General features: G+C 32.5%; 14 protein-coding genes and 1 pseudogene across 17 annotated transcripts; 9 read left to right on the forward strand and 6 right to left on the reverse strand.

Moving 5' to 3' along the window:
* Window positions 1–8,065: 8,065 nt before the first annotated feature.
* On the reverse strand, window positions 8,066–9,854 carry LOC123897975 (probable WRKY transcription factor 65). The gene is made up of 3 exons (XM_045948812.1): window positions 9,428–9,854; window positions 9,171–9,299; window positions 8,066–8,768 (listed from the first exon to the last, which is right to left on the reverse strand). Exons 1-3 carry the CDS (start codon window positions 9,460–9,462, stop codon window positions 8,276–8,278), a joined length of 657 nt encoding a protein of 218 aa, XP_045804768.1. The 5' UTR covers window positions 9,463–9,854; the 3' UTR covers window positions 8,066–8,275.
* A 5,676-nt stretch (window positions 9,855–15,530) lies between these two features.
* On the forward strand, window positions 15,531–17,892 carry LOC123898742. The gene has a single exon (XM_045949754.1). It carries the CDS (start codon window positions 16,304–16,306, stop codon window positions 16,979–16,981), a length of 678 nt encoding a protein of 225 aa, XP_045805710.1. The 5' UTR covers window positions 15,531–16,303; the 3' UTR covers window positions 16,982–17,892.
* A 6,969-nt stretch (window positions 17,893–24,861) lies between these two features.
* On the forward strand, window positions 24,862–25,789 carry LOC123899991. Its single transcript, XM_045951269.1, has one exon. The coding sequence runs from the start codon at window positions 25,035–25,037 to the stop codon at window positions 25,710–25,712; it is 678 nt and encodes a 225-aa protein (XP_045807225.1). The 5' UTR covers window positions 24,862–25,034; the 3' UTR covers window positions 25,713–25,789.
* A 2,980-nt stretch (window positions 25,790–28,769) lies between these two features.
* On the reverse strand, window positions 28,770–31,518 carry LOC123898530 (pentatricopeptide repeat-containing protein At3g62470, mitochondrial-like). Its single transcript, XM_045949514.1, has 2 exons — window positions 29,160–31,518; window positions 28,770–29,039 (listed from the first exon to the last, which is right to left on the reverse strand). Exons 1-2 carry the CDS (start codon window positions 31,081–31,083, stop codon window positions 28,954–28,956), a joined length of 2,010 nt encoding a protein of 669 aa, XP_045805470.1. The 5' UTR covers window positions 31,084–31,518; the 3' UTR covers window positions 28,770–28,953.
* A 2,240-nt stretch (window positions 31,519–33,758) lies between these two features.
* Window positions 33,759–35,467, forward strand: LOC123898355 (ethylene-responsive transcription factor ERN2-like). Its single transcript, XM_045949293.1, has one exon. The coding sequence runs from the start codon at window positions 34,217–34,219 to the stop codon at window positions 35,201–35,203; it is 987 nt and encodes a 328-aa protein (XP_045805249.1). The 5' UTR covers window positions 33,759–34,216; the 3' UTR covers window positions 35,204–35,467.
* Window positions 35,468–39,214: 3,747 nt separating this feature from the next.
* Window positions 39,215–42,689, reverse strand: LOC123899573. The gene is made up of 3 exons (XM_045950738.1): window positions 42,422–42,689; window positions 41,966–42,058; window positions 39,215–39,640 (listed from the first exon to the last, which is right to left on the reverse strand). The coding sequence occupies exons 1-3, from the start codon at window positions 42,543–42,545 to the stop codon at window positions 39,549–39,551; spliced, it is 309 nt and encodes a 102-aa protein (XP_045806694.1). The 5' UTR covers window positions 42,546–42,689; the 3' UTR covers window positions 39,215–39,548.
* Window positions 42,690–43,207: 518 nt separating this feature from the next.
* LOC123899572 (WAT1-related protein At3g30340-like) lies at window positions 43,208–46,848 on the forward strand. Its single transcript, XM_045950737.1, has 6 exons — window positions 43,208–43,672; window positions 44,020–44,082; window positions 44,221–44,337; window positions 44,737–45,130; window positions 45,518–45,669; window positions 46,319–46,848. Exons 1-6 carry the CDS (start codon window positions 43,491–43,493, stop codon window positions 46,494–46,496), a joined length of 1,086 nt encoding a protein of 361 aa, XP_045806693.1. The 5' UTR covers window positions 43,208–43,490; the 3' UTR covers window positions 46,497–46,848.
* A 2,384-nt stretch (window positions 46,849–49,232) lies between these two features.
* Window positions 49,233–54,843, forward strand: LOC123897338 (target of rapamycin complex subunit LST8). 2 transcript variants are annotated; one of them, XM_045947940.1, is made up of 11 exons: window positions 49,233–49,459; window positions 49,594–49,760; window positions 50,664–50,765; window positions 50,851–50,963; window positions 51,061–51,130; window positions 51,473–51,550; window positions 52,029–52,145; window positions 52,231–52,325; window positions 53,581–53,660; window positions 53,763–53,822; window positions 54,473–54,843. In XM_045947940.1, exons 2-11 carry the CDS (start codon window positions 49,653–49,655, stop codon window positions 54,598–54,600), a joined length of 951 nt encoding a protein of 316 aa, XP_045803896.1. In that variant the 5' UTR covers window positions 49,233–49,459; window positions 49,594–49,652; the 3' UTR covers window positions 54,601–54,843. The 2 variants fall into 2 exon arrangements, with proteins under 2 accessions (XP_045803896.1, XP_045803895.1); XM_045947939.1 differs by having other exon boundaries at window positions 49,285–49,459; window positions 49,581–49,760.
* An 89-nt stretch (window positions 54,844–54,932) lies between these two features.
* LOC123897339 lies at window positions 54,933–55,702 on the reverse strand. Its single transcript, XM_045947941.1, has one exon. It carries the CDS (start codon window positions 55,637–55,639, stop codon window positions 55,157–55,159), a length of 483 nt encoding a protein of 160 aa, XP_045803897.1. The 5' UTR covers window positions 55,640–55,702; the 3' UTR covers window positions 54,933–55,156.
* Window positions 55,703–60,788: 5,086 nt separating this feature from the next.
* LOC123898153 lies at window positions 60,789–61,282 on the forward strand. Its single transcript, XM_045949045.1, has one exon. The coding sequence runs from the start codon at window positions 60,875–60,877 to the stop codon at window positions 61,049–61,051; it is 177 nt and encodes a 58-aa protein (XP_045805001.1). The 5' UTR covers window positions 60,789–60,874; the 3' UTR covers window positions 61,052–61,282.
* Window positions 61,283–68,159: 6,877 nt separating this feature from the next.
* LOC123897821 lies at window positions 68,160–75,274 on the forward strand. 2 transcript variants are annotated; one of them, XM_045948609.1, is made up of 6 exons: window positions 68,160–68,458; window positions 71,056–71,568; window positions 73,068–74,152; window positions 74,283–74,450; window positions 74,538–74,711; window positions 74,876–75,274. In XM_045948609.1, exons 2-6 carry the CDS (start codon window positions 71,169–71,171, stop codon window positions 74,888–74,890), a joined length of 1,842 nt encoding a protein of 613 aa, XP_045804565.1. In that variant the 5' UTR covers window positions 68,160–68,458; window positions 71,056–71,168; the 3' UTR covers window positions 74,891–75,274. The 2 variants fall into 2 exon arrangements, with proteins under 2 accessions (XP_045804565.1, XP_045804564.1); XM_045948608.1 differs by having other exon boundaries at window positions 68,233–68,458; window positions 74,532–74,711.
* Window positions 68,635–70,174, reverse strand: LOC123896367 (annotated as a pseudogene).
* Window positions 75,275–76,408: 1,134 nt separating the features above from the next.
* LOC123899652 (cellulose synthase A catalytic subunit 8 [UDP-forming]) lies at window positions 76,409–81,501 on the forward strand. Its single transcript, XM_045950838.1, has 13 exons — window positions 76,409–76,921; window positions 77,081–77,157; window positions 77,441–77,492; window positions 77,580–77,730; window positions 77,878–78,153; window positions 78,267–78,612; window positions 78,715–78,852; window positions 79,056–79,181; window positions 79,268–79,480; window positions 79,584–79,818; window positions 79,917–80,116; window positions 80,217–80,570; window positions 80,665–81,501. Exons 1-13 carry the CDS (start codon window positions 76,744–76,746, stop codon window positions 81,250–81,252), a joined length of 2,934 nt encoding a protein of 977 aa, XP_045806794.1. The 5' UTR covers window positions 76,409–76,743; the 3' UTR covers window positions 81,253–81,501.
* A 1,295-nt stretch (window positions 81,502–82,796) lies between these two features.
* Window positions 82,797–84,387, forward strand: LOC123895637 (receptor-like protein 51). The gene has a single exon (XM_045946096.1). The coding sequence runs from the start codon at window positions 82,983–82,985 to the stop codon at window positions 84,288–84,290; it is 1,308 nt and encodes a 435-aa protein (XP_045802052.1). The 5' UTR covers window positions 82,797–82,982; the 3' UTR covers window positions 84,291–84,387.
* Window positions 84,388–86,490: 2,103 nt separating this feature from the next.
* On the reverse strand, window positions 86,491–98,831 carry LOC123895636 (probable LRR receptor-like serine/threonine-protein kinase At3g47570). 2 transcript variants are annotated; one of them, XM_045946094.1, is made up of 5 exons: window positions 98,108–98,831; window positions 92,384–92,743; window positions 90,350–90,568; window positions 87,173–89,152; window positions 86,491–87,058 (listed from the first exon to the last, which is right to left on the reverse strand). In XM_045946094.1, the coding sequence occupies exons 1-5, from the start codon at window positions 98,817–98,819 to the stop codon at window positions 86,739–86,741; spliced, it is 3,591 nt and encodes a 1,196-aa protein (XP_045802050.1). In that variant the 5' UTR covers window positions 98,820–98,831; the 3' UTR covers window positions 86,491–86,738. The 2 variants fall into 2 exon arrangements, with proteins under 2 accessions (XP_045802050.1, XP_045802051.1); XM_045946095.1 differs by lacking the exon at window positions 90,350–90,568.
* Window positions 98,832–105,729: the final 6,898 nt, after the last annotated feature.

Below are 105,729 nucleotides of genomic sequence, written 5' to 3' on the forward strand. Positions count from 1 at the left end.
AGACAGGCACGCCCAGGCGCCAGGAGAGGCCTAGAAAGGCCTGTAAACACTGACTTGACACGCCCCAGCGCAGAGAACCGGCGCGGCGCGCCCATAGATGGCCAGAAAAGCCTGTGGATTCTGTCGTGCTGCGCGCAGCGCAGACTGGATGGCGCGCGGCGCAGACACGAGTTAAGGGAAAAAGAAAAGCAAAAATTTAATCATTCTTCTTCTTCCTCATACTTCACCACCGCCAAACCCTTCTTCTTCTTCTCCACCCATCACCAAACTTCCATTAACACCCAAAAACAACTCACAAAATCTCTAACCCAACACGTATACACCACCAATTAACCTTAAACACTTTCAAATTCCATCAATCCAACCACAAATCCACAAAATTCCTTAAAAACCCTAACCCCCAAAACAAAAAAATTTCTTCCTAAATCACTACACCCACACGAAATTACCACTATAAACCATCTCAAAACTCTTCAAAACCTTAAACCCACACCATAACCAAGCCTTCAACCAACCCAAAACCTCAAGAACTCACAAAATTCCAATTTTCCAACCACCCAAAACCCTTACTCGAAAATTTCAATTCCACCCTCTAAACCACATTCAACCTTAACATGGGGAGGTCCAATACTGGGAAGAAGAAGGTGACACAACATGAGGAAGAACCAAGAGCAAGGAAGAAGAGTAATAGAGGAAAATCCATGGATGAAGGAGGCAACTCTCAACAACAACAACAATTGTCCTATGCAGAAATATTTCGAGCCAACAACCCTCAGGACACGGCATGGAGTGATTTGTTCTATCGGGAGGATCGAAAGACCAGGTATAATCAAATACAATCTTTTGGTTTCACTCAGGAAAAAGGGTTTAGTGATGAGATGAAGGCAGTTCCGGCAATTTATAATGAACTACATAGAAGGAATTGGCTGAAATTTAATAATTTGATGCTTAAGGATAATGTGATTGGGAATGCACAATTAGTTCGGGAATTTTATGCTAATGCTAGGAAAGAGTCTTTTGATGTACACACTGATAAGGCTTATGTTAGAGGTGTTATGGTCGACTTCTCTGCTTTGGCTATAAATGAGTTTTTAGAAGCTAGCATTCCGGCAAGGTGTATTTATGAAAATGAATCAATTACCTTTGCGCAATGGCCTGAAGTACGACGACGAGAAATAAGAGATTTCGTGGGTCGACCGGGAACTCCATGGATGAAGTATAGTGGAGGAGAGTTCCCATCCAAGATTGATTTGCAACATTTCCGGCCAGTCGCTCGTGCTTGGGCTGAGTTTGTTGTGCACAATGTGGCACCTGTGTCTAATTCTTCAGAGTTTCAGGTAGAGAATGCGATGATAGTAATGACGATCATGAAGAAATGGGACATTAACTTGGGCCAGTTGTTAAATAAGAGCATAAGAAAAATTGCTAACCATGGGCAGGCAATTTTCCGTCCAGCACATTGCAATCTCATTACGGCTTTATGCCAACACAATCATGTTCCTGAAATTGAGTTGGATACACGTTTCAAGCCTATCAGGGGAATGACCTTGCGGTACTTTAATGGCTTGGACAATGGTCCCGTTGTTGTGAGAGCAAGGGAAGGTCCTGAAGAGCTGCGAGAAGGGGAAGATGAGGAGATGGCGGAAATCGACCGTTATGAGAGTGGCGAGCATCCAACTCAGCAACAACCACAAGAGATGCCTAGCCATCCTTATACCGAAGACGATGTTTCGGCTTTGATGTTACAGCTGGCTATTGGTCGTGCAGTCGACGTGCCTCACACTTACTATGGTGATCAGTCTGCTATTTACCAGGAGGCCAGGGCAAGGGAGGCGAATTTCAGACCACCTCCCTTGTACCCTCGATACGGCACTTTGGCACGTCTACAGGCGCAACATGCAATTGAGAATGCCCAGAGAGCAGCCAGACAGTTGGATGAGGTAGAGAGATGGCCACAAGATTATGCTGCATATCAGGAGAGAAGTATGTTTGATGAGGCGGACCTGGGCCTCGGAGATCGACGTGATGGGAGCGGATCGTCCCATCCGCATTGACTCTATGGTATTACTTAATCCCTTCAACTTGAATTCGTTTTTGTCTTTTATGAATGCTTGTGTCTGTTTGAAAGCTTGCGCACTTCAGAATAGTTTGTTTAAATGTCATTAAGGATCATCTGTGTTACCATCCATGCGATATGATTTGTGAGTCTCTGTGTTAATTGCTTGTTATATTTTATGATAATTAGAAAAATTGAGGAAGTTTCTCAAACATTGACCACTCGATAATCCGGCCTAGCCGTGAGTTTTCGAGCCCAAACACATAACTTTTTCTTGTTATGAGAGATTCCACAACTTAGTTAATTCTCTAGAACTTGCTTTTGTTCTCTTAATTGATTGATTGCTCTGAATTTCACACTGAGGCACGTTGTTTGGTACCTTGAGCCTTGTTGAAGCCACCTTTAAAAATGTTATATCCTTCGTTAACCCCATTTGAGCCGAATGAAAAATTTTGTTTGTTTGACAACCCAAGTGTTGAAACTATAAAAAAAAAAAAAAGATGATTTTCTTGGAGTTAGATCATAACTTATGACTCGAGCACATTGCTCATCATTAAGTTTGGGGTTGCTTTTGGTACTAGCAACTGATGAAGTTTGGGGTGGGGTACTAGAGAACCAAAAAGAAAAATATTTTGAAAATATAGTGAAAAAAAAAAAAAGAAAAAAAAAATGACACCAAGAGAGAATGTAAATGAATCTCTTCAAAAAAAAAAAAGAAGAAATGAAAAAGGTTCTCTGGTATAACAATGCTTGATTTTTGGGGAAGATGTTTGACTAAATATCCAATCATGTGAATAGGTGATCTTTAAAACTCCAAGTTTTTCTGCTTACCATCAAAAAAATATCCACCCTAAAAACCTAAGCCCCGTCATAACCCTCAAGTCCTCTAAAGGTGTGAATTTTTATGCATGTTGATCGATTGTTAGAATGTTTGCAAGCATATGGTAGAATGGCTATGTATGTGTTGATTGAGTGAATTTAACAATGCAAACAGGAGAGAATGTGAGGGAGTGAAGTGATTATTGTTTGGTCAATATTTGTGAGAAGTTCTTGATTTTTCCAATGTTCATTTGTGTGCGAGTACATTGATAATAGGGATGATCTTTGAAATGTTGCATGTGTATGATTGACTTGACTGATTCTGATGTATTTGAATTAAGCTGTAAAGATAGTGCCAGGTTTTCCGATGGATGAAGGTATTCCTTGAGGACAAGGAAAAGTTCAAGTTTGGGGTTGTGATGACTTCACGTCATTACTATGTTTTAACCACATTTTAGGGCATTTCTAGATAGCATTTAGTATGTTTTTATGCAAGAATAAAGAGGAAAAGAATCATGACAAGAATGCTCGGAACACAAGGATTTGAGGCCAAAAAGTGAAGGAATAGAAGTGTACTGCGCCTAGACCAAGGAAGCATCACGCGCCGCGCCCAGAAGCTGCTAGAAGTGTCTGTAGATTCTGCCAAGCTGGCGCGCCGCGCAGAAACGATGCTAGAAGTGTCTGTAGATTCTGTTAGTCTGCGCGGCGCGCAGACGGGCTGGCGCGGGGCGCCGGTACGCAGATTACACCATATATATACTTTTTCTGTTCAGAATTAGGGTTGGACAGTTTTTGACGGCGACAGAGGCACTTTTGAGATCAAGATCAGAGCACGAATTTCTTCATTGTTCTTCATTGTAATGAATTCTTTCACTCTAATTATTGTTGTTTCTATGATTATGAGTAACTAAACTCTATGATTGGATCCTAGGGGATTCTAGTTATTATTGTCTTGAACCATGAATTTCATATGATGTTTTAATATAATTACGAAGTTAGTTTCATTCTTTTATCTCTTGTTCTTAATGCTTTATACAACGTCGCGAATTGTTTGATGATTATAATTGTTTGTTTACTAAGACATTAGAAACGAATTGATTGACCTAGAGATAATTGTACAATTAACTTATTCTTTAGACATATAGGTTTGTTAATTGTGAATTCAAGGATTAAAGGGAAACAAACCTCAATTGATTATAGGTTATCCTAAGACATTAGGGATTGATAATGAATTGAGAGGACTATGTACCAAGACATTGGACATAGTTATTTATTTTAATCGAATCATGGAACTAAGTTTGTAATTTGTTAATACGCATGAGATATCCGAGACAATAGTGATCAGATGAACCGAAAAGATCCAATCGCCTTCGCATCTTGAAAGAAAACCTTATTTTCTTGTCATTTACTTTCTCAAGTCTGAAATCTGAACACTTCCCCCTATTTTATTTTATTGCAAATTACTTTTATATGATCCAATTTACTCGTATTTGATTCGGAACAATCCCTGTGGATACGATAATTATATACTTACTTTGATACTTCATCAAACGATTTAATATTAGCATTATTGACCCGTGTAATATATATATATATATATATATATATATATATATATATATATATATATATATATATATATATATATATATATATATATATATATATATATTACACGGGTCAGGGCTGTCCCAGACCAAGTGCAGGATGTGCATGCTATGGAGTTGGGCCTCAAATTTTTTGGGGCCCATTTGTCCAATTTTTTGGGCCAAATTTACTAACTTAGATATTATATATTTGCTAATGTCGTTTTAAGACATAAATTAGGAGTGGCCAAGTGGTGTTGTCAACGGTGTGTTTTTATGAACCTCAAGGTCACTCAATCAAATCTTGTGTATGTTAACTTTTTGCAGGTTCCTCACTTGTAACAAATGCACTAAACATTACAATATATATATATTTTACATAGTCCTTATAATTTTAAAAAATATTGTTTTTTTTTTTTTAAATGAACTTTTATTAAGAGTATACTTTTAAAATTACAACCGGGCCTCCAAATTGCTTGGACCGGCCCCGGTGTAATTTAATCTCTCCCTTATATATATTGTTGTCCTCCGCCGAATATCTAAGGATCTAATTAGCCCACTTCAAGATTCCATCTTCTTCTCGAATCTCAGCGAATAAAAACATCTCCGCATGTGACGTCCAATTCAGGTTTTAATGACCTTGATTCTCTCCTGACATTGATGGTAATCTTGCCTCCCCTTCATCAATGATCCAAGCTCACGCCATACCTATAAATACCCGATCCTCTAAAGAATTCACGTTAGACCTCTCACTTCACACACTTTATTGACTTGAGCGTCAGAATATTTACGGATACTACCATTAACAATTTTGACTTTGACGATTAGTCAATTTTTTTTTTACTTTGACGTGACGTGTTGGTCGCCATTTATTGTGTTCTATATCTATCTTAATCTCTAATAATAGAAGACAAATTAACTATTTTGAAAGATATTTTATAATTTGAAGATGCATGTTTTCAAAATTTGCAAAAGTTAAAGACTATCCGGTGATATTTCCCGTTTGGTGCACAGGATAAGAGACATGATAAGATAACTGTATCATATCTTGTTTCAGTCCAGTGTTTGGTGACACAGCAGGATATGATAAGTTAATCCTGTAGCTTATCATATCTTGTCCCTCTAGTTAAAATTCTTATCCTGAATTTGAGCTGGGTTACCAGCAGGATAATTTTTTTTTTTACTGATTTATTCTATAAATATATTTTAAAATAAAAAAATGAAAATTAATAAAATATAAATAATAAAATAATTTGATAGTAAATTAATAATAAAATAATTTGATAGTAAATTAATAATAAAATAATTAAATTTTAAATATTCATGTGATTTTCTCACAAGGGTAATTTTGTAATTTACATAATCTAAAAAGCTCAAAATTATACTAAAATTACAATATTTTAAAGTAAACTAATTATTAAAAAAGGGGTTTTCTAACTTAGACCCTAGTTAGGTCTAAGTTAGCAAGGTGCACCTTTTCAATTGGACCAAAATACCCATTCTTTTTAATTAATTAACCAAAATACCCATTAATAGACGCGGATCCAGTGTCGCGTGCGTACCGAAGGACCATGGTTACAGACCGTTGATTTCCATCAGACAGCCAAGATCTGATCTCATCAAGACTGTCTGATCAATCCGACAGCCCAGATCATCCTGATCCATCAGATTCCAGCGCGTGCGCCACACTGGATTACACCCTGGAGAGAGAAAAATTGGCTTTTTAAAAGTAGGACACGTGTCACACAATGGTTGGCTGGACGTGATTTTTGTTCATTTAATACTTTGAACTCAATTATTTCGTTGTAAATTAATTTTTTATTTTTTATTTTTTATACCAAAATTCATAATTTTTTTTTTCTACAAATAGAGACTTGGTTCGTTTGATTTGGACACCGAAAAAAAAATGCAATTTTTCACTACCTTAATCTCATTTTTTGTCTACTAAATACGTTACTTGTGTGTTGTAATTTAACACACACCACTCAACCAACTCATTGAAACCATTATACCAGGAAAATAGTAGATAATATTCTGGAACTTTTGGTATATTTTATGAAATTTTTGGAGACCTGAAACTATTTTTAGTTAATTAAATGAGATAAAACGGTAATTAAAAACTAATGTTTGCTTCTGAAACCATTTTACTGGTAGAATGGTTGCACATAGTTGTATTCTGAAACCATTTTACTGGTAGAATGGTTTCAATGTGTAATTTATTAATTGTGTTTGCTTCTGAAACCATTTATCTGGTACAATGGTTTCAGAGAGTTGTAATCTGAAACCATTTTGTTGGTAGAATGGTTTCAGTAAGTTGATTATTAGTTATTTGCTTCTGAAACCATTTAGCTTGTAGAATGGTTGCACATAGTTGTACTCTGAAACTATTTTACTGGTAGAATCGTTTCAGTGAGTAATTTATTAATTGTGTTTGCTTCTGAAACCATTTAGCTGGTAGAATGATTTCAGAGATTTGTACTCTGAAACCATTTTCCTGGTAGAATGGTTTCAGTGAGTTGATGTAAGGGAGTGAAAAATGAGATTAAGGTAGTGAAAAATTGGGTTTTTTTTTCTGTGTCCAAATCAAACGAACCAAGTCTCTATTTGTAGAGAAAAAAAAATTATGAATTTTGGTATAAAAAAAAAATAAAAAATTAATTTACAACGAAATAATTGAGTTCAAAGTATTAAATGGAAAAAAATCACGCCCAGCCAATCAGACAGCGACACGTGTCCTGCTTTTAAAAAGTAGATTCTTCTCTCTCCAGGGTGTAATCCAGTGTGGTGCACGCGCTGGAATCTGATGGATTCGGATGATCTGGGCTGTCTGATTGATCAGACAGTCTTGATGAGATCAGATCTTGGCTGTCTGATGGAAATCAACGGTCTGTAACCATGGTCCTGCGGTACGCGCGCGACACTGGATCCGCGTCCATGGTAATTTGGTTAATTAATTAAAAAGAATGGGTATTTTGGTCCAACTGAAAAGATGCACTTTGCTAATTTAGACCCAACTGGGTCTAAATTAGCAGCCCCCATTAAAAAATTATAAAATATGGATATTAATTTAAATTTTATAAGAAATTAAATATAATTATTTTTCAATGGTATTTTTATTATTTAGGTATGAGATATATCATATATTTATTTAGCTCACCGAACATGTATATATCATTGGGTTATTTATTTGATCATGATTCATATAAAAAATTAAACTTTATTATTTTCTCATGTTTTTTATTTAAAACTATATAAAGTTATTTGATTACTTATTTATATTTTTTATTTAAAAAATTCAAAGTATTACAAAATAATTTTAAAAAAATAACAATTGATTTACAAGGGTATTTTTGTCATTTAAATATTTTATATATCTTATCATATTATTATGAGCAAATATATATTAAAAACATGATATAATAGTTATCATATTTGAGGATAACTGTTATCTTGCTGATATCATATCATATCTTTATCCTATTTTATATCATATCATATCACTATCCTATCATGCGCACCAAATAGACTCGGTTTAAGAAACAAACTTCACTATTCATTTTAGAAATATATCTATAGAAGGTATAAAACTTTGCAATGCCAGCTATTGAATCAACATCCAAATTAATTAACTTAATCACTTATTAGGATAATGTGGTTTGATAATAATTACAAGCACGTGGGGACAGAATCTCTCAACTGCATATATCCACTTGTACTATTTTTCTTTCTTCCCATCCAAACTAAACCCAACAAACCCGGAAAAAAAACTAATTGTAAAAGTAACGGTGTAACAACGAAACCGTTACGACACGTGTCACAAGGAGCAATTTGCCTCAACAAGTGGTCCCACACTAACATCACCGGCACCGCCGTCGCTACTCCTCCTCCCTCTCCAAAACACCGGCGAACACTCCGGCAACTCACCGAGATCCGCGAATAACGACATCTCCTCTTCTCCCAACATCGAAACTTCCGCCTCCGAGAAAACCGGACATTCCAGACCCGCCGGTGACGCGATCGCATCCACTTCTCCCAACCATCCGCCTAACTCATCCGTAGGGGAGATCAACGGCTCCTCACCAAGATCCGTAAACCTTTCCTCCGGTTCTGTTTCTGGTTCTTGTTCTGATTCGGAGTCTTTGTTTGATGCGGCGGCGTTGCTTGTGTTGCGGTAGTTTCTAGGTGCCGGCACGGCGTGGTTGTGATCGGAAGTGTATGTTACAAGAAGCACCGTGGGGTCCACATGGTTCCTTTCTACTTGTTTTCTCGCTGGGCAACTCTTTGAACTGCTACATCTATAGTATCCTCTGTTCCAAATTTCACCATATAGTAAATTATTTTTAATCACTTAATTCATTGATTCATAAACTAAAAATTAAATTATATGCATGGTATATCTCATAATTCACATCTCTGCATATTATCAAAATTTCATGCAGTTCTACGGTCAAATTACACTCTTAGTTATTTAGTATTCAAAATTGCATGCAGTTCTATGGTAAGATTTTTTTATAGTAAAATTGCATGCAATTTTGATTGAGTGAAATTCGGATCTATAATATTACTGTATCTATTGGGACTTTGAAATGAAAAGACAATTTTACAATTTTTTTTTTTTTTTTTATACAAAATTGAAAAGCTTTTTATTTTGCAAAATTGATTTTTATGTTTCTAATTTCATTATGTAAGGGGATGGGAATTATCATTACCTTGGATAAGGGGAACCTTTGATGGGTTTTTGACCGTATTTTCTCCATGCCCATGAATCGGACGGTGGAGTATTAGTCCCTTCCACATCCTTCATTGGAATTTCTACTACTCTTTTCTTTATACCACGCCTAATCATACACATGTTTACATTTTATTAATTAACATGCAAAATTATTTTCTATAGTTCAAAGCTTGGTATGATTTTGCATCAAAGTATATATAAAACTATATTAATATAGATGGAAATGAAATTTACCTTTTAGCTGATGAAGAGAGTGATGATCTTTCCATGTCAAAGTATAGTGAATTTAGCAATGCTTTATTCACTCTCACAATCACATATAAGCTTGTAAAACCCACTGTCAATTTCGTATTAGTGAATAATATTGACCCTTAATCACACTTAGAAGGTGTCGGTGGTATAAAGAAAAAATGATATTGATAATAGTGGATATGGCTATGGCTATGGCTATGGCTAGTTGAGCATAGAAAGAGTTATGTTATGCTCAATTTCTCAAAAAGAAAGAGAAGAAAAATAAATAAGGATGTGATTTGAAGATGATTATGATTAAAGATTATTGAATGGATCAATTATCACTGCATCATTTGTTTATTAGGGGAACGTCCGGTTGAGTAGCGCATCTTATGGAACCTTATGACAAATTATTTAATTTAAAGTACATGTCATATGAAAGCAACCTTATGGTTTAATAATTTGTTATTTTATGTGAAAATATCTGTAAGGATAAGCCCACTGATTAAAGTCTACTCTCTTTTTGTCATCACTTGAGCATTCTTCCAATTAGAGATTAGTTTAATTTTGCATTCGTTTGATTGTATCTTTATTTTATGTTTCTTGTATTTGATTTTTCTTGGGTACTTTATAATAATGAAACGGCCATCTAGAAGAGTGATACAAAGTATATAAATATCAATCATATCGTGCCTCATCATGAAGAGATTCTTTTCGTTTTGAGTATAAATCTCACCTTTCTTACTCACGTGCCTTACCTTTATTTACAATTGATCATTTCATAAGTAAAAGATTTTACTTGATCCACTAGTTGTAAACATTGTAAAAAAGATTAAAAGAAAAAGGAATAATTTCTATTGATTAATAAATTTCATCAAAACGTTCGATAGTTTAAAAGAATTCGAATTTAATTTTTAGATAAATAATTTTTATCAGATTTTATTTATTTATTAGTGATATATATTACTAAGATTCTTTTCGTTTTTTTTTATTTTCTTTCCATTTAAATAAGTGATTTCACATAAATTAAGTTTTTTAGTTTTGTTTTTCTTGTTTTGTGATTTCGTCGTCTGAGTGCGGCGCTTTGTTGGTGGTCGTCATTGTTACGGCGTTTGTTTGTCCGTCTTGTTGCGGTGTTCGTTTGGTTCATTTTGAAAGGTAGATTTCAATCAATTGCAGATTCGATCAATGATTTGGGCATCATCGTTGCAGATCCGGAAGCATGGACATTCTGGTGACTTTTATCATATTATATTATTTGTAGGCATATTGCAATTGCCGTTGTATGCTATTAACATGGATGCTGTGAGATTGTTTGCAGTTTCATCCTTTTTGTTTTTAGCTATGTTGAATTTGTATTTGCATGTGATGTACTGTATCAATTATTGGAATGAATGAATATCCTTATTTTGAGTCAAAAAAAGAAAAAAAGAAAAGACATGTTTTTTTTTTGTGAGTGAAATTTTTAGTGGAGACGTAATTTGTTTGTGCATGAGGAGAAAAATATGAATGATTTGGTGACTTTATTAACGTCAATCCAATTATCAACCGCAAATGACGAATGAAGATGTCACCATGTTATTGGTGGAGTGTTTTCGATAAATTCTTGCTATTGATATTTATTTGGTACTATCCGCCCACCTATCTCTTTGGATCCCTTTGGGAAAATTGTGAAAAAGTTTGGCTCATCAAAAGTCATAGTATTTTCTTGACAACTTTTTCGACGTCGATTACCAACTAGGAAAAATCTCTACAAAAGGGGTTGTCTAGGTGTTGGTCGAAATACAAATTGTGTGTGGTGTCCGGATGTGGTGGAGAGTGAGAGACATCTTTTTGGGGAATGCCCTTTTGCTAGTATAGAATTTTTAATTGGTTCGGCTTGACCTCAGTGGCGTCTCTTGTGACCTCTTTGCGTTGTTACAATCATTTTGTTTTGGCAATACAAATGAAAAACGACTCAAGGGGTAAGCACCACCGGGTGTGAAGTCTACATCGTGAAAAAAGTTTGGATTAGGCGGAGGAGGGCGGTGGCGGATGGTGATAAACGGTGGGTAAGTTAGAGAGAAGGGAGAGAACTGTTATTTAATTTAAAGCAAACAACCTTTTGAATAATCAACAATTAGATCATATAAAACTATAAGCTAATATAATTTACCTTGTCTAAATTTGAATACATTGAGATCCACCTTCCATAATCTAAATTAAGTATCTCAACATTTGTAAACCCTTCAAATTCATTTGCAATACTATCAACTGGACACACAAAATTGTTCAAACAAAACCATTAGCACCACAAAAACATAAACCTCACCTTTAAACTGTACTTGAGAAGTGTATAAGCCATCATAAGTCATAGGTTGCAAAGATTTTGTTGAATTCTCAGATTGAAATGTTTGGATAATTTTCTTCTCCAAATATTTATATTTTCAAACTTTGTATAATGATTTTTGACATGTCTTCATCTTGCATAACATAAATGAAAAGGTCAATATATAGAGAACATATACTTATGAAACATAGTTAAAATATACAAGAATCCTGTATGGTCTAGTTCAAATCTAAAATGTTTATTAGCAAAGTAGTTCTCTGGAATTACTTTTCCAAATTTATCTTCGAACAATGGATGACACTGAAGTCGGACACGAACATTTACCTTAAACATGTATAACATGAGAAGATTAATAATGAATAACTTTACATGAATCATGATCATCGTTATTTGAACCATATGAATTATATAGTTGAATTTATATATATAGCTAGACAACAATTAACATTTTGTAACCAAAAAAATAGAACAATTAACACTTATAAAATAAAATTAATAGTTAATCTCTTTTCCAAAAGACTAACCAAAGAGCTGGTTTAGATAAACATTCTTTCATTGTAATCCTTGTGCATCCAAATATAACCCCACCAAGTTGATGCTTCTTCAAACTCCTACCACATAGAGACCCACTCACTAATTTTTGGGAGATGGAGAAACTCTTTTTGGCATAAAATTTTTTGTTTTCTTTTCCGTCCTCATCCTAGCACAAGTGAAGAAAATTTATTTTATCACACAATTTATTACAACATGAGAGCATAATCAATATGCTTAAACCAATTCAAATAATGATAAAAAAAAAAGTTTAAAACATTAAAGATAAAATCCACATATTTTAATCTTTTCTGACATTTCTGACATTGTAAAGCCGAAGTATTCGGACATATGATTGAATATTAGGAAAATAAATTTAGTGTGCTTGAATTTGTAACCCAGACAAAAATTAATTTTTTTTACAATAAGACAAAAATTGATTTTAAATAACATTTGAAGTAAAAAAATACAAATTTAAATTTTAGATTAGAATAAAGTTAAATGTCAAAAATAACATTTGAAGTAAAAAAAAAAATACAAATTTTAATTTTAGATTAGAATTAATTTTAGAGAGAAAATTAATTTTAATCAAAATTAAGAAAACTTTTTTTTTTTTTTTTTACAAAAAATTAAGCAAACATGTTCAAATTAATTTTACGTATTTGAAATCACTCTTAAGTCTGTCTACGTTTAAACCATGCACACTCAATTGAATAACACAATTGAAAAATCAGAACATTAAGTAACTTTACACAAATTCTCCATCCGTCCCATTTTATAAAAACTGTTTTGACTAAATTTACTATTCATTTATCTTGCTTTAACTATATTTTTTTTAATAATATATATAAGTGTAAATATTAGCATATAAGATCTTGTTTGATTTGTTTCGATGAGTATTTTCAAAATATATATCAAGTTTTTATAATTTTTACTAATAGAGAATTAAAGATATTATTGATCAAAATTGTGCATCGGTGTGAGAGAATTTCCAAAATATACTTGAAAAGGAGTGATGGTTAAATTGAAACAAAATGTCTTTTGGTTTAGTCTTGAAACCTTTTGAGAAAAAGAGTAAATCATAACATTGTTTCATATAACATTGCATGATATCTTTCAAGGATTGATTCCCTTCATCAAATGATGAGTTTCTCTATAAATGGAGATACTCGTGAGACAGAAGAACATCATCAAGCACAATCAGAAATTCATGAGATTGATGAGTCAGAAATTCTGTCAAAAATATATTCTAAGTCATTTCTTCTTTTCTCTAGTGCACAATAGTTGAATTAATGAGGATTTTGGATATTAGCAATAACAACCTCTATGGAACCATACCTCAAACGATTTCCAGCTTGTCATCACTTGAAGAAATTTATTTAGCTAGTAACTTGTTTTCATGTATGTGGTTGAGTTTGTTTTTTTTATTCATGGACAACAATTTCGCTTTTCCTTCTCATAATTTCGCTGTAAACATAAGTTGTGATACCAGAGGGAGATTCAAATGATTTTATTGTGAGTTTCTTTTTATTAATTAACATTCATAGGTTTCCTGATTTCAACTTATAATTTTTCCTAATTTCAACTTATAGAAGTTACCAGTTATGGTTGGTGAGATTCCTATTCGCTATACAAGGAAAATACGCATTAATTCACCACCTACGCCTCCAATTGAGGTACATAATTTGAATTTATGTTGAATTCTTATGTTTGTTGAGTTGAATTACTATGATAGTGGAACCAATGTTTTGATATTACACAAGTCAACCAATGTTTTGTTCACACAATGTTGTAACAATCGGTTCTTCATTTGTGTTTTTATTCAATTTTGCTCAATTTCAATTGGAGTTATTGCATGATTGCAATTACTTGTATGAAATCTCTTCAAAACATCTTATGCATATTCCTTTTTAGATAGGCCCACTAGGCTATACCAGACTGACCTATTTGACACTTCTAAGTAAAAGACCTAGTACTAATAATTATTGCATAATTAATTTTTTTTCTTTCTTTTTTCTCGATAATTTTTACTCCCTCCAATCCTATATATAAGAAAATGTTTTTTGAACGGATCAAACACCAATTAAAACCATCAAACATTGATTCAACACATGATCACATAAAAGTAAAAATAATAATTCGAGAAACAAAAACGAAGTATAAAAACTTTGCATAATTAGAGAAACAAATAAATATGATAATAAAAAGGGAAAAAAGAATTGAGATAGAAAAAATACATGCAGAAAGTTTTGAAAGTTTTTGTAAAAGAAATGCTAACAAATTAAGGAAATCCAACACAAAGAGCTAAATGTGAAGAAATAAATATTTATATAGCACGAATTGCACATACCTTTCTACTAATATGAAGCATGTCCTAATTTTTACATGTTTTCAACTTTTCAACCTCATCGTTTGTGCATGTGATCACATTTTGTGAGTTTATCAATTGTGTGAGCTTAAAAAGAAATTTAAAAAATAACCACGCAGTGACACATTACTTTTGCTCTTTGATATGATTAATAACATTTTAGGAATAAATAAAGGAAATAGTTTGCATGATATTTTTACTCGACATGGATTTGTCATTTCCATGTGGTTATAACAAGAAGTCTTTATTATCATGAGTTAATATATAGGATAGGTTCCCATGCAATATTAACTGTTATGGATGACCTTTTTATAATAAAATAATCAACAATATATATGAAAGATATAGGTGTAAATATAAACAAAATATATACATGCATGTATAATTAAACAGTTAGGTTGATGCGTTTAATTAGCTTCACTTAAAACTAATCGTTTAGAGTAAAACACAAGAAAAAAAAAACTAATCATCTAGAAGAAATAATGTTCGAATTTTAATTGAAAGGAGTTGAGATCCGCTCAATTTTCAATCATTTTCATTTCTTCCATTACCAAAATTTTTAAATATTTTTGGGTGAATAAAAAGTATTTGGACCTACTCACACTCTCATCTTTTGCAACAAAAAGAAAAACCTCACTCCCAATAAATATAATTTCTATGTAAATTGCAGCTATTGCCGACCACAGTATAACATATATAGAGTTTCAATGTTACTCATAACAGAAATAGACTTTCAATTTTGTGTAGTTTGGAAGCAACTATCAATAATTATTTTTTGTTACTATTAGGAAATTAGTTTCCATATGAAAGCTTTGGTTTAATGACCAAACCAACAAAGAAAGAGATGCAACGAAGCAATGTCAACATCTAAGTGAACAAAAAAAGATTGGCAATAGTATTGTTGACATTAACTAGTCTCCAACCTCATCTTAATTAAATTAGTAACATCCTAATTCTTTGTTTTACCACACATAACCTTTGATTTTGCATCTTCATAAAGCCACCGTGGAAAAGTAATGTTTCTTAATTAGTTGAAAAATTCAAACACTGCACAACAAAATTGAATACTAAAAAAGAAATGACCTAAAATCCAAAACTTGTGAATGATTGGTTGAGATCTTCATGTGATTTTAACTTTCATAAAGGACAATATAGTCATGAAGTATATTATGTAATGATTCAAAAATTGGACCGGAGATTGAACTGGTCGAGCAACTTCTGGCTCATGGTTTAATTAGTTCAATCAATTAAATCATGACAAAAAAGTTTAATAAAAATATTTAGTTGAACCAACCTTGGTTCAATCGGAATCGAACTGCAACTAGTTCGATTTTCATTTCACCGATCAAACTGTCTAAGTTTGGTTCAATTTTTTTTTTTCATAAGTTCGCTCTATTATTAATCTACTCGAGTCTTGTCACACACTAAACGTAGATATTTCATCATACCGAGATTCAAACATTAATTCAGCATATTGTAGGAGTCTAGCACATTAGGCTAGACCTAGACCCAATCTGGTTGGTTATGGTTTGAATTTTAAAACATTGGTATTAAATATCTTCATATATTTTATCTACCATGCCTCGTCAATTAATGTGTGTTTATACAATTCAAAAAGTTCAGCTGGTTTTCTCAAAGCAAAAAACCATTCATGGAAGCAGATGAAATCTTGAAGCTCTTTGATACTTGTTGGTTTGGCCATCAAAATTCTTCAACATCAACAAGTTCTCATGAAAACCAACATCATCAAATTAACGAAGAATCGTCAAAGCTTTCGCGAATCCAATCCAATCACACAAGGTCCATGAGTGACCAGTTGAACATGGCAAGTTTCAAACATGATTCTCTGTCTCCAAACTCTGTCTTTTTTCAACCAAATCTTCAAACAATCCTCTCAGGTATAGATGTCACAGATTACACAGAAGCTGAAAAGCAAGCACAGTTGCAACTTCATGTTTTGCCTAAGAAGAACATCATAAGAAATGGAAGGAGAAGAAGAGAAAGCAAGAGTTTATCAGACCTTGAGTTTGAGGAAGTAAAAGGGTTCATGGATCTTGGTTTTGTTTTCTCAGAGGAAGATAAAGATACAAACTTGGTTACAATCATACCTGGTTTGCAAAGGTTAGGAAAGAATGGTGAGGAGGAAGAAAAAGAAGAGGATTGTTCTGCAATTCAAAGACCTTACCTTTCTGAAGCATGGGAGATTCAAGATAGGAGAAAGGAAGAGAAGCCTTTGATGAAATGGAAAATTTCTGCTCCTATCAATGAAGTTGATATGAAATATAGTCTCAAGTGTTGGGCTCACACTGTTGCTTCTGCTGTAAAATGATGAAGTTCATGATTCAAGCTTTTCTGCTTTGATTGTATCTTTGAGATTTTATTTGATATTTGGCTCCCTCTTTTCATTTCCTACTATTTTTTAGTTGTTCTATTTTTATTTTGATGTTTGTTGGTAATTCACATTCCACAAACTTGCAAATATTGTAATTTTGGACTAAAAGGATGGGAATCTCACTCAACTTTTTGTATCTATTAGTTCAATCTGTAGGTTTTTGACAGTTTCTGCTGCATGAGAAATAGAAACTGGAAAACATGAATAAGTTGGATTGGGAATAGTTGAGGGAGAGGGCTGCAGGAAACCATATGACTACGTTTGGTCGATGAGGTGATGTATCACGTCGTGGACTTGCATCTCTCGGAGATGTATATGAGTGAAATTGAAGAGTCAGGTATATGTCGAAGTCCCTAACGAACAAATTGTATATGTGGCTAAGGTTCTACGAGCTGAAGATGATGTAGAAGGGTTTCGACGATATATATGCAACATGTCAATACTTTCAATCTAGTTATCAAAGATTTACTGAAGATTAATGACGAGGATAAAGCAATAACAATGTTGTGTTCCTTGCCTAATTCCTATGAACACTTGGGGACCCCTCTTACATATGGGAAAGACACTGTCAAATTGGAAGACATCATGTCTTCAATTATGTGTTAATGTCAAAGAAACCATAATGCAGTGGAAGGATCTCGAGGTGAAGGCATGCATGTAATGGGGAGTCAAGAGCATAGGAGGATGGAGTGCAAACGGGTTTTTGCGAGAAAGAGATCGAAGTTGAATACCAGAAGCAGAAAAACTGTTTAGTGCTACAACTGTAATGAGATCAGGAATTATAAGAGGGACTATCCAAACAAGGTGTTGGTAATGTTTCATCAAGCAATTACACAATATTTGAATTAGTATTACTAATCGTATACTAGACGCCATTGTCCGCGTGAATACTTGATTTTCTCGTGTGATTAAACACCGAAAAAGCCAGACAAACTAACAGTAGCAGCTCTGACAGATTAGCAAAAACAACCTGTGAACACCAAATTAACGAGTCAAACAGTCTCCCGGATCCCATGACCACTCGTAGAATAGACACGGAGGCAAATTTAGTCTGCTTAAGCCCCACTTCCACGAAGTCACCTTTATCGCGTCTAACACTGCTTATAAGTTCTTATCCTCATCTTCAAAAATTATACTGTTCCGCATCTTCCAAATTACCCAAATAGTCGTATGCCAAATTAACCAATACCCCTTCCTTATCTTCCTATTACGAGCTGCACCACACAAAAACTCATAACATTCTACTACTAACATAATGATATAGGCAGATACTTATTGTAACCAAGTTAACAAAAAGTTAAACACCAGCATTTGAGGCCTAAATTAATATAGAAAGTACAGATATTATAAACGCCTGTTATAATTATAAAATTTATAAAATTGGCAGATACATCAGTTAACAGCCAGAGGGCCGAGGCCTAGTCTAACTTCATATATTTTTCATTCACCATTCACAATCTAAAGCTTTTAGACTGACATTAGCTTGATACACAGATTTCAAGCCATGATTAAAATCTAATTGGACTAACAAAAATTGAAGTAATTAGAGAAATTGAGGATGTACTATGGGAACTTTTTTCCTGGCAAAAGATGGAAAACTTTTTTTTGCAGAAAATATTCGAAACTTTTTTTCAAATAAAATATCGGAACGTTTTTCTCGAAAAAAGATAGGAAACTTTTTTTTTTCAGAAAAAACTCTGGAATTGGTTTTCAAAGTAGTTCAATTCAAAACTGAATTAAATGGTTCAGTTTAAAATATGGTTGAGTGCGGTTCGAACTACGGTAAGTTAATTGAATCTTTGAACACGACTATTTCACGCGGGAAAGAAAACTGCCTTTCAGTTAACTTCTTCATTTATCGGATCAATCAAATTCATCAAATTAAGCCACGTGTCCAACCATTGATTTGTATAAGAAAAAACAAAATAAACCTAAATAAATCAGAAATTTTATATTTATAAATCTTAGATATTTATCCTATTAGTTCTCTAAATCCTAATCCACTTAAACCAATGAAATTTCTTCATTTAGCCATGTCATCCACTGACAATGTCACATCATTTCTCCTTACATTATTGTCATATTGATCAACTTTTCATATACCTACATTTATATGTATAATGATGCATTAATATATCAAAAAAAAAAAGTCCAATTATATTAAAAAAAAACTGCCCGATTATATGTTTATTTAAGAAAAAAAACATATGGCCTAATGGAAGCAAATAGTCACTATAATGATTGAATATATCTAATCAAAAAGAAATAAAATAGTCATTAAATCATCATATTTTGATAAACAATTGTTTAAACAATTGTCACTAAATCATCATATTTTGTTTAAATTCTATAATATATTGTTTCTTTATTATGTATTGAGAATTCTATTATCATGATGTCATACTGAATGTGAACGATAATGAAAAAAAAAGTTTTTCGTTGAAGGATATGAGGATGTGACTTCTTGATCAATATTAGGTGATATACTAGCTATTGGTCTGTTCATTTTTCATTTGGGGCGTCGAATACGGTAAATCATTTACACACTATCTGTTAAAAACTTGAAACCCTCTCTTAATTATATACTCTTAAAACCTCGAAACTCTCTCTTTCATATACACACTTTTTGTTAATTCTAATAATTATTTTGACACAATTATTAGTTTGATTATTATTATTAATTATTATTATTATTTTAATAATATTTATTGTTTCAATTTTTCCAGGTTATAATATAAAATAACGCATCACACCCGTGCATCGCACGGGTAAGGGTCTAGTATTATAAAGAAGCATAATTTTTTTGAAAATACATAAAAGTTAGATTTAAAATAGGGACTAAAAATTGTGATAGAAAATATTTGGAAATTAAAAATTATTTTTGGAATTTTTTATAATGACAAAAAATACAATTCAAAATATTTTTTTTGGGAATAAAAACTTATTTACCCTTTTATATATATTTTCATTTATGGTTAGTTTCAATATAAACTCTTGGTTATTACTTTTGCCAATTATTTTGCTTTCACTACTATATATTATTCAAGGTTGTCAAAACCGGACCGGCCAATCGGGCCGGGAATTGGGCATGTATCCGGTCCGGTCAGGCCTAAAAACCGAGGAGCAAAGGAACCGGGAAAAAACGTTCGAACCATCGTAGAACTGGAAAAAATCGATGAACTGCTGTAAAAACCGATGAACCGACCGGTAAGAATTTATGGCTCTTCTAGCTTGGTTAAAGCTCTCAATGCTTGCTTTGATTTTAGCAACATGGATAGCATTATCTTCCTCTTTAAAACTGAAGCTATACAAACCTATTATATTGCCATCACCATCCAAAAATGGTGCCCCACTGCCACCAAACCTGCCACCACCATGCACATTCTTGGCTTGAACTAACTTCATCGAAGGAGGAAGCTCTCTAAAGTCATCTATCAGATCATAACTCTTCAGTTGTGGATGATGTATGTCCCAAACTTCATAGATGTTACGACAATTTTTTTCTGCACAACAGACGTTACCGATATTGTATGAGAAAATCTGTCGTCTTGGATGACCAATAAAATGAATTTCTGAACTTATAGTCAGCTCATTTGTTTCACATAGCTGCGTACACTCAAACTCATCAGATTTGCCCAAAACATCAAGCAATGCAACATCTCTTTCGAAGTCAATATGCAGTAGTTTAACATCATGTAATACTTTATTATAAGTGACAATAGACAATTTTTTTTCGCCCTTCACAACATGGGCAGCAGTCAACACCAATTTCCTCGAACCAACTAATAAAAATACTACACCACCTATGGGGTGGGTAATCTCCTCACCAATCTTCTCATGGATACAAACAATGCTTCCACGCATTTTCTCATAAAACTTGCCCCATTCTACTATGCTGAGTAGTACCTTGGTCCGCATTTTCTTTTTTTGAAAAAGCCTTGGTCCGCATTTTCAAAACAATAAAATTTGGATCGACCATGAATAAAGCAATCCATTAGGCAAAAATAGCAGAAATGGTACCAAATAGCAGATAGTCACTATAATGATTGAATATATCTAATCAAAAGGAAATAAAATAGTCATTAAATCATCATATTTTGGTAAACAATTGTTTAAACAATTGTCACTAAATCATCATATTTTGTTTAAATTCTATAATCTATTGTTTCTTTATTATGTATTGAGAATTCTATTGTCATGATGTCGTACTGAATGTGAACGATAATGAAAAAAAAAATTCGTTGAAGCATCTGAGGATGTGACTTCTTCTTCGATATTAGGTAATAAACTAGCTATTGGTCTGTTCGTTTTTCATTTGGGGTGTCGAATACGGTAAATCATTTACACACTATCTGTTAAAAACTTGAAACCCTCTCTTAATTATATACTCTTAAAACCTCGAAACTCTCTCTTTCATATACACACTTTTTGTTAATTCTAATAATTATTTTGACACAATTATTAGTTTGATTATTATTATTAATTATTATTATTATTTTAATAATATTTATTGTTTCAATTTTTCCAGGTTATAATATAAAATAACGCATCACACCCGTGCATCGCACGGGTAAGGGTCTAGTATTATAAAGAAGCATAATTTTTTTTTTTGACAAGTAGCATAATTTTTTTGAAAATACATAAAAGTTAGATTTAAAATAGGGACTAAAAATTGTGATAGAAAATATTTGGAAATTAAAAATTATTTTTGGAATTTTTTATAATGACAAAAAATACAATTCAAAATATTTTTTTTGGGAATAAAAACTTATTTACCCTTTTATATATATTTTCATTTATGGTTAGTTTCAATATAAACTCTTGGTTATTACTTTTGCCAATTATTTTGCTTTCACTACTATATATTATTCAAGGTTGTCAAAACCGGACCGGCCAATCGGGCCGGGAATTGGGCATGTATCCGGTCCGGTAAGGCCTGAAAACCGAGGAGCAAAGGAACCGGGAAAAAACGTTCGAACCATCGTAGAACTGGAAAAAATCGATGAACTGCTGTAAAAACCGATGAACCGACCGGTAAGAATTTATGGCTCTTCTAGCTTGGTTAAAGCTCTCAATGCTTGCTTTGATTTTAGCAACATAGATAGCATTATCTTTCTCTTTAAAACTGAAGCTATACAAACCTATTATATTGCCATCACCATCCAAAAATGGTGCCCCACTGCCACCAAACCTGCCACCACCATGCACATTCTTGGCTTGAACTAACTTCATCGAAGGAGGAAGCTCTCTAAAGTCATCTATCAGATCATAACTCTTCAGTTGTGGATGATGTATGTCCCAAACTTCATAGATGTTACGACAATTTTTTTCTGCACAACAGACGTTACCGATATTGTATGAGAAAATCTGTCGTCTTGGATGACCAATAAAATGAATTTCTGAACTTATAGTCAGCTCATTTGTTTCACATAGCTGCGTACACTCAAACTCATCAGATTTGCCCAAAACATCAAGCAATGCAACATCTCTTTCGAAGTCAATATGCAGTAGTTTAACATCATGTAATACTTTATTATAAGTGACAATAGACAATTTTTTTTCGCCCTTCACAACATGGGCAGCAGTCAACACCAATTTTCTCGAACCAACTAATAAAAATACTACACCACCTATGGGGTGGGTAATCTCCTCACCAATCTTCTCATGGATACAAACAATGCTTCCACGCATTTTCTCATAAAACTTGCCCCATTCTACTGTGCTGAGTAGTACCTTGGTCCGCATTTTCTTTTTTTGAAAAAGCCTTGGTCCGCATTTTCAAAACAATAAAATTTGGATCGACCATGAATAAAGCAATCCATTAGGCAAAAATAGCAGAAATGGTACCAAATAGCAGATAGTCACTATAATGATTGAATATATCTAATCAAAAGGAAATAAAATAGTCATTAAATCATCATATTTTGGTAAACAATTGTTTAAACAATTGTCACTAAATCATCATATTTTGTTTAAATTCTATAATCTATTGTTTCTTTATTATGTATTGAGAATTCTATTGTCATGATGTCGTACTGAATGTGAACGATAATGAAAAAAAAAATTTCGTTGAAGCATCTGAGGATGTGACTTCTTCTTCGATATTAGGTGATAAACTAGCTATTGGTCTGTTCGTTTTTCATTTGGGGTGTCGAATATGGTAAATCATTCACACACTATCTGTTAAAAACTTGAAACTCTCTCTTAATTATATACTCTTAAAACCTCGAAACTCTCTCTTTCATATACACACTTTTTGTTAATTCTAATAATTATTTTGACACAATTATTAGTTTGATTATTATTATTAATTATTAATTATTATTATTATTATTTTAATAATATTTATTATTTCTATTTTTCCAGGTTATAATATAAAATAACGCATTACACGGATAAGGGTCTAATTTGTATAAGAAAAAACAAAATAAACCTAAATAAATCAGAAATTTGATGTAATTGAATCCTTTGTCTCTGCCGGCGTCGCTCGCAGCAGCTTTTATTTTTAAATCCGACATTGAAAGCTGGCCTCACTTACTTAGTGGGATAGACTTTTGTTGTTGTTCTCAGTATTCCTCCTCTTCAAGAACAAGTTATTGTTTGTGTTAATTTTAATTTGGAAAATGCTAACTAGTGCCCTAGGGGCACTAGTTAAGGATACTAATTATAGTAAAATTACATTGAAACTTGTGTAGTCAATGTTTGTAAAGTATAAACAGTGTTATTTCCAATGCAAAAATTGCTTTTTTTGTATCATTAACTAGTGCCCCGAGGGCACTAGTTAGAATGACGCTTTTAATTTTACATGTTGTGAGACTATATATATATAGAGAACCCTATTGATGTGTATGTCAGTATGTGGACTTGTAAATTGGTAATGAATGACGTGACTCTTTGAACAAGAGAACAGCTCATAGACACTCTTCAACAATCCTATTCTAATGCTCTTGCCAAATCTGATTCATATTATTCCGGAAAATGAACTGTATGTGCCTTTTAGTCATATTCATAATAATAACTTACCAATTGTTGTTAGAACCGGAAAACAATGATATGAAATCATTTGATTAGATTTGACTGTCATTTTGTTTTAGCATATGTATTTTCCAGGCTGAAATGGTTGGTTGGGATTGTGGTCGATGATGCTTTAGTTACAAGTAGACCCTTCTTGCATGTCAAATGCCATGGTGAGGAGTTTGGGGCTCACCTTTATGATATCTCAAAGATGGTTTATATACCCACATGATTATGATTATAAAACTCTCTTTCTCTGAGAATGAAATATAATAAGTAATGGTTAATAAACTTAATTTTATAAAATTAGCCGACAATAGCATAGCTTCAGTAAAACTATATAACACCACAAGAAGTCTATTTTAGATTTCAACTTGATCTTACCTATTCATAATTGTCATAGTCGGTGATATTCTTCTTCACTACGGTGGTGGTGAAAGGGGAGTTGTACTTGTACACACTCTGACCTTGAAGTTAGATCCAATCATTCTGATGTCGGCCGTTACAGAAAGTTGATGTCAGCCATTACAAAAAGCTCATATTTAAGACAACAGAAAAAGATTGGCAATAGTATTTTTGGCATTAATTAACTAGTCTCCAACCTCATCTTAGTAACATCTTAATTCTTTGTTTTACCACACATAACCTTTGCTTTTGCATCTTCTTAAAGCCACCGCGGAAATGTTTCTTAATTAGTTGAAAAATACAAACACTACGCAACAAAATTGAATACTAAAAAAGAAATGACCTAAAATCCAAAACTTGTGAATGATTGGTTGAATTCTTCATGTAATTTCAGATTTCATAAAGGACAGTATAGTCATGAAGTATATTAATTAATGATTCAAATATCAGACCAGGAGATTGGTATTAATATCTTCATATCTTTATCTAATATCTACCATGCCTAGTCAATTAATGTGTGTTTATACAATTCAAAAAGTTCAGCTGATTTTCTCAAAGCAAAAAACCAATCATGGAAGCAGAAGAAATCTTGAAGCTCTTTGATACTTGTTGGTTTGGCCATCAAAATTCTTCAACATCAACAAGTTCTCATGAAAACCAACATCATCAAATTAATGAAGAATCGTCGAAGCTTTCACGAATCCAAACCAATCACACAAGGTCCATGAGTGACCAGTTGAACATGGCAAGTTTCAAACATGATTCTCTGTCTCCAAACTCTGTCTTTTTTCAACCAAATCTTCAAACAATCCTCTCAGGTATAGATGTCACAGATTACACAGAAGCTGAAAAGCAAGCACAATTGCAATTTCATGTTTTGCCTAAGAAGAACATCATAAGAAATGGAAGGAGAAAAAGAGAAAGCAAGAGTTTATCAGACCTTGAGTTTGAGGAAGTAAAAGGGTTCATGGATCTTGGTTTTGTTTTCTCAGAGGAAGATAAAGATACAAACTTGGTTACAATCATACCTGGTTTGCAAAGGTTAGGAAAGAATGGTGAGGAGGAAGAAAAAGAAGAGGATTGTTCTGCAATTCAAAGACCTTACCTTTCTGAAGCATGGGAGATTCAGGAAAGGAGAAAGAAAGAGAAGCCTTCGATGAATTGGAAAATTCATGCTCCTACCAATGAAGCTGATATGAAATATAGTCTCAAGTGTTGGGCTCACACTGTTGCTTCTGCTGTAAAATGAGGAATTTCATGATTCCAGCTTTTCTGTTTTGGTTGTATCTTTGAGATTTTATTTGATTTTTGGCTCCCTCTTTTCAAGTCCTAGTTTGTTTAGTTGTTGAATTTTTATTTTTAAAATCTGCTGGAAATTCACATTCCACAAACTTGTAAATTGTATGTAATTTTGGACTAAAAGGATGGGAATGTAACTCAGATTTTTGGATCTTTTAGTCAATCTGTGTAGGTGTAGTGTCAGATAACTTCTTTTGCATGAGAAATAGCAAACTGCAAAACATGAATAAATTGGATTGGGAAGAATTGATGGAGAGGGCTGCAGGAAACATTAGGACTTTGTTTGGCCGACGAGGTGACGTATCATGTCATGGAATTGACATCTCCGGGAAATGTATATGAGAGAAATTGAAGACTCGGCATATGTCGAAGTCCCTAACAAACAAATTGTATTTGTAGCAAAGGTTCTACAAGCTGAAGATGTAGAAGGGTTTTGATATGCAACATGTCAATACTTTCAATCAAGTTATCAAAGATTTACCGAAGATTAATGATGAGGATGATGAGGATGATGAGGATAAAGCAATAATAATGTTGTGTTCCTTGCCTAATTCCTATAAACACTTTTGCGAGAAGGAGATTGAAGTTGAATACCATAAGCAGAAAAACTGTTTAGTGTGCTACAATTGTAATGAGATTGGGCATTATAATTTATAAGGTTACATTGCTACATTCGAGTCTCATTCCTTTTTTGAAACCTACACTTGAGTCTTATAACAATGCAACAAAACTCTGGTACATGTACTCGAGTCATCTGAGTAGGCGTGGGATGGAAAAACAATTTGATGTAAATACTATATAATTGAATATGATTTTATTAAATACTAGCAAACCAAAACTAAATAAAATATGATCAAGGATAATAAATGGATAAAGTGGTTATTGATCATAATGAAGAGGAATGCATAAGACTCTCTCAATTGAAAGAGGCATTTATGCCTCCCTCTCCCTTGCGATAGGTTCATCGTTACATTTGTGTTTTACATAGGCACCGAAGACTCATCAATTATACACCATGCTTGGATGATCAAAACTAAAACATATATTAAGAGATATTCTAGAATACTTAAGTCTACATTCAATCTCAGACATCTTGTCATTTCATTTAAGCTATGTTTAGAAGATTTGAGGAAAACAGAGGGAAAGATTTTGAGGAAAAATGAAGGAGTAAAGAGAAGGAGAATGGTGAATAGTTCTTCCACCTTGTATGAATTTTTCTTCTTTGGAGTAAAACCTTCCAATATGAGAGAGCTAAAAAAATGCATCGGAGGATCCAAATCCTTCCTCTGTCTTTACCATAAAATGTTACCCCACTTTAGTTTTTTAAATCACCAATTCAGTGGTTCATCATACTTTCCTCTGATTATCACTATATGTGACATAACATTATCCGCAAGCACCAAAACATGCTACAGTTGTCAAACCATAATGCAAGTGGATTAACCAATAACTCAACCAAAACATAATAATGAGTGTGTAAAGGAGAATCAAAATAGTACAGTCAATCAAAACATTTCAAATGAAAAAGTATATAAAAATAATAATCTTATGAAGAGGTTACATACTACTCTAATAACAATCTACCACTAACATAATGATATAGGCTACTTATTGTAACCAAGTTATAGAAAAGTTAAACACCAGCATTTGAGGCCTAAATTAATATAGAAAGGACATTTTCAATTTCCCTATCATTTGAATTGAACTAATGAGTAATGACAATATAGTTCAAAGCTAAGAATGTGTTGCCTGTTCTTTTGCAATATATATAAGTAATACTCAAATCCGACCAGCATGGCCTAAATTCAATTACATTTTTTCATAATAATTTCGTTATATGAATTTGCATCCATAAACGATAATTAATCAATACATGGAGTTGAATGTGTTACCAATCAGGCTCACATGCTAAGCCTTCCCTATGTTCTATTTAATGGCAATAGAAAGAAATTAAATCAAAATTGAGAATCAGGACATAGAAATAGAATCAATTTAAAAACAATTAAAAAACAAAGAAGCAGCAATGACTCTACATGAAGCATTTCCTTCACTTTTCCTCCATTTTCCTTATTTAAATAGATGCGGGATTAAAGATATATCACTCAAAATATCAGTTCCATGATTTCCCGTGGTTTCTATGAACACATTAGTATATATAAACACCTATTATAAATTTGGCAGATACATCCGTTAACAGATATTATACCAGAGGGACGAGGTCTCGTCTAACTTCATATTTTTTTTCTTTCACCATTCACAATTTAAAGCATATTAGACTGACATTAGATTGATACATAGATTTCAAGCCATGATTAAAATCTAATTGGACTAACAAAAAGTGAAGTAATTAGGGAAATTGAGAGGATGTAATATGGGTAGAGATTACCTTCAGTTTGATTCTTCAACCTCATTCATGTGAAATCTTTTAAATTTGATGCACAAAACTTGTCACCAAACAATGAATCTTCCCACCCTATAAAATAAACAATATAGCAATGCAAAGATAATTACAATGTAAATAGGAAACTCATTCACAGAAAACAAATAACATAACATAACAACACAAACAAACCTCTTTGTCAATGAGAACCATCTCAATTGAGTTTGTCTGATCCTGATTCATAAATGGCGGAACTTCCTAAATCATGATAATCCTAACCTTGAGTCTTCATGCCTCTCTTCTGGGCAGGACATCAGACACCAGATCAACTGACGGATCCATCATAAAGATCAAGCAAGAAGCAAATAAAATGAAACTATAAACAAAACGTGACAACGTGATGTACAACACGATGCAACACCGGTATTTATAGAAATCGTGAGCTTTGAAAAACCAAGATGAAAGTAAATAAACTATAAACTACTATAACGCAAGTCAAAGACAAGACATTTCAATCTGACAAAACCAAAAGCTTTCATATATTTTAATAGATTCAGTGGTATAGATTATATATTTTATACTACTACAAAGTTGGTACAAAAGGGATTTGCTCTAACATGGAAAATGTAAGGAAAGCAACAACAGATCTTATATTATATTTGACTTCAAATCAGCCAAGTTCTTCATTCAAACTGGTACAAGCCATCATACTACAGTACAACACTGGTTTAAACATTTCAACCATTAGCTATGTACACAATAAAAAAAAAAATTCACGGCTGGGGGGAGTGGGGCAATACATAAAACAAATTTACACAAAAGTTAGAATCCAAAGAAGATGACTGGTAGTACAGAGGAATTGTTTAACCTCCTTGGACCAAAGGGTTTTTTGCCAACCTACAAGTCATTCAAGTAATCATGAAAACTACCTACATGACTCTGTAGCGTCTCTTCTCTTGGAATTTTTCTTCATCATATCAACCCAACTGGCTAATACATTGGACACTTCAAACTTACCAGCAAAATTCATCTTTCTAGCTAACTCCTCAAGTATGACAGGATTCCCATACTTAGAAAAATCAGCACCAAACTTGTTATAATCAAGCTGAGGAGCTTTCATCCCTTTCTGCATCATTTCCTCTATATATTTGCATGCCTCATCCGGCCTGCCTTGTCTTATAAGCCCACTGATGAATACAGTGTACGAGTTATCATCAGGACAACACCCCTTGTGACGCATCTCATCCCAAACTGCTCGGCCCATTTCATAATTTTTCGTCGCAAAATAGGATTTCATAATCATGTTGTACGCATGAATCGTTGGTTCGATGCCACTTTGAATCATTTTCTTGTATACTCTCACTGCATCATCCGGCATATGTTGGCTTACCATCAGTTTTATCAAAGCATTGTATGTCCTTCCATCAGGTGGACAACCCCTTTGGCGCATTTCCTTCAGCAGATCATATACTGCATCCATTTTCTTCTGCCTCCCGAACCCAGTGATCAAACAAGTGTAAAGTGCAGCATCAGGTTGACACCCACGATCCACCATTTCGTTAAAATAATCTACAGCTTCTCGCATCATTTTTTGTTTGCACAAGTCCTGTATCAAAATTGTATAACTGCGAACATTGGGAAACGGACCTTTGGCTTTCATGACTTCAAATAGCTTAATCCCATCAGATTTCTTCTGACACCTTAACAACCCTTCAAGCATAATATTATGGGCAACAATATCCGGAACGAATCCCTTATCAATCATCTCATTCCACACCCTCCCTGCCTCCAACAAGTTTCTAACCTTGCACCAACCATTAAGAAGTATAGAGTAAGTTTGCAAATTAGGGACAAATCTATCTCTAAGTTTTTCAAAAACAACTTGTGCTTCTTTAACAAGCTTCGCCGCGCCAAGACTATCAAGCAAGAAATTAACAGCATCAACACCAACTTTAAACCTATACTTCTTCATCAAATCAAAGACCCCGACAGCTTTTTTCCTTTCCTTCGCAGAAGCAAATTCCTTAATAGCGATTGAGAAAGTCTCCATTGTCAAAAGACCCTTCTCACCCATTTCCTCAAGCAATGCTACCATGGTCTCAAATTGTCTAGTCTTCCCTAGAATAGTCATCATAGAGTTATAAGTCCTTGAATCATGTTCAAAATCACACCTTTTCCCTGCCCAACAAAAGAACCTAAATGCTGGCTTCCTAGCATGCTTAAACCTATGCAACACATCCACAACCAAATCATGGGATAACATAACACCACATTCATCAAGAACTGCTTCCATGTTCCTATCTAAAGCAAACAATTCATCAATCACCTTACATACCCTATCAACCTCATCTGGATCTGCACATGACTCACTACTAACACCACCACCACCACCACTACCCTCAGAATCAGATTCAACACCACTAACACTACCAAACAATCTACAATTATCCAAAAACATAAACTTTCCTTGAAAACTAGAAAAGGGTAATCTAGAAAAACAACCCAAATGGGAAATCAACAGTTTTTTTTGTAGAAAAGGGAATGAAGAGGGGTGTGACAAAAAAAATGGAATTTGATAACAAGAATGATTGAAAGAACAATTAAGAGAAGAATGAAACAAACGAGACAAGGGCATAGAGCTACCACAAGGTAAGCACATTTGCTCTCTTCTTCTTCTTCTTTGGTATCCATTTGATCTTCCCTGATGGAAAGAGCGAATGATGGTGGTGGTGAAGACACTGTTGGAGCCATGTGACAGTGTTGAATCTAGCAAAAACAACAACGTTGTTAATGGAACCTTGGAGATTGAGGTTTTGGTTCTGTATCCTAAAGAGAGTGTCATTGAAAGCATTATTGAAAGCAACAGAAGAAGATAAAGTGAAGGTAGCAGAATTGAGTGGCTTTGACGCGGGAAAGAAAACTGTCTTTCAGTTAACTTCATTCATCGGATCAATCAAATGCATCAAATTAGGCCACGTATCCAACCATTTATTTAAAAAAGAAAAAATAAACAAAATAAACCTAAATCAGAAATTTGATGTAATGAAATCCTTTCTCTCTGCCGGCGTAAATTTACTGCCGCCGTACTGCGTCGCCGGTGTTCGTACTCGCCATGAGGAGAATGTGCCTCGCAATTGATTCAGAGGTTGTTTGAGTTTGGTTGGGAAGTAGAATGAAATAGAGCAGGAATTGAATTAGAATTGAAAAGGTTGCTGGTAGACGACGGCACGGACCAACGGCGGCGCGGAGGAAGATAGGTCGACGACAAGTGCGGTTGTAGTTTCTGGTACTGATTTTGCATTAAGCTATTTTTCATAATAACGGGATGAGTGCGTGGCTTAATGTGAAGCACTTGATTGATCCGATGGAGGAGATTGACTCAAAGGCAAGTGCCTTTCCCGCGTTAATGGCAGTCAATCCGGATCAGAAAGTGAAGTGGGGTTTGGTTAGGTGGTAAGGTGAGGTAGATTGGGTAACCATTGATGGGCCTAGTGAATTTCTCTTCTTTTCGCGGCTTCTACCTTTCTCGTGCGTTCTCTGACATTTAAAAAAATACCCTTTTGTAAGATAACCAGTGAATGTTAAAAGAGACGAACATTTAGAAAAACACAATTCCCAACTTAAAATACAAACTCAAGGGGCGTAAAATCTAGAAAAACATAGGTAAATACTTAAGTAGCGAACTTTGTGCTCACTTCAAGCGGCGGAACTTGGTTCGCACTTTAAGTAGCGAACCTTAATTATTATTTTTATAAGGTTTGTTAATTAAAGTGGAACTCGGTTCACTCCTTAAGTAACAAACTGTGTTTTTCCAAATTTTATATCCCTTTAACTCCTTGCAAGGGGAATGTTTTTCAAATTCTAGAGGATGCGAGTGAAAGACAGGGGCGCAAAAAGAAAAACATTCTTCTTCTACCTTCCAATTGTTTGGCCCACTTTAAAAATTCATGGATCTGGGCCCAAAACTTTCATAGAAAAAAATTGCTTTTTATGAAAAATGATTTTTACAAAATTTATTGTACTTAGTTGCATATGAAAAATGATTTTTACGAAATTTATTGTACTTAGTTGCATGAAGCTACTGGTATCTTGTTAGCAACTCAATGATTAAGCAGGGTTGGACTAAATTGAGCTATCATTGAGTGTTAAACAGGGTGGTAGGATAGGTAGCTCAACTGGTTAAGCTTGTTGTTCTAAGGGTTAAGAACAGAAGGTCCAGGGTTCAAATCCTAGTAAAGTAGAAAAAACTAACATAATATTGTAATAATAAGTGGATAAGAATTTTTGTAACTTTTTGTAGATCGGTTGGATTACGAGTTGGAGTCTAAGACAATTCAGAGCGGATAAGTCATTTGTGTGATAGTGTACGCCATGTTTCTTCCTATAGATCAAGTTTCAAAGATCATTTGGACTTTATTATTTTTCAATGAAACATATTTTCAGTTTTTTTTTATCAAATAGTATAGAATATACAGAATATACACTCACACTTAAAGTATGGAGAAGTTGAGAATCCGAAATTCAAACTCCAATCTCTCTAATAATATTCCTCGTTGCTGGCAACTAAATTATACTTACGAGACCAACAACATTTGTGATTGGTTTGATATTCTTTAATTTAAAGTTAATGTTGAGCATTGTGTATTTTGATTCGCAAATCATAGACACTTTATTCATTTATCTTTCTCCTTCTAAGTTGAATGAGATAAATATTTTCTTGTTACGAAACCTTGGCCATTACAAACATGCCAACACTATATTTGCTGTATGTGGAAGAAATTTGAGATTTCATTGTTTTTTTTTTAAGTGTATTAATTATTGTCTACTTGCTCTAGATATTTCCCCTGGTGAATAGCCCAAGGGTATTACATAACTTGCTACAATTATTAACAGCAACATATATTAATCTTAATTTATTTTTTTTGTTTTTCACCACAGTATTCGATTTATTGGACCGTCTAATCTGATTCGGGGGTCAGTTCTAACATCAAGTGGTTTTAATCCTCTTTTGATCGCAGTTGTGGAGAATCGAACAGTAGTCATCCCTATCAAATCAAACGTCAATCATCATTGAATCAACTAATTATAATCTTAATATTATTATTATACACTTAAGCATAAGTCTTATTTAATACTATTTCATTTTGATTGATAACATATTACATGTGTTGGAAACATTCTTTTGTCTTTTCCAACCCTTTCAAACCAAAAAGAGACACACCTATACATGAAGAGAAAAAGGTTGAAAAGGACTAGTATCAAATAAGACAAAAAAAACTACAACTGTAACTAATACTTACATATTTTTTGTTTGATGGTAACCTCAAATATTAATTATCCTAGGTGAGAACGTGAGAGCCAAGAATTATTGTGGACTTATTTATATGTCATTATTTGCCTTTTAAGTTCTAAATTGGAGAAAATTAACCATTTTTTAATGTAACCTACAATCAAAACAGGCCAACTTTTGCATATGATTTTCAGTTTGTCACCTTTTCATAACTGCTATGTAATATGATAATATAACATAATTAGTTGTTCAAAAAACTTTACAACATAAATTAATTTCATAACAATATATCTTGTCTCTTTTGTAAAACCTTTACTTTGTGTCGATATCAACAATACGGCCTGCAATAAGGACATTAATGTAATATATACACACATAATAAACTATGTGCATATGCGCGCCAAAAGCACTTAGATGAGATAGTTCAGATCTCTTTCAACTTAATCAGAGATTAGTATATAGCCTTGAGATTGCAGAAACGTTAAAATTCTTGAGGGAGAGTTTTGTCATTCTTTGTGGTTCTATCCGTTTCGAGGGATTAGTATTTACAGTTACCGGCAGATATACTCGATTTAAAACAATAAATAAATTTTGTCATACCTTTTTGACATGTTGTTATTGGTCATTATCCTATAGTTAAAGATGCTGCTTTCAAATTTAAGTTTATAAATGATCTTCAATTGAAGCTCATAAGGTTGGTTATCCAAATATAGTAGCAAAATTTGAGATATCAATTTTTTTTTTAGTAGTAAGAATCGAACTCGGTGTATTGAGATTTACAAATATGGTAGCACCGATAACTGATAACGGAATCCGTAGCAGAAAGAAGTCATCAAGAGGTCACCATAGGTTTGTGGGAGTTCGACAAAGGCCGTCAGGAAGATGGGTGGCAGAGATCAAAGACTCATTACAGAAAGTAAGGCTTTGGCTTGGAACATTCGACACAGCTGAAGAAGCCGCTCGTGCTTATGACACTGCTGCTAGAGCTTTGAGAGGTGCTAATGCTAGAACCAACTTTGATTTGCCAGAATCCGGAACCAATGGTGGCGTTGGGGCTAAGCGCGGTTCTGGTTCCAACTTCATGCTAGAGAATACTGAGCCTTTTTCTTTTGAAGATGTTAGTGACTCGGGTTCAGGTTCAGAACATGGCCTTCTTGGTGCACTTAAGGCAAAACTTTTCGATGGAAAAGAAGCGAAATTTTCATTTTCATTTCCTTCTGTTAGCGCGGTTTCAAAATCAACTCAGAATTGTTCTGAAAAGAAACAATCATCAGCTACTTATTGCCTATCTCAGATGAATGAAACTCATATCAATACTATGCATAGTTCATTGAGTACTTCATCAAACACTTTCGCCAAAAGTGTTGTTATTCCAAATCATGATCATGAAATTTGTCAAACACCATCTTTGACAAACATGTTATGGTCTAATGAATTGGAATTTGAATTACCTTGGCCTAATCAAAGTCATGTTCATCATGATGACAATAGTACTAATCTTTTTGCATCTGCAAGTGCATCAAATTTTTCATGGCCACTAATAGAGTCCAATGTTAACATGACATGTATAGATCAAGGGCTATTAAATAGTAACAGAAATGATCAAATAAATATGATGAGTATGCAGTTACCTCAAGTTGGTGGAGCAAATGAAGGATTTTGGACATTGGATCAGCAGCAACAATTTGTGCAATGTGAAGAGAATAATAGTTGGTTTGGTTCTGCTGGATCTTGGGATCCTCTTATCTATGTGCCCTCTGAGTTAGCTTGATTATTAAGTTAATAATATGTTAATGCAAGAAAAATTTTAATTTGTTCATTTTAATCTTAGATCTAAAATCATTCTTCTTCTTTTTTTACCTTGATTTTATAAACACCTTCTTAGGAAAGAATGACTGAGTTTCTTCTGTGAGGGTGTGGTAATCTAGTAGAATGTTGTGTAATTTGTTCTTTACATTATAGACCATGTAACAATAATTTTCAGCATTTTAATATGTAAAGTATTATTTTATTTATCTATAATAAATCACTAAGTATGCTAGAGAACAATTGTGTTCATCTTTAATTTGAGTCTTCAATTGAAGTTTTCTTTTTGTAATCTTTTTATTGAAGGATTTATTAACATTTGAGAGAAGAATTGATCAGAAGTTGAATCATCATTCTTATGGTTTGAAGATAAACTTGTTAAGGTACTTCATATGTATATATGTACTTGTCCAAAAAATTGTCAAGAACAAAATTAATTAATAAAAAGTATGATAACAAGATTAAGTGAGTGATTATATTTCATTTCATGTATTATTTTATAAACAATACTACCACAAAGGGGCCTCAATTGTCTTGATTTTGAAACCAGAGGGAAAAAACTATATCTCAAATTTTTATAAAGTAGAAAACTTAGGTGCATGATTTTACAATTTTACTAAGCACAAAACTTAGTAAAACCATGAAATTTGTATGGTTCTTAACAGAACCAACCATGATTTCCTTAAAAGCATAATTTTCTTACAGAACCAACAATTGATCGGACTTGAGATTTAGATGACGGTGGTAAGACGTTGTGTATAGACTGGTGGTGGTGGTTGAACTCCGTTGTAAAGGAATGGGTGGTATTTCAAACGCTCTGACGATCAAGTCAGTAGGTGCCGAACATGAGAGGTATATTTAGTGTTAGATATTGCATAGTAGTCTTTTGCAGACTTACATAAGCAAAAAATTAGGATTGTGAAGATGTAGAATATTCTTCTCCCCCATGTGGTTGTGACAGGTGTTGTCTGATGGCAAGGTGACTCTCTCAGATGGTCCACGTGACTTTGTTGAGCGGTAATCCTATATAATCAGGGGTATCCATCGCATGGTTTGCTTTGCTAAGTATGGATCCGGTAACTCGGTCCAGTTCTCAGATGAACCTTTGGCCCAGTCCGAAACAACAACAAAAGGTGAATTTTATGCTAAAAACCATGCGAAAAGCACCTAAACAAATGTGTGTAAGTTTTGTCTATAGGTACTGTTATCTAAAGTTAATGGAATCTCACATTGTGTGTCTGCAGATGCCACGATGTCTTGTTTTGCAATTCTGTTTTTCCAATTCCATTGCAGTTGTACATGCCTGATATAGAAATTAATTATAATCCAACAATTCTTTGATTCCACAAGCTCTTCTTTTGTAAATTCTATTCTATTATTTAACATAAAGTACGTAAAAAAAAATCATATTAATTACAGGCACAATCTATAGCAAATGATAAAGAGTTTTCACGTGCAAAATTCCTTTTTATTTATTTGTCTTTTATGGAAGAAAATTAAGCAATTGTTAATGCTTTGATGTTGAAAAAGAACGGTTCACATTATCAAATGGATTATAGATACAGAAAAGCTTGAGGAAGGAACCTTACTATAAGAAAAAGGCAAGGTCGACATAGAGAGTTGACATATTATTCATGTTATCCTATGCTTGAGTTCTTAAATATAATATGCTATAGAATTTGTACCATTAGTTTCCTGTCAATCTACTATCTGTTGCAGCCAAAGCCACCTAGGCAAGTAGGCCATGGATGTGGCAATTGGCTAAAGTTAGCATAACATTAATACATTGCATTTAAAAACATTGCAGAGTCAGTGAATATATCATCACTACTTATAACGAACACATGGTTGGTCCGAGTGATAAGAGATTCGGATACCTCAAGTAAATGGTCAGATGTTCAATTTCTAATTTTGTGTACAGAGAAAACTTGATAGGGAGAAAATGTGGGTGTACAACAGATTCCTCGACAAAAATTAATTATTGTTAAACGACGATAGATATTTTATACCTAAAACATGATTATCAAAATATATGTTAGGAAAATGCCTTCTTCTTTGCTTGAATACTTCATATAGTTTTTTAGCTGAGTTAACTAAAAGATGATACCATCTAGATTGTCTTCAAGCCAAAATCTGTAAATCTTTCATCAGTAAATCTGTAAATCTCCCACTTATAAGTTTATATTCAGGCTGTAACAACTCAGACCCCGCCATCACGGCACTGCCAGCTCACGATTTTAAATATAAATAAATATATGTATAGTTTAACTCAATTTTTAAGGAAATGAATGTCTCCCAATTTATCAACTCATACAGCAACACTTTTTGTCAAACTATGAAAACCTTCTAGATTTTTAATTGTTAAAGATATTCTCTCACATACATCTATACTTATATTTTTTGTTTCACAATGGATGGTAGAGATAATATTAATTTGATAAGATGTGATTGATTGGCTGCATGCCTACATCCCAATGTCTCTGTACAATAATTTGACTATCCTTTACTTGATTTTTAGGTGGACTAGTGTTTGTCTAAGACCAATATGTTGGTATTAAAGATCCAAAACTCATTTTGTTTTTTTTAAATATATTTTTAGTCTTTAGAAAATTATGAATTTTTAAGTTTAATCTTTATGTAATTTTACTCAGTTTTAGTTCCTATTTTGAAAAATTTAGTACTTTTAGTTTATATAAATATAAAATAGGGATTAAAATTGAACGAAATTTATGTAGGAACTAAATTTATAAAATTTGTGAATTTTCTAGAGATTAAAAATGTATTTAAATTTAAATATAAATCAAAGTATTTAATTCCTAAGGCATGCCACAGCCACATGAGGATTTTGAACTTCATTTTCATTGATCATTAATGTCGATATCTTAAACAACTTCCCCTGTTTGTGCACCACCATATTCTTTTGTTTTTAAAAAGTGATTAAATTGCTTTAAGATTTGACAACTTGTTCTTACTTTCCATTTTTTAAGGTGGGTTTGTTGTTCATTCAATTTCAAAAAGATATAAAGTATTAGATGCCATGTACGTATGACAAGGAGAGGCACCATTTCTTATACAATTGTATTATTTGAACATCAAAATACAGACCTCGTATATGTTTATATTTTATATTTATTTTTTATCTTCTATAATTTACGCACATATCAAACATACTCAAAATACTAAAAGAAACCGTATTCGATACTAAAAATAATGATGTAAAAAAATATTTCCTCTTTGTTCTATTGCATTGCATTCCCCCCAAAAAGATATGCCTCATCATATAATAGAAGGTTCAATTGTCCACCAAGAGAAAAATAAAAAGACAAAACATAAAGAACATAAGTTACTTCTAGCTTATGTAAATGAAAAACTCATGGCCTATATTAGGCAACAATATCATAGCCATAGATCACTACAAGAAAACTGCTCTGGAGCGTCGGCCAAAAAGAGACGCTAAATGGCAAAAAACGGACGCTACAAGGCACTTAGCGTCAGCTTAGCGTCTACATCGTAACAGACACTTAAATGCCCGAAGCTAGACAGTTGCGTCCAGCAGACGCTATCTGGCGTCCGTCCCGTTAGATGCTAAGCGGAAGCTAGTGACATGTATATTAGGCAGACGCTAGTAGCTTCGGTTTTTGGGTGACGCTACACATATATATTGGTGTTATAAAACGTCACCCTTAGAGTCCGCTTGACAGACGCTAAATGTAGCGTCTGCTCTAAATAGATGCTATATTTTAGTTTCTGAATTATATAGCGTCCGCTAAAGCAGACGCTTTTGTTTTTTATTTTTTAATTTCAAAAACTCATCCTAGAAAGGAACCTATCCTGTATTTCTAAAAATGCATCAAAAAATTATTATCTTTCATAGTTTGCGACCATAATTTCTCACAACCATAAAATCTCTACCAATACATTCATTAAAGTCATCAAAACCAAAGATAAAGAGTCAAAGGCATAAAAGAATGCCAAGAACACAATTGTATTTATACAATTAATAACTTAGAAATGCGACAAAAATAATGTCATTAGTATAACTCATACTGCATCCTTGGACCAATATGCCTATGAATCTAGGAAAACTTTAAATACACCAGTTTAATAGAAATTCACCTACCTACGACATATGTAAATGATTGCATATCAATTGTAAAAAAACCATATATAGATGCTAAAAGATTCAATTATACCAATCTGGCATAAGCAAGATATTTTGGTACAAGTGCTGAAATAGTGGCAATGATGTGCAACTTAATTTCATCATCTTCTTCAACTGTCTTCATTTTGTGTCAATTGACTCAAATGTTCTAGATGTTGTTCCTGTAAATCGATATGACACTAATATCATTACAAACCCCAAAAGCACTGTCAATTGACTCAAATGTTCCAGATGTCTGTCCTGCATATTTACATTTCAATATTCAATCAAAATTTCCACTACATAAAATGTACCAGCATATTTTATGCAAATGGAAATTGAAAAATCAATAAATCCAGCAGCTAGAAATTATAAATAAAGTTTCAAAGTGAGTATAGAAGACTAGTGAGTGTGGCAAGGTAAGCTTAGTGGCTTATGACTTTCCCAAAAATGCTATAATTTCAATTTACATAACAAAGAGTAAATACCAAGTTATTATCAAAGATAATCAAACTCAACTTCTTTACTAATACGTTATTAGCCTCTTGGTAAGATTAGTAATATTTGTTGAAAATGCCAAAATTTAAGCCTTCAATAATATCAACACTATGTCACTAGCAAAATTAACATGCAATATCATGTGCAAGTAAGCAATTAAACAATATGTGCCCATGATTTATAAGTATGAATAAAATTTACGAGTTTTTTCTCTATACTGACCAATTGTGAAATTTTCTATTCAAGAGATCGGTCCATTTGATTTGAGGAACAGATCAAATTCAAAGTGTTTATGGATACATTTACTAAAAATTAAGAGTGTTACATGCAATACTTATAAAAGGTTTCTTACACTCTTGGAGAACATATTAATATATTCCCTATGGTAAACTAATTTTATAATAAAAAGCCATATATTGGTAAGTAAATCTGAAGCTGGTAAGTCAGATCTTCATCAACACTTTAAAGAGATAATGCATAGAGGTAGATAATAAAAAGTCATATATTGGTAAGTAAATCTTTTAAGAATTTTTGTCATAGAGGTAGATATTTATATGCAAGTACATTAAATCCAATAGCACACATCCCTCAAAATCTTAAGGTCGTAAACTTTTTGAGTCGGAAGAGTCACATTGAAATGTAATGAAATTGAGAGAAAGGCTCACATAGAGTGGAGAAGCAAAAGACTACAACAAGTATGCATTTTGGAACAAGTTAAAATCATCCATACATAACAAAATGCCAATTATAAGAGGCCAAATACAAGATGTAGTACAGAGGGCTATAATTAAGAACAAGGCTAGAATTGAAGTACCTGTATTTTGAAGAACAAAACAAAAGACTTAAAGATTTGTAGCATGATAGTGAAGAACCTTATAGTTCTAAATCATCTGATACTCATTCTTAACATCGAATTTATGCACCGGCATGATACTAGGACAAGCAATATCAGCTTCCTGCATAAAAAGTAAGCAATAATAAATTGAAAGTCACTTTGTCTAAACTCATTACAAAAGAGATAAGATCAAAGAACTAACAAAAAGTGCAGAAGAAATATTTACAAAACAAAACAGATTTAAACTAAAATTGCAAACTCAAAAAAGAAAGGAATCCTCGAGTCTTTTAAAATATCAATTCATTATCATGTGTATAACTATAGCAGGCTTGTGATCTTTCTTTTTACATGGAACCGAAACAAAAGTTTCCTTGTGAACACATATAATATTATAATTCATGTGTAATAAATATTTCTACAACCTTGTACTCTATATCAAATATTACTTCTCCAAAGAGAGTGAATAAAAAAATTTCAAAGTCAATCTCTTTATAAAGTCTATGATATTTTGATTAAGCCATGCCTTTCAATTGTGTGGTGCATATCAAATGGATTTGTCCATTATTCCCTCGTTATCAAACACCAAGCTCTTTATCTTGGTTGAATCAAAAGAGATAAAATGATACATGTTTTGTGCAATAAGAGGCAAACGGTTCAGTACTTTGTTAGGTTATATTCTAGTCTTTTGGTTTAAAAATTGGAATTGGGATTTGAACTGTCTACATAGAAAAAGAAACCTTGAAACAATTTCTCAAACATTCAAAATTAAGCATTCAAAGTTTTTACCTATTATGAATTAAAGAACACACATTCAACTATATAAAATTACCATTCAATCTATTTAATAACATGGAAGGACTACCCTTTTAATTTTAAATTAAAATAAAGACAACCAAAAAAACTCACAGACACACACACAATAACCTGTTTGGTGTGAGTCAATGCATCATCATCTTCACCAGTAAAGGGGGTACCAATAAATATTATACGCTATAACAGATCACAATTCTCCACCAGAACTCTCTAAGCTTTATCAATAAAAAATCATGCACAACTCAAGATCCAAACACAAATCCTAGCTCTTGTTTCCATTTCACACACACAAACACACACATATCTATATTATTACCAAAGAAAACACCATGTAGCTATGGACAACCAATAAAGACACGACCACCTAACGTAATTAAAATCCAATTCTACATGTAGAACCCACTAAAATGCATTGAAGTAGAATAACAATAAAAAATCACCTGCATGGAAGCAAGAAGGTCTTGGCAATGACCCTTCAAGATTGAAATATCTTGTATCTTTTTGTTCCTGGACACAAGATTCATATGGTTTACCTGCATATATAAAACCAATTTCAGTTTTAAGCACAAAGTAGGTACAAACTTTGAAGGCTTAAGTCAGTGTCTATCATTAGTTTTTCATAAGAATTGAAAAAAATTGGTTAAAATGGGTGTGGTTAAATTAGAAACACTTCAATTCATCAGAATTTGAATACAATATACTATAATAAAATAAAAGTTAGCTTGTAAATGCTAACCAATCAAAACAATCAATAGTGGGAGGGAGAATTTGTTCAACCCACCATCATCCAAATACACGGTTAGCTAAGGAGGAAAAAATAGACGTAAACAAAGAAAATACAGTTAGTGAACTCAGAAGATTAGAGATCGAGATGAGGGAGCAAGATTGAGATATACCAATTGAAGGAGGAGTTATCGGCGGTGAAATGATGACTGAACAGGGGAGAGAATTAGCGAGTTGAGAGAAGTTTCCGTGACTATCAATTTCTAATTCCTTTGATTTTAGGGTTCTTCGTTTCATATGTGGTGACAATTTCTAAATCCACCAATCTTCTCTTTCGCCAAACCTGATAAAAAAAAAGCGCACGGAAATTGAAGCTAATCAAGAGAAACACGGATCCAACAATATTAGTGAACGCAGGTTGAGCATCACACGGTGTTCTTCATTATGAAAAGCGAACGACAGATTCTGAGGTAGAGAAAGATTGGTGAATGGGTTCGTGAACAAAATCAGGTTCGATTGAGAAAAAAGAGTTGGCTTAGATTGTGGATTTGTGTGAAAATTGGGAAGTTGGGAACTGAAGAGAGTTTAATGAGATTGAGGGTTTGTGAGATTGAGGGTTAGTTCATCAGAGAGGGAAGATAATTGTTGGCGAAAACTAATATTTTTATTTTTATTAATTTAAGTGTTTTATAATAATATACTGTAATTTTATTAATTTGGTCTATTTAGCGTCTGCCACTATAGACACTAACATATTTTTGTATTTTTAATTTCTTTAGCTTCTAAGTAACGTCTGCTCTGGCAGACGCTATATTTAATGCCTCATTAAAAATTTAAATTAAATTGAAAAACGATGTAGAGTCCGCCTAACAGACACAATGGAGACGCTAGTAGCGTCCGTGTCGCGGCTGACGCTAGAATTTTTGAAGCTAAAACACACTTTTGTTGTAGTGGATTATGAATCAAGCTAAAATATTTTGTACAAGCCATTAAAAATGATTCTGGAATAATCTATTTATATTGAAGAGGATCAGTCAAAAGAAAGCAAAAGGAAGAGCTTAGAGCATAAATAGTATATTAAAGTATTTGATGTGACTTAAGAATTTAATCTTGCTTTAGTACCACTTATTCTGGAATATTGTTATATATAAATCAACAGTAAGCTTAAGTTTATATTACATAGCAATTAAGTAGAATTGCAAACATTGCATTTCTGTGGAATAGAATTGCATTGGTGAAAAAATGAAGAGTTGTGAAGAATGGAAACCTTTTATGATAATGATAGCAATTGATGTTTCTTTTGCTGTTGTGAATATTCTTCTCAAGAAAGTCCTTGATGAAGGAATGAACCATTTGGTTTTTATTACATACCGTCTTTCTATTGCTACTATTTTCGTCGGCTCAATCGGTTACTTTAGAGAAAGGTAAGTACCTTCAATCCCTCATTCTGTAGTATTCTTCCTCTTCTTCTTCAATTCCACTTTGTTTATGTTAGCCTCAAGAAAGTAAAGCAAATAATTAGCTACTACTCTTAGATCTTGAAGATGTATGCTAGAATTAGTGAGTTTATAAACTTTGAATGAAATTTATTTGAGTAAATTTGATGTATGTAAGGATGCTTCTATTCTTGATGTTAAATTTGGTATGAAGATTTTCAGCTCAATTATATCAATAGGACATTCTTCGCAGTGGAATCAAACACACTAAATCTATGTATATATATTTCAAGGAAATTGGAAATATTTTGTTTATGATCATATTTTTATTGCAGAAATAGTAGACCGCCGCTCACATTTCGAATTTTATGCTACCTCTTCTTCAGTGCCATTGTTGGGTTAGTCACAAAAACTCATTATTATGTTGCATCTTTCTTCCTAGAACTTTTTCTTTTTCTTTAAGTTTACTTCCCAATTATTTGTTGTGTTTATAACCATGGTTGTAGTGAGACACTTATTGAATACTTTCTTTATAGAGCATCAGTTACACAATACTTCTTCCTCCTAGGGATTCAATATACTTCTGCTACATTTGCTTGTGCCTTTGTCAACATGGTGCCTGTGATCACTTTCCTATTGGCATTGCCATTTGGGTAAGAATCATCAAAGATATATCGCTATTCATTTTACACTTTTAATTGAAGGTGTATCTGGTGTCTGACACATGTTAGTGTCAGGCACCGAACATGTAGTTACATTCCATCATTGTCATTTTAAAAATCAGTACCAGTGTCCATATCAATGTTGTGTCCAGTATCTGTCTCTTTGTCGGTACTTTAAAAGTATCTCTCTGGTCTCATATATAAGCAAAGGTTCATTTTTCAAGTTCATTGAATAACTGATGTATCTGGTCCTGTGGTCCATATGTTCATAATATGAATTAGATGCGTCAATTATTCAATGAATCTGAAAAAAGAATCTTTATGTATATATGAGACCGGAGGGAGTACTACGCTACCATGAGCTGATATAGGTTCATGTTTCTACTACAGATTAGAGACAGTGAACATCAAATGCAACAGTGGAAGAGCCAAGATTCTTGGTACATTGGTCTGTATACTTGGTGCATTGATGTTAACACTTTACAAAGGAAAGGGTCTGTTTAATTTTTCTCACCATCAATCTTCAGTGAAGTTAACATCTACTAGAACATCAGAAAAATGGACTATTGGTGTAATAGCTTTGATTTTGGGAACTCTATTTTGGTCTTCTTGGTTCATTTTACAATCTAAAATAAGCAAAAGATATCCATGTCAGTATTCTAGCACAGCAATCATGAGCTTCTTTGGTGCCATTCAATCTGCTGTCATTTGCTTCTTCATTGACCATAACTTGTCAATATGGGTTCTCAGAGGAAATATACAAATAATTGCAATTTTGTATGCTGTAAGTTCACTTTCTATTTCATTTATTTACATAAAAAGGCTTCCGGTCAAGGTTCGACTTAAGTCTCAATATGCGTTGAACCTGCATCCTGATACACAATTTTGCCAAATTGTCCGACTCTTGTTTTGAGTTAGACTCTATTGGGATAAATAACTTATTTTGCAGCTTATAGTATCTGTGTTTATCGTATAAACGCATTTATGTATACACTATTTTTATAATAAAAGATAAAATAAAGTCAAATTATTTTTGTATAAATTATAAGTTATAGATATAAGCCAATTGACTATGGAAGCTAGGAAAAACAAGTAGAACAATAACTTTTAAATGGAATCTATTTTATATCAATTAAAAGTTGGTTAACAAAGTAAAATATTGTGTTTACAGGGAATAATTGGATCAGGATTGTGTTTTGTTGGTATGTCATGGTGTGTGAAGAAGAGGGGTCCAGTCTTTACTGCAGCATTTAGCCCTTTTGTTCAAATAATGGCTGCCATGATTGATATCCCTGTCTTACATGAACAGCTCTATCTTGGAAAGTGAGTTACATTTATTTTTCTTTGTTACTATTCCACCTTTTTAAATAGGAGAATAATCATCGAGAATGTTTAGATAAGATGAACCAGATCTCTCTAACTTAATTAAGCTTCAATTTCTAATATGGATATGTAAACTGCAACGGCGTTAAAATTTTTAGAGAGAGTTTGTCGCACATTTGAATCCCACAAAACTCGAGAGATTAATTTCTACCATTGCGCAGAATACCTGATTTACACAAAATAATTAAATGAGATTAATCTAACTTTAGGTAGATTTCACTTCTTCGGAGTGTCTTAGAGTGGAGAGAGGATCCGGTACATTTTGTGTCCGGTCAAATCACACTCTTATATTTAATTATCATTGTAATTAATTTTTTTACTTAAAAATAAATGGTTAGATTTTACACCGGACCTCCTGCAGTGGGAATCGGGTGTCGTCAGCATTGTTAGAGTGAGACGGTTATCAAACTTGTCGTACTTTTTTTAAAGGCTAATGTTAATATATTAATTATTAATTTATTATTTTTTTATCGGAGGAAAGAATTGAATTGAAACAACTTTATCACCTCACTCTTTAACTTTTTCACCTCGGTCACCTTATAAATCATATTACATATGTTAATGTATGTAATTTTTTTTCAATGTGTAGTGTGATGGGATCGATCTTGGTGATGATTGGATTATACATTCTTCTATGGGGTAAGAACAAAGAGATGAAGAATCGTTTGATTAAGTTAGGAGAGGAAGCTGAAAAAAACAAGGAACAAGAGCCACAACAACCTCAAATACAACACTTGACTGTGTCTTGTGAATCAAGGTGTCAATAACACTTACACAAGTAGCATTTGTATGTATATGCTAAGAAATTAGCTCAATTAAGTTTGTATTTACTTCAAGGATCGATACACCAAAAAAAATGTGTAAAATAACATGTTATATGATATGAAAAATCAACCTAGCTTCTCTATTAAAGGCTAGTATATACTTTTTTGTATTTTTAAATAAATAAAAGAGAATGAGTGAAATAAGTTAATTAGTATACATGAAATGTTAGTGGAAAGAAAAAAAAAATGGAAGAATTGTGAAGCAAGAAAGATATAAAATTGTGGCATAAGTGAAACAATGAAAGCAAGCAAAAAATGGCTAGTTCCTAACCATTCAAATTTCAATGATTCACTATATTGTTCCTTTGGGTTAAATTGATTTATTATAATTTTTGTAATTTTACTTAACTTTTAATAATTGGTGAGCCATCATTATCATGCTTACACCCTACTTGTATATAGAAAACTAAGATAAAGATGAATAATTGTCCTCTCACACATTCCATTCCTATCAGAATGGTTAGAAATGATGGGAAAAAGAAGAAAAGAAAAGGAGGAAAAGAAAATGTGAGAGATGATATAGAGAGGATGTATCAGAATTATCAACAATGACATGTAACACCCTCAACACCTCATTTTATCTCTTCTTATTGTATCATTAATTTATTAGTGACTATTATATGCATCACTCCTTTTTCCTCTTTATCTCAAGGTAATAAAAACATGATGTTTTAAAGGAATATGTTTTTTGTACACTCATTAAACACTTTGAGACAAAGAAGTAGAAAGAGTGTCATGTGATATGTTAATGATATGAATGAAAGAGAGATAGAGCCAAAAAAAAATGTATTGAATTGGTGATTAGTGTTAGTTTATTATGAGTTTCACATCAGATAAAAGATGATTTGAAGATCACATATTTATAGGTGGGAATAATATTCATCTTACAAGTCAGTTTTTTAAAGTTGGGTTAGACTCAAACTCAAATTATAAGATAGTGGTATTCAAATTTTTTAAATCAATTGAACTAGTCCTTAAAATGCCCACACATGTTTTATTGGTGGATAATTTATAGTGTTGTTTGAGCATGTGAATTATGAAATTCAATTCAACATAATTAAACATTATCAATCTTATAAAAAAATTAAAGGTTTGTCTAACATATGCAATACTGCACATGTTAAAATAACTAAAAATAATAAATTTTTTATCGAAAATAACAATTATTTATAAAAATATTATACATTTAATATAAAATGCACAAATTTTAATATAAACTTATTATTTTAAATTTTTTAATATTTGCAAATTTGTTCATGATAAAAAAACCTAAGAAATAATATTGGTAGTTAGAAAAATACACTTTTCAAGGTTCAATTAAAGAAGTAAGAAAGGGTCATGATCAAGAAGATCCCCCACCATAAAAAGAAGATCCCCACAAGATCAGAGTGAAGGATGTCACTATATCAGTTTTGCTTAACACAGACTAAACAAATATCGTGAGTAATAGCACATTGTCCCCTGTGCATCAAATGAATGGCCTCCCATAATTGACCGTACATAGCAAGACAAACAAAAAGACTCATTATGAGACCTACTACTCCTTGTTTGTTTTGAGATTACAATAAAGAGAAAATAAATTAAGATTAAATGGGATTCTCTCCAGCTACATTACCACTACAATAAAGAAAATAAGTTGAAGATAGAAGGAGAGAGACGATGAGAAAATAAAGTCATACAATTGTGTGGGTTGGTTCTAATTCAATCATATAAAGCCAGCCTATAAAATCGACTTATATGATAAGGGTTGTCTCTACTTTATAAAGTAAAACTAATGATTTCTTTGCTGCATTGTTTTTGCACTTATATTGAATTTGGATCTTCTACTTCCTCATCTTTTTAGTTATCCCTTTTGTTCTTTATCCAACAGTTGATGGTTTGAGATGACAATAGCACGGACAATAAGTTGGAGAGGATCCATATCCAATTATGTTATCTTCATGCTAAATTACTGAAATTATAGTATTTCTATTTCTTTTACTTTATAATTTTTAATTTTTATCTGGGTCAAAATAAAAAGCTCATTTTCTTAAATATATAGGAGGATTGGAGGAATAGTGTATGATCTAATTTATTTCAAAACAAAACATGCACTTTCTGAGTCTCAAATTATACTCCCTCCGATCTTATTTATAAGGAAAAGTTGCTTTTTAGAGTCAATGAAAAATCAATGTATTTAGCCTATATTTAAGCTAGATACATTGATTTTTCTTAATAAGTTGATTTTTCTTTAAGGAAATTTTTTTTACACTTATTCAGAAAACAACAAAATATAATAATTTGATGTATTGTTTTTCGAGTTATGCTATATACAACGAAAAGTTTTATTTCTTGTGGTCGTGGAACATTGATCCATTGTTTCTCTCGAGGTCCCTGGACTTCCTAACAAGTGGTATCAGAGTGGTGGTTCGGCTTGGTGGGCCATTCATCCACTACGCTCATGGGGACACGTCCCTAACAATTTTCACCCTTAAGATGAATAAGTAGAGTGTCCAGTGTTCGAATCTCGACCCCTACATATATATAATGCAATGTCCTTATCCACCGAACTAAGTTTTCGAATACCGTCACTGACAAATTTTATCCTTGTAATTTAGGACTATAAAAATAATTCTTTTATAATTTGAGACGGATGAAATATATTTTTCATTTAAACGGTTTTGTAAAAAGAAAAACTTTACTTAAAGAAAACATTTTTTTTTTTAACAGAAAAGAACAAATAAAGAAAATAGTTTAAAAAATCAAATTAGTCACTCCTCCTCCCAGGTAAAAAAACAGTGCGCTTTAGATCATGAAATTTGGTGAATTGACGGCGTGTTCCTGACACCGTCAGCGGCGGCAGTAGAAACTCTGAGAGACCGCGATTTCTCTCCGGCGGTTACTCTCACTGTTTCATCATCACTTAGGTTATTTCCATTTCCTCATTCATAAAATCATTGCATCACACTTTCTTTTCATTATGATATTGTTACTCCATTGAAATTCAATTTCAATTGATTCTTCTGATCAATCAAATCGCTTATATAGGGTTTTCTGTTAGGTAAATGTATATTGATAGTAGAAGAAAAATAAGAAGAAGAACAAGCTTTTTGTTATAGAATGAGTCAACCAACAGTGATACTTGCTACTGCTAGCTATGATCACACCATTCGATTTTGGGAAGCCAAGAGCGGTCGATGTTACCGCACTATTCAATATCCTGATTCGGTTTGATTACTTCTTAAAGTTCCTTTTTTTATATTTAATTTTTGCAACTATTGGAAAAAAATCAGTCTTGGTTTGCATTTGTTTAGGGATACTTCTAGGGTTTATACTATGTGAAATTTGAGGATAAACAGCTTACTATGTGAAATTTTAAGTTTCAATTAGATTTGTAGCTGATTTGTTTTGCTGTTGAATGTGTTATACATAGGACCTGTTTGGATAAACAGCTTATTTGCAGCTTATAGAGCATAAGTGCTTATCATGATAAGCTCTTATGTATACGCTTGGATAATCTATTTTTATAGCAAAAGATAAATTGTTTTTTATATATTCTACGGGCCTGTTTGGATTTGGCTTATTTTTGAGCTTATGAAAATAGCTTATGCAAATAAATACGCTTTTATGTTAATTCATAATTTTTCACTAACAAAAATTGTATCTTTATAAGTTGTTTTCTCATAAACTACCTTGAAATACTTATAATAATACATAAACGCTTATTTATTTGCATAAGTTGTTTCGCATAAACTCAAAAACAAGTCAATCCAAACGGGCCCTAAGAGCTATTTTTATAAGCTACATTGGAGAACTTATGAAAATAAGTTGAAAAAATAAAAATGAAAATTCTCATAAGCTGTTTTCTTAAGTTCTCCGAAACAGTGTCACAAAACTTATGCCAATAGATAAGCTCAAATAAGCTAATCCAAGCAGACCTTATACCTTTATGTTTGTTTTGAAGTTGTGATTATTATGAGCTACTAATTCGTAGCTTAGCTGTTTCGGTGTTTCTAGACATGCATTTTGTTAGATGGTGATTGCTGAATATTAATTTATCATGGAGAATGGTTTTTGGTGATTTTAGGTTACATATTGTGGTACTAATTCTGTGGTATCTAATTTGTATAGCAAGTAAACCGGCTGGAGATAACCCCTGATAAACGCTACCTAGCTGCAGCTGGTAATCCTCATATACGGTTGTTCGATGTTAACTCAAATAGCCCTCAGCCGGTATGTATTTTCAACTGATACACTTACGTCGTAAAATTGTTCCTTTTCTGGTTCCGAATAATTTACGTTCCTGATTGTTTGGCAGGTAATGAGCTATGATGGACATACCAGTAATGTAATGGCAGTTGGGTTCCAGTGTGATGGGAACTGGATGTATTCTGGTTCGGAGGATGGCACAGTTAAGATCTGGGATTTGAGGTGAAGTAGATGTTTTGTTGCATAACAATTTTACATTATGACTTTAGACCTCAAATTTATTTCAAATAGACTTTGCTTATTTGATGACAAACTGCAGGGCACCAGGTTGCCAAAGGGAATATGAAAGTCGCGCAGCAGTCAACACTGTTGTGTTACACCCAAATCAGGTTATGTTTCACTATTTGTTGGTGGTTATAGAATCTATCCCTTATGGTTACTTTAATTAAAACGGTATTCCAAAATGTAGATGCTTTTTCTTATTAAAAATTCAGAAGCGATAATTAGAGCTGAATTGGCCTTACAGAACGATGACTTTTAGTTCCTATTATTATTATTTTATTAAATTTCTTATAATTACTTGTCACTTTTATGAGATTCATTTAATTATTGGTTCATTGTTTGGTATTTAAATCTGGATTCTGACATAGCTCAAAATTAAGTTCATAAGATTGCTTTTCATATAAGTTCTTACTTCGTGGTTCTCACTGGTTTTTTTTGTCACTCAACAGACTGAACTAATATCTGGCGATCAAAATGGCAATATCCGTGTATGGGATTTGACAGCAAATTCATGCAGTTGTGAACTGGTATGAGTTATGAACTCTTTTTATCGTATATGGATATCAGTTTAGAATAGATTTTTAAATATTCTCTTATGCAAAGAATAAATAAATCCAGAATAATAATATTTAGAAAGAATGAAATATTATCCCCGTGAGTTTAGCTCAGTTGGTAGGGACATTGCATTTTATATGCAGGAGCCGTAGTTCGAACACCGGACGCTCCACTTATTCACCTTAAGGGTGAAATTCTCGCCACTAGGCTATTTGACTCCCCCCCCCCAAAAAAAAAAAAAAAACAGAATGAAATATTTGAATTATAAGCCTTGTAGTTGTAAACTCTTGGTTCTCATAGTGCAAAATATAGATGTTTTTTCCTATCTATATCCTCTGGACAACTGTTGGGTAAGGTTGACTGGTGCTTCACATTATGTCCCCCTTGTTTCTCTCACTATTGACAAAAAATGTACATGGAACATTATTTGAAGTTGTGATTGTAATGTAGGTGCCAGAGGTGGATACGGCTGTACGCTCTCTAACAGTGATGTGGGATGGCAGTTTGGTAGTAGCAGCAAATAATAATGGGACATGTTATGTGTGGCGCCTGTTGCGAGGGACTCAGGTTGTGCCTTATTTAAATATCACACTAATTTCAACATCGTGTCAATTTTTACTTATTTCTACCAATGGAATATGATTTTGTGCAGACAATGACAAACTTTGAGCCACTTCATAAGCTGCAAGCTCACAATGGCTATATCCTCAAATGTCTTTTATCCCCCGAGTTTTGTGACCCCCACAGGTTATGAGTGTTTTCTTGTTTTGTCTATTTATTTTATTTCTTTTCAAATTAAATTCAGAAATTTAGTTGCTTTTTGTTGTCAATTTGTACTTGTGTATATTCAAGATAATTACACTTGAATGGAAAAAGTTGTGGTCAAGTAAACAGGTCAGTAGTTAAGCTTTTGGGTAATCAGGCGATCAACCGTGTTTATTAAAACAAAAAGTGGAATTGTAAAAAATTTACATATAATGGCCTGTTTGCCACATTCGAAATATCGGAAGTCAAAATTGAAAGAAAAAAAAATTGCGATTAAAAATTAAGGGCCCGTTTGGATTGGCTTATTTTTGAGCTTATGCAATATGAATTAGGTTTTATGCTATTTTATAAGTTCACACTAGTGAAAATTGTATTTTTATAAGTTATTTTATCATAAACTACCTTGACAAACTTATTATAATACATAAAAATTGCATAAGCTGTTTGCATAAGCTCAAAAATAAGCTAATCCAAACGGGCCCTAAGTCTTTAATTTATATTATTTAAAGATATATCATTTAAGAGTTTAAATTTTGTTAAGATAAAAGCGAACAAAAGCTAGAAGTTCAATTATGATAAAACTTTTTATTTTTCCTTAGATAAATAATAGATAGAAGTGTTTCCTTGACGATTCCTTTGTTAAAAAGGACAAAAATTACATGGCATATTTTTCTTTCACCAAAACAAGTTTTGATAGAGTTTATTATAGTGAGTAACAGTGGCCAAGGTATCTGGGTTCATTGCAAGCAACAGAAAAACTTCAGACAAAATTTGTACTTACTTGGTTTAACTTAAATTTGGGCATAAGAACATACACGTGCACATATGTGTGCACTCAGATGTGTACACACATGGTCACATGCTATGTTACTGTTATGAATATAAGCTTTGGGAGAATATGCTGCCTTTGAGCAAAAATAAAATTCTTTTCCTGTGTGTTTCTATAGTCATATTCATCTCTCTTTGAGCCACTGCAAGTTTGTAAAAAAAGAGTTTGAATCGGAAGCATCAACCATTTAATAGAGAACCTGCCCGGGTTTTAAAATTTAGCTAAAACTGTTTGACTGGATTGTAGCTCTAGGCATAAGCATTTCTGGTAATTTAGTGATGGTGCGTTGGCTGGTTTGGAACCGCTTTAGTCATTCAAGGACTGACAATCTCACTGGCTCTATCTCTAACTTACTAATGTACCTCTAGCTTATTTAAGATGTTAACATTTCTTGGTGTTATTTTTTAGGTACTTGGCAACTGCATCGTCTGATCATACTGTCAAGATATGGAATGTTGATGGATTTACACTAGAGAAGACTTTGATAGGTAATTCATGAAATTATGTTATAAACTAGTGCCTTTTCATTCCCAGTCCCTGCTACTTTCCCCAAAATTTTGTTCTTAAACGAGGTTGGTTGTACTTCCCAGGTCATCAACGCTGGGTGTGGGACTGTGTCTTCTCAGTGGATGGTGCCTACCTTATTACAGGTACTAACTTGGTGATTCGTTTGGTATTTGTCTTCTTATACGCAACCAGAAACTGGCTTTATAAATATGTGTTTCAGTTTGAAGTTTAACACTGTTGTGTGAAGTTTTTAACACTTTCGTCGGCACATCAGTATAACTACTTAGACTTTTTAGGTGATTGTTGTGGTTTTCTAACTTCGGCAATTATTTGATAATACGAGTGTAAAATAAGTTTAGAAATGCTTTTATCATGTAGTTAGTTAGAAACAGCTATCTATAATAAGTTTTTTATAACTACACCAGAAGTTGTGTATCATTACTATAATCTATCAGAACAAAATTGTATTTAAAAGAATATAAAGGATGAAGAAAAAAAACACTTAATGGAAATTGAAAAAATTGAAACTGCGGTGGCGAGTGAGGGTGACATTGAGCGACCTAATCAAACTACGACTGGTTTTATAGCTACTGATTTTGCAGTTGCATAATGTGCTGTAATTGAAAGTAAATTACTTTTGCCTGATTTTATACTTTTCATATTTTATTCCTCATCTCTTGCAAAATAGTCCCTGCTTTATCAATTGTGAATTTCAGCTGACTACAATTATTGTTATTGGTCATCAATTATTGCTTCAACCAAATTTTTACCCCAATACACTTTATTATTGCAGCTTCCTCTGATTCAACTGCTAGGCTTTGGTCTATGTCAACTGGTGAAGATATTAAGATTTACCAAGGGCATCATAAAGCTACAATTTGCTGTGCCCTCCATGATGGGGCTGAACCCGCATCTTCTTGACACTGACTATGGTTATTTATCTTCATCAGATACATCTTGTGTAAATATGAATATGCTTCATTGGTCTATGAAAGACATTATTAATATTTCTAATGATATTTGTTGATAGTTTCTCAACTAGAGTAATCTTTTTAAATAATGAATCGAAACATGAGGATTAATATTTCATGATACCATGATGATGCATATCATTTTTGAAAGGCTATGCCCAATTTTGAAATGCAACACATGTTCATGACATTATGTGTGAGTGTGTGCAATTATTTTATTTTTTGTTGCTTGGATGCTTGACTCAACTCGACGGCCGGTGTTTTACACAATCTTTCTTAACATGGAAATTGTAACTTTTGTGTCCTCTATTGATGATTAATAACCCACAAACAAATGAAGAACAAACACAAAAATAAAACAAATAATCATTAGGAAAACATGGTCATTTCAATTATACATTAACAAGTGGTTTAACGTTAGAGAAGTTCTAGCCCCAAAACGGTGTAGATTGCATTTATTCTTTGGCACCCCATCATCTATAGTTTTGATCCTCTATAGAGCTTTATTAATCTGAATGATGTTCACTTTTTGAACTTTCTTTCCCTTTCTTCTTATCCTTCTTTTCCTTCTTGCCATGCTTCTCAGCCTTGTGGTGATTTTGAGGCTCTGTGAAATCTGAAATATCCATGTGCACGCCAGGATCATTGGCATGGTAACTACCACCAAGCATGATTGAATTGTTGATGGCCTGAAAGTTGCTGTTAACATAAGTACTCAATGCTTCAGCCTCATCATGAGAAGAATATTTACCTGATTTATCATCCAATTCGCTCCGCAGAGTTGCTCCTTCGTTGGTTCCTGCAAGGGTGATGATTCTAGTGCCATGTTCATCATCATTGTCCAAATGGTGGGTGGAGCCTGGTTTATGAAAATCAGTGACACGATGAGTAATGGCAGATACCATCTCCCTGATTTCTCTGTCTAGGTTCTTATGCTTCTCATCTTCAGCAGAGGGAGAATGACTTGACTTCACTGATTCTGAATGCATGTTTGTGAGGTACTTGAATTAAACTCTCCCCCTTATTAACACAAGTGTGTATGGATATTGGGTGCAATGTGAGTCTATTTATATTACAAAAGCTGAATGACACCTAGTTAATGTTGTCTTCTGTGTGAATAAAGTGAATGGAATGACTTGCATTGTAAGGCAATAAGAGGATCTTCAATGTATTTCATATATCAGCAGGAAAAGCTAAAGGTGGAATTGAGGATTGCTTCATAATGGGTTAATTTCTTATGCTTTTGTGACTCTTATGTTTCTTTATGGACATTCATTTCCAAGGAAAAGAATCACTGCCTTTGCTGTGCTTGGAGATTTGTACAGTAAACTGTTTTATCAGAAACACTGTGAAAGCCTTTTATGATTTTGTTATTTTGAAAATTTATTAGCATAATATTTACTTGGTAGGTGTGCAAACGAACTTAATATTATGTGTTGTATTTAGTGATCTTACTATATTATATTTTAGTTAGTTAAACAATTTTATTTGTTACCTTAAAAAAAACAAATTTTATTTGTAAATACTTTATAATAATTTGGTTTGAAAGATCTTTGAATGGTATTTCTTGGTATACAGAGAAGAACAAAGGGAAGAAATTGAATTCATTGATCAATTTGATAAAATGCAAAAACTGATGTAAACTATACAGTGGAGTAGCTTATATACAAGGCTATCTCTAATCTAACTAAGCTAGTTAAAGACTAACTATAGTTAAATACAAGGAGAAAATATAAATATATAGTGGCTTAATTACTCTTTTGGTCCCTTAAAGATATTTTAGATGTCACAATGGTCCCTTAAAGAAAAAAATGTCAGGATTGGTCCCTTAAAGACACATCTATTTCTCAATTGGTCCTTTCCGTCAATTTTTTTACAAAAAACGTTAGTTTTAGTAGACTGAATTGTAGATGTCATTAAATGTAAGTGGTCCACCAAAAACCTTATTAACTTTTAAAATTTTAACCATTGGAATTTTTTGTTATATTTGGAGTTAAAATTTAACGGAAAGGATCAATATTGCAAAAATATATGTTTTTAAGGGACCAATCCGGACATTTTTTTCTTTAAGGGACCAATCCGGACATTTTTTTTCTTTAAGGGACCATTGTAAAACCTAAAATGTCTTTAAGGGACCAATAGACTAATTAAGCCATATATAGTAATAGTATTCAGTTGAATTATGACCGTATTTTTTTTTTTTTTGGTAAAGACCGTATTTTTATTTACTCATATTAAAACATTGTTTAGTTGATATGTATTTTTATCCTTAACTATATTTTATAAATTATATTATCTTTTGATGCAAAGCTGATAGTGATACCACGCAAGGGAGGAGAAAACTCACAAAGAAGAGTTTTTATTTTCTTTTTTTTAATGATAAATATTTTTATTCAAATGGAAGAAAGTACGATGAGTACTTTGCCCACAAGCCGGGTTGAAGTATAAGGGATACTCATCCCATAAGAACAACAAAAACATGCCGGAGGCAAGCATCACCTCAAAATACAATATAAAGGATTGGTTATTCATTCATAAAATAAAAATGGCATACCCCTTTGCTTGGCCAAAATCAACTGTCAAAGACCATTTCTTAATTAAATCAACAACTTCCTTCTCTACCATTACTTTGGACTTAAAAATAAAATCATTTCTTGTACCAAAAAAAAATAATTTATTTCTAGTTTTCCAAATAGCCCAAAAGTGTTGTGTGCCAAATTAACAACGCTTTCTTTCTTTTCCGGTTTGGAGAGAAAGAACAAAACATTTGAATCCAAAGGAAAGGGTCATTTGGAAGAGCGAGAACAAAACCAAGCCAATTACATATCATATAATATACCAAATCTTCATTGCAAACTTACACGTAATAAACAAGTGTTCTTCATCTTCCATTGCTCCCTCACACGACACACACACACCGGCTCCATCCCACTACCTAAAACCCCTCTAATATTAAGATTTTCTCTAGTGGGTAATCTCCCGAGAAGAAGTTGCCAAGAGAAAACAATGAATTTTGAAGGAGCATGACTCTTTCAAATATTCGTCAAAATCTTTCTCATATCCACACTAATGGAAAAAGGAGTATACAATTAAGGGGAGTGTCCATTCAAGAAATATCAAAGTTAGTAAAACACTAGCAAAAGCATCTCATGTTAAGGCTCAAGGTGTAAACTATTCGTCCCGAACTCGACTACTAGGGTCCCCTTCCCCTAGGAATCAGAGGGTAAAAACCAAAAAAAGAAGTTCAGCCATATAGCATTGAATGTACTCAAATATTTAGCAAAACCAATTATCCATTTTCCATCTATACATCCCTTCAACACACCACCACACCCAATCATTTCAATCTCTCATTTTGCAGCTCTGTCTGTATCTAACATGCTCTTCTCATTCATGAAGCCATGCACTTCCTTGATTCTAAAATTTAATATACTACTGAACATGACCCCTCAAAAACACCAAAGTTTCCAAGGGCAATTGAATTTGGCTTATGCAACTTATTTCTCCACTTCCAAAGCTAGTAGTTGACCTTTTATAAGTAAATTTGACTTTTTGGTACATTCGAAAAGTGATGTATTTAGTCCCTAAGATCAAATATGGACCAAATACATATGACCAAATTTGCTTATAATACTTACTGTGGGAGTAATTATTTCTATTTTTTTAATAATTGAAGGATAATTTTGAAAAGAAAAGTATATTATTGAAAAATTTAATGTAAAGATTACTTTTATTAATTTGCTTTTATGAAAGAAGGCTTATATATTGAGACATAAATAGTAATAATTCTCATTTTTCTCGATTCTTTTAGATAAAAGAATATACAATTTATATCCAATTATACAATTTAAGAGAATTATTTGCCGGCAGTCAAATGATTTTTGGTTATATACTATAAAAAAAATTTGTCAAGTAACCTAGTGGCTAAACTCTCACACATTTGAATGTGGAGAAATGTAGAATTTGGGGTTCGAACTCCGACCACTCCACTAATGTCCTCGATAACTACCATTTGAGACACTATAATTTATTTACTATTTTAATAATTAAAAAAAGCTTTACTTACATGAAATCTAATATATTTTAATAAATTGTGTCTTTACACACAATTTTCATAATTATTTTTAACATAAAATGTGTTTTAATGTGATGTATAAAACATAACACTAAGGTTTGTTTGGTTTAAGAAAAATAAAATAAGAAAAAGAGAAAAACATGGAAACCAATACATGTACTAATATTTAAAAAAAAAAAGAAAATGCTAAACAGTGTCCCTGGGCACTGGTTAATAGAGCTGTCAAAGGGGCCGGTCCGGTCCGGCCTGACCCGGCCTGCAGGGGCCCGGTCAAATAAAGGGGCCGGCCCAGCCCGGCCTGTTAACTTCATGACCCGGCCCGATAAGCAAAAGCCTACATGACCCGATGGGCCGGCCCACTAATTTTCATTGCTTTTTTTTTAAAAAAAAAAACATATTCTACTAAATTTATGTTATGTTTCTCAACTAAATCTTCAAGAATGTAATTCGTATCCCTATATTTTCTCACATAATCTCCCAAACAACAATATCTTCCTCTTTACCCTCATCAAACAGACAAACAAATCTCTAACAAATAATCTCATTCTAATTCAATAAGTTTTTTGTCATATTATTATTATTACTACCAAAAAAAATTTCCAAGTTTTATATCTTTCATTCATCCATTGTAATTTAAGTAAAAACAAAAATATAGAAAGAATATAAAATAAATACAATAAAAAGATGATAGGCTTAAAATAACCATATTCCAATTTTTATATCCTTCATTGTAATTGCACAAAAAAAATTTAAAAAAATATAAAAAGATGATTTGCTTAAAAATATGAATAAAACAGATTATAGATAGGAACAAAACACAAATAATAACAATAAAACAACAAAAATAAAAAAAAATTATATATGAATTTATGCATAAAAATAGGACCAAAATATAAAAATAAAAAGATTATAAAATTTTTTTAAATAATTTTTTTAATTCTTTAAGGGGCCGGCCCAAAAGCCTGTGGGCCGGCCCATGACGGCCCATGAAAAAGCCTGACCGGTAAGGCCCGGCCCGATAAGGTCCGGCCCCCTTTTTATGAAGTCCGGCCCGTGTAAAATGATAGGGCTAATGGGTCGGCCCGATAGCCCGACCCTTTTTGACAACTCTACTAGTTAAGCATGTTAAAATAGAAATTTTGTCTTGAAATACGTGCATTCAATGTCTCAAAAGTACAAAAAGTTGTCTTTGCAATATAAATTTTATTTTTTATTTCCTTTTTAGGTATGCTTAACAAGTGCCCAGGGGCACTGTTTAGCATGACCCTTAAAAAAAAACACTAACAATCAAATTAAATCGAATAATACGTACATACATAAGTGTGGCACATAATCAATTTATATTATGAGCCATTATTATTAGTTACTGTAATAATGTGGCACACCCGTCGATGATTCAAATTCAGAAACAAAATGATTATGGACTCAATTGAGATTCGTCTAGTGGTGTTGACTTTGGTCCTTGAAGTATGTTTCTCTCAAGGTATCAGGTTTGATCTCCTGGTGCCAATTTCGATGGGCTAAGTCACAAGGAAAAAACCTCTGACTTTAAACGAGACCCCTTTCGGTCATACTCATAGGCCGAATACCATGTTTTTAAAAAAAATATATAAATAAATTGATTATGAGCCATTATCATTAGTTAATAATGTGGCACACCCGTCAATGATTCAAATTCAGAAACAAAAAGAACTCCCAATAATATCATGCCATGCCATCATCTTCACATGATTCCCATCACCATCTCTTTCTGTTCCGATAAAACGAAAATGACATAAAATAATGCCACAGATTATAGACCTATGAATAAATAAAGTTTCTATAAAAAATAAAAAAAAAAAGCAAATAAATAAAGAAAAAAAGTTATTATTTTATGGAAGAGGATAAGATCAGAAACCACAACAACAAACAACTACACGAGAGCACACCGAAATAAAAACCTAAAACTGGAAACCGGCTCCTCACTCTCCAATAACACTGGCGCCGCTTTTACTAAACTGTCAAATGTTACCAGTTACCCCGGTCACCCATTACTCTCTATAAATACTCAAAACCCAAACATAAATTTACAAATACTCTCTTAATCAAATAAATTCTATTATTATTATTATTTTCTATTTGGATTCAAATTAACCCGACCCGATAAAATATGATACTGGTGGCGATTGTTGCGGAGGTGATGGAGGAATACACGGCGTTACTTTCAAGGGTGGTGGAACAAGTTTTCCGATCAGCACCTGTTCCTCGACGGGTTCGTTTACTCATTATCCGTAGTCTTCCATTTGTTTCTTCTCAACCTAGGAGGATTCAATTTCAGCCCCATTAGTTCTCGATTTTTCCTTTTTTGTCCTTTTGCTTCCAATTTAGGTTTTGTTTCGTGTGCCATTGTCCCATGTTACCCTACCTTGTAAATTTTGGAGTTTTCTCTTAGCATATTTGACTTATTTTCTCTGAAATTTTACGAAATTTTGTCCTCTTTTTATTTTCTATATTTATTGTGAATTTGAGCTTTTTGCATTGTAAATATTATTACTCCAGATTACTCCTCTGGTTTTCTGTGTTCATTTGAAAAATAGATTTATTTGGTCCGTAAAATCAACCAAGATACATCATCACAAATTTCATGAACCTAAACAAAAGAAACTTTTGCTTGTATATAAGAAAGGAAAGAATACTAAATTAGGAGTTGTGTCCTTAATCTTGATGGTGGTTGTACTGTGTGTGTAGTCTTTAGGTGCATGCACCACCAACAAGTGTGTAGAAACTTCTCTTGCATTTTTATTTTTTAATAAGACAAATTAGAAAATATTAGTTATTTTGTAATTTATTTATTCAACTTTCTAAACATTAAATTTTAATTTATTTTTAGTCAACTAGTTAAAAATTTCACCCTATGATGAATAAGTGGATTTCGGGGTTAGAATATAATACTAGTACAATGTTCCAATCAAGCTAAGTTTAATGGACATATTAGTTTTTGGAAAATGTTAAACAGTCTCCCAACATTGGTTAAGCGTATTAAAATAGAAATTTTGTCTCAAAATGTGTGCATTTAGTATCTCAAAAATATAAAAAGTTGTCTTTTTAATATTAATTTTTTTTTGTATGTTTAACAAGTGCTTCGGAAAAACTGTTTAGCATGACTCTTAGTTTTTTTATTATTAAATCTATAATTATACAATTAGGTATTTTAACGTGGAGAATGTCCTTATAACACATTTAAGCTTTGTTTAGTATAAGTTAGTTTATAACGAATAATTTATAAGCTAGTTTTTATTTTATAAGCGAATAAGCAATCTGATTGAATTTATTGTGTTTGGTAAAATTAGCGTTTGATCTAGCTTATAAATATGTAACGATATAAAAAAATATGTTTAATTAATATTTAATTTTTTTTCAAGTAAAATGATAAGTATAAAATTAAAAAAAAAATGATAAGCTATAAATTTATAAACTACTTGAAATAACGTTTAAAAAATAAGTTATAAACTAGTAAAATAAATTGTAAACTCTTTTCTAAAAATTGTTATTAAACAGAATTTTTAACTTATTAAAAAAAATAAAATCAAAAAAACTTACAAGCTATAAGTTAACTTGTTGCCGAGTCTAAGTAAGATTCTTTTGGCGAAGGATGGTGCCTAATCTAAGACAAAAAGACGGAGCGCGAATTGGAGATTTCTCATATTTAACCCGCGACCCTTTTTAGTACTATAGACCAAAGTCCAAACCATGAAATTACTTCACATACTATTTGTTACATACAATTATTATTGTGATGAGTCATCATAATATAATAATGAGTCATGGCAAATTCTTATCTACCCATTTCAAGATAATGGGCTACTCAACCCACTTGACTTGTCAAGCATTGAATGGCATAAGTTTTTAGAATGTCATTAAGTTGTTCATTTTTAAATATTTGCATATTAACCCCAAATACATTAATTGTAAGCTATCATTTCCAAGAAAAATCGATCAATATTAAGCTTTAAACAGATCATTATTCCGATCCACTAGCACACATACCTGGGAATCAAAATGCATACATATGCTTCAAAGTTCAATCCATTCATCTTATTATTCACCAAAAAATGATGCTGAAAAATGAAGTATAAATCGAATTTGTCTACATATCACTTGCCTCTTCGTATTATTTTTAGTTCTTTATTATAATACGCCTCATATTGTTATATTATTATTATTTTATAATTATGCCTCATTATTTTAGACACTCCTTCTAGTCCTTATTATAAACAATAAAATAAAATTAGATTCATGGAATAACTAATATATCTATCTAGTCTACAATATAGTTTAAATACATTAGTTACTCACTCAATGAATCTAAAAAATAATTTTTTTTCTACTATAAGAATTAGAGAGTATTTTGGGAGAGCCGGCAATAGGAAAAGGGATTTTCATTTTTATATTCAGGGGTGTTCACGGTTCAGTTTAGATCGATTTTGAGGCAAAAATTTATCCGATCCAAAGACAAAATTACTCTCGGTTTGGTTCACTTTTGAATGGCTAATTAAATAAATCTGATTCGATCCAATCAAATTTTGTGCGGTTTGATTTGGATAAATTTTTGGATATCCAAATTATAAATTATATTTTTTAATTGAATATTAATATTATAACACACGCTAAAATAATAGGTTTGATGTAAAATATAAATTATAATATACTAAACATTAATACTTTGGAATGGATTTGCGATGCCACCATCGTTACACCCCTTATGGGGTTGTTTCCGGAAGACGCCAACGGTTTCGGTTTGTTTTGCTCTGGACCATACACGGTCACAAAAAGAAATTCACCAATTTATCGCAACACAATAATGGTGATTTGTATCAGAACGACAAATCTAAATAATTTCAGAATTCAGAACATCAATTCCATGTGGTGAATCACATTTCTGGTTTGTATACTGACAGATGCCACTGGACAAGCATAATTGCAAAACAGTGCAAAACAATTGATTTCATCCAAGCGGTGAGTATGTGAACAAGTTTGACTGGTTTTGCAATTGATATTATTTGACAAAGCAAGAAGCTTTGTTTGCTGGTTTGTGTTCCACCCTTGTAATTAAAATTAAATTCACTTTGGGTAGTTCATCTATGTGTGCTGCTTTGTTGGAAACCACTCACGATCTAGATTCATCAAGACCTTCCTCGGCTTCATAATGTTCGAAAGGGCTAGGTGCGTGGATACGCCGTGTTGGCAGTAGTGTCGTTCGTCGCACTAAGGGTTCGATCGTTATTTTGGCAATTCTCGTGTATGTGGTGCTCAGTTCCGTTGATCAACCAATAAAGAAAATATAAATCTCCAATCAACGGCGGCGGAGCACCGATTATCAGATCTCAGAGTTGCGTCTGCTCTTCGCCGGAACGGCTGCGCTTCACAGTACGGACAAAAGATCTAGATTCCCTTCCTTGATCATATCCGAAGATAGTAAAAATAATCATGCTCTAACCTAGAGCTGTCAAAACGGGCGGCCCGGCCAAATTCGGGGCGGCCCCGTCGGGCTTCGGGCTTCATCGGGCCGGGCTAAAAAGCACAGATAAAAAACGAGCTACACAATTAGTGCCCGAGCCAGGCCCGGTACGGGTTGTCGGGCTTTCGGGCCGCCCGGTTTATTTTTTTATTTTACATTTAGTGCTCAAACTCAACATTATAAATATGATCAATAATTTTCGCGCATCCTATTTTTACTCATCCGATATATATATAATAATAATTCTCGCGCGCCGTATTTTTACTCCTCCGCTATCTACGAGTTTCTCGCGCGCCCTAATTTTACTCATCTGCTACCTACGAGTTTCTCGCGCGCCATATTGTTACTCATCCGCTACCCATGAATTTCTCGCGCCCTATATTTTTACTCATCCACTACTTACGAGTTTCTTGCGCGTCATATTTTTACTCATCCACTACCTACGACTTTCTCGCGCGCCTTATATTTTGTCATCCACTACTTATAAGTTTCTTGCGTGCCCTATTTTTACTCATCCGCTACTTACGAGTTATTTTTTTTTTTTGTGATAGCTACTTACGAGTTTCTAGCGCGCCCTATTTTTACTCAACCACCACGTACGAGTTTTTCGCATGTCCTATTTTAACTTATCTGCCCTATTTTTTATAATTTATATTACGAACTAAGTTCAAATCATCCAAAACAAATTATTTATATTTATTTTTAATTTATTTTTTTATTTTAATTTTTTGGGGCTTGCGGGCCGCCCGTGGCCCATTCGGGCTAGCCCATATTTTAACCAGGCTTTATCGGGCCGGAATAAAAAGTCCGGAAATAATCCGGGCTAGGATTTTCAAGACCCGAACCCGGAAAAAAATCGGGCTTAGCAGACCGGCTCATTCGAACTAGTCCATTTTGACAGCTCTACTCTAACCATTAGTTTTTGGAAGCAAGTTAATTAAAATAATCAAAATATGAACAAGCCAACCACATTTTATCCATTTAAGTAAAAAAAAACCACATTTTATCCATTAGTTATTATTATTTTAGACAAGTTATTATTTTATTTTTTTGCGGTAACTCGGTTATTATTTTGTTGGAATGCATATGTATCATGCTTTAAGGAGTAGGCTGACATTGGAAAACTAACCACATCGGGAATCTCTGTTTCTTAATTATGGGGTGAATTTATAAATATTGAAAGTTATATTACCATAACTGAAAATTACTTATATTTTAATGTGACATTTTTCTCAACCAATATATTTATGACATTTAGGATGGGCAAGCCAGCCCAATTTTATGAAATGGGTAGCCAAGTTGTCACCATGAGTCATTATATTATAATATGGTAGTAATAATGATTTGATGATAACACCTATTTACGTGGTCCAATACTCCAATACAATAATAGATTAATAGTCCTGCATTGTTTAAGTTAATTTAATTATATTTTTCATATATTCTTAATGGACTTATTGTTAAAAAACAAAAACAATGATTTTTCTTTTCGCGCTCTTTGGGTCTCTCATGCATTCCTTGAGCTTTCATTTGCGAGTGTGTAAAATGATAAAATTTTATCAAACATCGTTTACAACATAGTTCACACTTTAAGTAGTGAATTATATTTGATTTTTATAAGATTCGTTTTCATTTTACTATTTTCTATTTGGATTCAAATTCAACCCGACCCGATAAAGATGATACTGGTGGCAATTATGGCGGAGGTGATGGAGGAATACATGGTGTTGCTTTCAAGGGTTGTGGAGTAGGTTTTCCGATCTGCGCACCTGTTCCTCGACGGGTTCGTTTACTCATTTTCCGTAGTCTTCTGTTTGTTTCTTCTCAACCTAGGAGGATTCAATTTCAGCCCCATTAGTTCTGGATTTTTCCTATTTTGTCCTTTTGCTTTGAATTTAGTTTTTTTTTTTTTTTTGTGTGCCATTGTCCCATGTTACCCTACCTTGTAAATTTTGGGGGTATTTTTATAGCATATTTGACTTATTTTTTCAGAAATTTTATAAATTTTTGTTTTCTTTTTTATTTTCTATATTTATTGTGAATTTGAGGTTTTTGCATTGTAAATATTACGAGTTGTTAATGATTTTCCAGTTGCGTAAATGACTAATGAATGATATGAGTTGTGACCTGAATTTTGATGGTGGTTGTACCGTAGTCTGCAGTTGAAGTACATGCACCAACAAGTGTATAGAAACTTTTCTTGCATTTTTATTCATTAATAAGACAAATTAGTAAAATTATTTTGCAACTAATATACTTTTTAAGCTTATCGAAAAAGGAAATTAAAGACTAATCTAATATTATAAAGATAACTTTTTAAATTTAAAGTTAAACTAAAGCTAAACAAGTTTCAAAATAAAGTTTATTTATTAAATTATCAATATATTTAACTAGTGTCTCGAACATTGTTTATAATTTCTTTTATTAATTATTATATTTATTTGTTAAACAGTATAGTGATTAGAATTTCATTTTTTAAAGCGAATAAATGAGTGTGCCAGAATTTGAACCTCGGCCATTCATTTTATACACAATCTATTAACTGAGTTATGGCCACGATCACAACACTATTATTATCATTTTTTTGGTCTGGAGTTACTTACAGTTATTATTATGATGATTATAATTTTTTTTAATTATTAATTGTTTCATTGTTAAATAATGACGATAATATAATGATGATTTTCTTTTACTAATATAGGAGTAATGAAGATTCTTTTATTTCATAGTAGTATTATTGCTCATTTGATTCATTTGTTTTTTATAAAAATAAAAAGGACTAGAAAATTATTACTTGAATTTCTTAAATTAATGATGAGTCCTAATATAATAATGATATTTTTTGTCATAATATTAATAATGATTTGATGATAACACCTATTTATGTGGGTCCAATGCAATAATAGAAACTAGGATTAGTTGAGTTACCCTTAAATTGTTTTGGTTCCTTCCCATAAGGAAGCTCTACCCTTAAATGGTTTTGTCTCTTTCTCATAAGGAAACTCTCCCATTGTGAGAAGTCCATTATAGGAATCTAAAGTATCCATTAAAGGAAATCTGAATTGCATTTCATTGAATTTAGGATAGAACAATCCAAGTACTAATGGCTCCCTGCAGAAACAATAGCAAGCCAAAATATCCCTTTCGAACCATAGTCTGTTGTCAATTTGAAAGAGAGACGCAAATAAGACCGCGATAGGCAACATCACCTCTATTAAATAAAACCACAACCAAAGCTCTAGGAATACCTTCAGATCAAACAATGACCTAAGACAAAATTTTCAATTAGATTCTCATGTTTAAATTATGTTTGCTCTATATAAGTTTGATCCAGTCATCTCTATGATTTTAGAAAATACTAGTTAGTGCGTTTAATTCGCTAAAAAATCAGGGACTTGACAGAGTTGTCCTGTGTTTGATATCAAAACTGTTCTTGAGACAGAACAAATGGGGGGCTAAGAAACCGGACAAAAACCTAAATTATTGTCCTCCATTGAACCACGAGACAACTTTTTGTCTTCTGCACAAGTTATCTAAAATACCAAAATAACCTTTTGTCCACCAAACATCGTACAATGACAAAATTTGTTCAACACCGTAAACTTTGTTCTGTGATGTTCTATCTTATACTGTCATGTACTGTTCTGTCCAGTATTTATATTTTGTAGATCAAACGGACCCCAAGTAATCATCAAACATTTTATATGACTAAACACGTATTTAGCCATGAAAAGTAATAGTCCGGAGGTTTTTTTAATTAGTTTTTTTTTTTACTTGGTTTTTTTAATTAGTTGTTTTTCTAATTAGTTGTTGTTTTAAATTATTTTATGAATAAAAATAAAAGGAATTAACAAATGTTGTTACTTTTTTTTTACAATGGAGTTTACGAAGATTGAACTTAAGACATAACTAGATTAAATCTAGTGATTTAGATTAATTGAAGGTTGAGTTAACCCTAATTTTTTAAGGCTTATAAAAGCTACTTTAAGAATAAAGTTGAAAAAAATACTTTTTATTTTTAGAACTTTATCAAAATTATGTTTGACCACAATTTTTCTTAAAAAAAATATAGAAGTAGAAAATAAATTAGGACGGTGAAACTAATCTTTTACAATAAAAAAATTAAAAAACATTTGTAAAATAAAAAATAATTCAAAACTGAAACTATTTGTAAGATAAACAGTGGGAAGAAACCAGGAAAATAAATTAAAGTATTTAGCAAAGAAACTTCAAAGTACTAGAACATCGACCCATGCGGTGCACGGGTCTGATTAACTGTAAGATATATAATGATTAAAAAAGATATGATAATTCCAATAATGTAAGGTATATGAAAAAAGTTGAGTAACATTAAACGATAGTTCAACAATAATTTTGGATAAATATTCATACAAAGAAAATTATGTTATATTACGGAAGACTTCCTTATAGACCACATTCGAAGTCTTATTCGTATCTTCACCGTCTTCATCGATGATCAATATTTTTAATCCTTTTCTAGAAGTAACTCTTGAAATTGCAACATACAACTGACCATGTGAAAACACTGGCGACGGAAAATATATCCCAACATGCTTTAAAAATTGTCCCTGACTCTTATTAATAGTCATCGCAAAAAATATCATTATAGGAAATTGTCTCCGTTGAAATTTAAAATGAATTCTCACGTCAGATGGTGTAAGAGAAAATCTAGGTATGAAAACCTGATCACCAATATTACTTCCTGAAATATTTTTTCCTTCAATAACACGTTTTCTCAATCCCGTAATAATAAGTCTTGTTCCATTGCATAATCCTAATTTTTGATTTAAATTCCTTAATAGCATAACTGGAACTCCAACTCTAAGTCTCAACTTGTGATTTGGAAGTTCTAACGTAGAAATCGTGTTCAAAAATTCGGGAGTATGAACATCATACACTGTTTGACCGTCTACATTTTGTGTGAGTGGAGTATCATAACTCAAATATATTTTTTTTTCACCAAGAATTAAATCCAACAAATAATCATTTATTGTGTCGACTATTGAATTTTTAGGAGCTAGTATAGCTCTATTTTGGAAATACGTTATATCGTTCATGTTTTGTAAAAGTTGGGGATATGTACTTTCAACGATAGAAGCAAGAGGATCACCTGAATTTGGAATCAATAAATCTGATGGAATGTCAAGTTCTAAATCATCGTCGTTGTCATCTCCAATTTCTCCATCGCCAACACTCAAAACTCATTCAGAAAACAATCTTCTTTGTTCAACGTCTGCACTCGAAGCACCACCGAGAAGCCTCATGTTTTTACTCAATGTTAAAACTTCACAAAAATTCCAAAGAACCGAAGAATTAATAGTAGCGTGAACAACTTCTGGCTTTGTACCTTTGGATATTACTGGTAGAATTTGTCTAAAATCTCCGCAAAAAACAACAATTTTTCCACCGAAGGGAATGTGTTTATTTTTTCATCAACAAACTTGAGAATATCTTTTAAAGTTCGATCAACAGCTTCGAAACAGTGTTTGTGCATCATTGGTGCTTCATCCCATATAATGAGCTTTGCTTTTTGTATTAATAGCGCCAAAGGGCTTTTAGGAACTATGGTACATGTTGAAAACTCCTCAACATTTAGAGGAATACAAAACCTTGAATGTGTTGTTCTACCGCCAGGTATAAGCAATGCAGCGATCCCACTTGAGGCAATTGTTAAAACTATCTCACCTTTTGAGCGTAATGCGGCTGACTTGGCCCTCCAGGTAAATGTCTTCCCTGTACCGCCATAACCATAAAGAAAAAACACATTAGGTTTGTTTTCGTTAACTCTTGTTATGATTGTGTCATATACTTTACGTTGCTCTGAAGTCATAGTTGACATCAATCTAACATGTTCCTCAGCTAATGATTGTCTGTTATAATTCAATTCGTCGTGTATATATCAGGAACTAATGGTGTGCCTGCTCTAAGCATTGGAGGATAATCTTTTAAACTCTCCCGACAACTACGTAACATCATCTCAATGTCTGCTGGTGCATATTGTATTAATTGATCATCGGTTAATATTAAATCTGTAATGTTAAAATCAAAATAACGAATGTGATTAGTGACATGACTATGATTGTGTTTGGTTGTATTGCAAAAAAAATTGATTTAGCAAAATTGGGTTTGATAGATTTGATTTTGGTTAAAAGTGAGTTAAACAGAATTGATTTATGTTTGGATACATTAACGTAAAAATAAAGGGTATTTATAAAAAATATCAATTCTTTTTCCATTTTTTTTTTGACAAAATTCTTTTTTCAATTTAAAAAAACTACAATTTAATAAACTGCATAATAAATAATTTAAAAAGTTATATAAGTAAGGTTACATGAGACATTGAAATGTGAAAGATTCTTTTTTTTTAATAGATTTCAATATTGGTGAAAGTGTTATAGTATGAGAATATATATATATATATATATATATATATATATATATATATATAAGTTTCCAAATCTCGCATGATAATTATTCTCTAAATTTATGATCCGGTAGAAAAAAAATCATTGAACAGGAAAGACATAAAAATATTTCGTGATGAATAATATAGTCAACAATAATTTTGATATGATATACTTTTAAAATTGATGGTGTTTATCAATTATTGCACATAATTTTAATCATAATTGGTATAGTTGTCATGGTGGTTAGAAATATTGATTTGCATTAAAGGGTTGCAGGTTCGAATCCTAGTCAAGACAAAATTGTATTATTTTTTAATAAAAATTGCAAGATAAAATGGAGGGAAAACAGGGAAAACAAATTAGGGTTTAGGATTTGCTTGTGTATACAAGCTTATAATATAAAAGATTGACCTGGAAGCTCTTTCGTTACGATGATAAAACCGATTCTCAGTTAAGTTTTTCTGATTATCATCACTTCATCATCATATTCATCATCCAAATTGTAACAAAATCAAACAATGATGAATCAGAAAGAGATTAAGCAAATTACTTCATTAACCACTTCTCGTTTATCACCACTAGCAAAACCCTTCACTCTCAATAATCGTTCTTCCTTTTTGTCACCAAAACCCTCTTTCAATTCCTTCAATCATTCTGATGATGATGATGATAGTGATGACCCTTTTAGTTCTTTGCTTGATTCTTTTCGTAAAATGGGTCGTTCTGTTTCTTTGAATGATAATGTAAAAACTGCAACTTTTCCAGTTGGTGCTTCTACGAGTCAGACCCATCATGAAATTTCACTTTTTGAAGGAAACCCTTTTCTTGAATTGCCTAAAAATGGTGACTTTGATGAACTTCATTGGTCACACTTTGAGGTTGCTAATTCAACTGGTGATGTGAGCATGTTTCAGAAAGGTAGTATTTTTATGGTTTTGTTGAAATTTTTATGCATTTTTTATTTGATACACTTGTCTTAGATTTTATAGCCCTTACTTTAGACATTGTTTTAGGGAATTTATGATATTCATTTGTTGAGTCCTCAATTGGATTATTCAATCTAAAATTATAGCTTAAATAGAACTAGAAGGATGTTTGTCTGTTTGCATCAAAACACTTGTCAGCTTTCCTTAAATTAAGGGCATGTTTGGATTGATATATTTGAGCTTATTTATTGGCACAAGCACATGTGAAACTGTTTGAGAGATTATGGGAAACAACTTATGAAATGACCATAAGCTGTTTTTAGTTTTTTTTGTCTTTTTCCATAAGCTATTCAAAGTAGCTTATGAAAACAACTTATATCTTGTATGAAAAAAATTTGACTTTATTTTATTTATGTTATAGAAATAACTTATGCATAAGCACTTAAATGATAAGTGCTTGATTAAGCTGTTTCTTGAAAGAGGGCCTAAAACAGCTTCTTGCTACTAGTATGGATGGATACATGGTGATCCTCATCTGTTCCTTGAAGTTAATAGCTAGTATACCAGGATTATACATCAACATTGCTTTCTTTAGTTTTTCTTTTTTAAATTATAATTCACTGTTAAAAAATTTGTCCTTGTTACTTTTCTTGTCCATTTTTACCTAATATTAAGATCTATATGTACATTGAAGTCAGAGCTACACCACAAACTGGTACTTCTGCATGATATATTCACGTAAACTATCAATTCTCAATTAGAATAAGTAGATAACTTTTTTATTGGACCTCTGCTTCATGAAATGCAGTTATATTACGTATCATCATAAGCAGGATATCATTACATATTTTTGTTTTATTGTCTTAGTTTCACTATTACAGAGATTAATTAGGCTTAGTTGCATTAAGATAACAAAATTACCGATATTCAGTTATCTGAAAATATGAATTTTTGAGGTCTAGAACATTAATGGAGTTTTCTCCCTAAGACCATGTGCTTCACTCCATCTTAAAATTGGTTACTTGAAAGATAAGAAAGTTATGAATTTATTTCATTCTATGTTGTCATGGACATCTAAGATGAAAAGAAAATGACTCTATTGTTAAATATATTCATGTGTATCAATGTATGTGTCTATACAGCGGTAAATTGGTAATCCTTTGCAACTATCACGTAAAAGTTTTACAATGTTGATATCTGTAGTGCTGGAGATGTTTTAGCTACGGCTAAATCATTGTCTTTGTTGTTCCAACTATGCTCCCATATCTAGTATTATTGTCATACTGTGAACAATTCAATTATACTACGCTGCGAGGGCATTGAAAGTTTGCTCCCATTTGGGATTGATCTTTAGTTTTTTTTTTTTTTTTTTTTATTTAATTTTTTTTTTAATGTTTAATGACTAGTTTTGACTTAATGCTTTGCATAAAATTTTATTTAGAATAAAAAGTAGGACAAATAATTGAGAAAACTATTGAATGATCTGTACAGTTAAACCTGCTGAGGGCATTTTCGAAAAAAGTACTGGTATAGTTGTGGGAAAAGGCATTCTGTCGAATTCTGAAGGCACAAAACAAGCTGCTGATGAGTCTAGCTCCTTTCTTAAGGCACAAAACAAGGTTGCTCCACTGAAGATTTCAACTGATATGTCTTCTACTAAAAGCACTCCTCAAAATCAGTTCTCCAATAATTTGGGTGATAGTGAAACTGATGTGGATTCTCCTTGTTGGAAGGGAACCATGGCTATTAGTTTTGTTCCATCAGAAATTGCACAATCTGTACCGTTTCATCATGTTGAGAAACCAACAGAAAAACATAACACTTTAAATCCTCGAGCTCCACAGTTCTTTCCTGGTATTGGATATGTTCAGGACGATTTTGTGTCTTTGAACTCTACTGTTCCTGTAAATACTAATTTGTTGTCAGGAGAGGACACACTCATGAAAACTGTCATGGCAGAAGAGTCCCTAATAGAGTTGAATAAGCAAGAGCATCAGTATTCTACGAACATCAGCGGAATAGAAAAGGCGTTCAATATGGTTAATGATCGTAGCTCTGTGGATCCTCTGCTAAATTCACATTCTACGACGACTCAGTCTTCTTCTAAAGAAGAATTCACGACTTCAAAAGGAAAACTTGTAACTATAGGTGATGCTGTTGAATTTGTAAAGGGAACTGAAAATTCCAGGGCTAATAGGTCAACAATGAGTGAGTTTTTCCCTCCAAAGGGCCATTCTCCAACATCGCCGGCATCATCATCTCAAGTCAATGTTTATACTGATCTTCTAAAAACATTTGAAGGTTTCTCCAAGTCTATACTCGAATCTCCAAAACCGAGTGTTAAGATAGTGGTTGGCGCAATGCATGTTCTTTCAGAATTGCTTGCACAAACCTGTATTGACGGAGTTGATTCATATAGTGAACATGATAATAGCACGACTACAATCCTGCAAATACTCAATAATCTGAATGATTTTAATGCAAAAGTAGGTGGTGAAAGGATTTCAACTACAGCCTTTGACTCAACTCCAGCAAATAGTTCTTTTTGTCTCGATAGGCCATTAAAGCTTACCAAGGTATGTATGAATCTATATGTTTTTTCTAAGCAATTTATGCACAGTAGCAGCCTAACAGTACCCTTTAATTTCCATTCTCTGCTCGATCTTTATTGTTCTGGAAACTGAGATGCACATGTCTGCATTCAAGGGACTCGAAATGGCCAATGTAGAGACCCTTACTGTTCCACACCAGCTGTATCTGCAAAGTGATTATGTTGGAAAAAATACAGTCTCTAACGTGATTGGTCAGACTGGACTGAGTTCTTTTGCATCTAGCAGTGGAGGAGGCACCAAGAACGGCAATGAAGTTGGTCAGGTACACATATGCGATAGTAACTAGAATCAAATCTGGTTTATGTTTTTTTTAACTTTGAAATAAATGTCTGAATTCTTGTAGCTTCAGGTCATTCGAAGAAGTCTAGGGAAAAATGTGGATTTTGACAAACAAATGCACCCAGAGGCATCATTGTTTTGGAATTTATGGCTTGATTCTGAAGCAGAACGTTGTTATAGGAAGTTTAAAACTTATCATTGGCTTATGGAAGCTGGTGTGGATGTAAATTGCAAAAATGTTGCGGTATTTTCCTCTGCCTAAAAATCCTATAGCAACCTTATATTTCCATGCTTTGATTGAATTTGAATGAAATTAGCATTAGTGATCTTAAAACCTCGTAACAACTGCTGCTGTAATATGCACATATTAACATTGGCGATGCTTCAATTGTGTATTTCTATTTTCAGGAGTTGTGGAGATGACACTTGACAGTGCCAAATAGTTTGTAGATTTGCTAAGATACATAATAGAAGCTGCACACGATGGAGCTTTCATACATATTCCCTATTAACTAATTCCTGGGTGAATTTCTACTTGTACAAATGTCACTGATCCACGTGAATCCTATAGATCTGGACTGCTATCAAGACGAAGACAACATTGTACTACGGCCCCACTTAATTTATTTTGTTCTTGTGGTTTGTCTTTAATTTGGCAGAAATATGCACAAGCTAGTAAGTCTAACTATTTCAAATGATAAAAACTTTCTGTGTACATGTTGATCTATCGTCGGTATCTGGATAGTTAGGTTTATTAACCTTTTGTTTTCGTGTATGTTGATCTTCCAATGTGAATACAAATCAATACATACATGGCTTCATGCAATAGGTCTATATTGATTGATCTTGAATGATGGCGAATGCTAGCTCAATCACATGGTCTGATGATTTATGCCATCCTAATTTGTTCTATCCTAACTTAGAAGCTACTCTGTTAACCCCTTTTGTGTAAAATATGAAAAAAAATTGGTACTATACACATGCAGTGTTTTCCCTTTTCTGTTATGTTTATTCATGCATTGTCATTGTTGGCAACTTAAAGTGAGTGCACAAAGCACACAATGAACTTAGAAATTTGAATTATATAGATTACATAAGTCAAGGTCACTCAATAAATGACATATATACTACATAGTAACATAGACACATATAGATAGAGTTGTGTTTTGAGTTTAGCAATGGTTGATAACTTGACTCACTGAGGGCAATGCAATTGGTTATAAGCAGCACTAAGTTTATGGTGAGAATTATTGCAGTTTAATTTTCACAAAACATACTCTTGGTCTTGAAGTGGGATGAAAATTAAGCTTTAAGCTACAAGCCTACAACCTAAATTAAAAAAAATAAACTGGTTACCCATTTGTAAATAAACCATAAAAACCGTTACATAAAAATCCAGTTTCAGTAATTCAATTGTTATCCATTCATTTCAAGAAATATTTTAATTTTTAAAATTTTTTAAAAGTATATTTATTAATTAATTAAATAGATTTACATATTATTTCAAAAACAAATTTTTATTTTATGAAATGGTTGTATAAAAAACCCAAATTTGTCAAAAAACAAATTTGGTCACTCTACCTAAATCATTTTTACTTAAAATCTAATAATTTCAATAATACAATTTAATAAATATATAAAATAAGTGGTGGTGCTGGATGGTCAACGGCCTGGTCAATGCCGGACCTCTGGCGCCGGCATGACGGCCCATGGCAGTGACCAAGGACTTAAGGCCCAAGTTATTTATATTTTAATGAATACTTTTTATATATTATTCAATTTTACGTTTAGAATTTGATCACTTTGAAAAAGAAAAAAAAAATTCAGAAACATTTTATCAAAATGATTATTATGAGTTTGGAATGATATTTTTCCATTCAATTTTTTTGTTCATTAAAAGTATTAATTACTAGTTTGGTTGAATGTGTTGGGTGAGTGGTCATGAACTTGTAGTTGAAGCGTTGTTGTTAGTTAAAAGATGTACATATTCCAACCGAACCCTTCCTTATACTTCCCGCAACAAATTCAAAACAAAACACACACGTTGCTTCTGATATATGAATGTATCTTTGTAAAATACTAAATAGTAGTGACTTTGTGTGTGAGCTAAACAATGAATGAATGACACCAACCACTTAACTTCTGAAAATGAATCTACCATACACTACAATCACCTTCACCAATATTATTGACTCTATTCTCTTTCATATAAAACCATAAAAGAGTATTAAGGGTCATAGAGTTTTTGGTCCTTGAAGTGTTGAACATAAACAAAAATGATGGAATCTGGTGTTAGCTTTTGTAACTCTTGTGGTGAACAAGTTGGTGTTGATGCTAATGGTGAAGTGTTCGTAGCTTGTCATGAATGCTATTTCCCTATTTGTAAGGCTTGTGTTGATTATGAAATCAGCGAGGGACGTAGCGTTTGTTTGAGATGTGGCAATCCTTATGCTGGTATGATAAAACTAGTCTAATGTTTTATTTATCCATTCATCGATTTCGAAAATTCTCTTCGATTGTAATTATTTGTTTCATTCACTTAGGTTCATCACATCACATGAGTTTTTGTATGAAATATTCTAAAGTTTGTTTCCTTTTGCATTTTTGGTATAGATAAAGCAAGAGGTATTGATGACACCAAAGTTCCTGGAAATCAATCAACAGTGCCTGCACAGATCAGTACTTCGCAGGTAACGGATTTACATTAGCATTACAATAGGCGCAAACAGTAATTAGCCTTAGTTTGAGATTTGGATTTTCTTTTTGCGGTCATAATTTCGACGGTAGTAGATATTAGAGTTTGGTGAAGTTCGAGTATTAGTCATCTGATCTTCATCTAACAGTTGAGATTCATAGACTACAGCGACAGCAAGATTTCGAGGGACAATAGAAACATTTTGTTTGTATATACTTCATTTAATATATTATCGAATTGTTAGAATTAACATTTACAACCTTGCTTGTATTATGTAGGATATTGGACTCCATGCTAGGCATATCAGTACTGTGTCAACCGTGGACAGTGGTAAAGAATAGAGACTTTAGCCCAAATTTCTTGTAACAATATCTTTAGAAATGTACACTGATAGTCATAACTTGGTTTGTTTTGTAGAATTAAATGACGAATCGGGGAATCCTATCTGGAAAAATAGAGTGGAAAGTTGGAAGGAAAAGGATAAAAAGAACAAGAAGAAAAAGGCAGCACCTATTAAGGCTGAAAATGATACACCAGTTCCACAAGAACAGCATATGGAAGAAATGGAGTAAGTTTAATGAGAAAGGAAACACTTTTCTTGAAGAAAGTTATATAAAATGCATATTGAACTGATTTTTATTTTCGTTTTTGATTCATCAATTTATTATGAATCATATGTATTCTGATGTACATGAATGCATACTATGTTTTGCAGGCCCTCCTCAGAGAATGCTGCTGCTGAGCCACTTTCAATCATTATTCCAGTCTCAAAATCGAAACTCGCACCATACAGAACTGTTATTATCATGCGGCTCATAATCTTGGGCCTGTTTTTCCATTATAGAGTTACACATCCAGTTGATAGTGCTTTTGGTCTGTGGTTGACATCTATCATCTGTGAGATCTGGTTTGCGTTTTCGTGGGTGTTAGATCAGTTCCCTAAATGGTCTCCTATCAATAGGGTTGCTTTTACCGATAGGCTCGCCGCAAGGTAATTGGAAGCTATAAATATTTGGAAAATTTGTTCCTTGCACTTCAAGCTTAAAGCTCAATAGTTGTTTCTTGCTTTGGATGCTGAATGCTAATTGTATGTTGGTATGTCAGGTTTGAAAGAGAGGGTGAACCATGTCAACTTGCTGCTGTGGATTTCTTTGTCAGTACGGTCGATCCGTTGAAAGAACCGCCGCTGATCACAGCTAACACAGTTCTTTCTATCCTTGCTGTGGACTATCCTGTGGAAAAAGTATCATGTTATGTTTCAGATGATGGTGCTGCAATGCTTTCATTTGAATCCCTTGTGGAGACAGCTGATTTTGCAAGAAAGTGGGTTCCATTTTGCAAAAAGTTTTCGATCGAACCACGTGCACCTGAATTTTACTTCTCTCAGAAGATCGACTACTTGAAGGACAAAGTTCAACCTTCTTTTGTGAAAGAACGTAGAGCGATGAAGGTAAGCATCCAACCTTCCAATTGGTTTCTTCAAAGACATGAATGAGTGTCCCTATCTTAGAGAAATATTTTCATGACTATATACCTTTCATTTTTCTTTCAGAGAGACTATGAAGAGTATAAAGTCAGAATTAATGCTTTGGTTGCAAAGGCTCAGAAAACACCAGATGAAGGATGGACTATGCAAGATGGAACCTCTTGGCCGGGAAATAATTCACGCGATCATCCTGGCATGATTCAGGTATATCCATTCATTTTGTTTTAATCAAATCTCAATGATGAGAGATAATAGTCGGATACCTAGTTTGTGCAATTTGGTTACAGAATTATCGAAAGGACTAAATATTGTGGAATTATGTGAAAGCATTATAATTATCTGGCTTTAAAGAGCTTATTATACTTTGCACAGAAGCAGTTCTTCACCGATTCACTATTCATTTTCAGGTTTTCCTTGGACACACTGGTGCGCACGACATAGAAGGAAATGAACTTCCTAGGTTGGTCTATGTTTCCAGAGAGAAAAGGCCAGGTTACACCCACCACAAAAAGGCTGGTGCTGAAAATGCACTGGTAAGATCAATAGATACTTAAGATTAACAATTTATATAAGCTCGTGAAGATTTTGTTGTGCTTGACGCTTACTTTGATTTATATAGGTGAGGGTGTCTGCAGTTCTCACAAATGCTCCCTACATTCTCAATCTTGACTGTGATCATTATCTTAACAACAGCAAGGCTGTTCGAGAAGCGATGTGTTTTCTGATGGATCCAGTAGTTGGTAGAGATGTGTGTTATGTGCAGTTCCCTCAAAGATTTGATGGTATTGATCGTAGTGATCGATATGCCAATCGAAACACAGTTTTCTTCGATGTAAGTTTAAATGAAAAATTAAAAGTTTTACCATCTATATTATCACGGTGATGAAAATCATGGACGGAATTGTTATGCAATTTCTAACCTTGACCTTTTTCAGGTTAACATGAAAGGACTAGATGGAATTCAAGGACCTGTATATGTGGGGACGGGATGTGTTTTCAATCGACAAGCACTTTACGGCTACAGTCCACCTTCTATGCCTCCGTTACCAAAATCTTCATCATGTTGCTGCTGTCCTTCAAAGAAACCTACCAAAGATGTCTCAGAGCTTTATAAAGATGCAAAGAGGGAAGAGCTTGATGCTGCTATTTTTAATCTCAGGGAGATTGAGAGTAAGCAAAGTTAAAAAAAAATTTGTCAAACAGTTTTAATTAAACAGAAATAGATTCCTTAATAAAGAATATCTTTTGGTTTCTTATCATTCATGCAGATTATGATGAGTATGAGAGATCAATGCTTATTTCACAACTTAGTTTTGAAAAAACATTTGGTTTGTCCACTGTTTTCATTGAATCTACATTAATGGAGAACGGCGGTGTGTCCGAATCTGCTGATCCTTCAATGTTGATCAAAGAGGCCATTCATGTAATTGGTTGCGGCTACGAAGAAAAGACAGCATGGGGAAAAGAGGTTAGGCATTCATGTTCCTGTATATACTTTTCGTTCCTTTTTAAGTGTCTTGTAAGATTACTTGTATTTTAAGTAACCAAATACCTTGTTATGTATTCAGATTGGTTGGATATATGGTTCAGTGACTGAGGACATCTTAACGGGGTTCAAGATGCAATGTCGTGGATGGAGGTCAATTTACTGCATGCCCTTAAGGCCTGCATTCAAAGGGTCAGCGCCAATCAATCTTTCCGATCGTTTGCACCAAGTTCTTCGATGGGCTCTTGGATCAGTTGAAATTTTCCTTAGTAGACATTGTCCTCTTTGGTATGGTTTTGCCGGAGGTCGTCTCAAATTGCTGCAGAGACTGGCTTATATAAACACCATTGTTTACCCTTTCACATCCCTTCCTCTCGTTGCTTATTGTACTTTGCCTGCAATTTGCCTACTCACAGGAAAATTCATCATACCAACGGTAATTTCCTCGTCTTTATTTTGGTCTAACATACAAGATCGTTATTAATGAGACAAAGTCCTTACATCAAACTGTTGATGCTAATTTGATGCAGCTATCAAACCTTGCAAGTGCACTCTTTCTTGGACTTTTCATCTCCATTATATTGACCAGTGTACTTGAGCTAAGGTGGAGTGGTGTAACCATCGAAGATTTATGGCGTAACGAACAATTTTGGGTGATTGGAGGTGTTTCAGCTCATCTTTTTGCTGTCTTCCAAGGATTCCTAAAGATGTTAGCCGGTGTTGATACAAACTTCACTGTCACAGCAAAAGCCGCCGATGATGCAGAATTTGGTGAACTATATATGATCAAATGGACAACACTCTTAATTCCTCCAACAAGTCTTATCATTATTAACCTTGTTGGCGTTGTTGCTGGATTTTCTGATGCACTTAACGGTGGATATGAATCTTGGGGACCACTCATTGGTAAAGTTTTCTTTGCATTTTGGGTTATTTTTCATCTTTATCCATTCCTTAAGGGTCTTATGGGTCGACAAAACCGTACTCCAACCATTGTTATTCTTTGGTCAGTGCTTTTGGCTTCTGTTTTCTCACTTGTTTGGGTTAAGATTAATCCATTTGTGAGCAAAGTTGATAGTGCAGCCATTTCTCAGACTTGTATTTCTATTGATTGTTAAGTCTCATAAACATCAGCAGTTAAAAGTTTTGACTATATTTTAAAGATATGGATTATATATGATGATGATTCAATCTGCAAAGTGTGCAAGTCATTAGCATTAGTTCTTTGTTGAAATGTGTAAGCATTTTGAATTGTAAGGTTGTTTACTTCTTTTCCATGCTTTGGACAATTTTTCTGTGTAAAGAGATCAATAATTGACTGATTATAGATATCAATGTAAAAATAGTGGTTTTTCTTTCTCTCTTTATTTGGTCTAGAAATTGAAAAAATAGTGAGAACATAAGTCTTATCTGCTAACTAAATTGATGGACTAATAATAAGTAAACCACCGGTCGTTGACTTTATAAGGCTCTTTCATATAAATCACCGACTCTATGAATATTTTTAAAAAGTCTTTGATTCGGTCGAATTTTACATTTTTTTTTTTGACAAACGAATTTTACTATGAATGAGGATGCTAAAATAATATAATACTACGAATGATTCAATGGTGATTGACGCTGAACTTGATAGGAATGACTACGATTCGATCTCCGCAATTGCGATCGAAAAAGAGACTGAATTCATTTGATGTTAGAACTTAGAACTGACCCCGAATTAGATTAAATTGATGGTGAAAGAAAAATAAAATAAAATATATATTTTTTTTTATAAACTAAAATACTAGTATCTTTTGCGCGTAACCGTATAAAGTAATCTCAAAATAATTGAGATTCATTTAAAGAATTAACCTCTACTAAAAATCAATTGATCTCTACTAAATTAAATGGTTAAGAAACCAAATATGAAGGGTATGGATCCTCTCCCGTGATAATTTCACCCGAGAGTGTCCGGTGCCAATCCATGCATATTTTTTTGTAATCTAAATTTTTTGCAAACAAAAAAATGAACAGCCCAGATTTCACATGAGAAAATTTTCACTAGAGACAATCTTTTTCCAAATATGAAGTACTTCACTTGTGCCACGTATTATTAATAAATCAAATAATCAATAAACTATTCTTGTTCAGGATAAATATGATGCCTCCTTGCATTTGCATGTGCACCCCCATGTACACTTTGATCACTACTATTTAAAATTAATTTATTCTCCTTCCCCATCGTTTGCAAATTGGGAAGAGTGTACTGTTTATTTTATTTTTAAAATTTACATTTTTAAGGTGTATATCAAACTATGAACTCTTGTTTTGTAAAAAAAAAAAACTCTCATCTCTTGAGTATTATATATGATTTTATTTTTTCAAATAATTTAGTGAATAAAATTTTACTTTTTAAAATAAAATAGTAGAAGTATTAAGATTCGAACCCTTATATGTAATATCTTATCGATCGATCGATCTATGCTCACGGGAACATGTATGATGTCTATCAAGTGCAAATGAGCTTTACACTCACACAAATGAGAAAAATTTGGCCGTTATTATTCTTTGAAAATACTGAAATGACAGGTCCAATTCTGTAAATATCTCCAAATCAAAGGACACAAACAAACAAAATTCTCTTCCAAGTTGAACCTCTCCAACTGTGACCAGGTCACTCTTATAATGAAAGCTTACTTAATTAACAACTACTAGTACACAACAAACTAAACACAGTTACACAGTTCCCACAACATTAATCAATCTCATTTCCCACAACATAGTTCTCTCAGAATCTCACACAACCACACTCCTAAATTCATCAGTCCTTGTTCATTCATATGAACATCAGCACATGTTTTTCTAAACCATGAAACCACCACTTCAACTTCTCTTCATTCTCATCCTCTTCTTCTTCTTCTTCTTCTCCACCATTACAACCTCATCTCCTTCTCTTCCTCTCCCACCAACCCCATCTCCAACATCACCTCCTTCAACTCCTTCATCACCATCATCATCAAAATCAACTCTTGACCCAAAACAAATCACAGCCTTACAATCCCTCAACATCCCAACTTCAAAAGACCCATGTTCACAACCATCTTTCCACAATGCAACACTTTGTGATTCTTCCAAACCCTTTCGCCACCTCATTTCCTTAACCTTATCTAATTGTTCCTCCTATGTTTCTCTCTCTTTCACTGCTCTCAAATCTCTCTCTACACTTCACTCTCTTAACCTTATCAACTGTCCCATTTCACCTATCCATTTCCCTCAAGAACTCATTTCATCTCTCACATCCTTCACCTGCATCAATAGCTTCCACAAAATCTCTGGTGTTTGGCTCTCTCAGCTTCAAAATCTCACTGATCTTACTGTTTCAAATGTTCAAGTTAAAGCTTCTGGTCCTTATGTTATTCTTAGTCACATGAACTATCTCAAATCTTTGACAATTTCTCATGCAAATCTCACTGGTTTTTTACCTGGTCACATTCATTCAAATCTTACCCATTTTGATTTTTCAAGTAATCAACTCAAAGGAAATATACCCTTTTCAATTACAATGCTTGATAGTCTTGAAAGTTTGAATCTTTCTTCAAATTTACTCACTGGTGAAATACCCTCTTCAATTGGTGACTTAATTTCTCTAAAAAACATATCTTTAGCTTCAAATTTATTTTCTGGGTCTATCCCAGATTCATTTTCTGCTGTTCCTGGTTTGGTTCATTTGGATCTAAGTTCAAACCAGCTTAATGGGTCTATTCCAAAGTTCATTTCACAAATGAAGAATATCAAGTACTTGAATCTAGCTAACAATAATCTTCGCGGTGTTGTTCCTTTTAATCTCAGTTTTATAAAGGGTTTAGAAGTGTTTAAGATTGGTGGGAATAGTAATTTGTGTTATAATCGTTCGGTTTTGTCTTCAAAATTGAAACTTGGAATTTCTCATTGTGATAAATATGGAATGCCGGTTTCGCCTCCACCTGCAAAGGATTCTTCTGCAGATGATAGCAGTGATGATGATTATGATGATAGTGATGATGATGGTGGTGGTAGCAAGCACAAGAAGGATCAACATCATGGACCAAACAAGTTTGTTCTTGGTGTGGCTATTGCTCTTTCTTCTATTGTTTTTCTTATTGTTTTCTTAATTGTTTGTTCAAAATGTTGTCGTTGAAGATATTTTGATTTTGGGTTTTTAGATTAGGAAAATTGATTACTTTTGTTAAGTTGAGAGGGCTTGTTTAATATATTTAATATTTATTTTATTATTATACTATATGATTACAATGAACAAAGATGGAAAACACAAACAAGAAAAAGGCATTGTTACATTTTGATAGGAATTTATGTAAAATGTGTCCACTAAAAGGGGGAGAAAAAAGATGAAGAACCAAGTCATTGAATCATTTGTTTGTTGCATCATTGTCAACATTGTTTGTGCTTACTTGCTTTCTAGTTTCCAAAGTAGCTCATGCTTTAATGTTTGTGCATCACACTTTTTAGATATATTGAATAATTGGTGTATCGGGTCTGATGAGGTCTGGTGACCAGATACACCAATTATTCAATGAACCTTTGTCAAGTGTTCCTTATAAAAAGGATTAGAGGTAGTAATATTTTTTTGTATACATAAAGAAGCCTCATTTTGTTACAACTACACTATCTAGGCTACTACCATCCATTTTCATTTGTAGGTTACATTTTATCTGAGTTGTTAATCAATTTTTAGGAATATAATTTGCCCTTCTAATTTTCCAAAAACTCAGTTTATACTTCTAAGTTATTACAACTTTCTTTAGGAAGTTTGTTGGACATGATGACATTTATATTTGGGGGCAAAATAGGTAGTGGATATGATGACACTTATTTCATGTTGGGCTGCAAATGGCTAAAATTTTGATTCTGTTATCTGTGGGCACAACTTTTGGAGAATAAAATTGATTTAGCATTTAGCTTAAGTAGGAGATGGATAGCATCTCAGGTGGATAATGATGGTTTTTGAGTGGAGTATAATAATAATGTATGATTGTAGATATTTGACTCTGCTCCAATTTTATAGCATGTGCTACTTTAGATCATTGGATATGTGTTTGTCTGTCCTACCTTCATCATATGCCAGCTTTGTGTGTTTTTATTCTTCACCATGCAGTTACTTGATCCTCTTACAATACTTTTTTGTGTTTTATACTTGTGCGACTCATTTGAATTTCAACCAATAAAAGAGTGTGTATTAAGAAGAGTGTATTAGAAAGTTGATAGCCGTCCTCTATAGATCATTTGTCCATGTCCTGAGAATTACAACTAACTTCAATGTGACGTAGTTGGATTCTCTTAATTTCAATCTCTACGTGTCTCTCTCCATCCTCCCACCCTTATTTTTGTGATGGAGAACATGAGGAAAATAGATCATTCGTTTTTGTGATGGAACAAGGTTGATAGATAATCAGGTCTCTTAGTCATATAGTCGAGTCCGACATTCATTTTCAAGCTAGTACTTATGAAATACTAATATGTATTGAGAGATGTAAATGGATTTGAGTAGCCTGAGAGATTAGTCCAAGTTATCAACATCAGAATACTACCTGAGTTTAAAAGTAAAGGTGGGAAAATTATATCAATGATCACTTGAACTTGGTTGTAAATAGATTTTAGAACCTCAAGTGATTAGTCTAAGATCTCAAACTTATGTAATGATCACCTGAAGTTGGTCATAAATTAGGATTTTAGGCACATTACTATAGATATCGTGCCTACTCTGTTTTGTTAAAACACATATAACAAACATCAAAACCATTCTTCTTAAAATTAGGATGAAAGTAGTTTAGATAATTTATCCAATTTTCTAGTGTAAAACAATACAAAATATCCAAGTTTTTTCCTAACAAATATTTTAAAGTGTTTGTAATTAAAATTGAAAGTAAAAAAATAAAATATAACATAACAATATAGAAAAATATTTTCTGAAAACATCCCCAAGTTTTAAAAGATACATTCTGCCACAAATCATTGGATAATCCTTAAGAAAACAAAAATTGAAACTAATAAAATAGGTAATAGTGAGGTGGGATGGGTAGTTCAATTAGTTTGAGGTAAGGGTTAAAAGAGTTAAAAGTCTGATGTTCAAGTAACTGTGAAAGTGAAAAATACTAACATTAACAATTAATTACTAACTTTGGCTTATCAAAAATAAAAATAAAAAATAAAAAAAATAAAATTACTAACTTTGACCGTTTCAAAATAAAATAAAATAGATAATAGCCATAAAATTTTAATAACATACAACAGCAAAATGCTTACTTATAATACGATAAGATTAAATTGTTTGGAATACTTATGCGTCAACCTCAAGATCTGTAATGTTGACGGTCAAGTCATTGATTAAATTTGTAATAGATTGATGCAGATCTTTCAATATGGAACCAACAGAACCAATAGAACACCACAACATGACGAGAAATCAAACGTCACACCAAGACTACAAACAACACAACGCCCAGATGACAAAATCACAAAAAAAAACTTATAAAAACCACTTGTTTAGATTAAAAGATGGAAAATAGACGCAACAAAGTGATTCTAGGCTAAAAATTAACCCAAAACCATGCAATTACATATGTCATTTTCACCGCATGGCCAATGTCTTGATTTTGATTAACGATGTAGTTACATCTGTCATTTTAATTCTTGCCTCAGGTGAATCTGCACAGCAACTCAAAGCTAAAGCAAAAATTTCATGAAGTTCTTTTTCATTTTGTGAGACTAAATTGTAATCCACAACTTCCATAACTGAATTGACCATTGATTCACTAATCCAGGTTTTCAAGGTTAATTCTTCTGAAAACATTTCATTTGTTGGCTTCTTTGCGGTGAACATTTCCATCAGCATTATTCCATAACTATACACATCTCCTTTAACTGAAATGACTCCCTTAGGTCCATATTCTGTATGCAAATGTTAATCACTAGTTATAAAAAATTCTAAAAAATATATTAAATTTTACCTAACTAAACTCAAATTGATAAGATATAACTTATAGTTAGGAGTGAAAAAATAACCTGGTGCAACATAACCAAGAGTAGCTAATGTTTGTGTATGAGTTTTAGATTGTCCTTCATCCAAAAGCTTCGAAATTCCAAAATCGCTAACATGCGCAACCATATCTTCATCTAGTAACACATTACTAGGCTTCAAATCACAATGAACCACTGGTATTGAAGAACCATGATGTAGATATTCCAATGCAGATGCCACATCTATCATTATATTCAACCTTTGCAAGAAATTCAAACAATAGTTCTCTGAGTATAACCATTTTTCCACACTTCCGTTTGACATAAACTCCATCACCAGTGATTTGAAATCATCATTTGAACAACTACTGATAACTTGAACAAGATTTCGATGCCGAAGGTTGCGCATTGCATTACATTCTGCATCAAAGCTTCTTGATGTTGCTTCCAATGTCAAGTCAAGTACTTTAATTGCCACCATCTTCCCACTAGAAAGCATTCCTTGATACACAGATCCAAAGCCACCCTTTCCAAGTAAATTACTTTCACTAAATCCATTAGTAGCTTTCACAACTTCATAGTAGGATATTCTTCTTGGAGCCCCTAAAGTAGCTGACAAATCACTTTTAAGTGGATTTTCAACCTTCTTCCTTTTATGCCTCCAAATTATTATGCATGCAACAACCAAAATGCATAACACAACAATTATGGGCAATACAAATTTGATCAGTTGCTTCTTTTTCTTTGACTTCTTCATACATAGAGGCACTTGTAAGCGAGGATTGCCACAAAGCGCATCATTATGCATGAAAGATTGAGCTGTGAAGCTTTTGAAAGGTCCTCCGTCAGGAATCTCTCCTTGTAATCTATTGTATGATAGATTTATGTATTTAAGAGAAGAAATTGACTCTAATGATTTTGGAATCACACCAGTTATAAGATTATGAGACAAGTCCAAGAAACTCAAACTAAACATTTCACCAAGTGATGTTGGAATAGGACCATTCAATTTGTTATTTGCTAAGGAGAGGGTTTCTAAAGTTCTCAATAAACTTATGGCTGTTGGAATGTTGCTTGAAATTTGATTTTTGGAGAGATCTAATAGTGTAAGAGCTCTTAAATTCTTAATCTCAGGTGGAAGATTTCCAATTAAAGCATTAGAGGATAAGTTTACCTCTAAAATATCTTCAAGATTCCAAAAAGAGAGAGGTATTAATGAGGTGAACTTATTGTATCCTATGTGAAACTTTCTAAGAGAAGTCATATTTCCCAAACATGTTGGTAACACACCAGAAAGCTTATTGCTTGTTAAATACAACTCACTCAAACTGCTAACTTCACAAAGCTCATGAACTATTGATCCCTGCAGTCCATTGTAGTCAAGATCCAAAAGTTGAAGATTTGACCTTTTAATTGTACTAGGAATGGATCCATTTAAATCATTCATACTCAGAGACAATTCAATGAGGTTGCTCATGTTTCCGATTTCTAGTGGAATATATCCATTAATTCCAACAGAATTTGCGTAAAAGTGTTCTAATGATAAGTTTCCAATGCGCTTGGGAAGTTTTGATAACCTATTATTTGATACATCAAGATTTGCAAGATATCTGCAACTAGTAAGTGAAGTAAGGAAGTTTATTTCAAGTGAATCATCATTTAATGTCAAATTATTGTTGTGTATGAAGAGGTATTCAATGAATGCTAAATGTCCAAAAGAATTCGGTATAATTCCACTAAATTCGTTACGACTCAAGTCAAGTGTAACTAGATTTGAAGCATTGGATATACTATTTGGAATTTTTCCAACAAATTTGTTTCCATTCATCTGTAATTGTTGTAGGTTAGGAAGGCCAAATCCCATGTTTGATGGAAGCATGCCTGAGAGTGAATTTTGTTCAAAAATTAAAGATTCCAATGTTGAAATGTTGAGGATTTTTGAAGGAATAGGTCCACTCAAACTGTTATTTCCCAATTCTAAAAATGTGAGTTGATTGAGATGGCCAATCTCCATTGGTATCGAACCTAAAAACACACATCACAAAGAAAACAATAAATAAACAAAGCTATATGTATATGATGACGTATAACACCAATGATGCATGAAATGCTCGACCATATTTGTCTATTAAAGCAATGTATTTGTATTGAGAGGGAAGTTAATAACTAAGAAGACTAGCTAGCAAGTCACTCACTAAGCATATTCTTGGGGATTGAAGTTGACTAATTCCTTAGAGGTTATCTTCCCTCTCAATACAAATACATTGCAAACATTTTGAGTAAGCTCTTGTCTCTGATACTCGAGCAGCAAATAGTTTTTTTGGAGTTAATTGTGAAATATGTTTTCTCTGATGGAGTTTTTCTACGATATCTCATTTTGTATCATAATTTGGTTCGAAGCTTGATGTACATTCCTATTACTAGACCTTGTTGAATGTGTTAGTTGTGATGTTGAGGTTTGTTTGAAGTTTCATATTGCTTAGGTTTCCGAGATGTGAAGTGTATAAATATGTGAGGGCAACCTCACCCTTTAAGCTAGCTTTTGGGGATGAGTATAGGCCTCTCAAATTCTAAGATGGTATCAGAGCCTCTCCACGATCCGTTGGGCCATCTGTTATCTGGTTTCCGCTATCGGGTCACCCACCGTTTATATCCACGCACCAAGCCCAATAATGCTGGGCGTGAGGGGGTGTGTTAAAAAGTCTCACATCGGTTGAAAGATGGCCTGACTAAGTGTTTATAAACTAGAGATAATCCTTACCTTATAAGCCAGTTTTGTAATGACGAGTTAGACCCAAAACTCAATTTTAAGAGACCTAATATAGCTTATACAGTGCATGTTGTTAGTTAATTTGTTATTTCTCTTACTACAACATATTGAGTAGTTGTACTTGATATTCTCCGTTATTTTCAAGGAATTCAATTTCAATACTTCTTGTTTACCTAAACTTTTTCTTTGAATTTTCGTGCTTATTTTGATATTGGTTGGGCTAGTGAACCAAATGATTATATATATATTTTGGAGATTCTCATCTCTTGAAAGAGTTTTAAAAACAAGACATCGTCTTCCCATCATCTACAAAATATGAGTATCTTTTTATGGCGTCCAAACACTTCTAAAATAGTTTGGTTGTGTTAGTTAGTTCCGATATGAGTGTCTTTCTTTCTAAAATAGTTTTTATATTTATAAATAAATATGAAGATAGAAAATTGAGAGTATACCTGTAAAAAGGTTATCTGCCAAACTGAAATATTGTAAAGATGTGCAATTTTCAATAGATCGTGGAATGATTCCTCTATAATCATTATAGTCTAGAGAAAAAACTTGAAGTTGACGAAATTGATGACACATCTCATTTGGGAGACTTCCATTTAAGTTGTTCATGTCAAGATCGATCACCATCAAAGAAGAGATGTTGAAGAGGGAAGATGGAATTTCATCTATATGTAATATATAGTTGGAAAAAAAGAAGTAATTAAAGTGATATTCAAAAATGAAAATGACAATTATTTTAAGATAATTAATGGATGAGTCAAGATCCTCTCCATTATTTACCCAATTCATTTTTGTCATTACTAAAGTTTTAGAAATGAGTACAGGTTCCCTCCATTTTAGAATTTGTAGAGATATTACATATAAAATGCAGGAAGCATGGTTCGAATCTTGATACCCTACTATTTTACCTTAAACTCTTTTCTTTGATATAATAATGTGTCATTTGGTGAATCCAATTATTTAATATTTAATACATATTCTAAAACTCTTAAAAGAGAAAATAATGAAGAGAGAAAATTGAGATGATATTAATTTGTGGAGGAGGAAGTATGGAGAGAGTAATAAATAATAACAATAATGCATTATCCATCGTTTTAGAAAAATAATAAGCTTAAATGCGGTCCCTTATTTTTTTAAAAATAAAGTTTTGGTCCTTATTTTAAAAATTAGTTTTTTTGTCCTCCAATTTAAAATTGTCATGAGTTTTGGTCCTCACTCCATTTTAAAGTCAATTTTATTGATGTAGCATGGTCACTAATCATGTGGCAAATTAATTACACATGTCATTATTAATTTCTTTAAACCAATAATAAAATTTTAAAACTTAAAATTAGTTCATTTAATTTTTTTTGAAAAATCATAAAAATTTAATTAACCCATAAGTTTCACTTGTCCTTTCCTCTTCCGGTGTGTTTATCAACTTCCTCCATAAATCCAAAAATTTCAAATCACATTCTTCAAAATTGATAAATTCAAACAAAGCAAAACTCTTTTCTCTTCAATTGTATTTTCTATAAGTCCTACTCCCTTCGTCCCAAAATAAATGACATGTTTGACTACAATTACGTTTATCAATGCACATCCTTAATCGTTAACATATTTAGTTATGTATTATTAAAAATTATAAAAGTTGTATATTTTGAAAATACTCATCGAGGCAAATCAAACAACATCTCATATGATAATATTTGCATGTATATATTAGTAGAAAAATAAGGTTAAAGGAGATCATATGAATAGTACACCAAGTCAAAATTAGGTCATTTATTTTGGGACGGAGGGAGTATTTTCTAAAAAAGCTCATTTTTTGTAAACCAAGTCTTTGAATTATATGTTTATTATTTTTTAGAAAGATTAAATAAATTGTTTTTTAGTTTTAACATGTTTATTACTCCCTCCGGTCATTATTATAAGGAACAATTTGAAAAAAATACACATACCAAGAAACCTTATATCTCTTAATAAAAATTCTAAAATTTTACAATCTATTCCAAAACTAACCTTGGTATATTAATTTATCCTTAGGGAATATGTCACTCTAATTAATGCATAACTTTGGAATGGATACAATTTCATAAGGGTAGAAATGGAATTGTAAGAATAAATTTAATGATTGTTTCTTATAAAAATGACCAATTTTTTTTCTTCTTCAAATTGTTCCTTATAAAAAGGATCGGAGGGATGAGTATGATTTAAGGAAATTAATAATGACATGTATAATTAATTTGTCCAGTTAGACGTTGTCATGTCATTAATGACCATGCCACATTAAAAAAATTGACTTTAAAATCGAATTGGGGGCCAAAACTCAAGAAAAATTAAAATTGGAGGACAAAAAGCTAATTTTTAAAATAGGAACCAAAACTACTTCATATTTTTTTTTTTAAGTAAAACTTCCTCTTTTTAAAAATAGACAACCAAAATTGCATTTAAGTGTGAAAAATAAATAAACAATTAATGCGTGGGTAAAAATATCTTACCATGCAAGTTAGTCAAGGGAAGAAACAAATATCGAAGCTTGGTCAATTTTCCAATGTCATGTGGCATACGTCCTTTGTCAAAATTATTGTTGGATAGTTCCAAATCTTCCAACTCTTTGCAATAACGCCAAACTTTTGGCATCTCACCATAAAAATCATTAAAGAAAAGATAGAGTGATCTAAGATTTGGAAGCCCTTGACAAACATTTGATGGAAGAATGCCACTCAAATTATTATTACCAAGGTATAAGTGTTCCAATGATGTGCTGTTGAACATAAATATGTTGCCTGTGAGCATATTATATTGAAGGTTCACAATTCTCAACCATGTAAGATCACCGATTCCTTTCGGAATTTCTCCTTTAGTTCAATACATATATATAGTATAAGACAGAAGAAAGACATTAATTAGTAGATTCAAATATATTGATATATGACAATGACAATATATGACAATATTTAATTAATGAAAATGCTAAATGCAAAACATTTTTTTAGAATTTTTTTGTTTTCTATATATATATATATATATATATATATATAGGTGACTACTTCTCTACCCTCACATAAATTGAGGGTAGTTGCCCTATGCTGATGTGGCACCAATGAAATTCATCCACGTGTATTTAAGTCAAACATAATTAATTTCTTACCATAAATTATTTTGACTACTTTTATTTTCAATTAATTATATTTTATGTTACTAGTTTTCTTTAATTATATTTTAGACTATGTGTAAATATAATTAGAATTAATTTGATCATTGAATGCTTGTTTCTAAATGTTATAAATTGATTCTAAAATACCAATGTTATTAGTAAAAAAAAAAATCAATGTTATAGATTCAAAAAAATAAATATATATCAATGTTAGTTTAAATAAAAATAATAAGAGAACAAAAACAACAAAGAAAAAAAAACTAATATCTCGAATTTAAATATACAATTCCACTTGTACATTTATTAAATGAAATCAAATAATGCTTCAAAAAAAATCAAATCAAATAATTCATGCTATTCCGGTGTAAATACTCCATCCGTTTCAAATTACTTGTCGTTTTAGAAAAAAAAATTGTTAGCTATCTAAGTCACTCATGTAAATTCCAAATATTTAGGAGTAGTTGAAACCGTAAAAGATTATATATTTGGAAAATTAAAGTTTGTTTTTTTAAGTTTTCAAAAAAAAGATATTTGTTTTTTAAAAAAATTGGTACATAACATATTAAATTTATTGGAAAGATAAAGTGCGTGGAAAAAACAAAATAAGCTTATTGGTGAATTAAAATAAGGGTATAATAGGAAATTAAGTGCAAAAATACACTTTCTTAAATTTTTTTCCTTCTAAAACGATAAGTAATTTGACACAGAGGGAGTATATAGTATTTATTTTTTCAATCTCTTTAAATCATTGCATTGATTAACGTTGGTCGATATGATGTCGATCTTAGAAAAAAGAGGGGAAAAAATTAGGTTAAGTAATTAGGTTTAGGTTTGCGACAATGGTCCGACCTTTCTTTTAGTTCAGATGAACTATTTATATTTTTACTTGTGATCAATAGTTAAACCCTAAACAAGTTCAAGAGTTAGTTCGTCTTCTTAAAATAGTCGAACCTTTTCATTTTGATCGGATAAATTTCAGGTAGACCGCACTTGTGATCGATCAAGCTTCTGTGTGATTGTTTTGCGACAATGGTCCGACCTTTCTTTTAGTTCAGATGAACTATTTAAATTTTTACTTATGATCAATAGTTAAACCCTAAACCCTAAACAAGTTCAAGAGTTAGTTCGTCTTCCTAAAATAGTCGAACCTTTTCATTTTGATCGGATAAATTTTAGGTAGACCGCACTTGTGATCGATCAAGCTTCCGTGTGATTGTTTTCCGACAATGGTCTCTATTTCCTTGATATAGTGCAAGTTTAAGAGTATGTTACTTGATATACCTAGTCTCTATTTCCTTTTATGGAAAGGCAAAACAAATCATTTTTATTTATTACTAGATCATTCCTTACAAAACCCGTGTCTATATTGCATATTGTAACCCGAGTAAACTGTGAAATACCCCCTGAAATCTTAAAATTCGTCAAATACCCCCTGAAATTTGGAAATTGACAAATACCCCCCTGAAATTTTAAAAAGTCAACCAAATTGCCTTCTGGCGTGGACTCTGACTGGTAGTGCAAGGGGGCAATTTGATTGACTTTTTAAAATTTCAGGGGGTATTTGCCTATTTCCAAATTTCATGGGGTATTTGACGAATTTTTAAATTTTAAGAGGGTATTTGACGGTTTACTCATTGTAACCCATTACTTGGTGCAATTAATTCGATTCATTTGAGTTTTGAATTTTCAATAATATGGTAATAAATATTGAATTATATTCCTTATTAGTCAACAATCATAAATCAAATTCTTCTTAACTCAGTGGCCAATCAATTGGATCAATTTTCTTGATTACATTCTCCTAATTTCATTTTGTCTTCTCTAAACTATTTTGTTTTCAATTTTTTCCCGATATGGACAACCAAAGAAAACAAAAACAAAATGACGATGAAAAAATAAGTAAAAAAAAAAAAAAACAGGAAAAAATACGCTAAAAAACATAACATCTAAGAAATTGAAAATCACAAGTTTTAGAATCTTGAAGAAATCCGATAGATCGGTGGCGAAGACTACAATAAAGATTGACATCGGATAACACAAAAGCGGAGGAGCCGTAGAATGCTAACATGACGGTGGTGGAGGCTGCAGCAGAGATTGAAAGCATTAAGAAGAAGAAGAAAGTTTTTTGACAATAAGAAGAAAGTTTTTTTTTTTTACGCGAAGAAGAAAGTTGTTTGAGACGTAATACAATTTGAAGAAGAAGCAAACAAATCAGAAGTAATTAGGTCCAAAATATAAATTCATAGAATATAATACATAAAATATAATTAAATGAAAATAAAAATAGTCTAAATTACTTTATGGTAAAAAATTAATTATGTTTGACTTAAATAAATGTGGATAAATTTCATTGGTGCCACATCATCATAGGGCACCTACCCTCAATTTATGTGAGGGTTAATTAGAAAAAACCATATATATATATATATATTATCTTGTGTTTTTAAGATACATTTTAATAATTAGCAATGCATAGCCCTTTAATTAATAAATTTTATAAGAATAAATCAAAATTATTTAATCAATATCCTATTATGCATTTTATTAAACACGCATTATGTATATCTAAATGACAAATTGATTGGAATAATTTAAGCTAATGAAAAAGTCTACATACAAACATACACAGATGAGGGATCAAATCATTTTAGGGTAAATTCACCAAAAAATATATAAGATTCACCAAAAAAACAATTACTCATTTTTATTTTTTTGTCAAGTAGTCTGGTGGATACAAATTTCACCCTTAAAATATAGTATGTTGCATAAAATTATTGTGCTTAATAATTCGTTATTGAATTAAATAAGTTTTTTTTAAAAAAAAAATAGTGAATTTTAATTTTTGTGCATAAAAATAAAAAAGCATAGTCATATTTAACTTTATAATTAAATTTTTTTATAATTTTTTTCTTACGTGTGACATAAAAATAAAAAAGAATCGTCATATTTAACTTAAAATAAAGACATTAATTCTTAGTTAGTTCAGTAGTGATTGACGCAATGAGTTAAAAGTCCATGTTGTTGTTATAAAGGGAATTGAATCCAGATTTGGATCCTCTTATGCTTTTTTGGTGTCGCCTTCTCTCTTTTTCCTTATCTATGGGTATGATTCATAAAAAAATGGGTAAATGATCATTTACCCCCCTGCAAAATAAGGAAATTTTCGTTTACCCCCCTGCACAGATTTTTTTTCTATTTACCCCCTTGCAAAAAATAGATTCTCTCATTTCGCCCCCTGGGTGTACAGCAGGACAAGTGACTGTGCAAATTTGCTGACGTGGCTTGTACACATGGAAAAAAATAATTTATATTTATTTTTAAATTCCACGTCAAATAATATTTTTTAAAAAAAATTAAAATTAAAATTATTTTTCCTACAAAATTTAGAAAACGAATTTTTTTTTTCTTCAAAATTTTAAAAAACATTTCCTAGAAATAACTTTTTTTTTCATACAAAATTATTGAGTATTTTTTTCCTAAAATAAAATAAAAAACGAATTTTCTTATTTTACTCCAAAAATAAAGATTTATTTTCAAATCTTTTTGAATTAAAAAAAACAGAATCTTCGCCGTAATCGTTTGCTTCCACCGTCATGATTGTATTCGTCGTCGTCTTCTTCAGTCGCCGAAATCATCTTCTACTTCATTATTGTCTTCTGCTTCTTTATATTTTTCTAGTTTTAGGGCAAATGGTTTTGATAGTAGAAGAAAACACCAATAAAACTTGTTTTTCTATTTTATATTTTTTTGAAAATCTTTTTCTATTTTTTTTAATTCAAAGAGAATATCAAAAAATAAAGTTTTGTTTTTAAAAAATAAAGATTATGTTTTTTTTAATTCAAAAAGTTTGAAAATAAATCTTTAAAATTTTTATTTCGGAAATAAACTTTATTTCGGAGTAAATCTTTATTTTGGGAGCAAAATAAGAAAATTCATTTTTTTTTTATTTTGGGAGGAATTTTTTTTTTGTTGGAAATTTTTTTAAAATCATTTGTATGAAAAAAAAATTAATTTTTTTTGTAGGAATTTTTTAAAAAAAATTTGGGGAAACAAAACAGAATTTTTTTTTATTTTGTAGGAAAAAAATATTTTTTATTTTTTTAAAAAATATTATCTGACGTGGAATTTAAAAAATAAATATAAATAATTTTTTCCACATGTACAAGCCACGTCAATAGGTTTGCATAGTCACTTGTCCTGCTGTACACCCAGGGGGCGAAATGAGGGAATCTATTTTTTGCAGGGGGTAAACAGAAAAAAAATCTGTGCAGGGGGTAAACGAAAATTTGCTTATTTTGCAGGGGGGTAAATGATCATTTACCCTAAAAAAATTGATGCTGAAGGAAACATGAGAGAAAGACCATGAGAGAATCCAAATCCATTGAATCCATTGAAAAGGTGCTACTACTGTGTGCGTGAAAACAAAAGGAAGGCCGCTAAAGTAAGTGCGTGAGAGTTGCAAGTGGTTGCAGTTGCGAACCGTGCGCGTATGAAGCAAGTGTATGCAACAGTGAGAGAAAGTTTAAGAGGACTGAGGAGTGATAGAGAGGAAGAATTGGTAATTGGTGATGAATTTGTGTCTGTTTGAAATTATACCTACTAATTTGTGAGGTTGTTAGCTCTCTTGTTATTAATTTCACTTTAAGTGGTGATTATTTGATAGCAGTGGAGTTATTTATTTGGTCTGGACGATATGTAGTTGTTTACTCTCACATTGAGAGTTTTCCACCTTAAAATTGAGATGTCCTTTATTTACAATTTTTACTCCATTACTGTTAATTGTTGGTGTTGTATGTGCTAGATAATTCTGTTGTGCATTGTGGTCCCATCAATAAGCTAGCTAATAAGCGATAAACTATAAATTCATCTGTTATATGTTAGTTATCCGCTACATTTTGCCAAACAAATAAAAATTATTGGAAATTTTCCTTCATAGACCCAACAACTTTGCAGTTTTGTGCAAAAGTATCATGCATACACACTTACAAAATCTAAACTAGCAAATAAGGTCAATTAAAGTCAATCAATGCATGTTGTGTTGTAATGGTGGGAGTATATATCATACCTGATAAGGTGTTATTTCTTAAGTAGATTTCTTCAAGGGAAGAAAGGTTGGAAATTGTCTTTGGTATGATTCCGGACAACGGCTTAATGTTACTGATACGCAAAATCCTTAACCGACGAAGTTGACCAATAACATTCGGAATGGTTCCTTTGATGAAATTTGAGTTCAAATTTAGATACTCTAACATTGACAAATTGGATATAGATTGTGGAATTAATCCAACAAAATTATTATAGCCAAGATGCAAATATTGAAGTTTGGATAAGAACCCTATCCTTGATGGAATTTCTCCAACAAAACCATTGTTGCTCAAATTCAACAATTTCAATCTCTTCAAGTGAAGTAACTCATGTGGTAACTCACCATGGAAACTATTGCCATTTAGATCAAGAACAACAAGGAAAGAAAGATTTCCCAAATGAGGAGAAATGGTACCTTTAAGGCCCATGTTACCAAGATTCAATTTCCTTACTCTTCCATGTTGCTCATCACAAGTGACACCAACCCAATTGCATGCAGAGAAAGAATTAGAAGAGGAGATTGACCAATTACTAAGTATATGATAAGGGTCTAAGGTAATAGATGATTTGAATGCAAAGAGTGCAAATTCATCGGTGATGATGTTTTTAGTACTTTTAGCTAAGCAAGTGATGAAGAAGTAATAATAGAGTGAGGCAGAGAGAATAGAGAGCAAAGAGTATGGTTTGGCCATTTTCAATACAATGTGTGTAAGTTCGGAGGAGGAGGATATTTATTTATACTGGAATAGGAAAAATGTGAATGGATATCATGATGACATGGCCAAACTATAATCAAGTGTATAAAAATAAAGATAATTTCGAGTATGTTATTTAATTTCAGTTCCTTAGATAATTTTTCTGAATAATTTTGTCTTCTCTTTATGTTAGTTTAGAATACTCACTTGTGTTGCTCTATTGTTAGTTTCACCATAGTTGGTGATTATTATATGATTTGTTAGTTCCTTAGAGAAAGTGGGAAAATATTGGGTATAGTCTATTTGATTATAGTGGAGTTATTTAGCCATTAAAAAAAAAGTGGATGTTATTTATTTATTTGATACGGACTACTTGTGATTTTTACTCTCATATTGAGGATTTTCGACATTAGAATTGAGGTGTTTTTTTACTCTTTTCATTGCTATTATTATTGGTGTTGGTTGTACAAGATAATTTGGTTGTTCAAGTTCCACACAAAAGATGAGAATATATAGTACATAAAGATGAAAATATGTTGGGGGCAGTGGGCGGGATGGGTAATTGCTGTGGTTTTTCTGAATATGTTTAGATCACGCATGTGATCAGATGACACCAAATCTATATAGTAATTAAATTTCTGTACTAAATGTTTGATAGCTTCTCTTGTGGTCCCCGTGTTTCTGGTCTCTATGTTTCGTTTTCTTTCTTGGATTTTCTTTTTTACCCTTCAATAAAAACTTCGGTTTTTATTTACCGAATTTTTTTCCTTAAAAAAAATTTCGGTTTCTGTTTTTCGAATTTTTCCTGGATTTGCACTATAAAAACTTTGAAAAAAACTTCAATTTCTGCATTTCGAATTTTAGTGGCCAAGTGTAGTCATAGCAGTGCACCGACTCCACTCCACACTATGCATCACCCAAAGCTGCACTGAAGCCAAGTGTGTTGATGGCTTTTGTTGGGGTAGTAGTGAGTTTCTTGGTGATTAGGGGTCAACATAATTTCTCTGTGTGGTATTTGTTTTTGTTGGGGGTACTACCGTACTAGTATGTTTATGCCATCATCAGATTCCTTGTTTTTCTATATATGTTTTGTAAATAATAGAGAGAAATATAAGTATGTTTTTAAAATGAGTGTTATAAGCTTTTAAGGGTAAAAAAAAGTAAATTATTTTTAAAATATTTCTCCTCTCCTTCTCTCCTCTCTTTTGAACCAAACACATATATAACTAAAAAATTTCCCTCCACTCTCCTCTATAAAAATATCTCACCTCTCCTCCCCTATGTTAAACCAAACAGACCCTAAATGTTTAGGGTTAATGGGTTTGGCTGAAATTAATTACATGGTTGACGGGATCAATTAGTGGTAGACTTTTCAAATAAAAAAACCAATTAGTGGCAGACTCACTGTTGAGCATAACTCAATTTTAGTATTAATTTATGGCTTAGTGCAGATTACAAATAATTACTAACATGGTAAGATCAAACAAAATAATAACAGAGGATACGAATTTGAATAAAATAATAACATCATAGTGGATCTACTTTGATTTTTGTTTTGCTTTTTCTTTAACAATCTGGTCTTCTTTATTTATCAAACAAATGTGTCCTTCACTCTCAAGTACAATAGAATGTTATGTATTCCACTAATGATACTAGTGTTTAACTTATTGCTACATCAATTTTTCCTTAGGAACAATTTTTCGACTAATGACAGTAATGAAGAGAAGCTAGCACAGAAGCTAAATAAACTAATACTCTGATATACTCTATCGCAAGGTTTTAAATAAAGATCTGTTACCGCGAAAAAGGCCGCGACAAAAAGTATTGGCGCCTACAGTTATCGTTTTTCACCGTTTTTATATGGTGAAAAAAATCACGCCGAAACGCCGTTACAGCCGCGACGAAACACCGATACAGTCGCAAAGAAACGCAATACAGCCGCGACAAAATGCTAATTGATAGAGACTTCTATTTTTTCCAATATAAATGCATAAAAATCATATTTTTAATACAAATATGAACATAAATTATAAAGTGTTATATCTTTTTAACTCTTTCCTAGTTCAAAACTTTACATTTATCTCATATTTAAGTTGTTATACATATATCATAGTACAAATAATTTTAATAAGATTTGTGCGATATTGTGATTAATTCACACCGCGATGACCATATTGCATAACGCAACGGCCGAAATCGCGAAATCCTTGACGCGACCGCGACCGCTATTTAAAACCTTGCTCTATCGTTTCCCGACAAACAAAAGATGTGAACTTGTATGCAGTTTTAAGGATATGTAAATCTTGTATGCCATGCATAAAATTAATTTTGTTTATCCACAGATTTTGCATACAATTCAATCACACACATATGTGATAGATTCGGTATCATTGTTTTGAGAAAAACACCTATTCTTGGACTGCTAAGGAACGTTTTGTACATGTCCACTAAGAGCATCATTATCCCATGAACTCATATGAGTTCTTTAAATGGGTCCCGTTACATTATTTATATTATTTTACACTTCTCAATTATTTAAACAACTCAATCACATTTCTCAAATATTCATACAACTCATCAAAAACTCTTAAATGGGTCCCATTAAATTTCACACATAATAGAAATTTATTTTTTTATAATTTAAAAAGTTAGTCTTGTAATGAGAAAGAAAGCTTTTATCATGTGCACAATCCACGTGGCCAATAAGCATCGTATATGAACAGAACCACGCTCTTTATATTAGGAACAAGGGAATGCAACTAATTATCGGTCTTGTCCTGACAACACACGTTTGTTTCAGTTAAAACACGGTGAAAATTCAACCGATGTTGGTGCTCTAAGTCACTAACCTAAGACCAGTTTACAAGCACAAAATTAAACAGTGGCATAAACAAAAATATGTTTCTCATTTGAGTGTCAAGTTTTCTAAACTGGAAGCCATTCAGTAAAGGCAATATATCTTTTTTACATATGAAATAAAATACAAAGCAAATCAGTTTGCAAAATAGAAAGAGAGTAAACCTTTAAAAGAAATTTGATAAACCAAGATTCATATAATCAAATGGTTTCTAGTCTGATATATACTACTTGATAATTATTATGATACGTGCAATTGACACGCCACTTTGATAAACCTCTTGGATGAAAACAAGAAAAGTAAGTAATTTTCATTTTCTATTCCTCTAATGGAATGAATACTTCCTTTATAAATTACCATTTGACACATATCTCCTTCGGAAACAAGGGCCCAACAATAAAGAATTTAATCTCACTGTATGACTTGAAATAATTTAATGAAAAGTGTGCGATCACTAGTTCCATAATCAAATATCCAGGAATATTCAGGAATATATATTTACTAGTTGGTTCAAGGCAATTGGTGTTGACTGCTGCCTATGTTGTGACGGATACATGCCCGAGTCTCGGATCAACCGGCCCGACCGGCCGGTCCGGTCCGATTTTGACAACATTGGATAATATATAGTAGTGAAGGCAAACTAATTGGCAAAAATAATAGCCAGAGTTTATATTGAAGCTAACCATAAATGGAAATATATATAAAAGGGTAAATAAGTTTTTATTCCCAAAAAATATTTTGAATTTCATTTTTAGTCACTATAAAAAATTTCAAAAATAATTTTTAATTTCCAAATATTTTCTATCACAATTTTTAGTCCCTATTTTAAATCTAACTTTTGTGTATTTTCAAAAAAAATTATGCTTCTTTATAATACTAGACACTTACCCGTGCGATGCACGGGTGTGACGCGTTATTTTATATTATAACTTAGAAAAATTGAAACAATAAATATTATTAAAATAATAATAATAATAATAATAATAATAATAATTAATAATAATAATAATCAAACTAATAATTGTGTCAAAATAATTATTAGAATTAACAAAAAGTGTGTATATGAAAGAGAGAGTTTCAAGTTTTTAAGAGTATATAATCAAGAAAGAGTTTCAAGTTTCTAACATATATAGTGTGTAAATTGTAACGACCCGATTTTTAGTAAATCGATATTTTATATATTTGCATATATTTTGGGTTAGTGTTAAATATTTATTTACGCGACGTATAATTATTTATCGCGAACATAAGTTTGTGAGCGAAACCTTTGTCATGTTAGTGGGCTTGGGGCGTGTGATAGGGCTTAATGGGCCTAAGCCATTGGGCTTGGTTCATGACCATTGGAGAGTAGTATAAGTAGCAAGTCAAACTAAGGAATAGTATCACAATTCATTTTCATGAGAAGTTAGAAGTGGTGAGCTAGAGCAAAGCAAAAACCCTAGGAGAGCAAGGAGAAGAACACGAGCAAGGAGAAGAGATTTAGAGGCCAAGAATCATCATTCAATCCAAGGTGAGAGTGGTTAAGCATAAGCTTGGGTGATCCAAGAGAGGGGAGGTGTCTAGCCTCCATTCCCAAACTCTCTCACCCAATTTCTTTGGGGTTTGGGTGAAGTTTCTTTATCATAAACATGTATTTTCATCTTAGTATGCTTAATGAACATCTAGGAGGGAATATGTATATGTTTGATGATGGTTTTGCATGTTTATGCAACTTTGCTTATTTTGCAAGAAATTGGCATGATTTTGTATGTGTGATGTGTTTTGGTGTTTGTGAATGTTAATACATGTATATATGTATGGTATATACATGATTGATCACTTGTTATGCATTTATAACATGTTATAATGTATTTTGGATGGATTTGAGTGTTAAACCGCCTTATTGAAACTCAAGAACAGATATTTTTCTGGTATAGTTCGCTAAGCGACCAGGAGTTCGCTGTAGCGAACATGTTCGCTGAAGCTCGCCAATGCTCGCCATGAGCAGGTGACTTCCTGGTGAGGTTCGCCATGTCTCGCTAAGCCCTCGCTTAGCGAAGGCCTCTGCGACAGCAATTGTTGTTGATGTTTATAAGTGTATCTAGGCACTTGTAACATGGTTTTGTTTTGGTTTTGAATTATTATATGTTTAATAATTGTGTTGTGTGATGGCATTTATATAAAATGTCAAAGAAGTATATGTATTTTGTATATCGGGTTGTCCGATAAAGAAGAATATCAGTTTGTCTGATAAAGAAGTTTAATGGATTATGTTATCCATGTAGTGAGCAGTAGCTTCGTGCTAAGTGATTATCATATGTTTGGTAAATGCATGGCATTCATAAATTCATGCATTATTTAGGGATATCAGACTTGTCTGATAAAGAAGGATATTGGACTTGTCCAATAAAGAAGGATATCAATGGTAAGTTCCTTGATAAAGAAGATGGTACCACATGCATTAGTCGTGTCTAGGTTGGCATGACATTGAATGTTTGGCATTAGTCGCATTTGAGTAAATGTGCAATTATGTGTTATGTGTTATGTGAGTTCTTTGTGTTGTCCGAAACGACGTGAAACTATCTGGTTGTGTATTTGTGAGTATGTGTTATCTGGTGTATTGCTTATTGAGGCATGTGTGTGAGTTAGTATTACGTGATAGGTTGAATATAGGTGCGTTTCTATATTCGTATGTATGTGATTATGTTTACTAACTCTCTACCTAATTGTTATGTGCTGGACCTTTGGGGGTTCAGGTATTCAGGTCGAGGTTTCGATCGAGCTTTAGCTGCAGATCGTTTTGGTGTGGAGCACTTTTGTGAGGAGCTAGTGTAGGCTACCTTTGTATAGCTTTGTTAAGTTTAGTTTGGTTGTGATGTATATTAGTGCTCTGGTATTTGTAACATCGAGTCGGGGATCGTTTGTATTCCGTCGTATATCGATGCGAACATCTTAACTTATGTTTTATGTAAATGATTTATCTTTTGAACTATTTTGTTCATTGCTTTGAAAATCCTTTATTTAAAATGTTTTCCGCTGCGACGTTTCGTGTCATGTGCACGATCGTTTTATAAAATGTTTTCCGTAGCGCTCCGGCTACTTATCTTTAAAGAGTTTTTAAGATCACGTTTTTAAGGGTAGTTAGTTCGGGGTGTTACATAAATGATTTACCGTATTTGACGCCCCAAATGAAAAATGAACAGACCAATAGCTAGTTTATCACCTAATATTGATCAAGAAGTCACATCCTCAGATCCTTGAACGAAAAACTTTTTTTTTCATTATCATTGACATTCAGTATGACATCATGACAATAGAATTCTCAATACATAATAAAGAAACAATAGATTATAGAATTTAAACAAAATATGATGATTTAGTGACAATTGTTTAAACAATTGTTTAGCAAAATATGATGATTTAATGACTATTTTATTTCCTTTTGATTAAATATATTCAATCATTATAGTGATTATTTGCTTCCATTTGTCCATACGTTTTTTTCCTATATAAACATATAATCGGGCAGTTTTTTTTTTAATATAATTGGGCAGTTTTTTTTTGATATATTAATGCATCATTACACATATAAATGTAGGTATATGAAAAGTTGATCAATATGACAATAATGTAAGAAGAATTATGTGACATTGTAAGTGGATGACATGGCTAAATGAAGAGATTTCATTGATTTAAGTGGATTAGGGTTTAGAGAACTAATAGGATAGGATAACTATCTAGGATATATATATATATATATATATATATATATATATATATTTACTAGTTGGTTCAAGGCAATTGGTGTTGACTGTTGCCCATGTTGTGAAGGGCGAAAAAAAATCGTCTATTGTCACTTATAAATGTTAAACTACTGCATATTGACTTCGAAAGAGATGTTGCATTGCTTGATGTTTTCGGCAAATCTGATGAGTTTGAGTGCGCAGCTATGTGAAACAAATGAGCTGACTATAAGTTCAGAAATTCATTTTATTGGTCATCCAAGACGACAATTTTTTGCATACAATATCGATAACGTCTGTTGTGCAGAAAAAACCCATCGTAACATAT

The sequence above is a fragment of the Trifolium pratense genome, linkage group LG7, assembly GCF_020283565.1.
Source record: "Trifolium pratense cultivar HEN17-A07 linkage group LG7, ARS_RC_1.1, whole genome shotgun sequence".
Classification (NCBI taxonomy): Eukaryota; Viridiplantae; Streptophyta; class Magnoliopsida; order Fabales; family Fabaceae; genus Trifolium; species Trifolium pratense.

Excerpts from the sequence above, each read along its gene's own strand:
- LOC123897975 (XM_045948812.1), bottom strand. The coding sequence starts at position 9,462 with ATGGAAAGATCATCACTCTCTTCATCAGCTAAAAG. Across the intron at positions 9,300-9,427 it reads CTCTCTTCATCAGCTAAAAG|GCGTGGTATAAAGAAAAGAG; the intron begins GTAAATTTCATT and ends GTGTATGATTAG. Across the intron at positions 8,769-9,170 it reads AAAGGTTCCCCTTATCCAAG|AGGATACTATAGATGTAGCA; the intron begins GTAATGATAATT and ends AATTTGGAACAG.
- LOC123899572 (XM_045950737.1), top strand. The coding sequence starts at position 43,491 with ATGAAGAGTTGTGAAGAATGGAAACCTTTTATGATAATGATAGCAATT. Across the intron at positions 43,673-44,019 it reads ATCGGTTACTTTAGAGAAAG|AAATAGTAGACCGCCGCTCA; the intron begins GTAAGTACCTTC and ends TTTTTATTGCAG. Across the intron at positions 44,083-44,220 it reads TTCTTCAGTGCCATTGTTGG|AGCATCAGTTACACAATACT; the intron begins GTTAGTCACAAA and ends CTTTCTTTATAG.
- LOC123899652 (XM_045950838.1), top strand. The coding sequence starts at position 76,744 with ATGATGGAATCTGGTGTTAGCTTTTGTAACTCTTGTGGTGAACAAGTT. Across the intron at positions 79,481-79,583 it reads GAAACACAGTTTTCTTCGAT|GTTAACATGAAAGGACTAGA; the intron begins GTAAGTTTAAAT and ends GACCTTTTTCAG. Across the intron at positions 80,117-80,216 it reads AGACAGCATGGGGAAAAGAG|ATTGGTTGGATATATGGTTC; the intron begins GTTAGGCATTCA and ends TTATGTATTCAG.
- LOC123899991 (XM_045951269.1), top strand. The coding sequence starts at position 25,035 with ATGGAAGCAGAAGAAATCTTGAAGCTCTTTGATACTTGTTGGTTTGGC.
- LOC123895637 (XM_045946096.1), top strand. The coding sequence starts at position 82,983 with ATGAAACCACCACTTCAACTTCTCTTCATTCTCATCCTCTTCTTCTTC.
- LOC123898153 (XM_045949045.1), top strand. The coding sequence starts at position 60,875 with ATGATACTGGTGGCGATTGTTGCGGAGGTGATGGAGGAATACACGGCG.
- LOC123898742 (XM_045949754.1), top strand. The coding sequence starts at position 16,304 with ATGGAAGCAGATGAAATCTTGAAGCTCTTTGATACTTGTTGGTTTGGC.
- LOC123897821 (XM_045948608.1), top strand. The coding sequence starts at position 71,169 with ATGATGAATCAGAAAGAGATTAAGCAAATTACTTCATTAACCACTTCT. Across the intron at positions 71,569-73,067 it reads TGTGAGCATGTTTCAGAAAG|TTAAACCTGCTGAGGGCATT; the intron begins GTAGTATTTTTA and ends TGATCTGTACAG. Across the intron at positions 74,451-74,531 it reads ACGGCAATGAAGTTGGTCAG|CTTCAGGTCATTCGAAGAAG; the intron begins GTACACATATGC and ends GAATTCTTGTAG.
- LOC123899573 (XM_045950738.1), bottom strand. The coding sequence starts at position 42,545 with ATGAAACGAAGAACCCTAAAATCAAAGGAATTAGAAATTGATAGTCAC. Across the intron at positions 42,059-42,421 it reads GATAACTCCTCCTTCAATTG|GTAAACCATATGAATCTTGT; the intron begins GTATATCTCAAT and ends TTATATATGCAG. Across the intron at positions 39,641-41,965 it reads ACCTTCTTGCTTCCATGCAG|GACAGACATCTGGAACATTT; the intron begins GTGATTTTTTAT and ends GTAAATATGCAG.
- LOC123898355 (XM_045949293.1), top strand. The coding sequence starts at position 34,217 with ATGGTAGCACCGATAACTGATAACGGAATCCGTAGCAGAAAGAAGTCA.
- LOC123895636 (XM_045946094.1), bottom strand. The coding sequence starts at position 98,819 with ATGGCCAAACCATACTCTTTGCTCTCTATTCTCTCTGCCTCACTCTAT. Across the intron at positions 90,569-92,383 it reads TCCCTTGACTAACTTGCATG|ATGAAATTCCATCTTCCCTC; the intron begins GTAAGATATTTT and ends TATTACATATAG. Across the intron at positions 87,059-87,172 it reads TCTTGGTTATGTTGCACCAG|AATATGGACCTAAGGGAGTC; the intron begins GTTATTTTTTCA and ends ATTTGCATACAG.
- LOC123897339 (XM_045947941.1), bottom strand. The coding sequence starts at position 55,639 with ATGCATTCAGAATCAGTGAAGTCAAGTCATTCTCCCTCTGCTGAAGAT.
- LOC123898530 (XM_045949514.1), bottom strand. The coding sequence starts at position 31,083 with ATGAAGTTAACTGAAAGACAGTTTTCTTTCCCGCGTCAAAGCCACTCA. Across the intron at positions 29,040-29,159 it reads TAGAAAGATGAATTTTGCTG|GTTGGCAAAAAACCCTTTGG; the intron begins GTAAGTTTGAAG and ends AATGACTTGTAG.
- LOC123897338 (XM_045947940.1), top strand. The coding sequence starts at position 49,653 with ATGAGTCAACCAACAGTGATACTTGCTACTGCTAGCTATGATCACACC. Across the intron at positions 50,766-50,850 it reads ACTCAAATAGCCCTCAGCCG|GTAATGAGCTATGATGGACA; the intron begins GTATGTATTTTC and ends ATTGTTTGGCAG. Across the intron at positions 53,661-53,762 it reads ACTAGAGAAGACTTTGATAG|GTCATCAACGCTGGGTGTGG; the intron begins GTAATTCATGAA and ends TGTACTTCCCAG.